The sequence below is a fragment of the Cyprinus carpio genome, chromosome A3 (genome assembly GCF_018340385.1).
Source record: "Cyprinus carpio isolate SPL01 chromosome A3, ASM1834038v1, whole genome shotgun sequence".
Lineage (NCBI taxonomy): Eukaryota > Metazoa > Chordata > Actinopteri > Cypriniformes > Cyprinidae > Cyprinus > Cyprinus carpio.
Genome location: NC_056574.1, coordinates 13,205,954 through 13,323,337, shown reverse-complemented (window position 1 = coordinate 13,323,337; position 117,384 = coordinate 13,205,954). Strand labels below are relative to the sequence as shown.

The 117,384-nt window shown below is 38.2% G+C and overlaps 1 protein-coding gene across 2 annotated transcripts; it reads left to right on the top strand.

The window, feature by feature from the left end:
- Positions 1 to 24,791: 24,791 nt before the first annotated feature.
- Positions 24,792 to 86,401, top strand: LOC109087189 (noelin-2-like). 2 transcript variants are annotated; one of them, XM_042719166.1, is made up of 6 exons: positions 24,792 to 25,320; positions 72,130 to 72,279; positions 75,791 to 75,946; positions 78,255 to 78,474; positions 79,062 to 79,168; positions 85,436 to 86,401. In XM_042719166.1, exons 1-6 carry the CDS (start codon positions 25,264 to 25,266, stop codon positions 86,108 to 86,110), a joined length of 1,365 nt encoding a protein of 454 aa, XP_042575100.1. In that variant the 5' UTR covers positions 24,792 to 25,263; the 3' UTR covers positions 86,111 to 86,401. The 2 variants fall into 2 exon arrangements, with proteins under 2 accessions (XP_042575100.1, XP_042575098.1); XM_042719164.1 differs by lacking the exon at positions 24,792 to 25,320 and adding an exon at positions 57,178 to 57,588.
- The last annotated feature ends 30,983 nt before the right edge of the window (positions 86,402 to 117,384 follow it).

Here is a 117,384-nt window from a genome sequence, read left to right as displayed (position 1 = left end):
AAAAATCCAAGTCACCCTCCTGGGACTCTCCTCAAGGTTAGCATTAATGAAAGAAAAAGCTCTGTTTTCTCCTCTTTTAGCTTCCCTCAATCCAATCAAATTTTAACTATCTTAAGCTCTCTGCTTGTAAAGGTCACTCCCCGCAGCTGCCAGAGAATAGCGATGAAGTAGAGGCGGTTCTCCGCATGCAGCTCGTTCCAGCTGCACATTTTCTCTTCTGTATACGAGCAGCACAGCGTTTCGGCACAAGCTGATAGCTGGCTAGTCCCTTACACTGATCTCTCATCAGTGGGTGGCATGAGATTTCTACATTGCGGATGTTCTGAGACCTCTGGCTCAGAGGCATCAGGATATTCAGGCACGTCTCTTACATATATCTCCACATCTGAGCCGTGCTTTTATCCTCTGGCCTCTCTGTGATGTGCTGCGATCTGACAGATGCAGAGAGAGAGTGAATGGAGAGTCCCCTTATACGAGCTCAGCTAATGTGCTTCAGCCTCCACAAGTTCTTCTGGAGCAGTAATGAGCCTCTCCTCGTCCTTTCCTTCAACACCAGCCCCACCTTGCACACATTCTACGTCTTCTCTTGCTTTATGTTCACTCAATTTCTCAGTCCCTTACCTCTACCTTTCAGTGTGACATTGATTCTAATAAGGCTGAACATGTCGTCATTGCACAGAGAAAATGAATGAATTAAACAGACATTCAGATTAATGAGTGAGAAAGAGATGGATTGAGGGAAGACTTCTGCATTTATAGGGCTCAACAATAAGGATAGTCTGCATTTTGGGGTATTTGGCAGGATCATCACTTTTTTTAGGCCTGTGTGGGAGTGCTTCGGGTTAGTTGGCGTGATGTCACTGGTATGCAGAATGCCCCCCAAAAACACAAGATTTAAGATAAGATTATACTGTACATATATGTCACTAAAATTAAAATATATATATTTTTTTTGTGATAAAAAAGCCCCTCTGTTTCTTTTTATTATTATTTTTTATTATTTATTATAGTTTTTGTTTATTCATTTTTTTTTTCAGAATATTGAAAAAATAATATTTTATTTTATAATATTCAGAATATTTTATGAGTTTTTGTTTATTCATTTTTTTATCAGAACATTGGCAAGTAAAAATCATCTTTTTACTGAGCCCTGAATTGTGTGTTATCCCAAACTATTTTTTTTTCGAACATTACCTCCCAGAACCACGGACTCCTGAGTCACCATCAATAATAGAAAAGATTTCACTGTTGTTTCACACAGTTGTTTCACACAGGCCTACATACAGTACATTCCTGACATGGAAGAGCAATGCATATTTATATTCAGAGCTACTGTTGCTGCTGTGGAAGTTTTCAACCCATCTGTCAAAATGATGAAAAATGGGCTATTCCACAAGTCATTTCCATGCTTGATTCTCAGAAGTCAAACTGAGAACAAAAATATGTATGCTTGCTCATTTGTGTGCGCAGACTGGTGCTCAACCCATGGTCTTCTTTATTCTCTATTCCCTTGGCTTTGGAGGAGAGAAATGATTTCTCTGACTTCGGGCCATCTGAAGTGATTATCAATAAAGCAAACATTGACTGAACTGAGCAGAGGAAGGAAGATAGAGCTGGAATTAGCAGCGCTGCAGTAAACTCAGTGGATGGGACCGCTGACAGGGACAGTGTCAGATTATTATCTCTGAGACGGAAAGGCCCAGCCGTTTGTCTGACTCCCACTCTTCTTTTAGATTTTTCACGAAGTGGCGTTGCTTTGTCATTTTCATTTAATGTAGTCTTCAGCACGAATGGCGCACCACCTTCTCTTAGTGCCAGCATCAAACCACCCAATCTGAGTGTGTTATGAAAATTTCACTCAGACCAAATTAAAACATGACATATTAGAAAGTTAATTCTGACTCTTACAAAATCATAGTAGCCATAGGTTTTATTAGCATAGTTACTATTGGCATTAAAGGAATAGTTCACCCAAAAATGAAAATTCTGTCATCATTCACTCATCATGTCATTCTAACCAATAAGACTTCAGTTAATCTTTAAAACATAAATTAAGATATTAAACCTAAAATAATTATTTGTCCCTCCATTAAAACTCCAGAAAAGCAAATCTCGAAAGATAGAAAAAGCTATAGATTTTAAAATTAAATAGACATGTTCATTTCTGTAATGAAAAGGATTAATGGCTAACTGTTATTAGTGCATTTCTACACTGTTAACTGAAAACATGTTTTTGCTTGATGCTACATCCATGCTACTACTGTAGATGTCAATATAAGACGACTGCCATATTATCCAACACAAGAGAAAATATTAATACTGAACACCCCTTTAAAAAGTTTCAGTTTGGTGATCCAAAAACTCTGCCATTGTTAATTACCATGCATATTGTTTTCAAGAGATTGTGAATAACAAATACAATATGCTGCACAAATCGGTGTAAACACAGCTTTTCGAGCTATACAAAATATATTAGCCTTTACAGTCTTTACAAAAAAGCCTGAACGCTTGGAGCAGGACTCCACTTTTGATGGTAAGCAGGACTGTGTGTGCAAATCATGTTAGAGGAAAATAAACACTTCTGACAGGAACAACAATGAAAATACTAACTGACAGCTTTTCTGTCAGCAACTCCAGAATATGTAATGATTACAGCAATTGCAATAATGAACTGTAGCTGTATTCAGCACCTTGTACAGCACTCTTGCCGTCAGACGATTAGCCGCCTAGAAAATGGCCTTGGTCTTCAAGCTGGCTTTCCCCTTCATTTAATTCGAAGTGAATGTATATGTCATAGATACACCGAAAAGCCATTTTCTTCAGAGTTCATAATAGCTCAGAATATTTCTTTTTACTCAGAGTACTGTATACATTCCAATTTACCTCCATCCTGCATCAAACCCAGTAATTTAGCCCAGAATGAAAGCTGACATGAAAGAATCAGACACAGCTTTTTAGGAGAGCAGAGACACTCCCTGTAAATCTTTAAATAGAGAGAGACTTTGTGGCATGACTGTCTTAGTGAAGCTGGGCTATCTTGAAAGCAGAATTTAAACTACCCACAGTCCTCTCTTTGATTTTCATTTTACATCCGCTAAGTCTAGTAATCAGAGAGATCTGTGCTGTAATCACTCGTACAGCAGAACAAGACAGACAAAATTTGCTGTAAAACAGGCCACAAATCAATCCAAATTTTGTCAACTTCTTTTGCTTCTGTCATGACTCCCAGCTCAACAGCATGTTGATGTCACTTCCACTGATTGTTAATTGTAACAGCAGCTACAAAAGTGCAACGCGTACAGCTAGGCTTTATTAAAAAAATGCAATTCATAACGTTAACCCTCTAATGCAGAATGTTCCCCTGAGGCAAGAAAATTATTTCTTTACATACTGGCATGTTAACAGAGAACTGAAATCTTTTTGGCACTAATTACTGCAAATGTAGTACTCTAAATAGATAGTTTGTGTATACAACTGAGTGCTGCACCAGCTACTAACTGCTCGAGCAGTACATGATAAAAGAGCAAGTTGAAAATGTAATTTGTAGGATTATTCCTGTGAGGCCCTTAAGAGACGCTGGCCTAAATGACTACAGAAATGCATCACTAATACCAGGCAAAAGTGAGCAGTAGATTGAATGTGAAATCTAATTTTACTCAACTTTGTTTGGGAAAAGAATGCATATTGAAAAATCTACGAGTTTAGCTGGATTAGTGTGAAATATACAGTAGTGGGCTGGGTTTATATTACTGTCTGTAGGCCTATTGAACTCAGTTATTGTTGTTGATATTTATTCTTCTGCACCAAACCCATCCCATATCATTCATGACCAAAGCATAAATAGAATCTCAAATAATGTGGTGTGCTTTTAAATTTCTAATCGAGCAACTGGACATAATGTTTACATGACAATCTAATAAATGGTCTTGACCCATCTAGGGACGAAAACATCACAAGGGCTTTTCACACTGCACTCAATCCTGCGTTGTGCTCATTGTAAACCCCGCTTTTAACACCTAGTAGTGGAACGCTTCACATTTGTAATTTAGAAGCAGAGTTATCACCGCAGGGTTAACTATTTGAAGTGTGAAAAGCCCTATAGACACTTGGGTGTGACACTTTTTGACTTTGGCCAGTAACCATTGACCCAGAACACCATAGTAACTGCATAGCAACACCCTAGCAACCAGCGACAATACCCAAGTACTGGATTGGCAATTATTGCACAGGCAAGCAGCTTTCATGTTGTCTCCAAATTTAAAAATCTAGTTACCAGAAATCTTTATATAATGAGAATCCATTCTGTTGCCCCACAATACATAATAAATTGGTCTTAGTACAGCAGTGACTGCTCCTTAGAAAGACCACTTTGTTTTTATCCCTTTCTGTATTGCTCTCATTTTGTCTTTAAAACATTTATGTGTCTATTCAGTACACTGATTTGAAAGCAACTTATTATAATGGTGACGGCGTGTCAAAAAAGGTAAATTTATTTACCAATATTGCAGTGTTTTGTTCTGCACCGTTATGACTGGAAGAATAGAAAAATGTTGGAAATAACTTGTTTTGATATGAAGTTGTAAAGCTAAGAAATAACAATAATTTTTTGCAGGCTTTTGTTTTCTATTTTACAGAGCCCCACACATGACATGAAGGGAAAAAAGCAAAACAAAATATTACAGCCATGAATTAAGAATTTGTTCCTAAAATGTATTAATTTGTTTTCCCATTTTCAAAGTGGCCAAGTTGTATGCCATGAGACCAGGTACACTAATTCATTTCCATGTTTTAATTTACTAAACTAAAATAAGAGAACAAATTATTAAGTCATGGGTATTCTTAATTTGCGGCCACTATATCTTGTATTTTATATTTTCCCCTGCATGTTTTTTTGATTTCATACCTTGAAGTTAGTTTTCCTTATGAAAAAAAAGGGTTAGTTTTGAGTAGTTCTGATAGTTTAATCACTTCTGGGAAAACAGACCAAAAATATTGATGACTCATCCTGCCTTTCACAGATTTTTGTCCAATCGAATGCTCTCTAAAATAAAAATGCCCCACCACAATCATATGCATGGCTGCAACATAACTAAATCCTAAATGCACAAGTCCTTTGTAATGCCTCACTCAATTGTCCTGTTTCAATAGAAAAATGCATCAACATGGGACAGAATAAATCATTTTGTTAACTGTGTGCCTTAAAATGCTTTAGTCATTTTTTTTTTTTTGTAGAATAGTTTACATTTAGCCAGTCATATACTGTACACTAAAGGTTTTTAGACAAACACAATTAGAGCTGCATATGAACCTGCATGAATCAGTCTGTCTATAGCAGAACCTGCACTCAGGCCATTAACACAGCACTCTCATTTCATCTTGCCTCGCATCTCTCGACACACAAACACTGATAAACACTGGTCATCCTGTGGGGTGTGACATAGACTTGCATCTGTCCCCTCATGGACATCAGAAAAAATTGCTTTAGTGAAGTCTCTAGAGCTTGTCTGCTTCTTAAGATGAAAGTGCAGAAATGGTAGACACAGTGCTGGTTTATATCAGCATCAGAGTGTGCAACACTCCCGGCGTGTTGGGTGTCATGTTCTTAAAAGTGATTAACGTGCTGACCCAAATGCTAATTAATAAGTGGTGTGCAAAACATATATCTTCATGAGGTCATCAACATAAAGTTTGTATACCTGTGTATAGTGCTGTGTACAATAGTGTGTATAATGAGTAAACCTGTGTGGTTCAAATGACGAAATAAAGATGTAACATACTGTACAAGCTGAAACAAAAGGTCTATAAAAGATTTTGTATATACTCAAAATACCTGGAATATAATTATAACAGTTTTGCCTTGTTTGTGGGTGATGCATCCTTTACCTACTGTACATAAATTAGATTCTTGTCACGGTCCAAAAAAAAACAAATGCAACATGAGCTAATTCTCACTGGTACTTGGTAAAAGCATGATGTTATCACAATAAGATTTTGCAGCTGAGCCATTTGCAATTTAATAGTGTTAAAAAACATAATCACTCTGCTCCAAACCCTACTGTCTTCTGCCTACATAGGTAGCTGCCTTATAAGGTACAGTAGCATCCTAACTGTGGAACCTCATGACTGATTCCAAATGCTCTACATAGGCAGCCCACACAAAGTGCAAAGATGACTGATTATTGATTCCAATAGAGTTTGATGTTGGCATGTTGCTGTGCTAACAACATGATACTAAAAATAAGCATTAAAAATGCATTGCATAAATATTTAATAAAATTGTTCATTTAAATTAGGTTAAACTATTAGTAATATTCATGAATGAATTTGAAATAGCACTCCTCTCTTATTATTTCTGACAGATATGGCAGAAATAGTAAGTGCCCTTGTGAAAAAGAAGTACTGTACATGTTTGCATACTTTTAAAAGTTTGCTTAAAAGTTTTTTTTTTTTTTAAATATGGACTTTATGTTTTACATTTAACAGGCCCTTAGTTGCATGTGAATTACAGTTAAATGAAAACATTTAATAGTTTACAGTAATTGCAATTAGCTAAATCTTAGATTGCTTTTTTTGATGTCCTCAAAGGAATAGTTCACCCAAAAATGAAAATTAGCCCATGATTGACTCACCCTCCTAGGCGTATCCTCCAGGGCATCCTAGGCATATCTGACATTCCTCCTTCAGATGAAAACAATTGCAGTTATATTTAAAATTGTCCTGGCTCTTCCAAGCTGTATAATGGCAGTGAATGGTGTCCCAGTTTTCAAAGTGTAAAAAACTGCATCCATCCATCATAAAACTACTCTTCTGAAGTGAAACGATCCAGACAAGGCATTCGAGCGTATGACGTAAGAGTAGAAAGGCACAACGTAAGTAAATCATGGGCTAATTTTCATTTTTGGGTGAACTGTCCCTTTAAGCAGGACTTATACTGACCGGCATTTATGGTAAATAAAATTATACTTTAATGTAATTTCCATTGAAACTTGTTACCATTTATTAACATGTATTTTGTAATTGCACATTTGTAATAATGAAGCTGAAATTTTGTATATAAAATATTAACTTTAAATGTAATATTGAATAACAGACTACTTTACTTGTGCTTTAGTATGTTAGTCAACATTTCAAAAGAAGTGTACCTCTTTAAAGCATGACAATAGATTATTCAAACTAAGTGATTTAAAATATACTTTATAAGTAAAAGTTTTAAAAACTAGACATTATTACAAAGTGCACTTTTTAAAAATGTACTTAAGAGTGTTAAACACTCATGTTAGTCACACTTACTGTATGTGGCCTTTTGTTTAATTAATATCATATTACCTCCAAATACAGTTTTTTTTTATACAGCTCTTTAGGTTGTGGAACAAGAGCAAATATGTCCAAATATGTACCGTATTTGATATTTGATCCTCTCTGATAATGTAGAAACCTTGATCCTCCAGGTAAATAACATGATCTTATGAAGGGTAGCAAAAGTGTGAAGCTAATGGGGTACACACTGCGGTAGAGTAGAGGTTTGTGTGTGTTTGCTACTGAAGTGCTCCAGTAATAAGAGCCAAGGGGGTTTATGTGTTACTGTTCTGAGTGAGAGGTGTGACAGCCAGGTCTCATGAATAGTGATGCTAGACAGCTGCTCATTAACAGGAAGCCTGTCAGCCAACAGACTGGAACTGCCAACACACACACGCAATTCATGAACCTCCACAAACAACACATACACAATCTGTTCACAATTCCTTCTTCTCCTAACCTGTGGCATCTCCTGAGATGGATCCAAGCTCCTTGACTCTGAACTGACCCTGGAATGAGACAAACTCAGCCTTTAGCATTGTTCTCGTGCTCAGTGATTGGCATCTACTCACCTCAGTCTATTGCAGTAACCTTCACTCTGGAAAAATGCTCTATAAGACTCAAGTGTTCGTTTATTCATGCCCAAGCCCACATGTCTCAGAGTGTTTGAGAACAGCACACACACGTACAGATACCTAAGGCATGAAGAAAAACCAAGAGGTCCTCGCATGAACGGCGCTGAGAGAAATTTTCTATTGTCAGTTTATTGACTGAGTCGTCCACTGCATAATTACAGCTCAATTTGATCCCTAGGGCCTGTTTCACACCGCACACATAAGCGTGCATATTTATTTTGGAGCCCATGTTAACTGCTTATGTGAGCAGTGCTGTATAAACATAGGTGTAATAGAGTATGGCTGCTGAGCCTACTGTGTGTTTTGTCATAAGCAGCATTCTACTGTAGCTGCACAAGCTGTGCAAACCGTTGAAATATAGGCAATATAAAATAATGGAGCGGGACACTGACCTCAAGTAATAATACGCACTCAAACAGCACTGTCTATTCAGTAAATCTGAGTTCAGACTATGAAGGTGTTTTTTTTTTTTTTTTTTTTGCTTAACTTTAGGTTAAAATGTGTGGAAATTAATTACCATGAAAGTTAATTAGCTTTCTTGACAACTGTTTGAAAAAAATAACATGTCCCATATTATTTTAGAATTTCTGGTATATGTGACCCTGTATATGTCTCAGAATCTACAGTAATTATGAGATAACAAGCATCAAAGTTTGATTTCAACCATTAATTTCACTATGAATTCAATCTTTGACATGCCCTTAATCAGTCAATATTAAAGATATAAAGGTTATATTTTCAAAGATTGTTCTACATCTTTATGAAGGATGATTTTATGTAGAAAACAGCAAATCTAAAAAAAAAGACTTTAGCTGGGTCTTCACAGGCAGGCTCACATATATGAATGAATGAATGAATGAATACATACATACATGAATACTCCCATATAACAATTTTATAGTTTATGGTCTTTATTGATTAAATTAAATTAAATTAAATTAAATTAAATTAAATTAAATTAAATTAAATTAAATTAAATTAAATTAAATTAAATTAAATTAAATTAAATTAAATTAAATTAAATTAAAAAGTTAAGTTAAATTTAATTCACAAATATATGTTTTAAATTCTCAGTAACATGAACAAATATCAATGTTCCTCTCCCATATAACCATTTTATAATTTAGAGTTGTTATCGAAAGGAATATTTAATTTAATAACAAAGAAATTATTTAAATTTCTGTATAGTTCTGTATTTTGTTAGATGAAATCATGTGACCCTGCTGTTGCTTTTAAGCTGTGTCTTTGTTTACATGCTGCTTATGCATGTTGTGAGAAACAGGTCTCATGAAGGAACAAAAGAAACAACACAAGATGAGCCACAAAGATTCCTAGTGCGTAAAGATGACTGTTTATTCAGGGGTGCCACCCAACTCTTTTCCTTCAACCTCCCTTACTTTTTCATTTTGTACTTATGTTAACTCTCTCTATCTCTCTGTCACACACAGATGCTCAGAAAATGGACCTTTTTCTCAGATTGATTATAGTCACTGACAGAAAAGTGAGCCGAACAGCCCCTTTGCCCGGACTTGGCCATCAAATAATACAGATATGAACGTCAGCAGAATAATTGAAAAAGGTGTTTTATATGTTAGAAGACAGAAAGGGATGAAGTGGAATTGAATCTCAAAGAAAATGAGAAGGGGGAGCGAATCTCAGGAGACAGGCGCACAAAAGCTCCACCATGTTTGAAGAAAATAGAGGATAATTAGAGTGGTCAGTACCTTTCCTAGACTGGAACGCTTCAGTCTCTCTCTCTCTCTCTCTCTCTCTCTCTCTCTCTCTCTCTCTCTCTCTCTCTCTCTCACACACACACACACATATGCAATCACACACAGCAAAAGATAGCAGATTCTACACACGATGACAGGCATAAATCAGTTGGCTTTTGAAGCTCCCATGAGCGGTTTATGAAACAGTCTACAGTGAATACATATCACTCTGAGGAAGAGGCAGAAGATTGCCCTGCAAAAAAAAAAAAAAAAAAAGAAAAAAGAAAGAAAGAAAAGAAAAGAAAAAAGAAAAGAAAAGAAAAAACACTTTAGTGCCTTCACATCTCTCTTTGACTTTCTCTTCAAGGGCACCAATCTTAGCCAATTTTGCTAAAACAGGCTCACTCACTCACTTGTCTTCCCTCCCCTAGTTCAGCTGTTGTAAGAGCTAAAATGGTCTCTTCCATAGTTCCTCCGTCACAACAGAGAGATAGAGAGAGCCCCACGCTGGCACGCAGTCCGGAATGAAAGAAAACATTCTGTCTTCAGATCGCCTATTGATCTCAACACCAGTCCCCACCGGCCTGTCCACATGACAGTAACTAGTCTCCATGACAACAGCATTTCAGATGCAGATTCTTGTGGGTCCTACCTGTGAGAATAATACCCCACCTATTTAGCATATATGCCCATGTGAGGGGTTACAATCTCTGAAACAAACATAACACTATTTTATCTCAAAACCTTTATAAATGTACATTACACTGAATACAATATTAGTGTTTCTGCTGCATTTTCCAAATAAATGCAGCCTTGCTGAGCATAAGAGACATTTTTCATAAACATTTATAAACCTTAACAGCCCCAAACTTTTGAAAGTCTGTATATATTTGGGCCATTAAATCAGTCAAGTAAGAAAATATACTGTTTCTCATAATCTTAAAAACACTCTAATATAAAATCTTTATGATTCATTAACATTAGTTAATGATTCAATTCATTTAACATTAGTTAATGCATTAGAAGTCAGTTACAATTAATAATATTTTTTATTTAAATTTTTAGTATAGTAATAGTATTGCTCATTGTTAAAGTCAGGTTTGCTCATAATACATTAACTACTAACTTGAAATGAACTTGAAATTGTTAGGCCATAATATCTAATTACTTAACTACTGTGAAGAAACTGAACATTATTGTAAAGTGTTACCAGAATTATTATTATTATTATTTGTATTTTTTTTTTTTCTTTTTTTTTTTTTACAATGGCTGAATTGGACTGAAAGTGAAATAAAAACATCTAAAAATGTTCTAAACAAAGATGTTTGGATTTGTTTCAATTTTTTGTCAATCCATAATGCCATCCATTTGTGTTATTTCTTACTATTATTATTAATCTATAATGTGCAAAATATGTGTATCAAAGTCTTGTACACTGTAAGAAAAAAAAATTCTGTAGAAAAATTAAAAATGTATTTTTTCTGTTAAGTTTATAGACATTTCTTTTGACCCTGAAACACAACACAATACAATGCAATGCATGATTCAAAACATGGCTAAACACCTGTGAAATATCAGTATGGAAAATTCATTCATATTAACACAGTACATTTGGCTGTATTTGGGGCCATGCAGGTATCATCTACAGAGGAAAAATGCGAATCCCTCTCGGGTTCTCTGAAGCATCTGTACATTTTCTACCAGTTAAAACCTAAAACAGTTCTCCTCTGGCATCCGGCTACAAAACTACTTTTGCAGCCCCTATTTTTGAGTGTTGGTTTATGCCTTCTGCTTATCTCAATTCAAGCGCTTGACAACTGAGGGACAGCCTGTGTGGAAATAAGTCCATCTCTGCCCTCCCCTTCTCCTCTAGACCTAAATCCCTCAGTATCGATTACCCTGCAAGAGTGCAGGTAAGAGAAGACAAATATGAAGTCAGTGACCATGAACGCTCCCCTTACTCATGATCACACGGCCTGCGACAGAATCATTTTCCTGCATGTACAGCCTCCCGCTGCTCTGTGCTCGAACAACCTGAATCCTAACCTTGAATCGAGGAGAAGCACCCAAGACGTTCTCCAGTAGATGAGCCCTTCCTTTAACCCTGCAGTGTGAGACCCTGAGCAGAGAGCTGATCAGCAGTCACAGAACCACACAGTGCTCTATACACAAGGTAAATAACGGCTGATAGCCCGCTGCACTGGAGCCAGTGAACCGATACACTCGGTCTTTCCCTCTGTCTCTTCCTCTCGCTGATTTCTCAAAACCATATCTGTATCAGGAACAGCAAACTAAAAAGGCAAATTGCTTTGTCACACCCAGACATGCTTGACTACCCTGAATAATTGCACTGCAGCGCTGAAAAAGAGCTGTTTTCTTTTTATCTAATGAAGCCCTTAAGGGAAGGGGAAGTGTGGGTTGTGTACAAATATGTATTGGTGTCTATGTGAGAGATGTAATGATAACACCGTGCATTAATAGTATGCTGATCGTTCAGATCTACGTACGGTCCGGCTGCAGGTGAAGGCAAGCACCGGTTCAATAATGCCAGAGGGAATAACAGACGACAGTGGTCTTCAGACAACAAGCCCTAAGATTTGCTGACGCTTCATTCTACACACTGATACCTGCAGGGCTGCTGAGAGAAAGATAGGACGAGCAAGAAAGAGAAAGTGAGAGAGCAAATGATGCCAGAGCCAAGGTTTCTATCAGACCACTGTAGCTTCTTGGCCAGAGGTGACTATCAAGTTTTTGCTCTTAAAGTCAGAAAGGAAGATAGACTGAAAAAAAAAGTAAAAACAGAAGTGAGTATGTCTGTGAGGGATTGCGTGCAGGGCTGATGATTGCGTATGGTAGGATATGGAAATTTTACATATGATTTCCACATAAAGATGGCTGATATGTCGACTCAATAATATTTTTGCACCACCACTGCATTATTCACCAAGTCTACATCTATTTGATCAAAATACAGTAAAAATAGTTAAATTGTTAAATAAAATATTATTACAATTTAAATCAGCTATTTTCTATTTGAATATATTTTAAAATGTAATTTATTCCTGTGATGCAAAGCTGAATTTTCAGCAGCCATTATTCCAGTCTACAGTGTCATAATATTCTGAGTTGCTGCTCAAGAAAAATTTTAATTGCCATGTTTAAAAAAAATGGCTATTTTTGTGTAAACTGTGATACATTTTTTTTTTCCAGGATTCTCTGATAAATGGAAGGTTCAAAAGAGCAGCATTTATTGTCATTTTATGCATCAATTTAATGCATATTTGCTGAATAAAACTCTTTTGAACAGTAGTGTACGTCAGCAGCTTTAACCTGCAATATTACCCTATATATTTAAGACTACTTATATATTAACTTAGTTGTTGAAACCGAAAGCTGATTTTATCTGCTTACCCTTAATTACTTACCCCCTGACTGGATGATGTCATACCATTACCATGCTGTAGTGTTAGCAACATCACAATCATGGGTTCAAATACCAGGGAATGCTCATACTGGAAAAATGTACACCTTAAATACATTTTAGGCTGCTTTAGATATGACTAATAAGTCAATGGCTGCATATAAACTCACCTTAAATGATGAACAGTCTGCAGGAAGAGATAAAGCCCTCCAGGGTGAATAGTGAACAGTGTAAGATGTGCTGTTCTGCAACTATCAGTCATCATAAACACAGTTTTATCTGCATTAAATAAACTTTAGGTTCACTAAACACTAAAAACTGTATGGCCAAAGAAATATTTTTATTTTTTTGCTTTTGTTTTGTTCCACAGACAAAAGAATGTCACAGAGGTCTGTAACTGGAAATTATTTTTGGAACAACAGTCCCTTTAACAAAATTTTTGTATATTTTTTTTTCCGATAAAGCTTTTGAAGTTCTCTCTTTTTGTCTCTGTTCAACCACAAGGTTTTATCCAGTAATGCATATTAACTCCTAATTATCCCATGAACTGATCAAACTTGTGTTGATTAGAAGTTTTAGAATAGTTGAAAACCAATTTAATTTGGCAGCAGACATACAGTACAGTATACAACTGCCTAATAAAAGCCTAAATTAAATCAGTTCATCATATAAAGTGAACATATCTCTGCACTAGACTTGAATTAAACCACTCAGTTCATATGGATTTGTTTTACAATGCTTTTAGAACCTTTATGGAGCTTTTAAGTTTTTATTACCTGAGCTTTCAATGGAGAACAGGAAAGGTTTCATTTAAAATGTTTTACTTTGTGTTTTGAAGATTAACCAAAGTCTTATGGGTTTGCAACAACATGAGGGTAAGTTTTGGGGTGAACTCTCTCTTTAAGTGTATTATTTTACCTACCATCTTGTTTCTCCTCGTCTGGAGTAAAAAATGGCACAGTTTACCCCACTCTCCTCTGCCTTTTTGCATCCTGATAATGTAATGGCTTTAAGTGTTCCATTCCTCCCTGAATCTGCAGAACAGCTGAAAGTGAGAGCAGAGGAATTCCTCCATCAGAGTGCAGCGCTGTCAGCCAGCAGAGGAAGTGCATCATAATGACTGTTTAATTACTCTCCCTTTATCTCTGGAGTATATGCAGGAAAAGAGGAAAAATCGGCTTCTTTCCGGGCTGAAGCTGTGTGTTTTTGGGGCAGGTTTGAGGATTGTGCCGATGGGTTTGAAGCGATTCTTCCATAGCAGAGCTGTAATTAAACCATCAGTGACAGTTTGGAGTATTTAACTTCATAATGAGCCCAAGTGTGTGGAGTTCAGTGCTCTGCGGCTGAGCTCCTCTAATCGCTACTATCTGCTTAATTATGTAAAACCATCCTTTTTTCCTCCAGCCCCTTTCTCTCTGTGTCTGCTCATACACACAGACTCAGTGGGAACAGCCATGGAGATTTCGACTAACCTCTAAGGACGCGGCTTCACTTCTGGGCAAAGCTGAATGAGGAAGCAAGGAAATTTCATCTCTCTTCGCAGTTCTGTTGTTTACCCCTTGTGCCAGTGAATCAGGTCTTGCTACGCCAGAGAGGGAGTGATGTCATAATCTGGAGAGTCTGTTAATGGCTCTACGGCCCTTGGTTTACAAATGCCGTCGCTATGACAACCCTAATAGCCCTTTACAGAATCGGTTGTCATATTTGCATGAACAATTCCCTTAAAAAAGAAAGAAAAGCATGTAATTTCACAGCGTAATGGCCTTTATGACGATACATCTTCAGATAGCTATTACTATTACCCCACATTTGCGAAACAAGGGGCGCGATCACCACCATCAGATCTTTGATATGAGTGGGGGCGACTGTCTAAAGACCTCAGACATCAGCACACATTAAAACGACATTCTCTGGGTTGTTGAAAACACAGGAAGCCCATTTTGAAATTAAAATTAATGGGGAAAAAATCATAAAAATGTCTTCTGTTTCAATGGAGCAGAAAAAAACAACAGGGAGAATTGCCGTAAGCAAATAACTGCAGGTTTCGGTTGGCAGAGAAAACAGGGAGTTATGCATTTTCTCGTATCCCATTATGCTTCCGCATCCAATTAGACACAAATACAGGCTATCGAGCACGGCCCAACAAATATCTCATCTCTAAACTGAATACGTGCCTGTGGTGTTCAGAAATCATGGCTCTAGATCTAGTGCTGTGATTGTACTGATGAATGTGATTAAAAAATCTTGTGGAGTCCAGTGTGTAAATGTTTTTTTCTCAAACAATCAATCAGCGAGCAGCAGTGAACTCACAACAAGACTTATCAAAGTACAGATATGTGTTGTTTACTCATCTAAGTTCAACGCATCGGTGCGCTGCATCACAATACTTCTCTATGAACTTTGTTTGCCCTTGCCCCAGTTGCCTTGGTTACGAGCAGGTACTAAATGTGCAAGCGCCCAAAGGAGGGTGTGAAACGCCATGTTTGATTCTGTCTGCCACTGGTCGACGAGCAATCTGCCTCTCACACCTTCTCCTACTGGGACCGTAATGGACATTGCTATGGCAACAAACCACTCCTCAAACCTAGGACTCCTCGAATACCAGATTCAGGCTTTTTATGCCCCAAATAAATATCTCCATCAGACTGTACTGTGGCTTGCAGATGGGGACTGAGGAATGACCAGTCATCTCAATATCAGCTAGAGAGGGAAATAACCGTGAGCTGTGCTGGATTGATGCTGCATTCAACTCAGAGTTGGATGTTTGAAAATCCTACTTGATATCTCTGGCTTCTGATCTTATAGCTTACTGTTTTATGATGCTGGGAAGATGATGTATAAAGAAGCAATGCTATCATTTGTTTTGTAAGTGTACTGCTGTCAACAGAGAAGGTTATTTACCATGCTTCAGAACCCTTTTTAAGTAAAAGTTTGCCAAACCTTTTTTAAATGTTGTGAGAACATTGACTCATTGAAAACTGTTGTTATTATTATTTATATATTGTAATAATTTTTTACTATATATATATATATATATATATATATATATATATATATAATATATATATATATATATATATATATAATAAAATTTGGTGCAGATATACTGTATATATATATATATATATATATATATATATATATATATATAGTTTGTATATTTTAAAGTTATATGTAAGTTATTAAGTAATATTATTTTTAACTTAATTTAATTTAACCCTCAGATGCTGGCATATTTGTGAAATGTTACACGTGCACTGTTTCTGTCACAATTTCCACATGTGGGCACTTGTTACTGGCTCAACATCACTTTTATTTTATTTTGTTCTGTTTTGTCTTATTTATTTATTTTTTTGGATGCTGGCATATTTGTGTGACATGACATTTGCCACTGGCTCAACATCACGGTTTTGTTCTGATAAGTTTTCTTTTTTCTTTTTTCTTTTAAGAAAATGGTCTCTGGTTCTTTGCTAATACTCCAGCCCATTTCCACCACATAAGAAAATAAAAATAATGCTGTGGTAATCATAATTATGAGATTAAGATGCCATAATTGTAATAATTTAGACTTTTTATCAGAACTTTTTTTCAGACATTTTATCAGACTTAGTATCTCATATGTATCTCATATGTCTATGTATCTATCATAGTATCTATCTGTTCCTGTTTCCACTGTTCAGTCCTCCTTAAAAGCAATACATTTACCTCTGAAGGTGGCCACAATAAGCATTTTTGGCTTCATGTGTGTCATTTGGAAAAATAATTAAGCTTTAGGTTTTCAAGGGTTGCTGTTTTGCTGTTAGGAACAATAACTGCTCGATACAGACTTCTCTGAAGCTTCCTTGTGAATATGAGCAAAATCACACACACTAAGCTCTAGACATTGTGTCCTGCAGCCTTCAGTATACAAAGAGACTATCTATGACTGTTAAAGAGACAGCGAGAGATAGTGGGGAAAATATAGATGCTTTAGCTCCATGTCCTCTTCATGGTGTGCAGCCAAGTGTGCAAAAACAGAGAGTGAGGGAGAGAGAGAGAGAGACAACAGAACTTTTTCAGCCCACTGTGTGTGTGTGTGTGTGTGTGTGTGTGTGTGTGTGTGTGTGTGTGTGTGTGTGTGTGTGTGTGAAATAAAGCTGAACATTTTCATCTAGCTTCATCCAGCAGGTTATGGACAGGCAAACACTGCTCACATTTTCAAAAAAAATCACTTTTGTCATGCATATTTAACAATGCAGATAGATTTAGTGATCTCATTTGTGTTATCTGATACGCATCAATGAAAACTAGCACTGAAAACCAAGAAAAAAAGCAATATATTTAAATTATATGCATTAATAACACTAATCAACTAAAGTTAAGAAACTCCAATCTCTGCAGTGCAGTTTCTCCATACTGGCATTTCCTATTACAACAGTAAATATTAAATAAAGATTCATCGTTTAAGCCTGTGACATTCACATGAGCCTTATTTGCTTTTAAACAAGAACTATCAACAAGTAGGCCTGCTGTGGTCACAATATATTTGCTTATATTTCGTCATAATTCATACTGTAAATAATGCACCGGGAGTGGCAGGAATTTGCACTAGAGTTTGATTCAGGAGTGTGTGTTCTGGCATCTTTGTTTATTAATGCACATTCATATTGCTTGCGGGCAAAAAATCTAATCCACCCCATCAAACCAAGAACGATCAGAGCCCTACCACACACTCCACAAACATCCAGTGGTTCTGCTTCTCCTCCTCCTTTCGCTCAACATTTTTTTTTATTCTTTTTTATATATATATATATATTTTTTTTTCCCCTGTGAAGAAACTGTAACAGCACTGCAGTGTGTAACATTGGTGCAACTGAAGTGAAAGTATAAAATGTATATATATGTATATATACATGTGCAAAACTCACCAGTTTAGGAGTATGTCATAATGGTATTGATACATTGATGTTTTAACATTATTACATTTATAACATTAATAACTATAACATTACAAAGTTTTAACCATGGACCCCCATTGTGATGCACCTCTTTCCTATATAGGCAGATATTTATTTTCATATATAAAGACACATTTACTAATTAAAATATTTGACATATTCACAAATGTCAAAAAAACAAAAAAAAAAACAAAAAAACAAATAGATTAGCCAATCTCAGAATTCGACAGAGTCAGGACCCCCCCCAAAAAAAATTTATTAAAAACCACGCTGTGTATTGTAAATAATATTTTATACTTTGTAAGTAGTAAAACAACACAAACGCAAACGAGGCAAAATGTGTTTTAAGTTAAGAAATATTTTGAGTCGTCCCCCTCCCTTGCCTCACAGTGTTTTTGTCCAAATGCCTGCTTTCCTCTTTTATATCACCTCAGTGTTGCCATGTCCGCGGTTTTCCCGTGGAATTGGGCTACTTTAAAGTCCCAATGAAATCAAAATGAAAGTTTTAATAAAAAATAAAACATAAAAAATAAGGCAGTGTGCTCCAAAACAGTGACAAAATTTGCATTTAGAAGATGTAAGCATTCAAAGCTTGCAGTTCGTCAAAGCTTGCACTTCCGCCAAAACGGCTCAACAATTTTTTTGACATCACATCGTACTTCATCTTCTCATCAGATCTTCTGACCAATCAAATGCTCTCAAGAATCTGAAGCACCCACCTCTGCACTATAAATAGACGCGGCTGAGTTCACTCACTTCCTGTACAGTCAATGGCTCGTAGTGCACAATGTAGGTGATACGGAATGATTCAGACAGTGTAAATATGCTTTTGATTGGTGTAAATGAGGTCTGTTTCACGTTGTTTCACGCAAACTGTGGCAGCACAGTCTGATCCGGACTTTGGCTCCGATCCCGAGACGCGATCGCACAGAGCGGATCATATGCGCAAGTCGGCATATATTAAAAACTTTTAAAACAACACAGCCTCAGCATGATTATGATCACTATTTTGTTTTACTAAGAGTTTCATATTGAATCTAGGGGGTAATCTATGAGGCGCCGCGTAGGATTTAAATCAAACTTCGCTTATGAATACATGTATAAAACACGTGCATATACACCTATACATTACTCACATATACATGCATACTACTGGATGTTCACAAATACATATATTAAATACACATGCACACTAATATGAAATCGATACCAATACATATAATGTTAACAATGAATGCATACACACTTGTGAATAACTTGCGTATACATATAAACTTGACGCGTGCATACACCAAAAGACACTCGCATATATGTATAAGCTCGATCCATGCATATATATGGAGACAGATTAGTCTCAAATATAATTCACGCAAAAAACACGATTCACACATGCGTAGACAATTTCACATGCATGAAACCTAATTCACGTACACACAAAAAAAATTCACGTGCGTGAAAAAAAAATATATATATTCACAAAAAGCAATTCACATGCGCAAAATAAAATTATATATTCATAAAATACATTTCACAAATGCAAAACACAATTCGTAGATATACAACTCTGCACAAAAACCTTTGAATGTTTAAAACGTACGAGTGTCTGAATGTACAAATCGTCATTTACTACGAATCTACTCGGATTTGTGTGTGTGTGTTTTTGAGACTTTCCTGGCAGAGCTCTCTTCCCACGTGGGTCTGTCGTACTCTTTAGCCAATCAGATGCGAGCTTACCATTCAACCAATCATATCATAAGCCACTGAGAGTGCATTCAAAGAGCACGATTCTACGCACCTTTTGCGCAATATGGATTAATTAGAACGGAAATTAAGCCTTTACATCAGTAATCCCATAGACAGTAAAAGAAATGGACACAGCGACCCAATTGGAACTCAATTGAGACAAGTGAAGCCCATTTTTAGCGATTTTTTAGAACTTCCGTTTCTGACGCGCAGACTCAAACTAAGCTTGATGAGGTCAGCAACCTGTCTGACAGATGTAAATCTTCTAGTAGCTGTGCGTGCAAACTGCCATCGTTAATCTTGCAGAGACGGCGAGCTTGAGCGGGGAGTTCTTTGGCGTGAGTGATCAGGAGTAAGTATTCTGATTAATTATTTTGTATAGTATTTTAAAATGTAACGCCAGGGCTTCTATGGGCTTCTCTCTTGACGTCTCCCCAAATGCCTGCGAGCTTCTGAATGCACTCTCAGTGGCTTATGATATGATTGGTTGAATGGTAAGCTCGCATCTGATTGGCTAAAGAGTACGACAGACCCACGTGGGAAGAGAGCTCTGTCAGGAAAGTCTCAAAAACACACACACACAAATCCGAGTGGATTCGTAGTAAATGACGATTTGTACATTCAGACACTCATACATTTTAAACATTCAAAGGTTTTTGTGCAAAGTTGTATATCTACGAATTGTGTTTTGCATTTGTGAAATGTATTTTATGAATATTTAATTTTATTTTGCGCATGTGAATTGATTTTTGTGAATATATATTTTTTTTCACGCACGTGAATTTTTTTTGTGTGTACGTGAATTAGGTTTCATGCATGTGAAATTGTCTACGCATTTGTGAATCGTGTTTTTTGCGTGAATTATATTTGAGACTAATCTGTCTCCATACATATACACCTACACACACTCGCGCATACATATAAACTCGCTGCATACAAACACAACTGCACATACTCGCAACTACATATAAACTTGATCCATGCATATACACCTACACACACGCGCACATACATATAAACTCGCTGCATACAAACACAACTGCACATACTCGCAACTACATATAAACTTGATCCGTGCATATACACCTATTAAACACTCGCACATAAATGTAAACTCGATGCGCGCATACACATCCATAAAACACTCGCGCATACATAAAAAATAACTTTTACTAACGTATACAGTTCAGATAAGAAAGACACATGCGTTTATTTGTGTACATATATATATGCAAGTGATTTCATATGTAGATGTGCGTGAACTTTTCAGTTTAAACGGAAGGCATTTCAGTGTAAACGGAAGGCATTTCAGTGTAAACGGAAGGCATTTCAGTGTAAAAGGAAGGCATTTCAGTGTAAAAGGAAGTCGTTTAAAGCGTGAACGGAAGTAACCTGTCTATATACCGCATTTGCAATCATGGACAGGCATCGTGGTACAACTGAAGCAATTAGCATTTTGCGAAATGGTCTTTCTTCGCCCACTATTATAAGATCAATTACCAATTCAGTTGACTCGAATGTGTTGCCTGCTCAACTGCAGTCAGAAACACAATCTGAATCGCGCACTTTGTGTCGGCCTTCTACCCCTGGTATACAAAAGCATCAATAACACGCAAACGATGTCAACATTATCCACCGGCAAAGTTCACGGACCATATCACACTTGCCAGCAGTAAGTTAATTGGCAGTCTCGATCTAGAAAAAGGTGAGAATTTACCTTCTTTGCAATCTTCGTGAAATAGCTGCAAACGCTATGCAAATTACACACACACAGAAAGAGAGAATAAAAATGTCCTGTCTCTATAGTTAAAAAATATAAAAATGTGTTCCCAACTAAGTCCCAGTTTTAATAGTGAGATTTGCCATTTTCAGAATTAAGGATGTCAAGCAATTTAAATGTGGTTAAAGTTTGCTTTTTGTTAAACTGTGTTTTGTTTTTACAGGCCAAGGACACAATACCATCTGACTTTTAATAAGGATGTTATTCTGTTGACCTCTCCTGACGATAATGTAGTAGTAAAGCAAAAGAAAAAACAGCACTTGCATGAGATTGGACACATATTAAATGCGTTTGAATTTGACAAAGCATGGAATAGAACGGTTTTAAGAAAAATCAAAGAAAAAGTGCCACATGATTTAAGGTAAATGTTTTTTTTTTTTTTAAAAGATGTTAGTTATTGTAAATGTTTTACTGCGTGATGTATTATTTAAGGGTTTATTAGTACTACTGGTTTTAATTGTGTGCAGTTTGGAAATATTAATGGGATGTATCCCATACAAGCTCATTACACCTTAAGTGAAGGTCAGGAACTGGATAGCAGCTTGATTTTAAAGGTGTTCAAGCTGAAGGCCTTGTACGTAAATCCCTTAAGACCACTACTCTTGGTAAGACTGGAGTGTGTGTGTGTGGTTTTTTTTTTTTGTTATGAAGTTTAATTGATTTACTTTTTTTCTTTCCCATATGGGCTTCCTTATAGGGTTTAGTGTTATTTTAGGCCATATACAGTTGTACTCATAAGTGACGTGACATACAGCCAAGTATGGTGACCCATACTCGGAATTCGTGCTCTGCATTTAACCCATCCAAAGTGCACACACACAGCAGTGAACACACACGCCCGGAGCAGTGGGCAGGCATTTATGCTGCCGAGACCCGGGAGCAGTTGGGGGTTCGGTGCCTTGCTCAAGGGTACCTCAGTCGTGGTATTGAAGGTGGAGAGAGCGCTGTACATTCACTCCTCCTACCTACAATCCCTGCCGGCCCGAGACTCGAACTCACAACCTTTTGGATTCTCTAACCATTAGGCCACAACCTCCCTCATAAGTTTACATACCCTTTGCAGAATGTGCAAAATATTAATAGTTGAAACAAAATTTGAGGGATCATGAAAATTGCATGTTATTTTTTTTATTTAGTTCTGTCCAGAATAAGCTATTTCACATGAGATGTTTACATATACTCTACAAGACAAAATAATAACTGAATTTATAAAAACGACCCCAGTCAAAAGTTTACTGTAATACCCTTCATAAATAAACCCCTAATAAACCCTTAAATAATACATCACACAGTAAAAACATTTACAATAACTATAACATCTTAAAAATATATATTGTTTACCTTAAATCATGTGGCACTTTTTCTATGATTTCTATCCCATGTTTTGTCAAATTCAAACGCATTTAATATGTGTCTCATCTCATGCAAGTGCTGTTTTTTCTTTTGCTTTACTACTACATTATCGTCAGGGGAGGTCAACAGTATAACATCCTTATTAAAAGTCTGATGGTATTGTGTCCTTGGCCTGTAAAAAACAAATAGCCTACAGCTTAACAAAAAGCAAACTTTAATTAATCACATTTAAAATTTCTTGACATCCTTAATTCTGAAAATGGCTAAGCTCACTATTGAAACTGAGACTTAGTTGGGAACACATTTTATATTTTTTAACTATAGAGGCAGGACATTTTACTCTCTGTGTGTAATTTGCATAGCGTTTGGATGCATTTCATGAAGATTGCATAAAAGTTAAATTCTCACCTTTTTCTAGATCGAGACTGCCAATTAACTGCTGGCGAGTGTGATATCATGGTCCGTGAACTCAACCGGCGGATGATGTTGGCATGGAGATGTTGGCATCTTCGTGGGCGAAGAAAGAACATTTCGCAAAATGCTAATTGCTTCAGTTGTAGAACGATCCCTATCCATGATTGCAAATGCGGTATATAGACAGGTTACTTCCGTTCACGCTTAAACGACTTCCTTTTACACTGAAATGCCTTCCTTTTACACTGAAATGCCTTCCGTTTACACTGAAATGCCTTCCGTTTAAACTGAAAAGTTCACGCACATCTACATATGAAATCACTTGCATATATATATGTACACAAATAAAGCACGTGTCTTTCTTATCTGAACTGTATACGTTAGTAAATGTTATTTTTTATGTATGCGCGAGTGTTTTATGGATGTGTATGCGCGCATCGAGTTTACATTTATGTGCGAGTGTTTAATAGGTGTATATGCACGGATCAAGTTTATATGTAGTTGCGAGTATGTGCAGTTGTGTTTGTATGCAGCGAGTTTATATGCATGCGCGAGTGTGTGTAGGTGTATATGCATGGATCGAGCTTATACATATATGCGAGTGTCTTTTGGTGTATGCACGCGTCAAGTTTATATGTATACGCAAGTTATTCACAAGTGTGTATGCATTCATTGTTAACATTATATGTATTGGTATCGATTTCATATTAGTGTGCATGGGTATTTAATATATGTATTCGTGAACATCCAGTAGTATGCATGTATATGTGAGTAATGTATAGGTGTATATGCACGTGTTTTATACATGTATTCAAAAGCGAAGTTTGATTTAAATCCTACGCGGCGCCTCATAGTAATCTGTTAGACTGTGACTGTCAAATACTGCTTTACCGAGCTCAACGGCTCTGGCCAGAGCAGATATAAACAAAACGCTATTGGCTATTTTTAAAAGGGGGCGGGGCTGCTCGATATGTCCCGCCCTCTATTCCTGTTTCAGTTGCGATTACGTCACCACAGAATAACGCTGCGTTTTTCAAGGCGCTTCAGGGGACCTTTAACACTGATGCAACGGGTTGTTTTTCATGTTCGTGGGTTGAATCGACCCCAATAAGGTGATATTTAGCCAGTGAAATGCGAATTTTAGCGAAGGTACCCCTCCGAAAAACATGTGGGCTAGTTTTGTGTAGCAATTTGTTTGTTGCCTGCTTGTTTTTTTTTTTTTTTTTTTTTTTTTTTTTTTTAAACCTGGCAACCCTGCATCACCTACCTACACACAAGTCCGGTGAGCGAGAACAAAGTCAATAGCTGTGGAACTCGGCTGTCAAGGCTATTTTATTCACTTAAACATCGGATGAAGTGATTCTTCCCCCACCCAACCCCCAACACTGTTAGAGGAAATTACGCATGTCATTTCATCCTCATCTCAAAAATCCATTGTTTGTGCAACAGACTGGGCTGTCGATATAAAGCCTCCTCTCTCTCTCTCTCTCGCTCGCTCACTCTCTCTCTCACTGGAGAGCCTGGGTTGCATCTTGAGCAGGGCATTTCTTTGAATCCGTTCCCAGAGCGTCGAATATGTGCTGCTCCTAGTGTCGGAGCCTCGCAAGCACATTAGTCACCTTCCAACCTCTGCAACTCGAGCTCAGGCTGTCGATCCTACTTCAAAAAGCCTGCTGAGAAGGGAACTGCTCGACTTCATTTCCCGTGCCCGTTTACAACGCTGACCTCTTGGTGGCGGTCACTAGCGAGAGATAGTGGACTAATCATAAAACACAAGGCGGTTCGTTGTGGTTACTCTGCCTCCGTGAGCGGAATAAACCCCAACCGCGTGCCGCCTGTGATGTGGATCGTCGCGCGCGCTCGACAGAACACTGATAGAATCCTTCGCGGAGCTTAAGGAAGGCGGGCGAGCTCTGAAAACGAAAGCGTCCGAGTGCTGGTGGTAGTGGGGAACGCTGTCATTTCGAGAGGAATGCATCTGTTCAGTGCCATGTTCCTGCTGCTGATGTTATCTACTATACCCTCAGAGGTAAGATGTCTTCGTAGCATGCGAAACACTGCTCATCATCACAACCTGTGTTGTAAATACGCATTGTTGCGAGATGCACAGTGGCTTCTTTGATTATCAGTTTCTAAACAAGTGCGGAGCACTCTAATTAGCTCATTGGAGGTTAATGGCTGAATCACTGTGCAGCTGTTTAAATAAATCACAAACGCGCGTCTCGGCACGCATGGAAGATTTTCTAAGAATCTGTGAACTCGATTAAGAGGACGCCAGCTGAAAAGTTTGCGATGAATCACAGTCCTCAACCCCGAACGTTGAAGCACTGTTCGCACTGTCACAGAAGCACTTTTACGAGCTCTTTTCGTTTGGTCGCCTCGAGTGTAAGATTTCCTCGCGCTGGCTGATGAGAACTGAAGTGACAAATGTGAATTGAAGTGAAGGACAGCACATTACCTGACCTAGAAATATTTGGTCAAAAATATATCTATATTTCGACATGCGAAAAATTCACACGGCTACTCGAGTGTGCAATTTTCATAGACTCGCCCAAACTACTCTTCTATTAGTCGTCGCCGTTTAGGTGTCAGCTATCAATTATCAATGACCAATCCTAACTCTTATAATCGTGTAAAGTAGTGTTTACTTAAAAATCACGCAATCAAAAACTATGGCCCGATTGGTCAGGACCATGGACAGCGCTCAGCCAGTGGCGTCGGCCTCGGACATTTCCGCAGCCGCACTCTGTTTTAAATGAATTATTACGTGTGCCACATCATGAGACAACTTTCTAAAAGCTACTTTAACTGGCAGTGCAATAAGTCAATATTCAGTTTGCGTTTTTATGCTGCACTTAATAGTAGGATTGACTAGAGAGTGCTTTAGCACGGGGTGAGTTGTAAAACCATCAATTTAACCAATTGGAAATGAGCTACAGAGTGACATCATTAACATGCAACACTAACTTGTTGTAGGCTACATCTACATTATGTGTTAAAATATAATGGATTTCCATGTGAGTAAGATAAGAGGTAAAGTAAGATTTCGCATTAGAATTTGCTGCAAAATCATGCAAATGGATGAAAAATGACAGAACTGGTGTCATCTGACTGAACAGATGGGTACGGTTGTACAGTAAAAATTTCCAATGTACTTCTACTGCATTTGCCACACTTGTGAGACAGCTACTACACACACACACACTGTCTATTATGTTGTTAGAGATGCTAGCCTTTGTTTTGATTGGATTTTATTTGCTATTTTGTATTAGGACTTACATGTTTTCTGTATGTTTACCATTTTGAACTAGATTAGGTGTTGAGATGGATGGGTTAAGGGCTAGGAAATAATTATTCTGAACAAGTAAATTCGAATACCGCAATAAATTCCTGCACTAAATTTAAAACGTCCATGTTTTCTGTTGGTACAATCAGCTAAGTAGGATGTAACATCAGCACTCTTTGTACTTGACACTAATTTACACAGATTATCATTTTCTAGATTTCTAAAATACCTTGATTTGTAGCAGAATAAATATGCGGTATAATTATACTAAAGTAATAAAAAAGTACTGTTACAGACTCTGAAACAATGTGTTAGAACACTCCCTGGTCTTCCATAAATTTGTTAACTTCTGCATAATAAATTATTAAGGCATTTTCTTCAAACTGTGTTAGAACAGTATTGTTGTGTTTTTTTTATTTTATTGTCAGTGGTGTCTAGAACTGAAAATGATATAATTTATCATTTTATAATTTTAGAACTACTTCCCCCATATTCTGTTTTTATCATATACTATTTTAATAGTATGTTAATGTTATTCTAATTAAAAAATGAATTAGAATAAAACCCAAGAGCATGTGACTTCCTGCTATGTGGCATAACTAGAGACTGGAGGTGATGCATTTGATTAGCTGTAACCTGTGTGCGCGATAAAACAGTATGTTAAGCAGTCTGCTACTGATTTTAATATTATAGGAAAGGAAATGATACGGTACAAGATGTGTGCAGAGTTTGCAAATTTGCCAGTGCTGCTATTCCAGACAAACATTAGAATATGTAAATGGGAACCCATCATTGAAAGATATGAGAGTCCTGTAGGCATGCGTAGGAATGTATATTTCTATTTTTTTTACCACAAACTTCTCATAATTGGCCCAAGGGGACCATTTGTTGTAAGTGTTTGCATTAAATATTAAATGGAGAAGAGAAAAAATGGCACCACCCATCTCCCTGATGTAGAAATGTAGACATAAAAAATGGATGAATTCTTCTGGTGTTTCTCTATCCTGCTAGGACTACTTCACATGGGATGCATGGGAACATTCACATGCATGGACTCTCAAACAAGTAGCCGTACACACACAAACCTTCAAACTAACACACATGAACCCACTCGTGCAAACCATGAAATATGCAACATGTTTAAATGAGACAGATGCATGCTCATGACTTGTGTTTGTTAAGTACCCATAATGCCCTGGGGCCCTGCCAACCAGTGATACAGATGGAGACATCCCTTAGCACACTTCACACACTTTCATATGTCTGTGCATGTCAAATTCTATTTAGGCCATAAAACTGGATGGAACTGGGTTTAATTAGACTCTGGGAAAATGTAGAGATTAAAGCAGAATGCAGATTAGCAACAATAATTGTTTAACAAATTAAAAGCTCATTTTGTTCTCAGCTCTCTGCGATGATTCACTCAATAATAATTAACTTGAATCAGCTTGCACACCTTTATTGCTGCACTGGACACAAATGGCATCTTTGCTTTTTTTCCCTCGGTCCATAGCACATCGTATTACTTATAAGCACTGTGTGGTAAACCTATTCAGTACATATCAACAGATGTCCGTTTTCTTAGGGTCTCATCTTCGTAATTAGTTTTGAGTGGTTGCTCGCAGTTGGGATCTATTGACTGATATCATTAGCGCCGTTCAAATTGAGGGCTACGGCCATGCACTAACACACAGGCATCTTAAGGAAACTTTAATTAGTTTATTTTAAAACATTATTACACAGTTTGACATTTTTAATCTATGTGCTTGAATGTAAATCACATACTGTATACGATGACAGCAACAAGCGCAGTTAATGCAGCCACACAATGACAGACATTAGCTACAAATCTGCTTGCAATCAACATCTTCATCAAATGTAATTAGCTAGTGCGTCAGAGGCAAACACGCTAGCTTAGATATGCAGCTCAAGGGGCCCACAGGATGTGTCTGATCATTCCTTGCTTTAATGGCATCACAGAGCTGTCACGAGAGCATCAGATAGTTCCTTTCAGCTAGAAGGCAGAGTGCTTCCAATTGAAGCCATCCATCAATGAAATTATAATTTATTTATTTATTTATTTATTTTAAAAGGGACTATATGGGAAGCTTGGTGGCCACACTTTGCCAGCCCCCAGAGACATTGAGATGCAAAACTATCACTTTTAGCTTGTGAAATGAGGAGGTTGTCTGTTTACTCATTATTTAGCCCTGTTATATCAAACTCTCTGCGGGAGAGAGGTGCTAATTGGTTGCAACTGTGAGACAAAACCCTCATAAGTTGATCAAAATCTGCTCGCGGCCCGTTTTTTCACTTTGTTTTGTAAATACACCAGAGCTGTGCATCAAAAGCAAATGGCTACAATTGATTAATAGGACTGTTTAAACGTGCAGGCCTTTGAGAAATAGAGAAGCCGCTCACAATGGAAAGCCGCCCAGCTGGAGTGAAGTGAAATAATGTGCTTTAGAACTACTGTTCGCTAGAAATTCTCAGTTGTACTTTGGAATTCACTTAAATGCAGTCATTTAATAATAAGCTAGGTAGAAATCGGCTGCCGCAGTCCTCCGATTATATTAAAAGGAAAATATGAGGTAAAATTAATAATTTCAGTTAAACTGCAGTCAGACATAATGTCTGCTCCCTTTGAATGAGTTATTAGTCACGCGGGGTCAAGCAAAGCTTCCACTGGAACATATAAATAGGTGTCATTTTATTTATAGCTGGTAAAAACATGGATTTTTATCTTTGACTATTGTGGGCTTGTGAAATAATGTAAAAGCAGGGTCTATTTGAATAAGCAACTGGTGGCAGCATGATCCAGTCAGATTTGGCCAGGATGGAGTGTTTGCATGGCACTGGACCAGAGCATGCCGGATACGAGCAGCTGCCCGGAGAGTATCACTACTTTCAGGGCACATCCAGTCTAAAGAAAGCTGTGCAGTGAAAGCCCATTCTCTGAATTATGATTGGTCCAGTCCAAGTCAGTTCGTCTTGCCCACCAGCTAAAAGGCCTATTATACACCCATTTGATCAGATGTGAGATAATGTGCGTGGACCTATTAGGCCTCCTTTCTAAAGTTAGCTTGGCAATGAAAATGGCCTCATAGTGGATTTTGGCTGTTGAGAGACTAATAAATATCAGGAGCGGTGATGGTGTTCTTGGATGGCGGTCAAAAAAGGGCAGTGAAGCACACAAAGCTTCAGTCGCCTTTGAGATCAAGGACATGCAGACAGGTCAGACAGAATGTGCTCTGCCAACCATCGGTCCGACTTCCAAACAGGGAATTAGACAAATGAAAAGGCCCGGGACCAGCGGCATAAATCTCTCCACCAAAACCCCAAGCACGAACAAGAGTGGCCAGCAGACCTACTGCTGCTCTGCATCTGCATCTACAGCTGTGAACTTGAAACTCTTGCATGGTTTCCCACTGAAGCTAAGCAGGTTTGAGCCTGGTCTCTACCTAGATGGGAATCCTCCTGAGTAAAGCAAATATTGCTGGTGGAAGAGGTGCTCCAAGTGTTTGCCTGGTAGTCTGTGTTGGTCCTAAAGTTAAAAGTATACATCCCTTGTCAGTGTTCTGCTCCAGCTCGTGGATGGTCTGTGATCTTATTTTCATCATCAAACCAGTCCACAGATATCCGTGCATGCTGTTCACATGAAGGCCAGTGTTTGTGTCTGTGCAGACTTGTGCATGGACAACATCACATGTGTGTGTGATTTGAGCACTTGAAAAGAACAGCCCACTAGATAGTGTGGCTGTTTATGCATCCATCCATCCTCATGATCAAAGGCTATACTTTGAAAGACTTGCACGCTCAACAGTGTGCAAGATGAAACATGGAAAATTAAGTATACCTGAGCCTTAATGGTCCACAATAATGTTGGGGGCGATATACTATTAAAGGCGCTGTCCTTTGGATGAGTTGTTAATATGTCGTTACTCTCTGTGGTCATTCAGTGAGTGTTTCAGAAGATTAGGGTTGTAATCCTGGCTACATTTGTCCTTTGTCCTCGATCATAGGTTGACCAGATGTTCCCTATTTTCTGGGTATAGTCCTAGTCCTTTTTGGTGGACAGTCCCTGGAAACATCCCTGGTTTTTACAGCCAGTCCAAAATAGTCCACAAACTGAAACAACACAAAATTTTAATTTTGTTTCGAGTTTAGTTTCATCTCTAATCTAATATACCTGCCTGTATTTTTCAAGCAATCCTGAAGACTTTGGTTAGATTTTTCTGGTGTATTTGATTAGAGATAGATAGAGATAACCTCTGCAGGACAGTGGCCCTCCAGGAATGAAGTTGGCCATCCCTGTGCTAGATTTTGCACAAGCTTGTTTTTTAAAACATACAGTGTGTAATTTCAGTTTCAGAAAAAAATGAGAAACTCATTGAACAGAAGACAATTAAAAAGTAACAACAAGGCTGCTAGTGCCTAGTCAACTTGCTGGTCTAACAGGGGTACAGAGAGGACAGAACTTAATACATAAATTTTGAAAAAAGCCTCATACTTATTACTTGCAAGTGTCCGTTTCTTTGTAGTTTACTTCATTAGAACCATGAAATAAAGAAGGCTGTGACACCAAGCTGGCAGTCAGCCAATATCAGGTCGTAGTTGAGCATCTTTCGGCCTAGTTTTTGAGGTGGGTTCAGCATTATTGGCTTTAGTTTGACCACCATCAGCAGCTTTCCAGCCAATTGAGCATTTTGAAAAGGAAGAGGAGCCCACTGGTTAGCAAGATATGTTTAGATTGGCTGTTTAGCTCATTGAACCAGTGCACGAGAAGTAAAACACACATGACAAAATCTAGATAGCCCACAGAGAAGGATCTTCTCAATTTACATTATCTCATCTGAGCATTCTAATAGCAAATATTTTCATAACGACATTTGAAATGAAGAGAGTTAATCATGATTGATGTGAAAATCATGAAGAAGTGTGACGTAGTTTATGGTTTGTATATCTAAAGTCCTAGCCCTTCCAGTTTCCCTACTTAAATGACAGATATAGATTACTGCCACCTGCTGGTATGGAGAGATTTCTTTACTTTTACTCAGGTGCATAATGTACATGTTACCTGGCCATTGCATTCAGTCTTTTGGTTGTGTTTAATGTAGGCGATGCGATCTGAGGCAACACCACAGTTAACTTTTGTCGCCACCAGTGCCGGTTTGGTGTTTCTGGGCCTTTACATAGCCAATCAGTGTAGTAACTGTCAGTACTTATGCACTGATGGGGAACGAGGGTGCAGTAATGAATGCCATTTAGAGAAGTATGATAAATCATAGCTATTTATAATACTTAATTTACTTAATTTATGTCAAAATACACCTACAAATGGAATCACCTACAAATCTTACCACTGACATGAAATTTCTCAGATTTTCATTTCAGAAACTGATCACCTCATTCCACTTTAGAATATTAATAAAAGAAACTACTAACTTATGCAACATGACCTTCCTTTCATCCCATGAGTGTGTGTGTGTGCTTTTGCATATGTATGTGAGGGCAGTGCACATCTGAGCCATGCAACATCACACTGGCAGGTGGACACAGAAAATAATGTTAATATTTTCACATCCGACACATGCGGGGGCGTCTGCTCACAATGATACTATAGTTGACATCATAATAATGTCACAGGCAGCGTATGAGCCTCACTAACAAGCGATTGGAAATGAATAAGCCCTCCTCCCTTCGCCCACCTTCAAGTGTTCCCATTAACATTCAATTGTAATGCATTACAATCAGGGTGCATGTGTGGATGCATGGCTAGATGAGGCAATTGAATAGCACAGCCTACACTGTGAGATGTGGCTGATTAGGACCCACTGATGATCCTGTATTGTGTGTGGCACAGCGGAGGGCTCGAATGTGGGCAGAATACATGTATGCATGTGTGTGTGTGTTTGTGCTATTCCACATGTCCAGTGTGAACAGAGATGCTACTGCTGTGCGACTGTGGTGGTGTTTGTGTGTTATCTGCAGGAAAGAGGAACAAGAGAAGTGTGAGATTAGATTCTAGGTTTCGTCCCTGGGATGACAGTTTTGCGAATACCTGCTGGTATCAATATTTATTTATTTATCCACATAAGAGCAGGCTCACAATGTGTGTTGACACTTCTGTGGGTCCTCACAAACACACAGGCCTTGACTACCAGCACAGTGCTGTTTAGATTGTACTGTAGTTGTCAAGAAAAATAACAAAAACCTACAAAATGTTAGCATTTTAAGCATTGTGGTGTTGGATTTATGAGTAAAGTAAGGTCCGTTGTTAATAGTACCTACTTTAACATTTTGTTATACAATATAAATTACACACAGCACTTCAAGTGCGAATATTGAAACCATTGTGTGCTTTAACCCTTGTGCTGTGAATAATTTGGTCAGTGTTCGTTTAAAAATAGGTGCATAAGCTCAGATCAATAAGGCCTACTATCAGTCAGTTCCAAAAAGAAAAAACAAAATCTGTGATAATTGAAATAACACAAGTTGATAAAAAGATTAAATCCTATATTTGGTAATAAGATAGCATAATGGGAGATTTATAAGTAATTTTTTGTAGGCTGGTTATTTTTGACCATGAACAACACAAGTGTAACAAAGTAGGGAAAATCCCTATGTGAGCAAAGTCAGTAACTTTAAGACCAGTATGATATCATCAAGTAGCATTTCAGTGAAAACGAAAATACTCTCTGGGTCAGTATGACTGAAACACAACATGAGGGTTAAAAATGTAAGTTGCTAACAAGTTGCTACAAAAGTACCACAGACATTTTTTAAACCCATTTAACATTCACAGGGCAGCTTATTGGAGATTTGGCCTCCAGGTTGGCCTACAAATTTACATTGCAGCTTTCTGCACAAACATTTCTGCAGAACCCTAGTGGATGTTTTCAAACGGATCAGTGTTTTTCAATTGCTTTACTTGATTTGCTTTAACCCACTGGGCACTAGGTTTAGGGGTGAGTCTTTGTTATTTTAGCAAATTGGCTAAAACTGATCATTTAAAAACACCCACTGACTAGGAAACGTTTTGGTTATGCAGAGACAAAAGGAGGAGAGTTTGAATGGCCAAAGACTCTCCAAGGATCACAGCTGGAGAATTGCAGAGATTAGTTGGGTCTTGGGATTCTTTTAGCACTGAAATGTCATTTTAGGAACCCAAATCGTTCTTCTGTGGCATCACTTCAAAACCCTTATTTTTAAGAGTGCTTTTGCTTCAAGGTGTTCCCCAAAAATAAATAAAAAAATAAAATGTTTTAATATCTAGATTTAATACAATGGACATTAAATGATACAACACAAGTGTACAACACAAGTTTGTTTGCTGGTGGGCAAATAAAAACACTTGAGAAATACATTAAGCTAGCTAATCAGATTAAAACTTCCCAGAATGACTCTTGTCATTTTGTGTACATTAATCATCAGATGGCCTGTGAACAGTCTGAGGCAACCATTTAACTAATGGATTCAGTATTTCTGTTTTACTAATTATTGGTAATGACTGAGTTTTTCCTCTCTATGTTTGTTTCCATTTGTATGTGATTGTACCTTCTGAGGTAAGCAGTGGCAAACCTCAATGAAAAGTGAAATACAAAAGGCACTCAGAAGCAGTTGGTGAGGTTTTTATGAACACTTGAACAACTGCTTGATGTTTCTTTTACAGGTGTAACGGCATTGCAGCAGCGTGTTTGGCTAAATTTGTGAACCGTCACCCTCCAGGTGCTGGTTCAGACCCAGCATAAGGACTGAACAGGAAAAATTTTCCTAATTCGCTAATGTTTCTACCTGAAAGCATGTTTGTCCTGGTGTGACACTACACTGCAGCATGGCTCAGGGGAACAATGGCCTAAGTTGACCAGGCCAGGTGTCTTGACTGAGCGTTTATAGGCCTCTAGGTGCTGTTTCAAATGTGCAGATGTGCATGTTTGACTTTCCTAAGGACTAATGGAGCACCTAACCACGTGTCCATAGATGACAGCTTGAGTAAAGGGTCTGTTTCCATTTTGATCCCTAGGCAAGTCCCCCAGGCTCTTCTCTGCTGCAGAAGGCTGTAACATTAAAGTGCTACAACTCAATCCGACCCAAAATATCTGTGAATTCCCTTCTTTTAATGGCCAAAATAAAAAGCCAAGGGAGTCTGTGCGATTTCACCCTGTGTGAAAACACAGCATGGTCAGGTTGACATTATTAAATTACATTTAGTACAGCTGGTACATGAAATTCTTCTTTTAGTTCTGCTGAATCTATTCCATCACCCAAGCGACAGATTAACAGAGCATCCTGTTCAAGCAGCATGTCTTCATTTCTGCCTCTCTTTCTATCTCTTTGTGTTGGGCTATGGCTCTGTCTGCTTGGTGGCGTGAATATCAGGCATGCGGTATCAGGTCTGCCGGGTTTCCTCAGCTCTGTGGCTTTTACTCTAAGCGAATGTGACATTTTTCTGACAGTCGCGAGGGCAGCCCGTGAGAGGCCCATCCTCCCTTGCTCTGCCCTACTAATACTGTACGCAGCCGCACACACTAGTGCCACCACACATCGTGACCTAATAAAACACATACACAAATGCACCCTAACTAGGCAACACAGAGCGAGAGAGGGCAGGGTCAGCTGCGGCCAGTCAAAAGTCTCCGGGCATGTGACAGGGCAGGAGGTTATCATAATAATGGGACAGTGGGGCTGCCAGCTGGTGGAATCTTGCTTGGCCGGTTTGCCTTTGCCTGATGTTGGTGTGTTGTAGTAACTACCTTCTGACCGGTTTCCTGTGCGACCTTGCTTTCCACCATCGAATGAATCTTTTATGAGCTCTGTGATGTGGGTTTTCAGCGTGGAAGATTGGAATATAAATATGGCAGTTGCACACAGAGCCTCAAGCCGTGTGATATTAAACTCTTTATGCTGGGAATGTGCTCAGTGCATGTCACCTGGCGACATTCTTCACATATATGTGAACCATATACATACTTATTTAAAGAATTTACGATTTTCTGTAGCAGTGGTATCTATGCAACAGTCTCGTCTTAAAATAAATCAATCTGCTTTTCAATTTGGTAACAGAACAATGCACACTATAATTTGCTCTCTAAATTCTTAGCAACAAGGCATGGCAGTACTAAATATATGACGTGTTTTAAACCTACTGTCTCTATGGTGTCTCATTTGTGTCAGTCTACATTATGTTTCGTACTACAAATTAATGTGGCCATCTGTTCACAATGAATTCAAATGTAATATATCAAGCCCATCGATAGCAAATGTGACACGCTGCAAGAGTGCAAAGCTAATCATGAGTGAATTCTTATGGAAAGGTCACATTTACACTGTCAGCCAGTTCTGCTTTTGTTTGTTTTCACTAATATCGGGCACATGGATCTTGGTGAATGCGTCTTTCACATCTGATTTGGGCCACTTTCAAATCCGATACTTTTCTGATATCTGGTCATCTGAATCAGAAGTTTTCACAATGTTTATGTGACTCAATAGATCTGGTCTAAAATTCATGGAGTGGATGGTAATTTTTGTGTGTGAACCGAAGATGTTTGGAGACGGTAAGATTTTTAATAAAGTCTTGCACTCACCAAAGCTGCATTTATTTGAACAAAAATACAGTAAAAAGCAATATTGTAAAATATTATTAAAATTTTAGAAATAACTGTTTTCTCTTTCAATATATTTAAAATGTAATTTATTCCTGTGATGCAAAGCTGAATATTTATCATCTTTACTCCAGTCTTCGGTGTCACATGATCCTTCAGAAATCATTCTGAATATTCTAATTATTGCTGCTCGAGAAACATTTCTTATTAATATAAATGTAAAAAAAAAAAACAGTGCTGCTTAACATTTTTGTGGAAACTGAAATATTTTTTACAGGATTCTTTGATGAATATAAAGTTCAAAAGAACAGCATTTATTTGAAATGGAAACCTTGAGTAACGTAGAGTGAATGTTTTTACTGTCACATGTGATTAAAAAATGTGTCATTTCTGATTATTATTATAGTAATTCAATGTTCACTGAATCACATTCACTGTCTTCCAAGCAAGAAAGAGTAAATGATGACTGAATTAAAATTTTATTGTGAATATCATAGTTCAGATAATTTGGTATGGGAAGAATTTTAGAGAAATATTAGTTTTAAACCTGAGCAAAGTATTCAGTATTGTTGAGATTTTTTATGTAAATCTTGCATAAAACCATTCATACTTAAATGTGTCAATTCAATGGGAAATTTTACGTGAGAATGGATTTATAAACGATCTACACAGAAATGCATTGTGCTTATGCTTAACGAAAAAGGACCTTTGGTCTGTGGGAGAAACAATTGAGATACTAAATAGATTTTATTTGTCATTTTCTTTATACTAGAAATCCACTCCCCTGTCTTTTCTTTCTTGATTTATCTCTTTTGTTATCTCCCCTGCCCCTGTTTGTTGTTTTTCAGAGCATATTTTCCCTCTCAACACCCTCAGGTGTGACAGTGCAGCATCTCCTGCAGAAAGATAACCTGTCAGAGAGAGAGAGAGAGAGAGAGAGAGAGAGAGAGATTTGAAGGCAAGAGATGCAAATGCCATGGAGGGAGAAATAGAGAGAGGAGACTATTTTTTATCAACATGTTTGTTCTGCTGCAAGACAGACAGCCAAAGAGATACGTGGCAAATTCTTAGATGGGGCATTGATGGAGAAATGTTCCTCCCTTTCCCCGTCTCTCTGTGGTGGCCAGACTCAGAAGTGGAATAAGCTACACAGCAGTGGCTACACCTGAGCCTGGCCCTGTACCAAGAAAGAGAAGTACTGTCAGTCCTCATTTGATATTCTCAGAGATAACAACCATCTCCTGTTTCCACAAAGCAGCACAACCTGCTCACTCTGATAGTTACTCTTGGGACTGACATCGAGCATGAAGTGCACAGACGTTACATGTTTGAGAAGCAAGTATGCTGATGCCAGCACATGTGAGTAGCAGCAGGAAAAAAGCTTGACATGTCCACACTGTAAAACATTTCCACCTGATTCCGTCTTCACTTAAAAAAAGTAATGTAGAAACAATTTTTACTCAGAAGTTGCTAGTAAATTTTACAATAAATTACAAAGTGACAGCAAGTAACACATTAAATTAATTATGGAAAGCAACATTTATTTTGCTTTACTGTTGTCCAATAAAAGGCATGTATATCTAGAAGATGTTTTGAAGAGCATGTCATCTGTTGTGTACAAACATCAGATAAACATCTTTTAAAAAGCAGTTTTACATACATTCTAAATCATTAACATCTTAAAGACGTCTTCTAAATGTCTATATAACATCTGATAGGAAACGTCTTAGAGATGTATTGCAGATGAGCAAACACTATAAAAAATACATCATGCAGATGTCGTCAAGTCACCTTTATTTATATAGCGCTTTATACCATATAGATTTTGACAAAGGAGCTTACAAACAGGAAAACAGTTTGTCAATAATGAAGAGGACAATAACAAAGAGTTATTTCTCAAATTAAAGTCAGATGTAAACGCAGACATCAAATTGATGTCTCTGTGATGTATGTGTGCTATCAAGGAACCATTATTTGTATGTGCGTATATATGTATTGTATATATGTAGGCATTTATTTTCTGTTTTGTGATTTCATTAAAAAAAAAACAGATGTTGGCCTCCATTCCCATACCTTATATTGATTTGAGTAGAGTGCAGTGGGGGCCCACATCGAAATTTATTCAAGGGGCCCCAAACTCATTCTCTTATAGGTATGCAGAGAATTTGCAGCATATATGAACTGCACTGCCTTTATTCATTTGTTTATAGCCTTTAAGATGTGGAAGTTCAGTTCAGAGTGAAAATATTCTTCTTTATATTCTTTAGAAATGTTTGTCCTTCAGTCTGGAAAGAATACTTATTAATATAAAAAAGAGAGGATTTCCTTCATTTCATGAAAGAGATGATACTTTTATCAAATTAACTGGACCGTTGAGATTGCATAACCTTCTTTTCAGTTGCACATCCTTCTTTTTATGCTCTTTTGGAAAATAAATTAAGTAATGACACCCACCCATCCTCATCTGAATATTTCTGTTACCTCCAACCCCCCAAAAAATCTTCCAGTATTTCTGTTCAGATATATTTTTAATAAAATGGCAATATAATAAGTAACTTTAAAGACCCTATGAAATCAAAACTGGAGAGGCCATCTAAATGCTAATGTACTGGTTATTGAAACTTCTGATACATGAATTATTAAATCAAAAAATGAAAAAAAAAATTTTTTACATCAAAACTTTACATCAAAAACTTTTTATCATGCATTTATATCATGCATTTAAGGTTGTAATGCAAGTTTAAACAATAACAAATTAATAAATAGTAGAGTACCTGAAGAAGTGTGATCCATAGATATAATTTCTGTTTAAAAATATATATATATATGTATTTTTACCTTTTCTGAACAAAGTTTTGAACAAAGTCATTCTGGGAAACATGTTTCATTATTTATGTTCTTAACAGACACTTTCCTGCCAAAGCTCCACAAAGCACAAAATGTGCACACACAGGGAAATGAGTAAACCAACCAGACATAAAAATTAAACCATATTAATTCCAAATGCATCATGCAATGCAAACTAAGAGATACCAACTAACAGACAGCGGCCTAAAATAGAACAATAAGTATTCAGTCCAGAACGTCCAGACTCAAGAACAGTTTCTTCCCACAAGCAGTCAGACTTATGAACGGCTGTGTCTTAGAGCTGTATAATTTACTGATATATAAATCTGTAACAGAAATGGAATATTTGGGTGAATTTTAAATTGAATTTGAGTCATTAAGTTTCCCCAATATCCATAGAATATGTCATACAGCCTGGGGGCGGGGGTGCATTTGTGTTTCTGGAGGGGACTTGAAATTGGTAAGGTGGAGGGGAGAGGTACAGGGGGGTACAGGGACTGAAGTGCCCTCAGGCCCGCTCGTGGCGGCAACACTGCCAATATTATTTTTATAGTGTTAGTCTTTTGTAAAATACCTTTAAATAACAAGACATGTCCTTAATGACATCATCCTCCAGGAATTGACATCACTTTAAAGGGACAGTTCACCCAAAAATTTAAATTTGATGTTTATCTGCTTACCCCCAGGGCATCCAAGAAGTTGGTGACTTTGTTTGTTCAGTAGAACACAAATTATGATTTTTAACTTCAGCTGTTGCAGTCTCTCAGTCTACAATGCTTGTCAATGGTCACAGAATCTATGAGTGAGAAAAAAACATGCACAGAAAAATCCAAATTAAACCTTGCGGCTTGTGACGATACATTGATGTGTAAAGACACAAAACGATGGGTCTGTGCAAGAAACTAAACAGTATTTATATCGTTTTTTACCTCTGATTCACGCAATGTCAAAACTGTTAAAACTCTTGTGAACGCGCTTCACAGCAGCCTGCATCATCTTCTTCTTTTGACTTTATGGCAGATCGCAGACTTATAAGTGCATTACCGCCACCTAGCTCTCAAATGGACCATTGACATTCCTGGTGGCGGTAATGCACTTATAGGTCTGCGATCCGCCATTCGGACATTGCGTGAATCAGAGGTAAAAAAACTATATAAATACTGTTCAGGTTCTTGCACAGACCGATCATTTTGTGTCTTTACACATCAGTGTATCGCCACGAGCCGCAGGGTTTAATTTGGATTTTTCTGTGCATGTTTTTTTTTTCTCTCATAGATTCTGTGACCATTGACAAGCATTGTAGACTGAGAGACTGCAACGGCCGAAGTAAGAAAAAAACATATTTTGTGTTCTACTTTAGAAACAAAGTCACCTACATCTTGGATGCCCTGGGGGTAAGCAGATAAACATTTTCATTTTTGGGTAAACTATCCCTTTAAGCAATATTAGCAATGGATTAAATGGATTCTGTGATTTTCTGTGGTATTACATGGTTTGTCCCACTTCAGTCCTGTTTGATAGTATGACAGAAATCAGTATGATAATATCAACATTTAAGAAACTAATTTGAACTCTCAATCACTGAGCAAAGACTGACTTTAGCTGGAGATTTTCTTGCCATAGTGTAAATGTTATAATATAAAAAGTTCAAGTGAATAACCTTGATATATTTTAGAAGTCTGTTAAACCATTTTAGCAAACTGTTCCTTAAACCATAACACAATCACTCATTTCTGCTGCTGCTTTCCTCTCCTGCACATTTTATATCATTCTGTTTTACACACAATGTAGGAATTCAAGACAAATCAGTTAATTCAGTGTTGAGCAGAGGAAGAGTGTGTAGACGTGCTGAATCCATAATGCTGCTGAAGGCATTCTAGAAAAAAATAAATGTGAGTGAACAGAGAGAGAGAGAGAGAGAGAGAGAGAGAGAGAGAAATAATGGCAGAAGTTGGAAAGAATGTGCCTCTGGGGTTATTATCTTAAACATCCTTATTAAGAACAGAGCAATAATTAGACCTCTATCACTCTGTAACTTTGATTTTCTCTTGCTGAATAGCACTGGCACTCCTTACAGTTTGAGTTTAATTAGAATCACATCATTAAATCAATACATGCAACACAATGGCTCAACAATAGAATGAGAATGTGTCTTTTTACAGTAGGAAACACTGTACTGAGAAGGAACCAACAACAGTGATGTGTGATGGACTTGTTTCTGTGTAAAAGGCATAGATTTACCTTAAACCAGGGGTGTATTCTGTTTCAAACTCTTTCTGTTTCAATGACAAAATTATCATTTCTGTATTTGCATTTGTCTGGCTTAAAGCAGATCAATTTGAATTCGTTCACCAAAATGATTTGTTCATGTCACTTATGTGTGAATGAGTCATTTGAATCATTCTCTTAACCGATTTGTAAAAACATAGTCGCAATGCTGTAGACCAGAACAAGTCTTTTTGTCTTTTATTTATAACATGAACGTGTATAAATCTACTAAGAGACTCCAGAAAGTGTGTTTAAGCATTCTGCAAAGGACACTAAAGCAGATCTAACATTTTGTTTTGTTTTTTCTCAGTTTTTATTCATAATTCATATTCAACGCATATGTTCTTAAATAGTAATTCACAAGTGGAACATCTACAGCCTTCAGCCGGAGTCTGCTTGAGTAACAGAAACGTGTTATTGTATCTTATTTTTAATGTAAGAGCATCACAGCTATTTGTATCTTGAATGTTCAAGGCTTCCAGTGTCATTTGCTTCCAGTTATTTAAGCCGTACAAACATAGTCCATTATGCTGATTGAAATACAAAATGGTATTTGTTACCATATTATTTAAATTAATTATTGTAATCATAAAGACACTCTTTTGGAGCGCATATAGTTCTAGTAGAGTAGAGTTTACTGCACTTTGTTATTCTTCAAGTTACTAGGTGGTTGATGGCTAATGAAGCAGGACGTCTTGCACATTCACAGAAAATAGCTTCCATGTTGAAAAATAAGGAAGTTTAAAAAAAAAAAAAAAAAAAAAAATAACACATTTGTAAACTCTCAACATGTTGGGATTTCTGACATGTGCAAAATTAAAGGAGACAATGTAGAATTCTGCCATCCGATTTGAACATCAAATCACACTTCAGAACTTAATGTTTAGTCTCACTGGCTACACAGACTCACTATTGCGATGTAATTTCAAATATGTTGTTTAGAATATCACTTCATCCTTGTGCTTATCTAACAGTCAAATCAGTCTAACAAATATTTTTCCTATTATTCAGTACAATTTCTTGTTAGTTTTTAAGTCATTAGTTGTACATTTTTTAAATATTCAGCTTACACTATCAACAATCAGTAAATTCTAGAATATAATATCCTTTTTTTTTACTTTTTATATATTACTTTTTTATTGTTATATTAATATACAACCTATTTAGACTATAGTCAAATTGTATATGGAATTTTTAATTCTGAATTATTTATTTTAAATAACTAATTATTAATGATTTTATTATTATTATTATTATTACTTATTTTATACTGCTTAAAAAATAACTACAATAATACAATAACAAGAATATGTCAGGTATCTGTTTTTAACATAGCTACCATTTTATTTACTTTATAATCACCTTCATTTCATTTAATTAGTCACCAAATCCTCTGTAAACTTGCAGGTGTCATAAAGGTTGCAACCAAGGTGATGCAGCTTTAAGTTAAGTGAAATAAATGCTCACTAACAACGGCCTCATAATTTCAAGTTCATTCCAGTTCGAGCAAGAGTGAAACTATTGATGTCTGAGTGGGTGAGTTGTTTATTTTGTACTTAGTCCATCCATTTCTATTTAAGTTAATTTCTAGACTAGTTGTGGACATTATAGGTGGGCTTTATCCAATATTTACAGAGTAAGTAGCCTATCATTGTGTCATGGAGGTTTCCTTTTCACCCATATAGGTGTTAATGATGGACAGTGTTAGTGGGTTTTTAATCATCTATATTTAGTAATAATTTTATATTTGCACGGTCAGCTATTTTTGCATGTAATATTTTTTTAAGGAGTCATCTCTTGTCTCCCAGAGGAAACGCCCATGGAGGAGGGATAGAGAGTGAAATCGAGTATGATAGGGATCCTCTGATTTGATAAATGAGGCGACTGTGATGCATGTGACATTTCTCAGAGATTGAGCTTCAAGGCTTTGTCTCCTGCTGACTGCCATGTTCTTTGAGCGATATGGCTTCACTACGATCCAGAGGTGCAAGAAGAGCAGTGGAGGAGAGAAAATACTGACACAGAGAGACAAAGGCAGAGATTAGATTTAAGGAACAACAGCATCCAAGCCATTAAGCTGCATGATGGACGAGAAAAACCCAAAAGAATTCTTGCAGAACAGCCGCTAACACATGCAGCGTGCATGAGCTGCCATCTTAATTCTGAGCTTGTAGCAAGCAAGGACAGATATGTCAGCACTCTGCCAGACTTGGGGGGAGGTGAATATGTCTGCTGCAGGAGGAGGCCCCCCTGGCCACTCAGATGCCTTCAGAATTCTCCTCTCGCTCTCCACACCTCTCTCCTGCAATCTGCCTTGTGCAGCCGTGGGAGAGGAGAAGGGAGAAGTGGAGTTTGACGGGAACAGAGACAGAGAGCTCCTCGCAGCCTGACGTACACATTTTTCTCGTTAGGCTTGCTGGGGATCGATGGTTGCAGTTGGGCTGACACCTTTGTTGGGGCTCGAGCTCTCTGGAAAGCTTTATTAAAAATGAGTGACAGAACAGATCCTCTGTCTGTCTTTATTTCTTTAGCGTGTCTGCTGCAAACTACGTTAGGAAGATGTAGTCAGACGTACAAGTTTCTACTGCCTTTGTCCTCTTGAAATGCTAGTTTCATGTGTAAGGACTATAAATGGTTTTTAGTTATTGTTAAAGGAACAGTTTACCTGAAAATGTCAATTATACAGCCTCATATCATTACAAACCTGTAAGACTTCCTCTCTTCTGAGGAACACACAGAATATTTGCAGAATGTCTATAATGCTCTTTTCCATTCAACACAAATAAACAGACACTGGGGCTACTGGAATGACAAAAAATGATCATTAAAATATCATAGAATAAGCCCATTCATTCCATCTTTGGAGAAAATATTGATATGTCTCATTTGCTGTTGCGCACCATGAGGGGAGTAAATGATAATAGATTTTCTGGTGAACTATCCCTTTAAAATCCTATTACAGAAAAGTAATTCATGCATACATGTTGAAAAACATATTTAGTAAATCCATACTATTTTCTGCTTTAAATTTAACAGATACATACACTTCCTATAATCCTCTCACAGATTCATATGTAAGTTTCACTGTGGTTAGTCATTAGACTAACATACAGTATTTAATAAATGTGCCACGCCAGTGCTTCCAGTAAACATGGAACACTCTGAGAAGGTCTGCAAACAGACATCTTTTAATGAGGAAAAATCCCATGAAGTGTTACATATAAATAAAGGAAAATTTGTCTTTAAGGAGGACTCATTTCACATTCCCTGCATTATTCTGAATGGATTAGCAATGTGATAGCATGCTATGGAAGCAAAGCCAGTATCTCATTGTAATGGGCCATGGCTCTTCACCTAAGTGCACTGCTAATACACTGAATAGAATGAAAAGCTACAGGAGTATTTGCCTGGCATTTGAGAAATCTGAAATTGCTGCTTACAACCCTGCAGAAAAGACCAACTTAGAGTAGCATGAGTTCCCATGCCGGATAGGACTGGTTTATGTCACTTTTTGATGACTATGTGAACTATCCTCTTCATCACATTAAAGAGCCCTCTCATTGCCTGCATATTTTTCCCTGTACTGTCCTTCTTCCTTTAGTTTGTGCAATCATAAAACGGATCAATGAGCTGTACATGCAATTACCGAACACCATCGGTGGGACATGGACCACGAGAGTCCTATAGTAGCCATGAAATTAGTAGGACAAGTGGAGTGAATGGAGACACACACTCGACTTAGTACCATTCTTGACTGCCTTTTACACTTCATCTTATCTTAATGATCACTTTACATCCTTTTTTTTATGCCCAGAACTGAAAAACTAGCATCCTAAAATATTTCACTCGTGTTCTCATTAGTCACTGTCATTTTCTGTCCGCCAGAACATGCAAGTCTAAATGTAACTGGAATTATTTATCGGAAAGGAAGCCATGTGTAGCAATAAACACGTTTCTAAATGCCAAACTAAACACACAAATCTGTGTAGAAACCACTGGCTCTGGACACATTATTCATTTTGAAATTATAGAAGTTTACTCTACACTGCATTAAATGTGGAATCCTTTTTTCCTCCTCAAGAACATTTCCCATTAAGGCGCTGGTCTGGGGATGTGTTGTGATTTATACGTCCGTAGCTTTTCAAGTAATTACAGCAGCCGCCTCATTAAATTATACAGTCTACATTCACATTCATATCCTGCGGAGAAGCAATCTCTGGAAGAAAGTTCACTCGTGTTTCACACCCGAGGCATCTCTAAATCTGCAATGACCCTCACTTCCTAACACCTTTCGATCTCTTAATGACCATTTGCATTCTCACAGTAGCATCATATAAACAACGATGGTTTAATTAGTGGGATTCATCTATTTCTTTTGCGTTGCTGTAATGAGCACTCAAAGAATTTGTGATTTTGTCTGCTAGGGTCCAGTAGGGTCTTTCTGTGCCAGCCTCTCGCCAACATTTAGCTCTAAAACAGCAGTGATCTAATTAGTAATTAGTTTATTACGAGCACTTTTATTATCTTTACCACAGAAAAATGTAGCAGTTTATGGCTGGTTCCTGAACTGTCACTACCCTTACCAAAAAGTAGTATACTTCAAGTTTATTTTATTAAGTACAATAAAGTAAAGTTCAAGTATATTTTTAAGTATACTTTATGTAGCAAGTATATAAATATCAGTGTTCAAGAGGTATACTTGTAAGTGTACTGTTTCAATACTCCTTGGGACTAAATTGGCCAACTTTCTAGTATATAAAAGTATACTTTTAAGTATTCTTTAAGTATAACAGTAGCAAACTTTGAGTACACAACTAGTTTACCTCTGTTTGTAGTTTGTACTACAATTATACTAAAAGTGAACTTATAGGTGTACTGATAGTTTACTAATTAAATACTTTGTACACTTTGAAGTATAGTATCAGTGAACTACTAGTTTAGTAGTTTTATACTGCAAGTATACTCATAAGTTTTCTTTAAGTGAACTTTACATCATACTTCAAGTATACTACTTTGTCCCTATTTAGGTTTTAATTTGTATATATTTTGTTATATGAATATCTGAACATACAAAACATCCAAAGAAAGAACAGGGTATCTGCTTCAAACAAAAACATTTTATTCTAACACTTTTTAAACACTTTAATGTGGGTAAGTTTCTTAAAAAACAAAGAAATAACATTTTGAACAAAAGGCTGAAAAAAGACTATGAATTAGATTTGAGTGGATCAACACCCCAAAGCTTGACTATAATTATTACCTCTTCATCGGTCAACATTTTATTCCATAACGTCACAGTTTTGATGCTGTTTCATGTCAGATGATCGTGTTAGATTACATTTGTTAATATCTGTTGTTTCTTTTTCTTCTTCACTTGTGTTTTTTTAAAAATTCTGTACAGAAGATGTGTCCTAGCACCATATAACAATAAAAACACAGATTCTAGGAGCACAAGTACAGCTCAAATATATTTAGACTTTTTGCAAGTATAAGTCAAGTATACTAAAATGTCATTTTAAGTATATTTCTGAGGAGTACATAAAGCCTATTTCTGAGAAGTACATAAAAAGTAAACTAAAAGCATACTTTTTTTAGTTTAAAAGAAGTATACTAATAGCACACTTGAATAAACTTCTTTTTCGTAAGGGTAGTCTTTCACACTCTGAGTGCTTGAGAGTGAATACATGTACTGTAGTCCCACGGTCTGAGGAAAAAATGACTCCTGCGAGACATGGATTGACACACAAGCTTTATGACACTTGATTTCATCATGTTTGATGTCCTGGAGTAAACATTTTTTTTCCATCTATAGAATGCTAGAGGCCACTGACCCATTTTTTCAAAATCATATGCACTTATCCAGACACGTTTTACAAAAACAGAATATATCTTTGTTTGTTCTACTGTGCTATACTGTAGGCTAGAAAGACTTGAACACTTTGTTTACCTGTGACCCTGCTGCAGCCAAAGCTTCAAAGCAGTCTTATGGTATTATGAGGATACTTTGATGCCAACTTTACTGATCATCGAGGCTTCATTGATATGACAGTATACGTTTACATTTTTGTTTACATTAATGCATTAAGCAGACACTTTATCCAAAGTGACTTAAAAAAGAAGAACAAAAGCAATTGGTCAAAAGTCGAATGATATTTGTAATATACAGTATACAGTACTGTACATGCATCTACAGTATACATGTACAGTATACATACAGTACATGTAAACAAAGTATACATATATGTGTCATAATGACATTTTAAACTGAAGTTATGATGCTTATACATGAATGTGGAATTATAGTCATTGGTAGATCTGATCAGTTCAGTTCAGTTCAGTTCAGTTCAGGGGGGGTTCGCCAGTTGAGTTAAGTCTACCTAAAGCGTCCCAAAGCAATTCCACTGGCTAAAAGTACTTTTAATGAATACTCTACTTAGAGCCTTAAAATTATTTGACGTGTATCACCTGAACTGTAATTATGACCGTGAATGTCTTTTAAACTGTTACACATATATATATATATATATATATATATATATATATATATATATATATATATATATATATATATATATATATATATAACCACAGTTGTAGATTGTGAAATTAAACACTTCTCAACCTTTGTGTTTTTAAGTTGCTTAGTAACCCTTTAGCCTGCTACTAGCTTGGCCTATCCTTTGTTTTTGTTTTATTTTTCAAACTTTAACTCATGTTATGATGTCCAAATATACAATTAATAAGTAATATCAAAGGCTGTGTATACCAAGACAGGAAACATTACGATTTTTAAAGTCGCTCATGTTCACCAAAGCACCAATTTAAAATAACTGATTTACATTTACATTTAGTCATTTAGCAGACGCTTTTATCCGACTTACAAATGAGGACAATGGAAGCAATCAAATTCAACAAAAGAGCAATGATATACAAGTGCTATATAACAAGTCCCAGTTAGCTTAACGCAGTACACATAGCAAGGGCTTTTTAAAAAATATAATAAATAAAAAGAAAACACATAGAACAGAAAAACAATAGAGCAAGCTAGTGTTTGAGGTCTTTTTTGCTTTTGTTAATTGTATAATAAATGAAAAGAAAACAGAATACAAAAAGATTAGAAAGATTAGAAAGTTTTTTTTTTTAAAGAATAGAATTAGAATAGAGAATGCTAGAGTTAAAGGGTCAAATAAAGATGGAAGAGATGTGTTTTTAGCTGATTCTTGAAGATGGCTGAGGACTCAGCTGCTCGGATTGAGTTGGGCAGGTCATTCAATCAGGAGTTTTCTATTGTAATAGACTTTAAAATGCATTCCTGTGAAAACTGAATTCTCAGCATCATTACTCCAGTTTTCAGTGTTACATGATCTTCAGTGAGCCTTAGTAAGCATACAAGACTTTAATAAAACATTTAAATATCGTAATGTTTCCAAACTTTTGACAAGCACTATGTGAATGGAAAACCTGCAACATGTAATATGGTGGCTCAAGGGTGGCTCTAGTAATGCAAGTCCCATCTTCTAAATTAAAGAGCCAATTGCCAATTGGTAAAGTCATTGCTGCATTACTGTTAGAAACTCTGGTTCCCACAGACACCTAAAACTTGCACATAGGAGTGCATATGTGCATTGGTGGGACCAGCCTGAAATATGCTTTGGGACAGTTCATGTCAGACTTATTACTGATTTAAAATATACCATTTAAATGTGTTTTTGCACTTTCATCATTTTCCCCTGACAAATAGATAAGACTGAGACAGCATTTTATGCTATAGCCAATGTTGGCACACCATGGGTTTGAGGTATCGGCCCCAAATATGTTTGTCCATGAGTTCCATGTTGGCCCTATATGAACTGGCCCAAATAATCTCATATATAATCTGACAGGGGCTAATTCATATAGGGCAGACATGGAACCGTTTGAGAAAGCCATTTGGGGCCCATACCTCAACTTCATATCGTGCTTACAATGGCCCTACCATGAAATGTTAAGTGGGGAGTTGGTCTTACATGCCCAAAATAGCTGCCTAGAGGCCTTGCCAAGACTGATGCTGCTGAGTGAACTGATTTTCCTTGATTGAAACTATTGTATTATACTTTTCTCTTTTGATCATGCATCACAAAAAGCTACCCCGCATGTTACAATGCAGACAGCACTGTTCATACTGTAGGTCTAATTCTTTGAGACACTGTAACCAAAAATGCTGTTAGTCTTTGTGACTGCACCATGTTCGTAAAATGTGAGATGGCTTTAGAAGGGCACATCAGGGATTCTAGTGTATTTCTTGGCTATGGTATTGTTTGGGTGCAGCTCTTGGCAGAAATGGATAGGAACAAAATTCAAAGGGAAAAAAAACAATGCTGCCTCTATTGGCCAGTTGTGAGGACGATCTTTGGATATTAAATGAGCGGTTGCCAGAATATAAGCCTTTACCTCTTCTAGAAACTGATTAGAAAGGTAGGAGATATAGATAGCTGCTGGGATTGTGATCAGAGTGATATAAAAGGTTTTTTAAACAGTGGGACCCTTTGGTCCAGTGAAGACCGGCACAGCAAGTTCAGCAGTTTTCTGCTGCGTACACCATCTGATCCTGAGGCACTGTGGATTTCAGCTTCTTTGTGGATAACACATCTGAAGGTTTAAACAGAGTTTACAAGCTCTGTGTAATTTCGGTTACCTGTCATGCTAATTGCCAATAATGCTCCTGGTTCATTTAACTGTGTGTGCCGCTGCGGTAAGGAAAGCATCTGCTAAAACATAAATGCAAATGTAATGGGGGTGCCAGTTTAATGTGATTTACCCAGTAGGATGTGTCAACATGTTTGCTGTATTTGGATCAACGTTCCCATAAAAACCAATCAGATTTTATGGTTAGGCTTAGGATCGCATTTAGGAGCTTGAGTGTTCATCCTTATTAGCCAATAATTTCCCTTTTATTTCAAGTGTAGGTTAGGGTTAGAGATAGGGTTAGGACTGTGATAAGTCGCTAGTAATGTTGGTCCATGGCAAAAAAAGGATGTTGATTCATGCACATTCTACTTGGATAAATCAAGTTGTGTGATAGGGCATAAGAGACTGAATGTTTCCGTGTCAGAAGGTGGGTCAGGCCAACATAGCAGGTGTAGAGAATTGAGTTCACTTGTCAGAAAGAAATTCTCTTCAGCCTCTTGAGTGTTACATGCCATCTTTTGCTCTGCTTGTTCATGGCTGCCATTTTAATTGCCTTTTAATATTTAATTCTGATCTGTTTTTGTCTATTTCTGGGTCCCATGTGAACAATATTATCGGGAGTAATAATAAATAAATTTCACAAATTTCCTGGATCCCGGATATCTCATGTGACAACTTAATAGATATATTTTCCTCTGTAGCGCTAAATGCTCTCCCCTCAAGTGAGTTATCATGCTAGAAGCTGACTTTCACAATTGACTTAAAAAAAAAAAAAATATTGGAACTGCCCTAATAATCTGATTATTAGGTTCCATGCAAGCACAGCTACTGAAAGTAACCTTTTAAGTCCCATTAGCAACAAATAATTGGCTAATGCTGCACATGGGCTTAGTTCGACTGACTAATTGAAAAAAAAAATCGAGCATAATCATTGACTTAAAATCCCCACTGGGTCATAATACTTTTGCATAATCTTGTCAGTACAGGTTTCATGTGTTACATATGGGTAATAGCTTTTCAGTGCTTTCTCCTTGGTCTAATGGTTTATAGTGACACAGTTTGAATACAGAGGAATAGTACATACTGTACTATGCAATATAGTACATAACTGTCAGCACAGTACAATCCCACCATGTGTCAGTGAGCTGTGGCTAGCTTGGAAAATCTCAACATGGAGTGATTCTAACTTTCAACCATTTAAAGGTTAAAGGTTTACTTCCATTTAAAAAAAAAATAGCACCATTTAAAGAGAATAAGTCCAGCTCAAATAGGGAGTTGCTTTCATTCAGCTTCAAACTGAAAAGCCAATTATTTTCAAAGACAGTGTCAAGGCCAAAGCCAGAAGTGGGCAGACAGGTATTTAGAGGACATGCATAACCGTGTGGGGTAACCTCAATTAACAGGCCTTCTTGTGGCCTTGGCTTCCTCTCACTCAGGTTTAAGACACCCAGTTTTCTGTCAGTAATTAGTCAAATTACAAGAAGGTTTTTTAAAATTTTTTTTTTTTTAATTTCCCACCACAGAATGAATGTTTGATTAGTTCAGATCAGCAGGAAGGGTCAGCGTGTCGAGTCAGTGTTCACGGGCAATGTTATTCACAGAATTAATCTCCGTGGCTCTGGGTGTAATTGGGTCACTGAAGCGCAGAAAATGCGAACGGTAATCATTGTAATCGGTTGTGAGATGAATGTGCACAGCATCATTAACTCAATGGGGAGGCAAAGCAGTCTTATTCTCACCTAGAGAGACAGCGAGGCATTCGGCTAGGTTTAAAGATCTCTTTCTCTTCGTGCCTATTGACTCATCGTGGCATACAGAGGGACTTGTCATAAATAGAACAGGCCAGGATGCTATTGCTTTGGCTCTGTGTCCCCTCACAACAGCAGCGTTGAGCCATATTGGCAAAGGATGTGAGGAGAGGAGACTGCTTGGCTCTATTTGCAGTCATGTTCTGCCCTGTTCAAACGCTGTGTGCATGTGTGAGCTGGTGCTTGCAAGGTTGGAAAAACATCTTAAATAAATAACAGTGCCATTTTTATACTCCTTAAAAGGTGAATTAATTTCTCTGCCACTCGTGGCAACAAGGGAAATTGCAGAAACAATGATTGGCTATATTTGGAAGAGTATCCTATTATTTTGCTATATATACAGTATGTATAATGTGCAAAATATGCAAATTTTCTGTATGCATAGTTTATTTAGATGACCTGCTGCATAAGCAGTATCCCACAGAGCACACTGCGGGAGTGCTACATCCCACAATGCAATGCATTCAACTTGATCATGAGTTTTTCAGTAGACAAATGAAACAATTAATTTTAGACATAATTAATTTTAATTTTAGATTAATATAGACATAATTAATTTTAATATAATTAATTTAGATCTAAGACATTATTACTAATTAGATTAGATATTACATTAAAAACAGAAGTAGCTATGGATGCACTATACATCAATACCATTTCAGTTTTCAATATTACAGATTATTGATATTTTTCATTTATCATATAGGTTGGATGTATCAGCAAATATACGATATTTAATAGTTCATGCTCATGTTTTTACATTATTAGATTACATTTGCTGTCATCTTAAGCTTAAGCTCACTTAAATAAAAAAAAAACATTTTCATTATGAACATTATGTTGTGATGCCTAAATTTACTTGTATTTTTTAAAACTAATATCAATGTATGTATATATATAAATATATATATATATATATATATATACATACACACACACACATATATAAATCAATGTATTAAAAAAAAAATAAGCTGAAACTGAAATACTTATAGTTAACACTGTATATTAACCTTGGATAGGAGAAAATATTTTAACATAAAAAAATACAAACTTTAGCTTTAAGCGTCTACTCACACCCATCACTCATACAAGGAAATTACACACCGCATCCCTACAGCATCAGCTCTCAAAACCTCTTCTGCAACCGAAGTGCTTCATCTCACAGACCATTCTGTTCCCTGCTGAGCACTAGCTCAATGATGCTGCCATTTTAGACATATTTATCATGGGAAAGGTAATGCTGGCATAAAATAGGAAGACAAGTTTAACCAGCCGGTGGCCTCAGTCATCCCTTATTCAGCACTGTCAATGTCGGTTTGAAGCACATGGATAAATGCATAACAGGCCTACATCACAGCACTGAAATTTCTCAGAACACATAACAGGAGTTGATGTGTTCAGGGTGATGTGACGCTGCAAGATCCAGGGCTGGCGGTGACGGGCTGCATTATTTAGCGGGATTTGGGCAGTAGTTATGTGCTGGCAGAGGGAAAGTGAGATGGCGTTGCATGTTATGTGTGCAGTGGTCTCTCGAGCAGCCACTGTGGAGCACACGCTCTCAGGAATCTCTGTTGTAAAATCACACACGCACAAAGCATTTACTATCCGTACTGATCTGTATGCAACAGCTGCAGTTCTGACCTGAGCTGCATATAGATGCATTACAATTGTGATTATGTGAAGAGGAATCTACTATGATTAGGGAAGTTCACGTTAAAATAAAAATTCTGTTAGCATTGACTCACCCTCATGAAGACTGACTTGTGGGTGAGTCAGTGATGATGAATATCATTTTTTTTTTGTTGAACCATCCCTTTAAAAAAAGGTTCAGCGCTTGTTGATGTGGAAAACAATGCCTTTTGTAGTTTGTTGTGTTTGCAAACTGAGAGAGATGAATATTTGATGTGTTGTTGGCTGAATTCTTTGTGCATGTGCAGGTGTAGGAAAGCATCTACAAGACAGTGACTGTGGTCTTGGACATGCCGAGCAGACACATTTATTATGGTACAGGTTCTTGAATAGTAAATCGGTGTCCTTGGAGAGGTTCTGAGGCCATTTGGGAAACTCTAGAACTTTACTGCCATCTGCAGGTAGCCAGAAGCACTGCGCTCTGCAGCTGAAGTTCATTTAAATTGTGTGAACTGATTAAAAATGCTCTTTAAACCAGAAGCCCTGAAGGCAAGCGCCACAATCAGATTTTTAATGAATGTTTAGCACTGAATGCTCGATAAACACGGTAGCCTGCATGCATTTGAACAGGTATGTGTGTTTGTATATGTGTGCTGTGCATGTCTGCTTGTGCGAATGCATTCTTGCAACTTGTATGTGAGGCCGCGTTAGTGTGTGAGAATATGAGTAAGATCATTAATGAGGATGTGAGCGCTGTGGACAGAAATAGCAGACTGAGAAGCCTGCGGGGCAAGAAGGGAAGAAACTCAACAGCAGCTTGTGACTGCAGCAAAAAATGCACAGCTGTACAGTTCACATAGTCAGAGTTTAAACAGGAGTGGATTGAATAATGCCTGCATAAACCAAGGGGATAAAGTTTGGCTGGTTAGCATGACCCTGCTAGTATATTCCCTAACTAAAAAACCTGGTTACTAAAAGCATATTTTGCCACATTAAAAAGTAGCCGTATATTTTGATGCAAAATTTCTATAGCTAAAATTTAATTATAATATATTCTCCTGATTCTGTTTTAGGGGATTATTAAAAGGAATAATTCACCCAAAAATGAAAATTTACTGGTTCCATTAATACAACAAATACCAAACTCTCTCACATTTCGGTTGTGATCACAACACATTTAAACAATGCAGACATCACATTTAGCACTTAGACTGCACTCTAAATAAAACTGATAACCATACTCTGCTGCTGTGTGAATGTAACCATGTCAAATCTCACTCTGATCTCATTAAGATGAAGTCATGATCCTTAATGGTCAGAACAAAAAGCATGTCTCCTTGCTGATTCTACCTGTTCATTCACAGGAGAGATGGGGCCTACTGCCATCTATTGAACAATAGCATCATCTAGTGGACATTAGCACAGAACAAGCAACTTGATCATGCAAAACCCCATTACCACAAACGACCTCATGAAATGTATTCAGTACTGAGAAGGGCAGTTTTGTGTTTACTTTAATGATTAGAAGAATGAGAAGGTTGTTTGTCCTCTGTTTCCAAAATCAGTTCTCACTCTGATACATTTTATGAGGCTATCAAACGCAGGCCAGAGTAATATACTGTTGTACTGGAGAAAACAGCAAGTGCTAAATACATCTAACAGTATTTGGATACTTAGTGTATATCCATATCTAAATAACCTCAGATGAACTGTCAGCATCTCTGTCTTAAAGTGTGTTAAAAATGTGTTTTCACTCATAAAGAAGGCTAATGTAGCTTTGGTGTAAACCTTCAGTTTGTGAGGTTAGTGTACTCAGGTGGGTGAAAATGATTCACCCTACTTAAAAAAAAAAAAAAAAAAAAAAAAAAAAAAAAAAATACCCCTACACAGAGAAACATTATTTTGGAGGTCATTGAAATAAAACAGTGTTGCTTGCTCTCTCTTTGCAAGTAAAACTTGTGAAAGCTGTGGGTGAAGTGTTTTTAGTGTTCAATTTTACTGCTTTTTTTTACTGCTTTTATCCAAAGCAACTTTTTATCAATATGTGTGTTCTGTGAGTATGAAACCCATGACCTTGGCATTGCTAGCACTACCAGTTATAGTTATACATATGCGGTATATGCTAGTGTATGATAAAGATGAAAATTCTATGCATGTTCAAATGTCTCTAAACCTGATGTGTATGTAAGTGCACATGAGATTTTTTTCTGTTATTGCGAAATGGCAACTGTTGATTGTAGCACATAAAAATGTAAATTTCAGTCTTTTCCTCATACAAGGTTATTGCGGGGTCTACTTGTACAGTGCCTCTGGTAATTTGTAAAACTTTGAGACCCCCATTCATTTTAATTATATGGTCATTCTGCCAAACATATTTTGTGTTCTACAGAAGATAGATAGTCATAAAACAAAAATAAAAATACAAAAAAATAAATAAATAAATCTGAGTAAATGACCATTTTTATTTTGGGGTACATTTTTACAAGTGGCTTGTTGCTAGGGGGAAAAAAATAATTGTTGATAATTTTATTATCTCTAAATGGTGGTTTCCCATTGACAATCCATTTTATTGTCGTTTATATTACTGAGAAATCAGGTTCAGAGGAACCTTTGGATTCCTATTGATGTGATACAAAACAAACAAAACAGATTGCTCTGGAAGCCTGGCAGCCAGCAGGCTGTGACTAGATATTACTGTACAGTCTACAGAGGGCATAAGATACATGTGTATCTATGTTATGCTGTATAAATTGTCAGGTTTGCCATATACTCTTGCCTGCCAGGCAGTGCCATGCCAAACTCTTAATTTTACAGTACTTGCAGTACTCACATACAAACACATGATGGCAGTGTTGAGGTTTAACTCAAACGTACAGCTGCATCAGGTGAGTTGAGACCACACAGAGTCTCAGGCAGCTGTCACTTTTCATTGATTGTTGTAATTCTGCTGCAAATCTCAGTCACTCAATAAAACACCTGCGGCCAATAACTAGTGAAGATAAAACAAGCTATTAACCAAAATTTAGGTATTATAATAGAACAGGTTGTTTTTAAAGAGTGGGGAAAAGTAAAGAGTTGTGACATTGTACTACTTAAGGCTTGAATGACAGTGCTCCAACAGTTCATCGCTCAAGGTTAAACAGCCTCCACGTGGCTCATCTGTTTAATTATGTGACTTATGTGGCTTCAGGCTGGGGGTGATGGGAGAGAGCGAGAGTGGCCTGCATGGCTAAGCTGCTGATGGACTGCAGTCAGCTCTGGTTAGTGCCAAGTACCAGCTCCGTGCCCATCCGCATTCAGATTTCCCATTAATCTTAGGGAGTGTCAGAAGCACATGTGATTGATGAGCTGTCAGGGGAAAGCCGTCGACTGGAACGCCTCATACTCTTCCTCATTAAACACTCCAGGAGTACAGCTCCTCTTCTTCACGCTCATAGAAACAAGCCACTCATGGAGAGAGATCCTAATTTAGCTCGAGCTGTGAGCTGCCTCTGTGCGGTTGTGAGGGAAGACAAACCCTTCAAACAGCGAAAGCTTCAAACAGCTGATTGTTGCACAAAGATCTGCCTCTCTGATTTTTTGTGCTCACAAAAGAGAGGGATCAAGAGGCGCAAAGGAGTAAGAGGAGAGGAAGAAGACAGAAGGATGGATGTGGAACAAGGCTGGAGAGAGACGGGGGAGGGGAGGGAAGAGGAAGGGAGAGAAAGAGAGAGATAGATGCAGCCAATGCGCAGCCCAGCATCTTGAAAGAGAGAAAGGAGAGAGAGAGAAGAAGGGAGGGAGAGGGAGCAGAGGAGTGCGAGTCAGGCACTGGCAGTCACTCTTCAGCTGAAGAATAACGTGTTTTGTGCATCGCTGTGATGCCGTTGGATCCAAGCAGCTGGTACATGTGAGCTGGTTTTGAGACTCTTGTGTACACGTGCAGCCGCCAGTCCCTTGGCTGGAGGTAGAGGGAGGAGGAGGGTGCATCACGCTGCATCTGGACCCCGGCGCCAGGGAGTGTGGGGGGGCACTAGGGCCAGGCGGCCGGCTGGGGGGGCGACATGAGCGTTCCGCTCCTGAAAATTGGCGCGGTGCTCAGCACCATGGCCATGGTCACCAACTGGATGTCCCAGACGCTGCCCTCGCTGGTGGGGCTTAATGGAACCACCATCTCCCGTGCAGGCACCTCGGAAAGGATCGTCAGTGTGCGTAACCCTTCACTTTTCTACTCTTCGTGTCTGTTTATCTGTCAGTGTGTCTGTTTGCTCATCCGAATAAGCCAATAAGTCAGGACCTTTTGTGTTAAAGAGTAGTTACACTCCTCTGTGGTTACAATCCTCAGAGATTTGCTAGACAGGCTTTTAGGGGGATTTTCCGGGGCGAGAGGCAGGTAAATTGAATGCGTGTCTGGCTTTGGGGTTGTAACCACTCCTCTGTGGTTACAATCCTCAGAGATTTGCTAGACAGGCTTTAAAGGGCATTTTCAGGGTGAGAAGCAGGTAAATTGAATGGGTGTCTGGCTTGGGGGGTTGGTTACAGTGGAACTGATGGCTGGTGTGGGTGAGTGATTCTCAGTGGGAGATGATAGACGAGGAAGTTATACCCAGTGAGATTCATGACTCCTGTGAGGATATCCTCACTTGGCGGGGGAGAGGAGTTAAGTACCTCATGACTGATGTTCAGGTCAAATAGAGACAGGGAGGCATGTCTCCATGAGGCAGTGTCTCGTCTGCTGGAGCTGATGGTACCGAGACATGAGGTTAGACTTTAATAGCATTTTGAGCCAACTCTTTTCTTCCAAAGAGGCACCATTTCTTTTTTTTAACACCCCCTCATGCTCTCTTTTTAATCAAATCCACTATGGTTTATTTTTTTATTTATTTTTTTTGTGAACTGTGCACTTTGTCTCTGTCCATAACAGAATTAAGTGCCTTGTCGGAGAGAGGCCGGGCCTTTGGCACTGTCAAAGCTGTCACATTTAAAGTAAAAACACAGAAAAAAAAAAAAAAACGAACAAAATCAAAGTAAGACTATAGAGCAAGGATGTCAAACTCAATACCTGGAGGGCCAGAGCCCTGCAGAGTTCAGTTTAACCCTAATCAAAACACCTGATCTGACTAATCAAGTCCTTCAGGCTTATTTGAAAACTACATGGTATGTGCCTTGTGAGCAGGGTTGGAACAAAACTCTGCAGGGCTCCGGCCCTCCAGGAATTGAGGTTGATACCCCTGCTCTAGAGCTAAGCACTTTCTTATATCTTAAAAGGTTAAGTAAGCACTGGCTGAAATTTAAACCTTCCCAATTCTGCCAGAATGTAAGTAATTATCTTGCATGTGTGAGTGTGTATGCTTTTGTTTTCCAAATGTTGGGTATTGAAAAATGAGACCAAGTGTGAGCAGGAGGAAGAGGGTGAATGGAGAGTGAGATGTGATCCCTGTAACGTTTTCTGGATCATTAATGTTGAGAGACTGCCTGGGGTATCTGCTGTGTAGTATCGGAGAGCAGTGAACATCACACACCCGAGCAGCCGGCGCCCCGGGAGCAGTTGGGGTTCAGTGCCTTGCTCAAGGGCACCTAATTGAGGGTGGAGACCATTTTGGGGTATTGAAGGGTGGAGAGAGTCTTGGCATTCACTCCCCCACCCAGCGTAGCTTATGGCCAGGGGAGTCACTCGCATTCCATCTGGATGAGAGAGGAGACGCTGTAGGGGTCGTTTGGGTCGGTCAGGATGCCTACACTGATTTCCATCTGTCTTAGAAGAGGAGCCTGCCGAAACTGTCTATCACAGCTTTGTCTAACACGTTCACACTCGCTTTGGAAGACTGTTACTACTCACCACAAGCTAAAAGCTGTAGGGATGGAGCCTTCCTTTTCTGTAGAGCTGTTTAACATGTGGAATTCTACAGTCAACACCAACACTGCTTCATATCAAGCCAGATTAAAATTTGATTTAAATTTGATGATTAAAAACATTCCGACTTTGCTCTGTAAAGCCAACAGTCTTGACAAATTTGGCTTTACAAGTTAAATATATTCATGTGAACTTCAGGAATTTCAATTAATTTAAATTTACACTTGCTTACAATCAAATTAGAATCTGCAATTCTGCATCCTATTTGCTACTTTGATTTAAATTTAATTCCCATTAAAGAACTGAATTGGCATTTAAAAGGCATTCTCAGTTCAGTGCTGAATGTCGCACAAATCTAAAGCTCAGGTTACGTGCAAGCTCCAGAAATGTGATAATGCCTATTTCAAATGGCTGCAAAGTGGAAACTATTGGAAAATGAGCCAAAATTGTTCAGGACATTTATTTATTAAGCTAAAGTGGCACCCACTGAAGCTCCACTATCGGTTGTCATCATTACCCAAAACACATTAGCATTTGTGAACTTCCCCCGTATCTCAATTCAAGCAATCACTTTAAAACATTGCCTCACCTCACCTCACCTCACCTCAAGGAAAATCCAAGGGGAAATTTGCATACATAAAAAAAAAAAACTTCCCTGAAGCGAAGGCCTTCGTTTTTAGATTTGAGGCATTAGACAGATGTTACTCTCATGCCGGGGACTCATTTATTCTCTGTGATAAGTGTGAACCCATCCAAAGCGATCTGGCTTTGTATAGGCTCAAAATCTAATCTCAGAAGCAGTTTGCTCTCAGTCAGAAAGAGAGATGCATCCCTCTGTTCTTGAGATGAGGTGATGATCATGTGAAATGAGCTGCAGAATGGAGGTGTGGTCCGTGAAGCAGAGTGACTGATGGACTTGTAGCAGGCTGCAGGGATATCCTTTATTCTCTTCAAATCAACTTGTCTTCCATGCTGCCATGATGATCTTGGACCCACATGACTATCCAGTCGACCATCATGTCACTGCTATGCGTTAAGTGTGCCGTATTCCATCAGCTCCGAGCAACAATCACACCATGCTTCACTTGCTCTTTTTTGCCCTTCTCAGCTCAGCTGCTAAGTCATGTGAACTTGTCACTTGTAGGGATGCATCGATCCCATACTCAGGATCGGTATCGGCTCCGATACTGGCATTTTCTGCGGATCGGGTATCGGTCAGACGAGACCGATCCAAATCAGATATTGTGCGTATACTATTTTGTGTTATTGCTGAGCCCCACGAAAGGCACAAAAACATTATAATGCACCAAAACGTTTTTGTGCACTATATTTTAAGTGTTCTGAAGCTGTTCCATAGTTCAGTGTGAGGTACAGATTAATATTTAAATCATTAAATTCAAGTTCAACTAAACTCTTCTTTCCGCTGTGGCTGTCTGTCATCCTCCATTCAGCAATCAAACTGCGTGTTGCGTTAGGTTACAACAGTCAAAACGATGAAACTCTCTTCAAGAGCGCACAATAATTGAGGTTTAAAACTGTTCAAAGAAAGGGCTCAATAAACAAATGCACAGATTTAATACACTACATATCAATATATCTTCCTTTTGTACCTAGTGATGTCCGGTTTGCGAATGAATCGTTCGATTTAACCAGTTCTTCTTAGTGTACCGGTTGAACCAGTTCACCAAATCGGACTGAATCGTTTGAAACGGTTTGTGTCTCCAGTAAGCATTAATCAGCAAATTACTTCAGTTATTTAGTTTTTTAACGTGACTAACACTCCCTCTGGGTCGAAATCAACCAATATCCCGGGGGGATTCATTTACTCAAACAGTACACTGACTGAACTGCTGTGAAGAGAGAACTGAAGAGAACTCGAGCAGAGCAGCTTGTGTGTTGTACCAACTTTTCTATGTGGACTTGCAGGGCCGTGCAGCTGTTGCTGCCTTTATTACTGCTATACATTTAAAAGAAAGTCTTTTAGATTTCTATATAAATGTATATACTTGTTTTTTCATGAATGTATTTTAAAACAACACAAAGAGCAATGTGTAACATTTTACCAGAGTTTAGACTCTCCGTGGGACTCGAGACCGTTGAGTAGTGCAGGTGTCGCTCATTTCCAATTACTCCGACGGCCTTAACCCGTTCCCACGGCTCTCGGCATCACAATCACGTCAACACAGAGAAGTATAGAAATTCTACATTGATTTAAAAAAAATGTCCTGGTATCGGACTGGATCGGTATCGGATCGGTCTGAAAAAATGCTATCGTTGCATCCCTAGTCACTTGTAAAGATCATCACTTTAAAATTTAAAACGGCGACAAAGTCACTTTTTTTTTTTTTAGAAAGCTAATCTACAAATTACTTATTTAAGTTACACTTCACCTATAAGGAGAAAAAAAACTCATGTAGGTATGGAAACTACCTTTAGATATAAACAGCAAGAGCAGCAGAGCTGCACAAAAGCAAGTATATAGGAATGTCTCAATACCGCAATTATTGCTGGTTAAAGAGTTTATTATATGTTTGTGTAGGCGAATGTGTGTGGCAAATACCACTGGTTCAGGGGTGAGTCTGACACTACCTGTCTCCTCGATTATGAGAAATAAATAAGAGGTGAGTGAGAAGCTGTAGGACAATTTGCAACAAATGTGTAATGAACAAACGCTTAACAAAGCCATGATATCAGCTGCAGTTTCATTTTCACTGGACCAAAATATTAAAGGACTGTCACAGAAACCGATATGCATACTGTACATAAGCACCAGAAACAACATTCTGCTAAACTCTACTGACTCCGTGGGAATTGGAAACATGGGGAGCTTTGGAATTTTAAGAGTGGCTCAGCTCTGTCTGTTAGGAAAACAGCAAAACACAGCTCTGCTCAGCCGTTGCTGATGAGAAAGTGAGGTTGAATCACTTCGGCTGCTGTCACCACCACACACACCCACAGATGACAACATTGAGATTCACAGCCTTGAAGGGACATCTAATCAGACTCACCTTAGTCTTCAGGTTTATTTACTATTTGGGCTGATCCAAAAGGTCAAAGTGTTGCTGATTACCCTTACCAAAAAGTAGTATACTTAAAGTTTATTTTATTAAGTATACTTAAGTAAAGTACAAGTATATATTTAAGTATACTTTATGTAGCAAGTATACAAATATCAGCGTTCTAGTAGTATACTTGTAAGTGTACTGTTTCAATACTCCTTGGGACTAAATTGGCCCACTTTCTAGTATATAAAAGTATACTTTTAAGTATACTTTCAGTATAACAGTAGCAAACTTTGAGTACACAACTAGTTTACCTCTGTTTGTAGTTTGTACTGCAATTATACTAAAAGTGAGCTTATAGGTGTACTGATAGTTTACTAATTAAATACTTTGTACACTTTGAAGTATAGTCTCAGTGAACTACTAGTTTAGTAGTTTTATACTGCAAGTATACTCATAAGTTTTCTTTAAGTGAACTTTACGTCATACTATAAGTATACTACTATGTCCCTATTTAGGTTTTAATTTGTATATATTTTATTACATGAATATCTGAACATACAAAACATCCAAAGAAAGAACAGGGTATCTGCTTGTAAACAAAAACATTTTATTCTAACTTCATGCTAGAACATTTAAACACTTAAAACACTTTAATGTGGGTAAGTTTCATAAAAAATAACATTTTGAACAAAAAGCTGAAAAAAGACTATGAATTGGATTCAGAATGATAATCAAAATGTAGATGGAGTCATTCAACACCGCAAAGCTTGACTATAATTATTTCCTCTTCATCGGTTGACATTTTATTCCATAATGTTACAGTTTTGATGCTGTTTCATGTCAGATGATCATTAAAAATAACTGTTGTTTCTTTTTTTCTTCTTCACTTGTTTTTTTTTGGGGGGGAATTCTGTATAAAAGATGTATACTAGTGCCCTCTACCGTATAACAAAGAAAACACTGATTCTAGAAGCACTAGTATAGCTCAAATATATTTAGACTTTTTGTAAGTATAAGTCAAGTATACTTAAATGTCATTTTAAGTATATTTCTGAGGAGTACATAAAAAGTAAACTAAAAGCATATTTTCCTATTTTTAGTTTAAAAGAATAAACTTCTTTTTTGTAAGGGTAGCCTTGTTAGCCCATGTTGGTAGATGCTGTTACAACATCTGTGACTGTGAAAAGCATGTTTCTCCATCTGCGGTCAATCAAAATTAGCTGTATTTTATTTATTTATATTTGCAAGCACATATATTCATTTTAATAAAGTCTGTTTGGTTTTGTTTTGGAGCACTCTTAAAAGAATATAATGGACCTTAAAAAGTTTAGGATATCAGCTAGTGTATGTTTTGGGACTGTGTTTGTTATTGTGGTGAATCAGCCAATCAGCGCTGTCAACGCTGTCATCAGCACAGCCCCAAAGTGATTATTCACATGGTATTAACAGCTCAGGTGATTGGCTTAAAAACTTAAGTGGTCCAATAAGCTAAGATGGCAGTCCAGCAACCGCCATTCGGATGAACATAAATGCTAATGTCTAATAGCTTTCTCAATGTAATATAAACCTCATGGTTCCACCTCAAAAAGGTGCTGCTGAACAGGAAACTACTCTTGGGCCTGGTTTCACAGACAGGGCTTAGGCTAAACCAGGATTAAGCCATAGTTTAATTAGGACACTCAAGTCATTTTTATAACCATGCATTAGAAGAAACATTACTGTGGTGCATCTTGAGACAAAACAAGGGCACTCGCATTTTTTAAGATCAATCAGTGCTAGATTCTTTCTGTTAAAACAGCTCAAACTTACATTTTAGTCTGGGACTAGGCTTAAGCCTTGTCTGTGAAACCGGGGATTGATGTCTTTGACGATAAGATGAAGGACTGTGAGCAACCTTCACATAATTATTAATATTCCTGTAGTTAAGACACCTATAAATCATATTGATGCGAGACCCTGTCCTTGACTGGCACATTTGCAGATCTGAAGAAGCAGGACTTTATTGGAGTGGAAGCTCTTCCAACACTTCAGTCACATTATCAATACCATGCTCAAAATTGCTAGCTGAAACCATTATTTTCAGAGGCAAAAGCAGGGCAATCTTTAAGAGAGCCTGTAGGAAACTGAGCATCTAAATGTTCTCAGAGGACAAACAGAGTAATATCTCATTCCCCAGTTTTCTGCTGTTCTATTTTTGTGTCTTAGAACAGTGGTTCTCAAGTCCAGTCTTCGTGTACCAACACTCCGCATATTTCGCATGTCGCTTTTATTTAACACACCTCATTCAGATAACCAGCACCTTAGTAAAGAGCTCCATGAACTGTTTTCCGATTGACAGGAAGAGCACAGGAAATTTGTTGAAGTTTTCTTCACTATGGAACATTCATTCATAGATTTGCACTACGCCACGGCCTGCAGCATCTCCACACATGGACGAAACTTACTAGAGAAGTGTGAAGTGTGACATAATATAACTCTGTAAATAAATACAATTTAAATTTTAAATTCAAGTCTTGTACACTTTAATGCCCTTTGAATGGAACATATGCTTCCTTCGAACTGGAATCATGGCGGAATATCCCATGATGTCCATTTCGCAGGGCACTTACTGTATGGTCTAATAGAAGAAACGTCTGAAGTGATAAGAGATACATACAAAATGTGCAGAGCGATGCTACGTGAGGACTTGAATTAAGGAACCACTGTTTTAGAGCTTAGAGAGGGAAGACTGGCAACTGTGTTTATGCAGGACATTCATGTTAATGCATCAGAATCTGTGTTTTACAAGGATTCTGGATATTTATAGTTGTTCATGAGTGTTATGGAAGTATGTTACAATAGAAGCAGTGCTCGGAGCTATGGTAGAAGCTCACATCCATGTTAAGAGTGGAGACAGATGCCAATGTTGGGCTTCAGGGTAATATGTAATCACAAAGCTCCACTCCACAGCCTTATGTTGATGAAAAACAGAGACAGAGAGAGAGAATGGTAAAAAAGGCTCAGACAAACAAAAACACACTAAAGGACATCTAAGGAGAAAAATAAGGCAATTTTCTCTCTCCTTGTTACTGTGGAAACCTGGGTTTACAGAACACCAATAAAGGTCTTTCTGTAGAAAACAACTCGTGGCCATCGACACTCGTGGCCATCTCCCACACGCTTCTTATGAAAGAAGTAATAGACTTCCTGTCCCTTTCATGAAATGGAGCCTACAGATTTACGATCTCATTTATGTCCAGACTACAGTGCTGAGCTCAGAGATTGGTCTAATGAAAACTGCCCTAGGTTCAAACCCACAGACGTCTCGGGGGCCAAGCGTGCCACTGTAATTGGTTAATCTTTTCTGTAATGTGTTAATAGCAGCCACAAAGTAAAGGCCAGCAGGAGATCATGAGCAGAAGTGGCGACGGGGAGTGAGAGGAAGCGCAACTTCCTGCTCTCAGTGCCTATTGATCAGCTTCCGTTTTCGCAATTGGACATTGATACCTGGGTAGCTTCTCCTCAGTAGGGAATGTGTGGGATGTGTGTGACGGTTTCCAACTGAGCCGAGGCTGAAGATCAGACTGCAGGATCGAGGCTGGTAAAGGTCAAACAGTGTGTGTGGCTCACAATGAGGGCTGGGCACGTAATGAAGCTGGTGTCAGGCTTTGGCAGCGGTTCGGCTGAGTAAGAAACTGCCACTCTAGGTCTGAAATTAGATCGCAGCATCTTCCCCCTCAGCAGCTCTCTGCTTTCACCCAGTGCCTTTTTTTTTTTTTTTTTTGGTGTTTCTTTCCATCCTGCTCACACAAACACTAGCTGCGGCATCTTGTTATCTGTTGCCCTCACACCAGGTTCTATCCTCCTTTGGTCTGTTGTTCTCGATCTCTCGGTGTGCTTTTTTCCATGCCTTTCACTTGTTTTTTTTTTGTGTTGGAGTACAATTGAGGTGTTGGTTAAGTGAGCTTGGACCGGTGGGACATCAATTTAGGGTCTCAACTTGCCGATTATTCCTTTGTGATGCCTAGGACACCATTTAGCTATGATGTTATCCCTATAGAGTGAAATGTGCCAGATTGGTTTCTGATCTCCCATCAGTCTTTGCTCTCAGTGCTGCTCTTATCCTTGTAATGTGTAATGGCTCAGAGCTCAAAACAAATTTAGGCTCCCACATAGTGTTCTGACCAGGTACAACAAAACAGCTTTCCAGTGAAAATAAATCTTTCTGTAAACTAAAAAGGCTGCGCAATGTGACAAATAGGGCCTCAACTAAAGGTTACTTAATAATCGTTTATTTATTACTCTGTTAAGGATTTATTTGATTAATTGATTAACCAGATGGAAAAAATCCCAACTTTGTTACCATTTTTACATTTTAAATCAATAACTATTTGCCTACCATTATAAAGCATAAGTTAAAATCACTAAATTAAAAATGAAGAAAGTCACAAACTCAATGTTACCTAGTATGAGGAACACACTTATTCACTCATCTGAACATACAGTAGTAATTATATTCAATGTATAGTTAATTACAATAGTCCCTTTATTGTGACAACTCGGTAATAAAAAGACAATTGCTATATGTAGATTTTAAACATGCATTGAATTTCTAACAAGAAATATTTTAACAAATATATATTTTAGTCTGAATTATTGCACTCCTTGTGCTCTGTCTAATTATGCAAATGGAGTGTTTAATTTAAACCATTCTCATGTTTTGGGCAGCATTGTATTTTTGCATTTTTCCCGAAGCAGCTTGGTGTGTGTACTCTACTATTTTCACTGTTTTCCAGATGCATTTTGTCCATAGAAATGCATTATTTTATTTATAAAGCTGTATAGTGACATGACTGATGAATGTTTTCCTTTCATATTACAGACATGAGTCTAAAAGAGTGATTAACTTTACACTTGTTGCCTATCAGTTGATCCACACAACACAACTTTAAAATGAGTGAAATACAGCAAAGTAACTTCCAAAATTATTCATTATAATTCACTACATACTTGCTTTCCACTTACTAATGTACTTGTATGGCATTAAATAAATATATATTATATGATATTATGTATATTATGGACCAGTGTTTCCACTTTTTCAAATTGAAATGCAACCTCCAGTGTCACAACCCAGCAACTCGTGTATCATCTGGAATTCTGAGTTTCCCCACCCGTAAATAGGATTTTGCACGGTCATTCATGTGCACGAAACTTGTAATTACGATATTTCAGACTACACTTGAAGAGCTGTCAGCCACATAATTGTTGTCAACCATGATTAATTTATTGAACAAGTGACTGCGTCATGTGATTCAACATGGCCGCCCCCTTGAGGTGACCCAGTTAATGAAAAATAAAACCGCTTTTATTAGGCTGCAGATATGACTGGAATTATCTCACATAAGTGTACTTGATTTTAAACGTTTTTCTCAACTACTATTGATTTTCTTGTGTAAAACTTTTTAAATGAGGACAAAAATGACCTTTAATATCCAGTGATGTGGAGAGGGATTTTGGACCAATGTGATTTCACGGCAGACAGGGTTTACCCTGGTCAGAGCGACAGAAATAGAAACCAAGCAGCTGACAGAATGTCTTGCTCATCACTTACCATGACCACGGCAGGTTAAGAAAACAACTAAAATGAACACAGAAGATAACCCATTTCTTGTTTTCTGCCTTATCGTGTCACACCTGATTAGGATACGCAACATATGATCAGCAACTTCATTTACTCGCTTGTCTTCATAAATGCCAGCAAACAGACTGCGCACTACTGACAGGGTAATTTGATCGTTTGCAGGCTGTAAAATGCCAATGAGAAGGAAAAAAAAACAGACTCACACGGATACACTCACTCTGCCGTTTACGGATGACAGCTCAACCATTACTAATTAAAACGTGGCTCATTTCATCTGACCTGTTTGTTCATAAATAACTGGCCTATTCCGTATCATGCACTCACATGCAGTACAGATGCTGGAAAGGATGGGAAGATCTGAAAAAGGGGAGATGCTACGCACATCCGTGAGTGATATGGGGTGTGTGTTTTTGTGTGCCCCCCGTTCTCTACTCTGCCATTAGCCGTAGATGAGAGGAAATTACAGCAGAATGAATTGGTGGGTGGTAATGAGTCCAGGGGTGATTCTAATCAGTTCTTAAATTAAAACTCAACATTTATGCAACATTAATGAACAGAAAGCATATTTATGCGAAAGCGCAGCTCCCCATTGGCCTCCTGGCTCATGTGTTCCACCCGTCGGATGGGCACACATGCCGCACTGATGTTTAACATGTGAGGTGCATGTACCGCTCCGATGATTGATGCGACAGTTTTATCCACTTGAGGGGCTGCGGGTGGCAGATTGGCGTATAGATTGAGCCGGAGCTCGACGCTAACCGTATCTGACGTGCTCAGACACTAAGCCGCAGGTCCATCGGGACGGGAATGAGACTGATGATGAAATGTTAGGGTGGTAATACACTCGACCAATAATTGAAAACCGCATTCTTTCAGGCCAGGGCGAGACATGCTTGGGCTAGTCTCCCATCAGCTACGAGTGGTCAATGGAGCGGACAGCCAGAAAACGGCATTTCTGAGACGAACCGGCAGACCAGTCCGTGCTCATCTTGCAGAGAAGGGTGGATTTCTGTATCAGCTCACCTGGGAAAATTCCATCCAGGATGGCAGTGCAGTTTCAGCGAGTGTTTGTTGATATTGACACAAAGCATAGAAAAATCACTGCTAATGGAAGTGAGGACCCTGCTAGATTTGACAGCCACTGAATGCCAGACTGGACAGGAAAATAGCACAGTGGCCAGAGAAGCCCTTTATAACAGTATGTGGCATTCTTATGCAAATCAGCATGTACTTTACAAACAAGAGGTTAGATGAACAGAAGGAATGAGGCTAATGACTTTGAGCTAGACAAACCTTATCAAATATGAGTGTGAATCTGAACCACCGAGAACCGTGTGTGTGTGTGAATGTTGAGTGTTAGTGCTTGTACTGTATGTGTGTCTGTCTCTCATGCCTTCAGGCTTTGCAAGCACCTTCACCGGAATGAGATGGGAGAATTTATGTTGCAATCTACTTGGTCAAAAAAAAAACAAAAAAAAAAAAACAGTTTGGTGGATTTTTAGACCTTTCATATGTAATGTCATTTCATGTTTTTGTGTTTTGTTTGTTTCTTTTGAGAGAGAGAGAGGGAGAGGTTGTTACTGAAAATAGGGAGCCCATGCTATCTAAATGAAAATGTGCTCAAGGGGAGAGACAGGGATGGAGAATAAATTGGAGAAACAGATATAGAGAGAGAAATTTTCTCAAGCCAGAATTAATCAAAACAACAATCAATTTTTTGCCTGCATCTCCAGATTCAACAAACCAATATAATTGAAAAGACAAGCACCATTAGATGGTTTAAATAAATTGCAGCTCCACAACGAATGAATATAGACCTTCAAAAGGGATTGAAAATTTGCACGTTATTTGTCTAGCAAAGAATTTAAGTAGAAGGAAACACAACTGACAGTCAAAACGCAGAAATCAAGCTTGATCAGTTGTTTTTCAAGGGAGCATAGCACATGGAGACGCTTCCATTAGACACAAGCAGAGGATGAAACGTGGTTTTGTCACCATTCATAGAGCCATAAATTGTTCTATCAAAATGAAAAACAATGCACGTCACTGTAGACAGAACAGTATGTATTGTGAAAAGAGATATACAAATAAATTTGACTTGAATGAATAACATTCATTGTGATCATTTGTGAACCTGTATTTTTTTTATTGCCTCTGCATCTAAATTTACAAATCAATTCCTTTTGATTTTGTGAAATTACATTTGCCTGGCAGGCTAATAAAGCATTACTGAGTTGAATTGCCGTAATTTGAATTAAATTGAGAGAGTGAGAGATTGCTCAGGGATAAACAGAGCTGAAGACACAGGAAAAAGGAACAGATGAGAATGGTAGGAAGGTGAGAAGAGGACAGACTGTGGAAGAAAAGGAGTGATGTGGAGGGAGTGAAAAAGTGAAGGAGACAGAGAGAGAAGAGAGAGTGGCAGGGATTGGCAGGAGAGACGGGATGTGACAGTGAGCTCATGGGGCGGCTGCTGCTTTACTCTCCAATCACATAGTCTCTCTGTCCAATCGGTCATTTAATCTGATAAGGGAAGTGTGGGGAGAGAGAGAGTGAAGCGTGAGAATGAAAAACACAGAAGAGGGTAAGAGAGAATGAAAATGGGAAGGTTAGAGCAGGAGAAGACATTTTATTATCACTCCTTTTTCTTGTAAATGCTGTCAATCTTTAATGACATCATCAATTGTTCTTTTCCAATCTGGCTTTATTCTTCTTTTAGTCTTTAATGATAGCGCAAAAAAAAAAAAGCTGCTTAATAATGGTTCAACAGTTAATTACCATTAAATATAATCATAATTATTAAATATGATTATTGCCTTTTTTTTTTTTTTTTTTTTTTACATTTCATCAGATTTATAGCATTTTCACATAAGCACTAATCAAGAGAATGTCAACTTGCATGGTTTGCTCAAAGATTTATTCACAGCAAACAGTTCAAACAACCCTGTGAAAGAAAACAGACTGGCTGTATTGCACTTTCATTTGAGCAGATTATCTCAATAATAAGTAAATTGTCTGCTAGTGTTTTTAGCTCATCAGGGCTTTTTCTGTAAAGTAGAGTGAGCATGGTTGCCAGGTTGGGAAGATTTAGTAAACGGAAAGCAGAAAATGTATCGATTTATGTAGAAAGCTCTGATTTGGGGTAAACTTTTGAAATCTGACAACTGCAACAATAAAAGTTTGTGGAGGCTTCTTGCCAATGCAAGATAACATAAATACCAAATTAAAATAGAATGTTCACAATAAATAGCCAGCCGGCAAATATTGCAGAAATCATGATCTCAATTGAAATGTAAAATCACCAGCTTCATAAACATAGCAAATTGTGTTCTCTACAAGTTAAACTTAATCGAAAGCATTTGTGTCAATGTTGATTACCACAACCATTAATTTCCACTTGTCCTTCCTGGGCTATAGTGAGGCACTTAATGTAAAATGGAAGTAAATGGGGTCAGTCAGCATAAAATCAAATATTCACAGTTTCAATAATACAGCCATGGGAGATAAACAATGATTTTAGTATTTAAAAAAATGCTTTCTAATTGTATATATCCAAATTTACAACTTTGTTGCCAAGCCAAAACCATAAACCCAACTGTAAAATTTATTTAAACAGCTTTACAGCAAAATTAATACGCATTGTTAACAGAAGAATGAATGTGTGCCTTAATAAAAAAAAAAGATAAGCCTCACATTTCAGTTTTCTGTCAAAATTGGCCCCATTCACTTCCATTAAATACCTCACTAGCACCTCTGTTTGTTTTTTGTTTTTGTTTTTGTTTTTGTTTTTTTTTAAAGAAAAGAATGAACAGTTAATATTTAATATTATGCCACAAATGTTTTGGATTGAGTTTAACTTTTTACTATTCCATTAACGCAAAAGCAGAAAGGTTTGTGTGAGATTTTGTTCTGTAGTATGGGTAGAAACCATTATCATCTCAGTATAAAAACAGTAGAAGTCAATGGAAAATCCCCACTATGATAAAAAGCAAGTGTGTGTGTGTGTGTGTGTGTGTGTGTGTGTGTGTGTGTGTGCATTTAAGCCTGTACATTGTTTCAAGACATCCATCTCCTGACTCCACCGCCCATGAAAAAGCAGCTTTATCGATCCAAAGAAGCTCTATTTCCTCCAAGTGTCTAAGCTGATCAAAACGTCCTCCTCTCACAGATGCCACATTCTATTCTGCTCATGCATTTTGCTCTGTCTTTCCATGCATCTTTTGCTATCTTTTTTTTTGTTCATCTCTCTATCGCTTTCTCTATGCAGGCCCTATATCCGAGCCCAGAGGAGGGCTGGCAGATCTACAGCTCGGCACAAGATGCAGATGGGAAATGTATCTGCACAGTTGTGGCTCCAGCACAGAACATGTGTAATCGAGACCCACGCAGCAGACAGCTCCGTCAGCTTATGGAGAAGGTGACATTAATCAGTTACATGCACAATAACCTACTAAATGACACCCGCTTGTCAAGAGCAAATCCTAGCCGAGTAATGTTTCGTACATATTACGCAGTCATTAAACATGAATCCCAAACATTACATAATACTTTTCCCCATTAGAGAAAGTTTGTGAAGGTACATGATGCAAGCAACCACCTAAAAGAGGACGTGTCCTAAATACTGCTGTGAAATTGGATTCATTCTGCTGAGCCGTTAGGATGTTTTTATTTTTTTCATAATCATGTTCATTAGACTAAGACCAGGCAAAGAACAGCTGAAAAAAGGTCCTGAATTACCTCCAAAATTAGGAAATGGAACACACAATGCACAGTGCTTTACTAAAAGCCTCAGATTCACATTGAGACCCTGTTTAAAGGAGCAGAAAAATTTAAATTCAGTCTCTGCATTCATGGCCAAAAGTATTGGCAGTGACATAATCTAGAAACAATGTCAATGAACACCACAACAGCAAATTTTGCAAACCACAAAATTTATGTCACTGCCAATACTTTTTGCCACTACTGTACATGTGAGTAAATGATGACAGAATGTCTTTCGAAGTCTGCGTCATGCATTTCTTTCATCATTTACTGACCTGGTGTTAAGTAAAAGATAAATAGGGAAAGAGATGGAGAATTGGAAGCACTGTTAAATAGAAGCCCTGCTAAACTATATTAGATCAGCATGAATTTCCATGCTGGTTCAGATTATGCTGGCTAGGGGTGGTTTTGTGCTGGTCTGTTTGGTGGAACTCAACCCTGTTAACTTGGCTGATGAAGCTGGTCAACCAGTTGCAGCATCCAACACGTAATATAATTTCATGTTCTTTTCCATATGTAAGGTGAGGGAGAGAAATTGAAACATGAACAGAAATTTTGTTTTGCTACAGAGATACGTCTGGATATTGAGTCTTCTGATATGCACATTTCAATCGATTGGCAGTAAAATGCAGAGTGTCGGCATAAATAGATTGTTGGACTCTCAGCCAGTTGACTGGCCCCCATTTCCTCATTCCTCACCAAGCCCTCAGTGGTTTCCAGCCTCATCTGTGATCAGGAGCCCATTAAGAGCCAGACGTCCCCATCAACATCACGCTCACTGAATCAGAGAGAGCTTTAGAATCACACTACAATGGGAAGCAGCTGTTTGACTAACTAATGAGCACAGCTGATTGAGGCAGAGATGAAGAAGGAAGCAGAGAAATAGATGCTGATATTAAAACAGTTTGGAGAGGGAATCCTGAGAAGGCAAATTTGGGACTCCAGACAAGTCAATAAGGCACATGACTCACAGTCATGCCAATCTACCACATTATAACTCTGCCTCAAATTCTGCCATAATCCCTGCCTTAAAGGAATAGTTCACCCAAAAATTTAAATTGTCATCATTTAATTAGCCTCATGTTGTCTGAAACATTATATTAAGAAGCATTTTGAAGAACACTTCAGCTGTTTTTGTCTAGGTTATATTATGAAAGTCACTGGGATCCAAAACTTTCACGCTCCAAAAAGGACATAAAGGTAACAAAATTAATCTATTTGACTGGTCTTCTGAAGTGATACAATCTTTGTGTGATTTTAAAAGATTAAAATTTAAGTATTTATTCACTCTCAAATCAAATCAAAAAAATGATTAACACAAGTGAACATCAAACATCTTTAACATCAACTAACATCAAGGTACTTGCAAGTCACTTGTCCAAACATCACTGATGTTTGAAATTTGTCACCATATTTGATGTCGTCTGTGTCATCTGTATATGAATCTTAACCAATATTTTGATTTGATTCAAGAGTGAATAAAAGATCAGTCTATTCATTATTCAAAGGGATTGTGATCCTTTTTAGAGCTTGAAAGATTTGGACCCCACTGACTTCTGTAATACTATATGGACAGACACAGCTGAAACATCTGCAAAATATCTTCTTTGTGTTCCACAGGAAAAAAAAAAAGTCATGCATGACATAAGTCATTTTGAAAATGTCATTTTTTTGTGAATTATCCCTTTAAATCCTGCACAAACTCTAACCAAAATGTTCCAAACCCTTTCATAATAAAAGTCCAAAGCTTTCAAGCTCCGAAAAGGACACACAGGTTGCATGAAATTAATACAATAAGCTTTTTGAAGAATTTCTCCGAAATTTGAAATATAAAATATAAAATTAAAAATAAAAAAAAAACTAAACTTAAACATCAAATCAAATCAAAACATAAAATTTGCATGATAAACAGATCAAGATTTAAGCCTTTATTCAAATCAAAACATTGATTAACATAAGTGTACACAAACTAAAGTGTAACTTCAAATAACATCAAGCCATATTGGTTCTTAATGTCATTTGATCATTATATTTAAGGTTTGTGTTGCCGTATTTGATTGTCAACTGCACATATGTACTGTACACTGCCCAATGTTTTGATTTGATCTGAGAGTAAATAAAGGATCAATCTGTTTAGCAAAGTGATTGTGATCCTTTTTTTAGACTTTGAAAGTTTTAGACCCCATTGACTTTAACAATACTTTATGGACAGAAACAGCTGAGACTTCAAAATTTCTTCTTTTGTGTTTCGCAGAAATAGGAAAGTCATAAAAAAATTGTCATGAGGGACAATAAATGATAACAGAATTTTCCTTTTTGGGTGAACTATCCCTTTAAATCCTTCCACAAACACTGCCTTAAATCCTGCCTTGCCCCTCTGTCAGGGTATAAACACCTTATCTACAATCGTACGGCAACATAACTCAACCACTCAGACAATAAAATGTGTGTGTGGCTATGCCAGCAGCTGCGAGCCACTAATGCTCCTGCCTAATAAAATGCAGACTAATGAGGACACCTGGGTCAGTCCCTCTCTGAGAGAGATGTGTTCAGAATTAAACTACCATCACCCAGCCTCTTGTGTGTGTGCGAGAGCATGTATCTGCTCAGTCCTCCTGAGCAGTCAGCGACATGCATGACAAACAATAACTGAATGCAGAGTGAATATGTGATTCCACCTAACCCTTGCCCAAGTCAAAACATCCACAATCCTCAGCGCTACATGTGACCATTGGGTCTGACAGCTATGCAGATCAGCTAATTAGACAAGGGCCCTCATGCACATCAGTTTGGACATGAGGAGAATACCAGCATATAATCCATGTCCTGTTTGATTCTCTTAAGTGCAGCCAGGAGGAGGGTGTGTGTGTGTGTGTGTTTTTTTTTCTGATCACCTGTGTGTCATGAACGGTGTGTGTGTGTGTGTGTATGTGGCCTCTGAGAGTATGTGGGCGTATGTAGGAACTAATAAGGTGTGTGTGCTGATCAGCAATCACGCTCCCATTGCCTGTGTGTTGATGTGGGCAAGTTGCTCAGTGGGCGTTCTGAATATGTAGGATGGCTGATTTGAACTACAACAAATTGAAGGCATCACACTGTTGTGTCCTCAAAAAACATGCCCTGATGCATTGCACTGTTTTGACTTTGTGTTTTGTGGTATTTAACAGGTTCAGAATATCACTCAATCCATGGAGGTGCTAGATCTGAGGACATACAGAGACCTGCAGTATGTGAGAGACACAGAGAACCTCATGAAAACAGTGGATGGCAAACTGAAGACTGCCTCTGAAAATGCACGCAGCCTCAACCCCAAGAGTTTTCAGGTACTGAAGCATATTCAGCCTAAAAAAATGGTTTAATATGAGTGTTTATGCATTTTTAACCTAAATCACAGCAGCTTTCATCTGTGAAGGATGTAGGCTGTCAACATACACATAATATGTCAGCCAATCACAGCAGTGGGCTTTTTACATCCAAGCCTACAATCCGCCAAGCCTATTTAAACAGAGCGTTCTGATAAGGGGGTCAAAGCAGGACAGAAAATAGCCTATTACTTCTAAATTCTGATGTTTTTTTGATGTAAAAATCTTGATAACATTATAAGTGGACCTCAGAGAACAAAATAATACAAAGGAAGTTCATGACCCCTTTAACAATTTTAATTGTATAGATGATATTTGATTTTTAAAATTAAGCAAAACTCTGAGCATATGTAAACCGGGCCTGATGTTGGATTTCAATGTCAAAATTACATGAAACATCTAGAAGGCTATGCAAATCAAGGACATCTGAATACAAGATCATTCATAAATAGCTCCCAAGTGAAGGTTAGTGCAACAGTTCCTCTCAGCCTGCAAACCTGCGACAGCCAGTGTGGGAGGCATATGTGCTAACAAAGAAACAGCTTTTAGCACAGTCACAAGTGTGCCTCTTGTGGTCAGGGGAGTACGTTTACTGCACAGCATTTACCAGCTGGGATTCGTTAGACTCACCCTCTATCCAGGTCATGGCACCAATGCAACCAGTTCTGCTTGCATTGCTGTTCAGAGTGGGGCTCGAACCTGGTGACAGCCAGTATGGGAGGTAAACTTGCTAAAAAGAACACTGACGACTGCAGCCTCTAGCACCTCTTGAGGTCAGGGGAGGGAGGTTTACTGCACAGCCTTTACCAGCTAGCCTCCAGTACATTACCTCATGAATATTAATTTTGTTACATGACTGGAGATTGAGCAACATCAGTGCATGCTAAATAGCATACACAGGCTCAGTATTTTTATATAATGACATCACAACCTGCCCACCTCTAGACACGCTACTCTAAAACTCTTTCCGGTGCCTTTGCCCCTATATGAAATAGACACTGACACTATCCTTCAATACCTCTGATTTTTAGGTTTAATTGAGACATACCAAAAGTCTCAAATGCACCTCAATTATTTATGCCTAGAACTTGAAGCTTGTTTCAATAATGAGTGTGTTTGTGTGCATACAAAAGGTTACGTTTTTTTGTTCTTTTTAGCTAGCAGCTGCTCTCCCAAAGGCTAAGATTCAGACCCCTTTTATTATTAAAGCTTTTTACCTCTTGAATACGAGAGTGTGCTTGTAGCCCTGCACAATCTCAGATAGTAGAAGTATTCACTATTCATTTCCAGTGGACTAAATGAAAATGCAGGCTTCAAGATGAGTAACATGTAGCTGGCTGCTAAAGAGAGTGGAATGGAAGCCACAGACTCGCCTCCCTGGGGTATCACTATCATTCAGAACGCAGCGCCACCACTTACCCATCCACCCCACTCTGCTGCGGTGTGAGTCACCAAATGCTGCATAGAAAATTATTCCAAAATGTTCCAGAAATCATTCCTCATCTATCGATACATGTTCAAAGCACCATAATCCTTTTTTTCCCCTTTTTCTTTGCTGGAGCTGTGAAAAATTTGCGAGATGTGCCAGTGTAAAAAGCACTATTTCAAAGAGTGTGAGTCTCAGAGCCTGGCTTTATTTCGGCAAGGCTGCTGATGAATGTGGAGAGCTCAAAGTCGCCTATGGCAGGGCGGGAGATTAACGAGACTAAATTTTTGTGTCTCGGAACAGGAAAATGAGATTTATGATGTGGTGCCGCAGGGCTGAGAGCAGCTCCATTACCAGATTTACGATAAACTTTAACAAGGAGGAAACAGCCCCTCCTGTGGTGAGCATGCTTTATTGATACACCTGCTGTTCAGACCCTCTTTATTGATATACCTCAGTCTATGCCAGTCTGCATGGCTGCGGTAACTGATTGCCGACACTGAGCTGAGCTCAGCCCACAACTTTTAGCTCTTTCGTATATGCTTGGTCACACCGAGGTGGAGAGCTGACAGTGCTCAGATCAGTGGGCCTGTGCCACCACGTTGGAGGAGCAGTAGATTGTGAGAGCTTGCAAATGCATAAAATCAATATAAGTTTCTCATGTGAGGATGCATTCGGATCCGTGGCAGGAGATTAGTCAATCAAGATGAAATACTGGAGATGAACATGGTAAATAGTTAATTAGAGCCCATGCAAATTTCCAATCTCCTGTGAGAGGGAGTTTAACCATTTCTTGTCTCTCCTAACCACCATTTCACACCTTCCTTCTTCCGTTTACCTCAGGAGTTAAAGGACAAGGTTACTCAGCTGCTTCCCTTGCTGCCAGTGCTGGAGCAGTACAAGGCAGATGCAAGAATGATCCTTCGGCTGAGGGAGGAGGTGAGGAATCTGTCCCTGGTACTAATGGCAATTCAAGAGGAGATGGGAGCCTATGACTACGAGGAGCTCAGGCAGCGAGTGCTACTGCTGGAGACTCGCCTGCACTCATGCATGCAGAAACTCGGTAAGACATCTAGTAGAAGTGGGTTTGAGTTGATTTTAATAATCAGGAAAAGGCAGCAACCAATCTATTGACAGTGGACACACAGTATTTGACCTATTACAACAAGAAAATAGAAAGAATTTTGACTTATTAGATTCTCAGTGCAGGACTTGATTGGCATGATTATTTGTGGAGTTATTTTAGAGCAGCTGCAGTACTTTACTTTCAAATGGAAAAGCAAAAGTAAAGTAGACATGTCTGATGGTCAGGGAGACCACATTAGACTCAGTTAAGTCCAAATGTGCTTGTTGTCCAATTAGATAAGCAATTTTACATTAGAACATTAAAAACAGCCAGCTAGCAGGCCTCAAACCGAAATGTCCAAAGTTAATTTGGCTTAAAGACTCATTGGCTTTCAGATGCATGATGAGACAAGCTCATGTTCTATTCAGGGTGAAACTGATGAATTCAAAAGAAAATCCAAAATGATGATCTAAAGGATATTTGTTCTGCTCTATAAATGTCACTTTTGGCAATTTAATGGTGATTTGTTCATCGGAGTTCCTCTGAAGCCGTCATTTATAGTGCCTCCTGTGTTCTATCACCAGGTTGCGGGAAGCTAACTGGCGTCAGTAACCCCATCACCGTCCGCGCCTCAGGGTCAAGGTTCGGCTCCTGGATGACTGACACAATGATCCCCAGCTCCGATAATAGGGTAAGAATGACCGTGCCGCAACACCCTATCACTCCATCACTGCCACTGCTATGATGAGCCGCCTCTCTCCAGAGACACACACACAGTGACTGAGTCAGTGTTTTGGTACAGTGAAGCTGAGTCACTGATGGATGGTTCTTCCACCATTTTTCTTCCTCCCTCCCTCTTTTTCCTACTCTATCATGCTCATACTCTCATACTCCCTCACTCCATACTTCTCTTAATCGTTAAGTCTCCTGTCAAAGCCACAGTCCCCATATTAATTACTCCATCAGGGGATTGGGTATTAACAACTTGTTTAGGCAAAAGCTTCACCAATCATTGCCAGAAATTACTAGCAGCCAAAGCCATCACCAGGGAGAGACAACTGGGAATGTCGTCCTGGGCCCAGTGATAAAAGGCAGTGTTTACCAATCCTGTTCCTGGATGCACACCAAAACTACACATTTTTGAATGTATCCTAATCAAGCACACCTGATTCAACTGATCAGCTCATTAGTAGAGACTCCAAGACCAGAAATGAATCGGTCAGATATGGGAGATATCCAAAGTGTGTAGTGTGAGAAACAACGTTGGGAAGCAGTTCTCTAAGTTGTAATCTACTTATTGGGTCCAGTGGTGAGAGGCTCTTTTTAAATTCAAGAGTGTGAAGCTGAAATGGAATTGGAATGCAGGTAGAGGAATTTAATTCAAAGACATTCAACATAGGTAATCTATCTACTGTTCTCTCTGTCCAATCATTTATCATTTCCACTATAAAAGGACTGACATGGAGCGGAGAACAGGCAATGATCATAATTTATTCTGTATTTCATGGGGGCAAGCTGAAAGTTCATCACTAATGATACAGTCCTTTATCTTTGGCTTTAATGATCACATCACTAGTCAATATCAATCATCGATCACGTAAAGTGACAAATAAATCACGGTCATACCAAACCAGCAGGCATCTGAGCATTCACTGTCCCTAGATTTACAATGTCACACACTACATTGCTGGTTAAGGTAGCACCAGCCATCCAAAGCACAACATACTCCATTCTTCTCAGAAGGGAAAACAGAGGCGGAGACGGGCAGACCGCAGTTTGACCAAAGCTCCACTCGCTGATCCACAGGGACTCGTTTAGCCCACAAAGGAAATGCTATACTTAATATTCCAATTATCCTGTCTGTCCATAAGTCACCTGCTCTTCTCCTCTACAGTCACCACGCAGCCCCACAGTAGCCTAAAAATAAAAACGCACTGCATCTCTCTGTGGAATGAGAAATGGGGGAAGAGGCAGGGAGGGAGACTGCAGGAGGGAGTGAGAAAGGAGGAGAAGAGGCAAAAGATAGCAGGGGAGTGTTAAATCCTCAGGGGGCTTCATTATGCAGGAGAAAGAACATAATAATCATCCTAAATAAGCTGACTGTCTGAGGTTTCATTACGATGTGTTAATAAAGAGTGTGCAGCGCATCGCTTGGTAAAAATGTGAAGATTGTGTGCCTTATAGATACAGCCTCATTCAGTGATGGCGAGTAAGAATAAGAGAGGCAGAGAGAGATGGAGAACTGCTAACATGATTGATTTCCTGTGAATGTGGAGTGGAAAAGGGCAGGGAACGACTGCTGCAGCCGAGTGCAGAGCACATACAGCATCTTCACTCCCACACAGAGAGCAGATCAATAGATTTGACAACACACGCACACACACACACATACACAGACTGTGCACAGTGAGAGTCACCGCTGGTTACACAGGAAGAAAGGCTCTGCTGTCACTCTCTCAAAGGTAAGTCAGGAGATGGCGTCTCTTTTGATGTACTGTACTTTCATCCAGGTATATGTTCTCTCTACTGCATTCTTGCCACAGAAATCTCAGCTTTCATTTCTAACCTGGTTTCTTCTTCTACATACAGAGGGGTCAAAAAGTGCACTAGTGAAAATGCTTCTGTTTTGCATTCTTGTCCAATTTGATGTTTATTTGTAATTCAGATATCTTAATATCTGGTATGTACCCATTTAGCTTTAATGTCACCAGCACTCAGAAAGAGCTTTATTGCAAAGTATGTTTGTACATACAAGGAATTTGTTTTGGTGACAGAAGCTTCCAGTACACAGAGATAACAACAACAGCACAGAGATAATAAGAAATAAAGATATGTGAATAAAATACACACACACACACACACACACACACACAGAGAGAGAGAGATATCAGTCATGGACAAAAATATCAGCACCCTTGGTAAATATGATCAAAGAAGGCTTTGAAAATTAATCTGTATTGTTAATTCTTTAGATCTTTTATTTAACAAAATCACAAAAATCTAACCTTTCATTGGATGATAAGAATTTAAAATGGGGATAAATATCATTATGAATTTTTTTTTTTTTTTTTTTTCAAATACACGTTGGACACAATTATTGGCATCCCTAGAAATTCTTATGATTAAAATATCTCTGAAGTATATATTCCCATTCATATTCACAATTTTAAGCACTCCAGGGTGATTATGAATATGAAATTATCCAGCCATGGCTTCCTGTTTCACAGAAATATAAATAAGAGGGAAAACAAAGCCCAAATCCACTTAATCATCCATTACAATGAGAAAAACCAAAGAATATATTTCTGATGTGCAGCAAAAGATTATTGAGCTTCACAAATTAGTGAACAGGACTGGCTTCTATAGTCAGATGAAACTAAAAAATTAGCTCTTTAGCAGCAAACACTCAAGATGGGTTTGGTGAACGCAGGGATAAAAAGTACCCCTTGTGTACAATGAAATATACTGCTGTATTTTTGATGTTGTGGGCCTATATTTCTGATGGAGGTCCTGGACATCATGTTTAGATACATGGCATCATGGATTCTATCAAATACCAACATATAAAAATTCAATAAGTGACTGACTCTGTTAGAAATCTTGTAATGGGCTACGTTTGGATCTTCCAACCGGACAATAATCCAAACACAAACATCAAAAACAACATAAAAATGGGTCACTGAGAACAATACCAAGCTTCTGCTATAGCCATTCCAGTCATCTGACCTGCACCCTATAGAAAATTAGTGTGGTGAACCGAAGAGAAGAAGCACCAACATGGAGCTGGGAATCTGAAGGGTCTGGAGAGATTCTGGATGAAGGAATGGTTTCTGATCTCTTGCCAGGTGTTCTCTAAACTCATCAGGCATTAAAGGAGAAAATTTAGAGCTGTTAAACTGGCAAATAAACATTTAAAAAATTATCAAATAAAATTATCCAAATAAACCTACAAAATATGAAAAAGAGAAAAACATTTATTTCATAACGATATTTCCCCCCATTTTAAATTCTTATTATCCAATGAAAGGTTAGATTTTTTTAAATAAAAGATCAAAAGGATTAACAATGCAGAGTAATTTTCACAGCCTTCTTTGATCATATTTACCAAGGGTGCCGATATTTTTGGCCATGACTGTGTATATATATATATATATATATATATATAGAATATATATAAGTAAGATGTAGGGTAGTATTAAGTAAATAAACAGTAGTGGAGAACATTTAATTGTTCATGAGGCAGATTGCCTGGGGGAAGAAACTTTTCTTGTGCCTGGCAGAAATGCCGTCCAAACCTCAAAAGCGCCAGCCAGAAGGTAAGAGTTCAAAAAGGAGATGGCTTGGATGTGAGGGATCCAGTGTTATTTTCTGAGCCTTTTTCCTCACTCTGGATGTATACAGTTCTTGAAGGTTGGGCAGGGGAGCACCAATAATCCTTTCAGCAGTCAAACCGGTGATGGTTTTGAGTAGAACTGTGTGAGAAGCTCCTGTGGCAGGTTGAACTTCCTCAAGCTGGCAAAGGAACTTCCTCAACTGGCAAAGGAAGTATAATCTCTGTTGGGCCTTTTTTACAATGGAGTCAATGTGATTGTCCCACTTCAGGTCCTGAGAGATGGTGGTGCCCAGGAACCTAAATGATTCTACTGCAGCCACAGTGCTGTTCATGATGGTGAGTGAGGGGAGTGCAGTGGGGGGGGTTCTGAAGTCCACTACCATCTCCACTGTTTTGAGCGTGTTCAGCTCCAGGTTGTTAAGGCTGCACCAGATAGCCAGCTGCTCAACCTTGCTTCTAATATGCAGACTCATCATCGTTTTGGATGAGGCTGATGACTGTAGTGTCATCTGCAAACTTCAGGAGCTAGACAGATGGGTCAGTCGAGGTGCAGTCGTTGGTATAGAGGGAGAAGTGCAGTGGTGAGACAACGCATCCCTGAGGGGCACCAGTGCTGATGGTGTGGCTGTTTGACATGAATTTCCTCAGTCTCACTAGCTGTTGCCTATCTGTCAGAAAGCTGGTGATCCATTGACATAGATCTAGGAACAGAGAGCTGGGTTAGTTAGGTCTGAAGGATCCACAAACCGGATCCTCACATTAAGTCTCTGGTTTGTCTAAATGTTATAGGATATAACGCAGTCTAATGTTGACTGCAGCATCCACAGACCTGTTTGCTCAATAAGCAAACTGGGGTCCAGTGATGCCCTTCCGATAAGCTAACACCAGTCTCTCTAATGACTTCATGACCACAGATATTAGGGCAACAGTTCTGTAATCATTAAGTCCTGTGATTTTGGTTGTCTTTGGAAAGGGAATGATGGTGGAGCATTTGAAGCAGGCATGGACTTCGCATAGCTCCAGTGATCTGTTGAAGATCTGTGAAAGGATGGTGGCCATCTGGTCAGCACAGGTTTTCTGACAAGCTGGTGAAATACCGTCTGGGCCTGGTGCCTTCCTTTTCTGATCGGGGGTGGGGGGTGGGTATGAGACCGGGAGATTCAAATCTGCAGTAAAACTCATTCAGGTCTTCAGCAAGTTGTTGATTCACCGCAGTACTTGGAGATTGTGTCTTGTATGTTTGTGATGTCTTTTAGGCCTTTCCACATAGAAGCGGTGTTGTTTGCTGAAAACTGGTTTTCCTGCTTTTTAGAGTTGCTCCTCTTAGCCTCTCCTTGCCTGATTGTACAAGATTCTTTCCCCACTCCTGTAGGCATCATCTTTGGCCTGAGAATGCTGTCTATGCTTTGCTGTGAACTATGGTTTGTCATTGTTGTATGTTAAATAAGTCCTGGTAGGAATGCACATATCCTCAAAGAAACTGATGAATGATGTAATAGTAACTGTGAGCTCACCCAGATTGGTGGCAGCAGCTTTAAAACCACTCCAATCAGTGCAGTGGAAGCAGAATTGTAAATCCTGTTCTGCTTCATTAGTCCACCTTTTTACAGTCCTTATTAGAGGTTTAGATATTAGTTTCTGCCTGTAGGTTGGTATAAGATGAAGTAAACAGTGAGAGCCCCAAAGCTGCCCGTGGGACAGAGTGCTATAATATGTAATTTTGTCTATATTTTGGCAGTTTACGGGAGAGATTTGCTTTATTAAAGTCACCAAGAATGATTATAACAGAGTCAGCCAGTTGTTGTAACACTGCGTTCACACACGCTTGAACACGTCTTAAAACGCTTGAACAGTGCCGCTGCTCCTCCAACTACAATGTTCAGCAAAACATCAGAGTAATTAAAAAACTGGTGAAAGATTTTGTGGTGTGTACTGCCGAAAGGACAGCAGTTCATCCCTGGTACAACTTATTGTGTTTGAAAAATAACAAACAGGAGAACCTCCACACCGAGACAGCCATATGCGGCGCCATCTTGAAGGTATATCTGAAATAAATTATAAGAAAATAATCCAAACAGCATCTTGTGCTTTAATGGAAATAAGAACATGAGGTTTTCTTTGTACAAAGGAGTACACACGGTCATGGATTAGTGACCTAGTATTTATATTTATTTATTTTTTTCATTTGGCTAGATACCTTCTTCTAAATTAAGAGTTTGTGTAAACAAAAGTTTTTTTTTCTGTTTAATTAGCATATTTTTTTTCTTAGTTTTCAACTCATTTTATTTTAGTTTTTTTAGTTTTCAGAGATTCCTGGTTTCAGTCTTTCATTTTAGCTTCAGTATTTTAGAGTGTGGCCAAATTAGTTTAGTTTCAGTTTTTCTTAGTTTATTTTTATTTCAGTTACCAAAAATATCGTTTTTTTTTTTTTTTAAATTATAATAGCACTGCATGTAATAACACTGTAGTTTATACATATACATTTGAACTGTTTTACGCATTCCCTGGGAATCTAACCTTTGACCAGCACCATGCTCTACACTTTGGAATGTTGTTGTTCAAATGTTCTTCATTTGTACAGTATCTATCATGCATTTTACATTTGCATATCTTATTTTGTCTCAGGTATGGTCAATGGACGGTTACTTTAAGGGACGCCGTGTGCTGGAGTATCGCACAATGAATGACTTCATGAAGGGCCAGAACTTTGTGCAGCATCTCCTACCCCACCCTTGGGCTGGTACGGGTCATGTGGTGTACAATGGTTCCCTCTATTACAACAAATACCAGAGTAACATAATCATCAAGTACCACTTCCGATCCCGAAGCATCCTGGTGCAGCGCAGCCTTAGCGGTGCGGGCTACAACAACACCTTTCCCTACTCCTGGGGTGGATCATCCGACATCGATCTCATGGCCGATGAGAACGGGCTATGGGCCGTCTACACCACCATTCCCAATGCTGGAAACATCGTCATTAGTCGTCTGGAACCACAAAGCCTAGAAGTGCTTCAGACGTGGGACACAGGCTTCCCTAAACGGAGCGCTGGTGAGTCGTTCATGATCTGCGGCACTCTCTACGTCACCAACTCCCACCTGGCCGGTGCTAAGATCTACTTCGCATACTACACCAACACCTCAACCTATGAGTACACGGACATCCCCTTCCATAACCAATACTCCCACATTTCCATGATGGACTACAACCCCCGAGAAAGAGTGCTCTTCACTTGGAACAACGGACATCAAGTCCTCTACAATGTCACATTGTTCCAGGTCATCAAAACCTCTGAGGACTAGGTCACACAGACCTTACAAACACATTTGATTATACACAAATGTACACACACTGATATGCCCACACAAATCACACACATATACACACATTTATGTGGAGGAGGACATGACTAAAGCTAGAACTTTTTTACTGCATTCCAAACTTCATTGAGTGCTTTTATTCATCTAATGTTCTGAGGAGAGTAAGATTGGTACTGGTATACGGACTTAGCCTTTATTTTCTTTCCTGTGATGATTCAGCATGAGTACTTTCTTTTTATTTGTGGAAAAAGAATAAATAAACATCAAACTTTACCATTTTCATGTTTCACCTTTTTCTCCCCCCCCCACCCCATTAAAAGTTTGAGTAAATGTTTGTTCGTCGAGTATTCTTTGTGAAACCTTTCACAAAGCCTATATCAAAACTCCAGTTGTAATATAACTAGATGTGCCGCAGCAGGGTTGAGCCAAGCTCCCCTTGACTGCCTCAGGAAGTGAATCCAGCTCCTGTTTGGTGTCAGCCATCCTGAGGAGAGACGTCAGTCAGGCGGAGCTCCGTGACATGAAGGGCTGAAAGGTGAGGTGGCAGAGGAGAAGAAATGGGAGACAGCAGAAGAATGAAAAAATTTAAAAAAGCAACAGCATTCAGTCGGACAGATGAGGCCCCAGGCTACAGTGATGCCTGTTGCTGCTGATGCTGCTGCTGTTGTTTGCACTTGCCAAGTTGCAATCTGTTTCCATGTCTCTTTTGAGGCACACCTCCTCAGCAGGCTGTGTAAAATAATAAACCGTGGGCTTGTCCAAGTTCTTGTTAAATGTGTTCTTTATTTAAATTAAGACCAAAGTATACTTCCCTTGTCCGCATTCTTCTTTGGCTCACAAATAGTCAGTGTGACACAGACAACCTGCCAAGCCACAGTGAGACAAGTATGAAGTAGGACAGACACTACTAGTCACCAGAAGAATAATTAACAAGTGTAAAATGCAGGAAAATCCACAAAACTCTGTGCTATTCCTGGCTATGTGTAGCACCTACTGCTCTGCATGTTCTTCCAAAAGATCAAAATGTTGGAAACGAGCAGCTGAAGTATATTTTTAACATTTAAATGTGATCTTAAAGGGATAGTTCACCCAAAAATTAAAATTATGTCATTAATTACTCACCCTCATGTCATTCCAAAACCCGTAAGACCTTCGTTCATCTTTGGAACACAAATTAATATATTTTTGATGAAATGAGAGCTCTCAGACTCTGCATAGACAGCAACGCAACTGTAATGTTCCCTGGTCCAGAAACGTAGTAAGGACATCTGTAAAACAAATGTGTGTGACATCAGTCATCAGTGGCTCAAGTTTTGCAAAGCTACGAGAATACTTTTTGAGTGCAAAGAAAACAAAAAGAATTTATTCAACAATTCTTCTCCCCCGAGTTACATCTTCCACCATTTTAGAGAGTATCACAATGCATACGAATGCTCTCCCCAAGCCTAAATAATGCTGATTGCATTGATGCACGCACTTTTTCCCCTGAACATAAACAACACTGATTACGTCGATTATGCTCTTGGGTACTCTCCAAAATGGCAGAAGAGACGGGCGGAATTCAGGGGAGAAGAATAGTTCACTAAATTATGTTATTTTTGTTTTCTTTGCACTCAAAAAGTATTCTCAAAGCTTTGCAAAACTGAAGTTTAGCCACTGATGTCACATGGACTGTTTTACCGATGTCCTTACTACGTTCCTTTACACATTACAGTTGCGTTGCTGTCTATGCAAAGGGCCGCTGTGGCCTAATGGTTAGAGATTTGGACTTGTAACCAGAAGGTCGCAGGTTTGAGTCTCGGTGCTGGCAGTTGTAGGTGGGAGGGAGTGAATGAACAGCGCTCTCTTCCACCCTCAATACCCATGGCTGAAGTGCCCTTGAGCAAAGCACTGAACCCCCAGTTGCTCCCCGGGCGCTGGATATATAGCTGCCCACTGCTCCGGGTGTGTGTTCACAGTGTGTTCACTTCTCACTGCTGTGTGTGTGCACTTGGATGGGTTAAATGCAGAGCACCAATTCCGCGTATGGGTTACCATACTTGGCAAATGTCACGACTTTCACTTTCACTTTCAGGGTATGAGAGCTCTCACATTTCATCAAAAATATCTTAATTCGTGTTCCGAAGATGAACGAAGGTCTTACGGGTTTGGAACGACATGAGGGTAGTAATTTATGACCGAATTTTCATTTTGGGGTGAACGAACCTTTTAACTGGTTATATGGGACATTTCAAAGCAGATTATTTTGTGAATCTTATCTGTCACAGTTTACAGAGAAGTCTTAAAGGCACAGCAGCAAAAAATCAGGGCAGAATAAAAACAATGGTCAAACTAAATGGCTAAACGATAAACCTTGACTAATCGTATGATATAACCCCTTTAGCAATAATAAAGGTAAAGGTAGTACTTGTATAAGAGAAGACATCAGAGGTGAAGGAGAAAATCATTCAAATTCAGAAAACTGGGTGAATTTTCAGATGCCACTGTCTCCTTTTCAGTTCCCCTCTGTGGGTTCATCACATTGTTTTTGCAAAGAGCAGCTGTGCATGAATCTCTGGTTCATTTCACACTGCATGCAAAAGCAACACGTAAATGATGCAGTAGCCCAATTACAACAGCAGGCATGCATGATCCTTTCACAAGAGTGTTTCCGCTGCGTAACAGAACTGTGGAACTACACAGGAAATAAAGTGATTTCGAGTTTCCGCATTGATTTTTTTTCCTTTAGTAAATTATGAAATGACTATCAGAAGTTGGTCTCGAAGAATAACAAACTTGATTGTTGTGAAAGTGAATTTGCATCCAAATGGTAATTAAATGACATCAAATAAAACTGAACAGTATATGGTCTATCGTGTTTCCTTTTTTTTAAGGATATTCCCACAGTTAAAGTTAATAGGAAGTAAAAGTGATGAAAAGTAAAAAAAAAAAATAATAATAATAATGTCTCCACAAAAATACACACAAAAAATGTGTGAGAAACAATAAATACAGAAAAAATATAGTTTCAGACCACAAAAAACCCTTTAACATTTCAGTAAGTAAACACTAAAAAAATAAAAATTACACAAACCACAAAAAACCATTTAACATTTAACCTCCAAAAGTACAAAGTAGACTATCTGTGATGCTTTATTTGCTGTGTAACCTCTTGCATAGCTGAATGTGCAACAAAAACACTTACATTTACATCTTCATTAAATGCGGTTACTATCTGTCCCAGACCCCCTCCAAATGTAATTTTGAATGCATCTTGGGTTCGTTTACTGTATAAGTGCCGTTCGATCATGATCTGATTGCCAAAAAAGCACGTTAAGAGGGCCTGTTCATTAAGCCTAAAATCTGTTGTTGTTTTTTTCAAATGGAATGTTAGTAGTTCACTTATTTTATATTACTTTATAAAAAAAATCCCTTAATTGCTTACAATTGTACTGCTAAAAGGGTTTATAGTGCATTTTCAACATATTTTCTTCTGATATCACCGTGCTACACAGGGCACAAAACGACTCCCTGTTGAAACTCCACTTGAAGTGCTGCTTAAGCGTGCAGTGTGAGCGCCTGTCAACCTGTTAATAAGGCCACTTTACATGTGGTGTAAAACAAACTCTATGCAGTTTACAAGGTAAATAATAGGACAATTATCTGATGTGCGTCACACTGTGGCAGATAAGACTGGTGAAGTGTTCTAAATAATTGTTTCATTTGTATACATACAGGGAATTAAAGCTTTTGATGCAGTGAGGCCGCTAAAAATAGAAATCGTGCTGAGAATGCAGCAATGCTTTCAAGCCGAGCAAAAGAAATCTAAAGAAAGCTGTACCCTCTTCCCTTTCTTCTCCTTTCTCTTTCAGGCACAAAACATGCACCTAGGCCTCATGAATCTTGATTGTGGGGAGAACAACATTAGCACAGACACATCTCTTATTTGAGTGCCTCAAATCAGCAGGCATCCCTGCTGAATAAAAGATGAGCCTTTATCAGCCTCCGTTGCATCTACACTGCATCCTTCCCTTAACACTGCTCAAGCAGACTAGTGCATTGGGACTACAGTAAACTTTCAATGACATAAGCAAAACTGTCTGTTAGCATCCTGCAGCATGTCTGGTTAAGTGACAGAGGTGATGTGATGGAGAGAGATGGACTCACGGATACACCACCCTTGTGATCATATGCATCTATGTGTGTGTTTGTGTGAGTGAGACACCGGTGTGATTCACACAACATCTTCCGCTTCTCGGTGAGGCTGCAGCCAGCCCAGCATGCACTTCTGTTTAATTAAGACTTACAGCCCAAATGGTGGGCATGACAGCTGTTTCATACGCAGCCAATTAAAAGAGCCGCAGACCCTCCCTTCCTCTGCAGTGTAAAAACACTTCACATGAAGAACATCCTAATTCAAATGAACACACAGAGTCCACTCACTTTGCGGAAATTTGAATAAAAAATCCCAGTTGTGTGGTATCTTTCACTAGAGATTGGCATTAGCCTGTTGCTAAACTAACACATTAAAAATGCAGAGCAAACACAAATATTGAGTTTCATACTGAATTTCATTTAGTTGTGTTTAGAACTATTTATTACTCTTTGGTACTGAATTAAGTATCTTTTTACTGAGTTTTTTTTTTTGCAATGCATTCTGAGATTAGCTAAGCAGTTAAATTCTGTGAATGGTTAAATATTTACAGTACATTTGTTATTTGGCAGAGGCTTCTATGGGAACTGAATCATACCTCAGAATCAAACCCAAACTTACCCTTACAAAAAAATAAATTTATTCAAGTGTGCTATTAGTATACTTCTTTTAAACTAAAAAAGGAAAGTATGCTTTTAGTTTACTTTTTATGTACTTCTCAGAAATGGGCTTTATGTACTACTCAGAAATATACTTAAAATGACATTTAAGTATACTTGACTTATACTTGCAAAAAGTCTAAATATATTTGAGCTGTACTTGTGCTCCTAGAATCCGTGTTTTCATTGTTATATGGTAGACGGTGCTAGTACACATCTTCTGCACAGAATTTTCAGAAAAAACACAAGTGAAGAAGAAAAAGAAACAACAGATACTACCACATGTAACACGATCATCTGATATGAAACAGCTTCAAAACTGTAATGTTAAATAATAAAATGTCGACCGATGAAGAGGTAATAATTATAGTCAAGCTTTGGGGTGTTGATTGACTCCATTTACATTTTGATTATCATTCTGAATCCAATTCATAATCTTTTTTTCAGCTTTTTGTTCAAAATTGTATTTATTTTTTGTGAAACTTACCCACATTAAAGTGTTTAAAAAAAGAATGCATGAAGCTAGAATAAAATGTTTTTGTTTACAAGCAGATACCCTGTTCTTTCTTTGGATGTTTTGTATGTTCAGATATTCATATAACAAAATATAATTAAAACCTAAATAGGGACATAGTAGTATACTTAAAGAATGATGTAAAGTTCATTTAAAGAAAACTTGATATTTTTACTAGTAGTTTACTGAGACTATACTTCAAAGTTTACAAAGTATTTAATTAGCCAACTATCAGTATACCTATAAGTTCACTTTTAGTATAATTGCAGTACAAACTACAAACATAGAAGTAAACTAGGTGTGTACTCAAAGTTTGCTACTGTTATACTTAAAGTATACTTAAAAGTATACTTTTATATACTAGAAAGTGGGCAAATTTAGTCCCAAGGAGTATTGAAACAGTACACTTACAAGTATACTACTAGAACACTGATATTTGTATACTTGAACTTTATTTAAGAATACTTAATAAAATAAACTTGAAGTATACTACTTTTTTGTTAAGGGTAGCACACAGGAACAAAGTGAGCCACAGTATTCTTAATAAATGCAAAATCCAGTTTTATGGCAGCTAAGAAATCAAAGTGTTTATGGTGAGTAAAGTTATGAATATAAAGGGACACTCACACAGAACGTATTTTTGCTTTGAAAAACACAAGTCGCAGGCAGTGGAATGGGAAAAACTGCAAGGCCATGAGACATTGCCTTTGAGGAGGCACTTCCTCCCTTGCCCCCTTTGGGGAAATGCCCCTGTTCCATATTTTCTATTAGCCTTACAACCCACCATCTACTGTTACCTGGTATTGGTTTATGTTGTAGTGACAGCACTTTGTCATACAGCATCACCACACCACTGCTACACAGGGTTCTGGACAGAAATACCCAAAATAATGAGGCACAACTGTTTATAGTGAATTTGCCCTTCAATCTTTCTGCCTCCTATCAATAACACAAGAGGCACCTCAGACTGAAATTAATTCTGGCACTCTCAAAAGTTTTCACATCTGTTTCCCCCCTTGAGAAAGAGGTGTAAAGAGGACAGACAAGAGGAAAGCAGGTTATAATATGATTCATTCTCTTCCTTATCTCCCACGAGACACCCCTTCATAATTGCCCACGTAATTGCATTTTTTTTACTCACCCTGATTGGTACACCCAGCTCTAATTTCATTACAATCTGATTTGTGAAAGACAATAAAGCAGAAATATTTTGCAGTGAAACCACAGGTCATTTGTCTTTATAACCCTTCTGCTCGGACATGCCACACTCCAGCGAGGCAATAAATCCATTACAGCTGGTTTATTAATATAAGGTTACAGTGAAATCCGGTTTGACGTAATAGAAAGGATACTGCAGGTGTGTGGGTCAGAGAGATTGTGGTTGTGGTGTCTGGGTCAACTCAGAATGGTTTCAATAAGAAGGGAACAAAATGAAGACAAGTTCATAGTAAGATCAGGTGGAATAAAGATGCCCTGAGCCCCATAGCAGGGAAGAAAAAAAAACTTGCTGGTATGGCTGCTGATAGTTATCGGGTAAGAATGGGGTGAGCTAGCCAAGCAGCCGTAATAGGAATCCAGCTGCTCAGCCGAGCTGTGCAGTCGGTGTGATTAAACCAGTAGCAGAATCCCAGCTTCACAAATAGAACATTCATAATCCACCCTAAGACAGTATTACCTCTATTTCGCTCATTCACAAACTCAAATTCTGCTCAGACCAACAGCTGCATTAAATTTGTGAGCAGACTCCATACGGTCAACTATCAAATTTCCCATACCCTCCTCTCTAATACACCTCTCTCTCTGTGGGAAATCTGTTTTCTCCCAGAATCCCTTGAGTGTGCCATCTGTGCTCGTGCTGTTGTGGGAGTCTGCGTAGGTGTGTGGAGGCTGGATAGACGGGCACAAACTAACCTACACCAACAACAGGGCAAATCACTGTTTTCAACAGATTAACCAACACTTTCGCTAGGGAAAACAGTCTCATTTGGCCAGGACCAGACATTATCTCAAGATTTGTTTTCAGTTTTTGAGCAGATTTTGTCAACATGAACTCAAAATCAACTCAATTTAATATCTTTATACATATTCTTTGCCTTATTGTGAATTATTTATCCACACAAGTAATTCTGGTAACGCTTTATAAACACTGATAGTCCACCTTCAACTACATGTCAAATAATTCTCATTAAACTATCAGTAGACTGTTAGGGTTAGTGACTAGTAGCCGACATGTAGCTGCAGAGTTACTTACAGTCAGCAGAATGTCTAAAGTGGACTATCGATATATAGTGTTACTGTTATTGCAAAGACAATTATATTTGTCATCATATTTCATCATTAAATTTCACCTGTACCACCTGGGAAACAACTTTTTGGCTGATCCAATCAATTTCTGATGGATGAAGTTTCATACTATTTTTCTTTTCTCCATGAATTTCTAGTTTCATTTATAAATACAGCAGTAAAATGAAAATTTTGTGTTGCAAATCCCATTTCATGTTGACTTTATACATGGTAAAATGTGTTTAAGGGAGTTGAGGGTACTCCATTCTCATTGGTAGCTGTAAGCAGGGTCAATTTATTCAAAAATATGTAACGGACACACAGGGGGAAGGGAATTTTTTTTGATTGAAAGGTTTTCAAATTCTCTAAAAATGTTGGTAGATTTATGTTTCTGCAGGTTCCATGTGGACCTGCATATTGCTGCTATTTTCCATGAATACAAAAGCTTTTTAAAAGCCTTAGAGGCAAAAACCCTTAGTTTTTTTCTGTGAGAACTTTTACATATGCTAGATAAACCAATAGAGGTAACCAAAAAAAAATAGCATAATGTAGGACATTTTAAAAACATTAATAAAACATGTCAGTATGTACCTGCTAGACAATTAAACAAGTCAAGTAAATAATCTTATTACATTTTCAGAACAATTTGTAATGCTTTTCTAAAACTTAACCCTGTTCCTCAAGTTGTAAGCAAAATTATATGAAAATTTATTTTCTTTAATTTATTGGAAATATATGTCCAACATATTTATAGAATGAGGATTGAAAACTTTAAATATAAAAAGTTTGTAAATTGAAGTATGTTCATTTAATGTTGATTGCTTGAAACTGACAAAATCACACAGGGTTTTCCACTGTATTTAGACAGAAAAGTCCAGAACTTCTGTGGTGGAGCTAGAAAGTGAAACCAAAACAAACAAGACTTTGTTGATGCCATCAATGAACAGGAACAAGAATGTAATTTGAAAGGAAGTGAGGTCCTCCAAACTTTATAAAACTGAATTTGATAATCATAATTTTCTGAAGGTTGAACACCTCCTTTCATGTCTGCGTACTGGAAAAGAAAAAATTACTTTTTAAGAGTTTCAGTTTCAATACACTTAAGTACACACTTGGGGCAAGTTCAAGCTCAAACCGGTGTGCAATGTTTTGCTACGGTTTCCGGTTTGAACAAATTGTTTCCTAGAAACGGTGTGCAACAGGGTTTGAGATATGTTTCCTCTTGTTTGGTGGGTGTGTCAAAAATTTCAGCCAATCAGCAGCAACATGTATATAAACCACACTGTATTAAAGAGACAGCTCGCACAATTTAATTAACATCAAAATAAATTCAGAAAAGAAAGTATATTGTTTACATGTTTATTTACATTAAAGGCAAAATAACTGAAATAAGAGCAAAAGTATAGTTTTGGAACTCTTTTAAGTCTGTCTAAATATCATTTAGTAATTGCAATGTCTTCTGGTCCCATATCTTTTCCTTAGGAAGGTGTGCTAAACACTGATTAATGTCACATAAAAATACTATACATATTTATATATTTTGCTATTGTATTGTAGAGTGACACATTCAAAAACTTGTCTATACTCCTCTGATTATATAATGGTAAATATTACAATAATATAGCACAACAACAGTGATCAGCAATAATGATAAGCCTAATACTCACAGTCAATCATCACACAGTCTCGGAGGTAAGAAGTGGATTATTCTTCACCTGAAATGTCTGTCTTTTCATCCTGAAATGCGAGGCAAATGTTGGATCACAATAATTAGGACCACAGTTTCCACAAATCCCTTCACTCGATTGGGATGTTCTCTTATATTCTGGACGGCAAGGGCAGTGACTGTAACACTGAGCATATTTTGCAGTATTAAACATGTATTTATACCGATTTCATCAGGCTTCGGAAATTCTTCAAAAAGAACACAAAGAATGGCCTTCTCAGCTGTAGTTGCAAGTCTTGCGTCATCAGAACAGGGTGTTCAACAGACCACCGTTTCCGTTTAAAAAAACGTTTTGCACCATTCTGTAAGGGCTGAACGCAGCCCAGATGTGTTGAAAACGAGGAAGTGTGAAGGTTGCCATACTTTTGCACCTGTAACATTACTTAAAATTAAGTTGTATCCCATCAGTTTTAGTGTCTGCAGGAAATGTCTGGAGCGCTGAAACAAATGACCAGCCTTTGCGAGAGTTCACAGTGTTTCAGTGTGATTGAGTTGTTCTCTCTGCCTGAGGATTTGGAGCAGTCACAGTTCAGCAGAAAGAGAGTCTTTCCTCTCACTCCAGCCCTGAGATAAACGAGAGACCTGTTGGAGAGCAAATGAGAAAAAAAGACCGTCTGGACTAGTGCAGCCACAGGCAGAGCTAAGCATAGTAGAATTCAAAGAGACAGAAAATAAGATAATGTCTAAAAACAACACAACAAATAATTTGCCTTTGCAGAGAAATACACATTCATAGAGGCCAATCTCAGGGGCATCTCTTCAGATGCACATGCACAAACACTGAATTCATACAATATTCCTTTTGCATTTCTGCTGTATAATGCAGGTGTAGCAAATACAGCTATCCCCCAAGTGGTCACATAAATCTTTATTATGTCTATGGACTCAAAGTGTTTCAAATCACCACACACCCCATACATAATAAATCAAAATATACATTAAAAGACAAGTGTCTGCAAGTTTATAAGCTCTGCTGGAATTTTAAACTGCATGACATCTATATTACCAAGAAGCTACAAGATTATGCTTACAAAGCAGATATCTGACACTTGATTCCCAGAGTGAAGAGTGTGTTTCCCACCTTTGTTCCTCCCATGTTTCATGGGAAAGACTGTCTCTGAGCTGAACAAACAACACACAGCTAAAGGGGCAGGAAAGGTAATAGGTGATGACTGCTCCGCCAAGAAATGCCTCACGCACACAAATTCATTAATATGGAAATTGGGGCGAGGCCACAATCACGACACCTTACTGATCTTGTTATTAAATTAATTTCCTCCAAACAAGCTGCTGGCGCTGCTGAACTAGTCAGTGGGGATTCCTCTTGTCTGTGAATTTCAATGAGTCTTATCAATTTTGCATTCATCACAGCTAGCCAATGTCACCAGGAGAACGGCACTGCGGTCTCCAGCCTGTCACCACATTTCAACATGCACACTGCAGTCATCAGTCCAGTGCTCACACGTCATTCGTCACCGCTGCGTGCTGACGCCGGGCCACGCAAGACCCCCCTGGAGGCCCTGTTCCCCATCTTTCAGAGTCAGCTAAAGATTCCACTCACGTCTCAGTCTCCCCCACTCTCAGACAGCTGGTTATTTTCCTGACTTTGCTGAGGGATGCTGCAGATCTGTCTCTGAGAGCCCATTTCCCAGGCTCTTTAACGCCAATAGAGTGATAAAAGGGTGTCAGAATGGATCCTATGCCATGTTGAGGAAGATCAAATACCATTTAGGGCAGGGGTGTCAAACTCAATTCCTGGAGGGCTGGAGCCCTGCAGAGTTTTGTTCCAACCCTGCTCAAATACTCCTACACATACCATGTAGTTTTCAAATAAGCCTGAATGACTTGATTAATTGTATCAGGTGTGTTTAATTAGGGTTGAATCTAAACTCTGCAGGGCTCCGGCCCTCCAGGAATTGAGTTTGACACCCCTGATTTAGAGCAACAGGTCTGCTGGTAGAAATGGACACAGACATACTTTATAATTAGTCTCCCTGCTGAAAATTCCTACATGGCTGGTTAGCAGCATATGTTGGGTTATGGATGCTGGAAGTCTCTGATGGCACACCCACAGACCACCCAGTCTGTTCACTGACCACCTGATGCATACTACAGATAGAAATTGCCAGCATTTTCTTAATCTGGCAAGCTGTTTGTGCTGCCTTAAAATTTAGTCAACTCAAATATCCAAGTTCTCACTTAGTACAACTTTATATTTTAAGTTGACAAAACTTGAAATTTTAAGGCAGCACAAACAGTTGTTTTTTAAGCCATTTTCCCCCCTTTTTTTTCTTTTTCACAATGATGAAGGCTTTTGAGAAACAACTAATCATGCCAAAATTTGCCAGATAATTGGCTTTTTTGTAGCAAATAAACTAATGTATGTTCCACTTGTTTCTAAAGATATGTTATTCTAAAGATATGATTTCTTATTTAAATATAAAAAAAAAAAAAATCATTATTTTAATGGATCTTAAAATTCCACTGAATAAAATAACAATCTTGAAAGGAAACAAATAAATATTCTTGAAAGAAGCTAAATGTGCCAACAAATATTTTTAAAAATAATGATTGTCTAGGGAACAGGTTGTAAAGATGGCCTTAAGATTCAGAGTTCAGAGTACAATGTTTGTTATATTTTAAGCCTCTTCTCTGTTTAAACCAAGTATTCAGCCAGATATCAAAGTCTTGTCATCAGCATTACAGCAACATCACCTCATTAGGCCAGTTACTTGGAAACAAATAATGCTTATTATGCTGGGCCATTTTTTGTGTTTTATGTTTCTGAACATTGTTAACATAGCACTGGCTTAATGTTTAAATGTTAACCCAGATTTATAAGCGAGTGGATTGTTTATTGGGGGAGGGGGGTGACTTGTACTCTCAAGTAGCAGTGTTCATTAAAAACATAGTGAAATTGAGAATTCTTGCATCTACAAACTTGCAATAAAGCTTTGTTGACTATAATAGGAGAGACTGAGTTTTGTCATAATGTAAAACTTCCATCCAAATGTTAAAGGTATAGATTACCAAAACATTTTAAATATTGTGATCATTAACCTCATGTTGTTTCAAACTTTTATTTCTTTCTTCTGTGAAACACACACAGACAAAGATGTTTTGATATCTCAGCTGCTTTTGTCCATACAATAAAAGTCAATGGGGTCTAAGTCACACTGGACCCTACTGACTTTCATTGTTAAAACACTGATAGCTTTTTCAAAATATTTTCCATTGTGTACTTTAGAAAACAGAAAGGCTTGCAGGTTTGGAATGACAGGGTGAGAAAATGATGACAGATGTTCAATTTCTGAAGCAGTCATTTTTCTTCCTTTTCCCAATGTACACACACATATTGTTCATTTCTTTGCAGAGCCCATATTGTGAGTAGATAGAAACTGCTTTCTTTTATTATTTCACTTTTTTGCAGGCCACTATATATAGCCACTTAAGCAGAAGCCCAGCAGAAGTGTCTCTGGGTTAATGCTATGTCACTAAATTAATATTCTATTCTATATTCTGTAATATAAATAAATAAATTCTGATTATATTAATATATTATTTAATCAAAGCTAATAAGGTTTTTAAAGTTTCCAGCCCTGACTTTTTCACCTCTGGCTACAGTCCACATTAATGTCATCAGTTATAGTATGTTCAGGTGCTATGGACATTGCAAGTGGCTGCAGAATTGTGACAGATTTTTGTGTCATGAATGTGTGAAACGACTGTTACTCTGCTTCCTGTGTTTGCCAGATGACCTTGGACAGTAGCTGCTGGTCTGGGACAGCTGAAGCATAGTTTGGAATCGTTAGAGCAATTACTACAAAAACAGAAGGCCACGGGGAGCAATTACGCACTCACTGTTTACTCTCCTATGCTAGAGGCCAACGGGATCGAGGGACTGCTGATAGAAAGAATGGAGGAGAAGAGATGAAATCTAGTGAAAGTGCAATGAAAGAACAGGCGATATGGCACAGGAAGAGAACAGAGGAGGCGGGTGAGATGAGTAAAGGGAAACATTTTGCTGGGGGGGCAAAAAATGTAGGAAAAAATCTTATGTTAGAGGGTAAACAAGGAAATCCAACACTCAATATTCTGTCAGATTGAGCAGCCAAATTAAAAGCCATTTTACACAATACATGGTAACCCACTGTTCCCAGTTTATTTCTCTATGGGAGAGAGGCAGCAGATGGAACTGAAAGTGACATTGCTTGCTAAGCTCATGCATACAGTGCCATTTAAGAGTTTGGGGTCAATAAGATCCTTAACTTTATATTGTCTACAAAAAAAAGAAATTAATAAAGTTATTGAGCAATGATGCATAAAATCGTGGAAAAACACTAACATTCAATAGGCTACCACTCTTTTTGCCCACAGTGGTTTTATTGATGTCAAGCTGCATACTCACACAATGAGTGCAGACAGCAGTAAACAACATAATACAAGCAGGTACAGTATAGCAGTAATCAACATGGTTGGTACTACACTTTTTGGACTATACAGCTAATCAATGGTAGAATAAAGTAATATTACATAATATGTAATATATGGTGAAATACACACCTACAGCCAACAATAAATATTCCCCTAAAACCATTTCATACACGTTTATATTTCTAGAAAGCAATCTCAGTCACTCTGATTTAACCCCGGCCACAAAACAAATTAGCATTTACATAGTATTATTCCTAAAAGTTTAAACTGAACAAATACATAAAACATTATATATGATACCAGTAAATTTGTACATTTACTTTACACACTTGGTAGCAAATGTGTAATAATCATTTGAAACCTGAGAATTATGTGATGTTTGTAAATACTGGTACAGCTCTAGTTCTTTTCATTTCATGTGACGCTACACTCTGGATGGATTTCATTCGGACAAGCTCATTGTTTTCGTGCTCTCTCCTATCTGCCATCATGGATGCTGGCCTGGCTGATCTGAAGGTTGTTCTCAGTACGGCTTGAAGAGGCAGAGGTAGAGGATGTCAGCACTCTCACTGGTGACAAAAAGAGATGTACAACCCCTCAATCTCATCTCTGAAAAGGACACAAGACTCTCTGCTGTAATCACAGGCTTTAAATCCATCTCTCCATCCTGACCTTTTCCGTAACGCACGAAGGAGAAGAAGAGAGGTGGGCGGGGGCGACGGGGGGATTAGCAATAGCCTGGAAAATCTTCATTTCCAGTTTCAGTGATTGAAACAATTGATTACATCACTATATCTCCTCAAGAAAGGAGAAAAATGCAGAATGCTGTTCCCATGGATACAACAGTGTTCCAGCAGAGAAACACCCCAAAAAAGCATTTAAATAAACATCACAGATGCCATTTTCATTGTTCGTTAGCTTTCATTTGCAACACGGCTAGAGTTACTGTGGACACCTGTGACAGGGACCCTCCTGTCTGACTCCTTATTGGGTGGGTGGATGGAGGGATGGGAAAGAAGAAGGAGAGTTGAGAAGGAAAAGGAAGGGGACTCAATGGAATGAAGACTTGTCTGCAGGGCAGAGACCCTTAGTTGCCATACATCAGCTTGAAACAAAATAAAAGATTTAGCATTCTGTCCTACTTACCATCAAACATCCTGGCATTCCCTTGTTATTTTAACAGGTCCCGGTTCAATTTTTAATGCAGGCGTATGCTTATGCTGAAACCGCATACTGCTGCTTTCCCTCCCTTCCCCTCAAAGACAACAAAATTCCCATCAATCCAAACAAACTCAGATAAAAAAAGATTTGGGGACAAAAGACTGCATGTATGATGCAATGTGACATACAGTACTTGCAAAGGCTCACTGCTGGTTGTGAAGGTCAAAATATCAATAAAACAGCAGCAGAATTATGGATTGTATTATTTTCGGTTCATGTAACTTAACTGGTTGAAGGTGGCACTAGCAAAGCCAAGGTCATGGGTTTGATTCCCAGGGAATACACAAACTGAGAAAATGTTTACCTCGAATGCTCTTCTATCTTGAAGTCCTTCTGGGTAAAAGTGTTTGTCAAATGAATGAATGTAAATTTATGAGGGACTCAGTCTTGACATGAAAGGAGGAGCTCTCCCAAAAGATGAAACACTTTGATATGGTGAAAGCTCTGGCACTCACACAGATACATACCACACATTTCTGAATGAAACACTTTGATAGATTCGACAGAGTGGGGAGAATCACCATGAAGCCATTTTACCTCTATAATGTCATGTATTTCAGAGTATTCAACTAGACAAAAAAATTGGGGCTGAACTATGCCTTTAAACACTTATTTTTCAAAAGTGACAACACACAAATTAACATTAACCATCATGTTATTGGTATTTAATTAGTATATATAGAGGTAACATTTTATAAAGTTACATTGCCTACAATGTATAGTTGTTTAACTACTGGTTTCTGTTCCTCAAGATAAGAGCTAAAAAATAATGCATTTTATTTAGTTGTAATGCAGTTATGATGAAGTTGATGTACTGTCATGCTTTGCTCTTTTTTTCCATCTAATTGTTAGAAAAAAATTACTTCATACAAAAATAAGCAAGGTATCTCACCTTGCTATAACAAAAAACCAAAACAAAAAAAAAGTTTGGATATTTTAAACTTGCATTATGAAAAACAAATCAGATCAGAGAATATTTAATTGCACAACAGGTAGAGGGCATGGTGCTAGTAACAAGAAGTTTAGTATCCTGATTGCAAAATGTTTATTTCATCCTAAATGCACTATAAAAGTGTCTGCAAAATGTACATAACATGTAAATAGCTGACATTAATCAACCTGTGCAGCCTAGGTGATGTCAGCCAAAATCACTAAGACCACCACTATTGGGTTTGTCTCTGTAATGAATGGCAAACTGCTCTACTGTGTACTTTACATTTTTATAGTTGCACTAAAGAAATGTGCTGTTGTGTAAATGCTGATTTCTCATTTTATTGTTGACAGAGATTGAAAACTAAGCTGTTGTGGGAGACTTCCTTCACAAGCTTTTTGGCAGAAGGGAGAAAAAAGCCATTTGTGCCAATGAAAACAGAACAAAATGGAGGCAATGTGATAATCAAAGTGGCAAAAGACAGAGAGAGAGACACATCCCTCCAGTTTAGTGCCAAACAGGGCGAGGGATGGCAGGGAGGATGAAGAGGAAGTGATGAGGGGCCCAAAGGAGAAAAGCGCCTGATGAAATGATTGCAGGATAGAGAAAATACAAGAAGAACGAGATGGATGCTAGAAACACGAGTCTGTGGCACCAGCACACTCTGTAATCATCGTACCCCTCATTTCCTGTTATTCACCACCTATATTGTCTCCATCAGGAGCATCACACACACAGACACACACATGCACACAAACAGTGAATAAACACTCTCAAAGCAAGAATCTGGACCTGATTACCTATTGTGCAGAGTTTATTATTGCAAAAAAAACACACACGCAGTTCCAAACCTCAGCCCTAGCCTTCCCGAGCCACATTAGCCTGGTGAAGAGAGACGCCACCGAAAAAACCTAGCTGAAGAGTGTGAGGAAACAGGCGGCCTGCAGTTTCTATGGAGATTTCAAACTTGATTATTCAGCTACCGTGGCAGGCTCAGACAGAGCCATCAAAGATCATCATTTATTATATCTCTCATCGGCCTGGTGTGTGTGAGCACGTTTGCAGGAGTCAATGAGTTTGTGATAGAGAATCACAGTGAATACACAGTTCTGTTTACTGTGTATGAATTGTGTTTACCATGTATGGTGACTTGTATAGCTTGTCTTCTTTGATGAGAACGACTGATAATAGTGGATGGAGGGGTGGGGCGATGAATGGCAGACTGAAAATGAGAAAAGAGAGAGAGAGAGGAGGAGAAGGAGGAAGGCATGGAGTGAAAGAGCAAGCTTCAATGATGTTACTCAAACGGCAGGGATTCATTAGTCAGACAGCAATGCAGCAACTCAGCCATGAGATTTTCCATTTCTCCCAACCTCTCCTTCCTTTCTTCTCCTGCTAGTTTCCCTTTCTTGTCAGTGATCCTGGTGAGGGTCAGAGCTTCAAAACTGAACCTCTGTTGTTGTGTCAAACAGACACCCAAACCGGCGGCATAGTTTCATTTGAACATTGAGATGGCAGGTTGGCCTGGTCAAGCAATATTATGGCTTTTGGAGCTTGTCTTGGGGAGAGTGGGGTAAGATTAGGCACTATTACAGTATATACAGGGGTTGGATGTGAACAGAATTATTATACAGTAATATCATTTGTGAAGGCTACAGTAAAAAAACAACAACAACAACACATTGCATTCATTTTTTCTTTTCATTGACTATTTTGCTTAGTTTGTAAATCAATAAAGAGTAAGTTGTGATCAGCAGTGTTTAGTACAAGCCGTGGGTGAAATGGGTGACTTGTCAGACTTCCAAAAAGGATATCATAAAATCATATGAGACTGTTTAGCAAAAGCATCTGTCAGCAACTTTAACAGCCCAGTTTTTACTATTAAGACTGAATACGCAAAGCATGGCAAGACTTCATCAGCTGAGAAGAACCAACATGAACTTCAACATCTGCCCTTACCAAACAAATCTTACCAAACCTGACTTACTGCCAAACAATTCGTGCTCTGCATTTAACCCATCCAAATGCACACACAGCATTGAGTAGTGAACACACACACCAGGAGCAGTGGGCAGCCATTCTTGCTGCGGGTTCGGTGCCTTGCTCAAGGGTCTCACCTCAGTCGTGGTATTGAGGTTGGAAGAGATCGCTGGTTATTCACTCCCCCCACCGAAAATTCCTGCCGGTACAGAGACTCAAACCCACAACCTTTTGGGTTACAACTCTCTAAGCATTAGGCCATGACTGCCCCCTATTATCAAACCACTGTGGCCAGTTTTGAAGGCTGGTAGTTGTATACAAGGCAAGTGATGTTAATAATGAAACCTTAATAATGAAATATTTCCCAGGTGTTTGTCCAAAACCCTGTAAGTTGTCTTCTATTCAAGATGAAATTTGACAGATGTAAAACGAATGGCTACTTCTACAGTAGCTATGTTTATTTCAAGGTATCTGTTACTTCTGCTTAGTGGGTAAGATGAGCTGATCTAATCGTTTCGAATACTTGACTAAAATATTTGTCAGGAAGAAAAAAAAAAACATTCCTAAGGGCCTAAGCTACAAAACTGCATAAATCCTTTACTAAATAGGAAATTATCTGAAATTTTTCATATTTTTTTAAATTATTTGCTCTATTTAGTTTACTCTAGGGAATGGAAAGAGCCAGTCTGTGGGAGTTTGAAATAATTTGAATGGATTTCTAAAAGCACAACTGGACTTTGTCCCTTCATAAAAGTTCATTTAAAGTATGTTCAATTCTGTTTAAAAGACAAAGGTGCAGGATTGGAGGGAAATACCCTTGAAAAATAAACCTATGAGTCAAACGAAAATGAAACAAAGCAAGCTGGGTCTGTGTGTACATATGTAACAACACAACGGTTCAAAATGAATGGCATCTTGAGGACTTAACAGAAGAGCACAATCTCCCTGAAGAGCACATCTGAAAGCTACCAAACATATAAAGCTCTCCTGCTGCTCCGACACTCCGGAAAGGCTTCATGGCAACAAATAACGCCAGCTCAAATGGTCTATTGGCGATTGTTCACTTCAAGGCTTATTGTTATGAGCTACAAAGGCTTGAAAGAAGCTAGAGAAGCAGAAATAAAAATGGCAGGCATCTGTTAGCAGCAGATGAGTGAAAGATTGAGGTCGTCCTCCTCCAGATCCTCATTAAGTATTGAGGCTCCAAATCGGAGTCTGCAAACCCTGCCGTTCCACATGGTGTCAAATGTCTGATCGCTATCTCCAGCTGCAGGCTGAGGAGTAGAGCACAGGGACCTGTGTAGCTCAGAAGCCCAGTGTTCCTGTCAGTTTGCAGCACAGACTCCCCGCAAGTGACTGAACAATCACAGACAACTCCAGCGTAGACTTACGCGCAAATTCATTTCATGTTATACATCGAAATTCACCCCTCAAAGCTGTTCTTCCTGAGGGGATTCTGCAGAGGCACTCAGACTTGTTGTGTTTTTGACAAACAAATGAAATGTTCCTCTGATGCCGTCAGTACAGATCTCACCGTACGTTACTGCATTACCACAGTCTTCATCACAAATATGTTGTGGCTTGAGACTTCTGTGAGGCTCACCATTTTTTACGGCATATGGCAGCTACTGTATTTCGCAGATATTGAATGGCACTGCTCTCTGCTGCTTCTTTATAGGTTAATTAAAATTTCATATTCACAGCTTTTTATTGCCATACTGGTGTGTAAAATGGCAGATATGAATTATCGTTAGTCCCCTCTAAGCTATTTATGAGAAGGCTGTTAAGACTGTATGCTAGTGGCTTGTCAGTTGTGAACAAAATGTTCTCCCATAGATCCATATGTCCTTAAAGACTGACTAGCAAATCCGAGATTGAGAAAACAGCCTTGGATGGTGATCTGTGAAGGAGCCTATAGATTGGACAAGCTCACTTAAGAACAATGACCTTTACTGAATGAGTTGGTGATTTAAACCTTAATGAATGAGTGAGTGCTGTGGCATGTTGGCCATTCAGTTCAACATGTCAATCTTGTTCACAAGTAGAGTAAGAAGCATTGCACTAAACTTAATTAAAAATAAATTTACACTGGGATACTAAATAAACAATTCAACAGTTTATAGCTTTACGGTCATCAGTCACAAATATACAATATAATATTATTTATAGATAGATAGATGGGTGTTGTTTGGAAACAATCTTAGTGTTTGACAGTCCCTATCATTCACTTTCAGTTCTCAACCACTATTCTTCTTTGCTGATGAAGTCTTGCCATGCTTTGTGTAAGCAGTCATAATCATAAGGCTGTTGTTTTTAAAAAACGAAACACCTGGCCTGTTACAGCTGCTTTTGCTAAACAGGCTCTCATGATGCGTCCTTTTTTTAAATCTGACAAGTTATGCATTTCATTGAACACTTGTATTAAACTGCTGATCACAGCTTATATTACACTGACAGAGTAAACAGCTCTAAAAGATTAAAAAACAAGCTGTTAAAAAATACTTGGTCTATGCTAGCGGGCAAGTTTTTTTTTTTTTTTTTATTGAGCATGGCCAAAATGCCTGACAAAACAAATTTTAAAAAGAAACTGAGCATAAGAAGCGGGCCAAATTGGAGCCCATCACAAAAAAATCTGAGCAACCTTCCACCAGTGTATTGCAACAAGCACTTTTCTGCCTGTAGCCTTAGGCAGGATACAATGCCTCATTCTCCGCCTGCCACATTCACCTTTACTCTAAGAGAAAGCTTCAGGTCATAGTTCATTGCTGCGTACTGGAACACAGGTATTACTAAAACACAAACTGCAGGGATGCCGGAGTGGACTGAATGCTCGACAGTTCGGAACAATACAAACACCTCCCCTACAGCATCTCATTCATTCCGCCTGCTCAGGGTCATTATCACTCATGTGCATACACTGCACGCTTACTGTCAATATTTTGACTCCCACAGAAATGAAATCGCTTCTTGCTTTAATTACATTGGTTTGCAGCAGTAAATGAAACACATAGGCCAGTCTCAGAGAAACACAGCCACTCACCATGGAGATCTGTATATATACACACACACACACACACACACACACACACACACACATGCCTCTCATTACACGCCATGCGCCAAGAGAGCTGGTGCATGCAGGCAGGTGTGCTACGTTCCACTCTGCCTCCAAGGAACCAGCATATTTAATTAACCTCCCAGCTGGCCTTCTACCTCTCCCGAGACACTCTCTCTCACACACACACACACACAGCAGACATATGCTCCTTAATTACTATGCACATTTCCGTGACTGTTAAGAAAACAGTAGATTGTAGAGTAGATAGCGACAAATACTCAACATGCAGTTAAATATGCATGCATTAATTAATATGCACGCCAGCTTCTGTGGTAAGAAACCAAGGTGTGCGTAGTACGCCTCCCGCTCTATAATATAAAGTTTGCTTTGTAAATGCCACGGCGCTCACTTGCATACTAATAAGATAAATTGAACACAGAACCCCGGAACCGTTTTCATCCTCACAAGATGTTATTGATGATCCCCATTTCTATTTGTGCAAAACTAGGTCTTCTTCAGGAGGCTGGCTTCGCCTGCACACAGGTTAGCCTAATTAAACACCGTTATAAAATATGGATGTTCACCTTACAGTCATGCTCCTCCTTTTTCGTATGGTAATGCGATTAAAGTGAATGAGAAGTGGAAAAAGTTATCAATAAGAAAACAGGGGAACGAGGCGAGTGCTTTTATGAGTGGAAATCAGCAGGAGTAGAGGACGTGTAAAGCAGGAATTAGCCTTTTAAAGCTTCTTCCTGAACCACCATGCACTTAAAGCAGTTAACAGCAATAGACAGCGCTGAGTTTTCATGAATGCCTGCAGAGTCTGACCTCACATTTACATTAACATCTGCCACGCTTCCCTCCAACTGGCATTTATCTGTTATCCTTCAATCATTTTAGGACAGCTCTTACAGTAGGCTGGGGTGAAACTAGTTATCATGGGGCATTTGTGATTAAAGATCAAATATCATTCCGGCCAAAAGATGGATATTAGCACTGAAAAGCAGCAAGGATGGCGATGAGTCATTTTCTGGAGTTCAATTCAGATTTGTAAATTGCTTCAAATTGATTCACAAATCTGCCTGAATTGGTGAGAAAAGCACTACTGAGTCTGACAGTTACAGATTTTGACTAGTGCTGTTCTAAACCCAAAATCTAGCAGCATACTGCAAACCTCATCACAAAACCATGAAGCAGGTCCCATTCAAAGGGACTAACATCAAGCATGAAAAGTTTGTAGCTGAATAAATTAGTGGCTGGTGGAATTAGTGTCATTCTCTTTCTCTTAATTTAGCCTTTGTATGCTCTGTAGAGATGTTGTCTTTTCTGAAACTGAGATCTAATGATTAATAATGTCAGGTGGTATATACCATCAAGTATTTTTCTTACACCTTGAATACATGCAAGAGGACACATCTTCTAAACCATTGTTTTTGTCACTGTTTCTCTTGTGTTTGTCTTGTCATCCTAGCCCTGTGACCTAGTTTGCTTTGTGTGTTTAATTAGACATGTTTACCTGCTTAGTTCAGTTATCTTGTTAGATCCCCTCTTATTTAAGCCCTGTTTTCCCCCAGTGTTTGCCCAGTCTTATCAACTATATGCTGTTTGTGGTGTATATACTGTATATGTGTATATATATATATATATATATATATATATATATATATATATATATATATATATATATATATATATATATATATGCTGTTATATATACGTTTACTTTTTTAGGTAAAATGCATTTTTACAGATATTCTGAATTATTAATTCATAAATATGATGATTTGGGGAGGGTTGCATCACATGACTTTTATTTGTTGGACAAAAGTTTACAAATGTCCATTGCAGCAATTTTGCATTTCCTTTTCTTTCTAAGAAACCATAATAAAAGATTGTGCCAAAAGTCTTCACTGTGACTTTTGATTTATTTAATACTTGCTGAATAATAATGTCTTTCAAAAAAAAAAAAAAAAAAAAAAAAAAAACTTTTGAAAGATAGTGCATGTATTGTATATTTGTCTAATAAAATATATGGCATAGATCCATACACACACAAAAATAAATAAATAAATCATGTCATTCTCCTTTTAACTCTCTGGATTTTTGTTGTTTAAAAAGTTTCAAATTTGCAGGCTATAAATTGTGCTGTTGTCTATCAGTGTGCATATTGTTTTCTGCCGGCTGAACAGAAGATGAAGATGGATTTGTATTCAGAGAATATATCCTGAAATAAGTCTATTTTTCCTATCATACTGGCAATATTTTTTTAGTTAGTGCCCCCAAAGTACACAGTCTGCAGAAGGTTTGCTGCACACCAGAGTCTGACTCTTCAGGGACAGAAAAAACAACAACAGAAGCTTCCATATTCTGTCTATTTTTCACAGTCTTCTTAAAGCCAGCTGCTCAGGGATTGACCCAGGCTATACATAGATTAATGCTAATTAACAAACTCTAAGGGAGAAGTCAAAATAACTTACTTAGACATTAAACACTGTGCATTCAAAAACTTCTCAAGGGCCAAATTAATAAAAATGAGTAGCAAAAATGATGTTCTTTGCGAGCAAACAAACGATGCTTCATTTCTGCTTCTCTTCTCGGAAGAGAGCGAATCCAAATCATTTGGCACCAAATTGTTTGTTCTTCTGCCAATAACACTGATTTGAATTTTAACATTAGACAGAGGACACAGGCAGAGAGGGAACAGGGCAGGGAACGAGAAAAAGAGGGACTGGGGAGCAGGGGCTGGTAAGTACAATCAGTCACAGATGAGAGACATTTGTCTCAGTCTGAGAGGCACTCATTCAATTATTCCCTAACTGTTTACTCTGGTGGGAAAAGAGACTTGCAGGCAGGAGTATTGATTCATTTATTTTTACACCACACCATTAAACAGCAATACTCAAGCAAAGTAAGATTGAATTAAGGCTTCTCACTTCCACTGTACCAGCGACTGAATATAAGATAGTGCTTATCTTCTCTCTCGACGCATGTCGGCACACGCTGTGATGGACAGCAGTAAATCGTTAGTGAGAACGCCATAAGTTGCTGACTCACATAAAGAGATGGTGCCCAGTTACACAGCAGGACTACCTGGCACTCCACATCTAATTGAACTGCTATTTGAGCTTTTCAAAGTAATTTGTTATTTGAAAGATTTGTTTGTTTTTTTAAAGTGTACAAAGCAAGACGCACAGCCTGAGAAGCAAGAAAGGAGTAGCTATTACAGCCCAAAATAAGATTTTGCTCATGTTGGCTGCAGCTCAGACGCCCTGCAATGTTTGCTTTCTGTTGTGCCCTTGCATTACTTACAAAACTTTTCCATCACATAGTCTCCGCAGCTAAGAGGTCCCACATCGTATGTGATATGCGGCCAGTTAGCCATGCGGCTCTAAGTATAATTACTCAGTCCGGCAATGGCACAATTGAGACTCTAAATGGAGGATCAAGATGGACGTCCAAATGGAGGGTAATAGAGCAGATGGGCTATGATGGGATTTGAAGTGTAGCACTGACAACAACAACAACAGGAGGTAGAACAACAGGTTTGTTAAGCAAGTGTAACAGGAACAGACCAATTTCTCTCAGCAACTATAAACCAATTCTATTATAGCAAACCCTATACCCAACATTTTGGTGCTGGAATTTGCTCAGCCAACACTCTCAGATAAAAGATACAAAAGCTGTTACTATACATTTTCAAAAGGTACACCTTTGTAACCTTATTTTCCCCAAATAGTTCATATTAGTACCTTAAATGTAAATTTTAGTTCCTTAAGAGTACATATTAGTGCCTAAATGGCACATTTTAGTATCTTTTAAAAGGGTACCACCCCAGTGGCAGCTTTTGTTCCTTTTTTTTCTTAGAGTGCTGATATTTTATACAACAGCTTGTCTATATAACAATTTGTCACTGGAGCAGTAACCTTAAAGGGACATCTTTTTACCTTATTTACTCCTACAAGGTTCACAGTAGTAACTTAAAGGGATAGTTCACCCAAAAATAAAGATTACAAGTCAAGTCAAATCACATTTATACAATACATATCGTTTCAAAGCAGCTTCACAGCAATAAATAACAGTGAAAACAGGAAAATGGAAAAACAGGAACAAGTGTTAGCCTTATATTGCAAAATTCAATTATGAAACAAATTTGATTTCAGCTGTAAAGCAGCTCTACAAAAGATAAGTGTCATTATTCAGCTCAGTTTAGTTTAGTTTAATATCAGTATCAATGTTGCAAAATTTATATAAAACAAACTCAATTCAGCTATAAAGCAGCTCTACAGAAGACCATAGTGCCATTATTCAGCTCAAGTCAATTCAGTGTCAGTTCAGTTCAGTTCAATAAGAGCAAAGCTCATCAACTATACGCAGCTCTACAGAATTAAATGGTGCCATTATTCAAGTGGGTCTTTCCAAAGAGGGACAGTCATGGAAACATAATTTTTCAGGTGTTTAACATGCTTAGAAAATAACGCACATTCAGCTACTTTGAAGAGCTCTTTTCACACCTGCAAAACCAGCTTTATTCATCCACTCAATGGCCAGAAATTTAATATAGAAGAGAAAAAAGAATGAACAGAGATTTTCATAAAATCGTTAGTCATTTCCTGACCTCTCTGCACTATTCTGTTCTTTCTCAGTCCCAAGGGCGCAAGAAGAGATTGAACAGCAGATTTCAATCATACTGTATGTGTGTGTGTGTGTGTGTGTGTGTGTGTGTGTGTGTGTGTGTGTGTGTGTGTGTGTGTGTGTGTGTGTGTGGAGGCAGTGAATGAGATGGGTAAGGAGATAGTGGAAGTGCAGAACAGGGTCCTTAGGGTAACGTGCTGTGCTGGCAAACCAGACTTTTGATAATAAATGAAGAAATTCATGAAATCGGATTTGAATATAAATGCCTGAGATGACAGATGGGTGATATAGGTGAATTCAACCATAGTAACATGACCTTAAATTCACACAGGAAAATTTCAAGAACTGTTTTATGTATTTATCAATGAAGTGATTATTCACAGTAGATTTCCACACCGATAGTAACAGCATCAATGACCTTCATTTGACAAAGACCATTTTGAGGAATGAAGGTTTGCAGAATGAATTGTTAAAGTAAAGAATTTCAAGTTTCAAGAAAAGTACTATGAAAGCATCATGAAAGGTGTGTGCACTATTTCAAGTCTTCTGAAGCCATACAATAGCAGTGAGTGAGAAACAGACCAAACGTAATGCCAAATTTAAGATACTTCTTAACAGTTTTCCCCTAAGGATACAGTAAGCTGCTAACTCAAAACCAGCTGTGACCAGATCAAGTAAACAAATGCATTTATATCATACTGTACATCATCTACAATAGTCTCATTTCATTAATAAAGTAACAATAAAACAGTCTCTTCCTTGTGCTAGAAGTACGTTCTGCTGGTAGCCATGACGGTCCCATTTTGTTTGGTTACACAGTCATACATAAGCACACTGAATAAGCTGGAAGAACACCGGTAAAGGTGTTTACATGCAGAGGGCAAAAATCTATGTGTGCTGATCAATTTTTGCTTAAGCTGTTTATGACCTTTACCCGATTAAAAAAGCTGGTAAGTTTTCACATGACCTTGCACATTATCGGATTATTAAACATAACCTCCGTAAGCCTGTGCGTGTAAAAACACTCAGGGAGAGAATCGAATCTGTCCGATTCGTGAATAAATCACTGAGCAGTTTTGGATCAAGTTTAAGTTCGACTAAATTTTCTCAACAGATGCTTTATTCCTTTTTTTAAGCTTACTTTTGTTTTCAGTGAATAGTGACTTAAATGCTGAGTTCACCCAAAAATGAAAATCCTGTCATCATTTACTCACCATTGTGTCTTTCCTAATCCATAAAATTTTTGTTCATCTTTGAAATACAAATGATGTGCACCAAGCAAGAGTTTTTTTTTTTTATTATATTTTATTCCTACGTTATTTTTTATTTTATTTTAAGCCTACAGTTCTAATTTATTGTAACTGTATGGAAAAGAGCAACCACACATTCTTTAACATTTCTTATTTGTGTTACACAGAAGAAAGAAAAAAGAGTCAGATTTTGGGTTTGGAATGACAAAGAGGTGAGTAAATGATGACAGAATAGTTTGTTCTGAACTTACATCACAGGCATAAATATGCAACATGACAAAGGAGAAGGAACATGTGCCGCAAAATCATCCACAAACATAAAAATCCAACAGGCACTGAATCTTGAACGAGCCTAAGCTTACAGTCTGCATTATGAATTAACCTCATCTTCACCAGACATGTGATGGCAATCCAGCAAATCTTTGATGAGATCAAAACTACTGTATATCCAGAATGACAGGAAGCTTTTTCTTCTCATTTTTTCTTCTAAAGAAAAAAAAATTGGTTTTCGTACACTTTGGCAAACATTTTTAGTATAAAATGTCCAGAGAATCCAATGTTAAAGAATGGTGCCGGAAAACGCCAGTTCTTGTATGTCTGAAAGACCTTGATTAATAGTGTATAAGTGATCATTTGAATGATTGTTTGTCTGTGTTATTGGGTTGTGTGTTTTAGAGCATGCCTGCGTACCCCTGCATGCATCTTGGCTCTCTGCACCCAGTCCGTTCAATATGTGATGGACCTCATTGGAAAGGCAAGCTGACAGCCATGTTTAATTTCCCTGCAATAACAGAAAATTGGACTCTCCAGGAGGACTGCAGAGTGAAAGAAAGCTTTTCATCATGCACACTATAATGTTATAATACCAGCTCACGTCCCGCGCATATAAAGACCATACACCTACGTTCCTATCTCGTGATGTGACAAACGTGCTCTGAAGCTCGCTAGCAAAAGAAATCGAGACAGGAGAGGACAAAAACAGCATTAGCCGCCTGAGCTGGGGAAAACAAGGACATAAGGGCGGCATAATCACTGAAATGTGTCAGAGGTGACCTTCCCCCACCTAAAAGAGCAGCAAAAAAAGGCAAAAGTGATTATTTTGTGGAACAAAGATAAAACCATTAGGCCATGGAGATGAGACCCGGCTTTATTTGTCCCACGTCCAGCTAATTTTGGAGTATACGTGTGTAAGAAGGGGTCATCGCTGATCCCAGGTCTGTAATGAGGCTAAAAACATCACCTCCGCAGTGTAGCTAATGATGAGCTCACACTGATCCGGCTTCCGCTGTTAATCGTGTTTCAGGCACCCGAGCGCAGCGTCTGATCCTCACTTGCCTCCAAACAACAACAACGGTAAAAGAGGAAAAAGATTAAAAAAATAAAAATACCCCCACCAACTATTTTCTGAAACTCTGAAGCCGAGATGAAAGTGTTCAGGCTGTTGATGCAAATGCTAAGATGATGAATATTTATGCATATTTGGCATGTAGGGGAATGCCGTGGAGTTGTGCGCCTCCCTCAACTTCCTGAAGCTGAAGGCCAAAATATACGTCAAAAAACGACGGCCTTTTAAAAAATATATAACAAATGATTCAGTGTGCTGTCAGAGAGCCATGGTAGTCAGGTTTTTGTTTAAACATTAGTCAGTAGAGCCTTTTAGGAACAATCCTAAAGGGAGAAATACATCATTCCTGAATCAAATACTCATTTATTTATTTATTTTTACAAGAAGGCCATTTTCCTCAAACAAAAGCTGCTGTAGAATGGGACAAAATTATATCAGCTCCCATACGCTTTGAGCACCACAGCACAGACAAAGACACATAATCCTGCTGTTAATTTCGAAATTTGGGAGCTGAGAGGGGAGCCCAAAACTGACATAATATTAGAGCCATTTCGCAGCGGCTGTTTAATAAGATAGGGCAGAGCTGACTCAGACCTCCTGTTTCAGTTCAGAAATGGACTATGAGTAATGGGTGGGATACATGCTGAGATCTGTAAAAATAGTCAAAGCGTAAACGTCATCCTGGCCAGTGCGAGCTGCATCTTTTAGGTCTGTTGCAGTGGTACTCAACCTTGGGTAATTCAGGAGCCAAGCTGACTAATTTATTTTATTTGTGAGAGGCACATGTTTAAAACACTCTCTGAACGTGCACTGGATTATCCCCTTTCTGCTCTAAATATTCTGTAATATCTCTGGTTCTGTATTTTTAGCATTGTGACAACATTCAGAACAAACTAACAAGCAAATTAGTTAGCCCTAGCTACTGATGGGTATCTCTGAATATACACACTCTAAAAAAATGCTGTTTGCTCTTTTTTTTTCCTCCTCAGTGCTGGGTTGAGTGTATTGGGTCACATGTTAAAATATGTTCTCTGAACTGTGCATTGTTTATTTAAGTGCAGGTTATAGGGGTTAATCAAAGCGTCTTTTGGTTACAAGTGAAACGCGGCCCGGTGGTCTAAGGTTACACTTACACTTGAAAGGTCCTTTAAAAGTTTAATTTTTATTTCTAAACTTTTGTTAAATGAGTTTAAATGTAACAAGTTTAAATATACACAAAGTTTACCCATTTTATTTTATTTCTCTTTTTTTCTTTAACTTATTGATAAGGTTAGCCCAACTTGTATTTTTAACCCATTTTATTTTATTTCTTTTTTTTTTCTTTTTCTTTTTTTTTTGAATGTAGTGTGCAAAATGCACTCTTAATGTTTTTTAAAGTAAAAAGTTAAAGTGCTCCTATTAAGCTATTTTAAATATTTATAATTTGGTTTTGGGAGTCCCCAACAACAGGTTTACATGCGTACAAGCTCAAAAAAACTTTTATTTTCTTTTAATATGCATTTAATTTTACATTATTTCTCAGTGACTCTCAAACTGTTTATTCGAAGATTCATCTTTCCAAAACACTCCTTTCCATGAGGCTACTCTGCTCTGATTGGTCCAATGACCCAGTCTGTTCTGATTTGTTTACTGTGTACAAATCGCATGTCGTCACCCAGTAAAATCGTATGAGTCATATTAAAATAATGATAGTGCTCCAATCTATTCAAAAATTCATGTGTTTTACACTTATATTAAAAAAAATCTGAATTAGCCACCTGATCGTTAAAATTACGTGGCTAATTCGTACAAATTGGGACCACACTCGTACAAATTCATACGATTTTTGCCAAATAGTACGTATTTTACTAGTTGCACAATTCGTATGAATTTGTACGAATGACCCACAACCTAACCCTGCCCCTTAACCTACCCAACACTGGGGTGTAGAGTATAAAGTCTGGGAACGTGATGTCAGCAATGCAATGCTTGTTGGGTTCTTAGGACACGAAAGCTGTGGTCGATACTGTGCTGGATTGCAAATAGACACTTTAGTTTATTTTATACAGCTAAAAATATTTTACAATGGTGAAAGCGCGTTGTATAATTAATTGCCATAATCACACTCATGACTTGTGTGGAAACCAAATCTCAAGTGGAGTGCAATTTTTCAGGTTTGCCGCCTGGAAACAGCACCTTGGCTCTCAGGTCTCCGGGTTAACAAAGCAGTGTCGCAGCAGCAGTAAGACGGAAAACCTATCACCTCAACAACATTCCCAGACACATGTTTGTTTGTTCACTGCATTTTCACAAAGGTAAGTTATAAACAAAATACATCTAACTGTTTTTGTTGTCACCGCTAGAAATGCAAACATGGCGTTGAGTTGGTGCTTTACCGCTAACTTTAGAAATTTTTAAGCAAACCAGCCAATGAAATGCTAGTGTGATCCCAACTGGGTTCCATCCCTGCATCCGGGGCACACAGAAGTTAAGGCAACACACTCTGGGCGGTTTAACCGGAGTACAAGGAGACAGCAAGCTGTCACAGGGGATCATGCTGCACCTGCATCACTAGATGTAGCTGGCCAGAGACAAGATGGATAAAGCTGCAACAGCAGATTATGTTTCACAGATGGATGACACAGGCTGGAATGAATTTATACTACCGTGACAACACTAAATATATATATTCGCCGTTGCCAGCTAAAAACTCTATAGGTCAAAAAAGAAGCCATTTCTAAACATGATCCAGAAGCGCAGGTTTTTTGGAAAACAACTGGGACGCCATGTCATCCAGACTAAAGAGGACAAGGACAACCCAAGTGTTATCAGCGCTCAGTTCAGAAGCCTGCATCTCTGATGGTAAGGGGTTGCATGATGTGCGTGTGGCATGGGGGAGCTTACACATCTGGAAAGGCATTATCAATGCTGAAAGGTATATCCAAGTTCTAGACACAACATATGCTCCCATCCAGACATTGACTCTTTCACGGAAGACCTTGCATTTTCCAACATGACAATGCCAGACCACACACTGCATCAATTACAACATCATGGCTGCATAGAAGAAGGATCAAGAATATAGTAATAGAAAACTTTCAAACAACATTTT

What these genes read in the sequence shown, in the direction of transcription:
- LOC109087189 (XM_042719164.1), top strand. Translation starts at nt 57,445, where the DNA reads ATGAGCGTTCCGCTCCTGAAAATTGGCGCGGTGCTCAGCACCATGGCC. An exon ending in TCAACCCCAAGAGTTTTCAG is followed by an intron (nt 75,947 to 78,254) that starts GTACTGAAGCAT and finishes CGTTTACCTCAG; the next exon opens with GAGTTAAAGGACAAGGTTAC. An exon ending in TCCCCAGCTCCGATAATAGG is followed by an intron (nt 79,169 to 85,435) that starts GTAAGAATGACC and finishes ATTTTGTCTCAG; the next exon opens with GTATGGTCAATGGACGGTTA.